Here is a 144,179-nt window from a genome sequence, read left to right as displayed (position 1 = left end):
TGAACTTCCATGAGTTGAGCTTAAAATCCCATTTTGGCATCCAGATGTTGAGTGGCTTCTTCTTCTGCCATGATGGAAGCTGAGACATTGGCCATCGGACACTGTATTTTAGTTAGATCCACTATTATTTTGAAGTAAGAGATTGCTGCCAACAGATGGGCATGCTCCAAGTTCTGCACAAAGCCCAATGCCAATTTGCTGCCAGGCTCCTCTACGCTCATGAACAGTAATCACAGGCTTTCTGACAGGCCTGTTAATGACTAAGCATTTTAGCATGCCTACCAATTAGTCATTTTCTGTAAGCCACCCTATCAAAGTACTTATCTGACTTCTCTGCAGCAGAACATTTGTGCAGTTTCACCTTCAATGACTATTACCTCGTCCCCTGTCCTGGCTGCAAGTCATTTATGTGTCACCACTTTCATTCTGTATCAGTTACTCTCTAAAGTATGCACAGTATTAGTATCTGAGCTGGTGCCTGCGAGTATGACTTTCATTATCACTGTCTTCTGACTCTTCCACCTGATACTCTTCCACCACTGGCCTGGTGTAATTCTTAGGTATCTGAAGAGAGAAAGACACAATGATAGTGTTGAGGGGTATGAGGGGACCATCTGTAAATTAGAAGAGACTGCGAGATAAGGGGGAAGTGTGGTATAAGGAGCAGGATTAGGAATGAACATACCTCCACCACCTTTGCCACTTTCAGCTTCATCACTGACCACACCCTCAGTCATGGTCACTCCAGTGATGGAAAGCACTGTCTCCTCCGATGGGGGAAAAGACACACTTCTGTATCTGATCCCTGCTTTTTGATGCAGCTATCTCCTATTAGGTTCCCCCTTCTATGGCAAGTGCACCCCAGAACACAGTTCAATATTTTGGGTAGTGCGTCTCTCATTGTTTCCAGGGATGCACACTGAGACAAACATCAACTACTGCTGGAGGATCATCAACTCTGAAAGATGTTCTTTGGTTTACCTGAAGCTTGTTGGACTTCTAGTGCACAGAACTGTCCTTGACCAAATGTTGCAATTTGGCACATTCCATGGTCCTGGACTATGCGCTGAGGGCAGCTTCTGCCAAGGTGCAATGGGGAAAGGCTACTGTCTAAGACCTTTCAGTCAATGTACATTGAGAGGTTGGTAACTGTGCAAAATGCTTGAATTGTGTGCTTAATTCTAACTGTATTGAGGTGGGGAGTCAGTGGTACAGTGTATTGTCACTAGACTAGTAATCCAGAGACCCAGGACAAGTTCTGGGGACCAGGGTTTGAATATTGCCATAGCAGATGGTGAAATTTGAATTCAATAAAAATCTGGAATTAAAAGTCTGACGACTATTAAACCATTGTTAATTGTTGTAAAAACATATCTGGTTCACTAACGTCCTTTAGGGAAGGAAATCTTCCATCCTTACCTGTTCTGGTCTATATGTGACTCCAGATCCACAGTACTGCTCAAATGATTTCTGGAATGGAGGGCAGTTAGAGATGGGCAATACATGCCTGTCTGGTGATGCCCATGCATGAAAGCACTTCAGAGTGCAAAACCACCAATGTATAAAGGTTGAACAGAATTGTACTCTCTGTAATGAAAATATTGAAATGTTTGTGATATTCTGAAATTAAGCACTTCAGTACATCTTCATCTCTGGAGAAAATGGAAATATCACAATTTGAAATGTTTTGTAATGTTTCTTTCAGATATTTTATTCATAAAGTATATTTTTGCAACCAAAAAAGACTTGAAGATAAAAGAAAAGCTTCTGTATTGTTCCTCCACCATAAGCTAGCACTGAACTTAACATGGAGATGTGTGGGTTGATGCATGAGTTGAAATCTAGGTGTCAAAACCTAGTGTTCCTGGGCTAAAAACAAAACTGGCACATAACAGAGGCCTTATGTAGGGTGGGAGGTGTGGTGAGAAAAGGTGGAAATTTAGCTTTTGGTAGTAGTGTAAAATGGATGAAACCAGATTGACCATCCATCCCCCGATATTCTTTCAGAAAAGATTGTGGCCCAAATGATGTAAAAATGTGAAACGGCAATCTTTGGTTATGAATATTATTTTGTGCCATTGGAAATCTTCAGTAGACAATTAAAAGCTTGCTTGATTTATCTCATTTTAAAATTGATGATGTCAAGATGATCTTTAGGGAACCTTGTCTGACGCTGCAATGGATCAGTAATGGATGGAAGTGTGAATGTCAGTAGTATCCACTGCTTTGGAGAACCAAGGTCCATGAATTGGAGGGGTTCAGGTGAAGTAATGGACTGGTGGGCACATAAAATAATAACATTCGTACAAAGTACTTTAAAAGCAGAGCTTTTCATATTTCTATGTTGATCTATAGTATGCAAATTTTAACCATTCTATGTTTTACATTGCAATGCTGCATTATTACTGTTGTTTAATTGGCAGTTGGGGTCACGTTAACCTTCAACTGTTAAAATAGTGTCACAGTGGAAAAAAGCCCAGGAACTACTGTCTTAAGCTGTCTTTTGCATGTACAACAATAATAAATGCCAAGATAATGAACATTTACACATGGAAAATCAAAGTCCACTAGTTATTTTGGTAGGAGTGGAATAAGAAAATGTAATGTGTTGCTAGGCAAGGCTGAATAATATGTAATAAAAGCATCCTGAAAGTCCCCATGCACATCAACACACGCAAATGTTTCATTTGCAAACATTGATGGAAATTATTTAGATTAGCAACGTCAAACAACCACTGCAGAATAGAATAAACACCAAATCAGCATCTTGTTTAGATCCGTGTAGATAAAGACAGTTTAATGGGACTATTGGATTGAAAATGTATACAAGAGAACTTGGGAAAAAAAGGAAAATTTACATTGATAAAGCATTTCTCATGATCATTGTGCGTCTCAAAGCACTTTCCAGCCAATGGAATACTATTTGAAGTGTAGTCATTGCTGTAACATAGGAAATATGACAACTAATTTACATTCAACAAACTCCCAGAAGCAGCAATGTGATAATGACTGGATGTTTTTTGGGATGCTGTATGAAGGATAAATATTGGTCAGTACACTGGGATAACTCCCCTGCTCTTCTCTTAAACACTGCCCTGGGATCTTTCACAACCACCCTAGTAGGTTGATGGGGCTTTGGTTTAATGTATGATCTGAAACATGGCACTTCTGATGGTGTAGTGCTCCCTCAGTACTGCACTGTTACTAACTGAGCCATGGCTAACACTCGAACACTTGGGCTAGATTATCATTTACACTGTGGTTGGTTTTATGGTTGAGTGGATTGTCCATCCCTTATAAAAGCTGAGCAATTTTCACTCAATTTTAATCAATCAAGTCACATATATATTACAAAGTGCAATCTGCTCTGCCTAATTGCCACAGAGACAGAGAAGATGAAAGTTACTTCATTTGCAATTAAGAGCTTTTGATGAAAAAAAGAATGCCATCCAAGCTTTTCATAGAGTCATGGAGGTTTACAGCATGGAAACAGGTCCTTCGGCCCAACTTGTCCAAGCCACCCCTTCTTTTTTAAAACCCCTAAGCTAATCCCAATTGCCCACATTTGGTCCATATCCCTCTATATCCATCGTCCCCATGTCGCTATCTAAATGCTTTTTAAAAGACAAAATTGTAACCGCCTCTACTACTATTTCTGGCAGCTTGTTCCAGCCACTTGACTCCCATTCGGGTCGGACAGGTTTGGCAACAAGGGTAGAAATATTGATGTGAAACACAACTAAGGCCTTCTCACAATATTTCCGCTCTCGCCGCCAAAGATGAACTTTATTGGAAATATCAAATTGAGAAGGTCAAAAATGCAAATAAATATGGAAGAGTGCTGAGGCAGGAGCAGAGTTGAGCAATGTTACAAATGAGAAAGTGTACACTTTTGATGATGGAAAGTGTGCACTCTTGATGAGGATGGCATGGTGGTTAGCACTGCTGCCTCACAACACCACAGACCTGTGCCACGATTCTCCCATTGCAACCCACAACTTTTCTGTCAGGTTGCAGTGAGAGATGCATGCCTCCGGACTTGAACAAGATTTATGCGAGCGCCGGGAATGCATGCACATCTCCCAGAGCAGATGAACAGTTGCCAATCATACCATGCTAGATGCTGGTGGGAACGCAGGTAACTAATTTAAATCTTTTTTGTATTTTAGAAGTATGCTTATTAGCTCATATCGGGACCTGAAATATCCCACCCCGCCAGGAGTACTTTATTCCGGTGGGGTTCAGACTAATTCCCCACGTTCAGGGAACTCACGGGAGACCGTGCCGGAATGAAGAGGGGCAATTGGGGTCCCCCAGGAAGGATTGGGTGGTGGGGGGTGGTGCCTCCTGGGCATGAGCACCCTGGCAGTGCCAGCCTCTGCCCTCTGGCACTGCCCAAGGGGCAAACTGCCCACGCCCGGGGGCACCTTGCACTGCCCATCAGGTATCGAGCATTGCCAAGGGGGGTGGGGCCTACTGTGGGCGGGCCCAAGGGGCAAACGATGGGAGTGGGAGGTTCTGCTGCCACTCTGTAGACAGGATCGGTCTGGGATGGAAGGAGGGCACTTATTGGGCCGGGCTGGGGGTGTGGGTGGTCTGCCCGGGTGGTTGCCTCCAGGGGGGATCTGACTCCAGAGGGAAGGGTTCAGCAGGGGTGGGGGTGTTCATCTGCTCTGGGAGATGTGCATGCATTCCCGGCGCTTGCATAAGTCCTGTTCTGCCAGGGTGAGGGGGCTGGGGGATTACCAGGTCTGGCCCGGGAATTGTGGGGGCCACAATTGGGCCGTGGGGGGAGGGTTCTCGGCTGGTCAGCAATTTGCTGATGACACCAAGATTGGGGGAACGGCAAATTGTGCGGAGGGTGTGGAGAGTCTGCAGAAGGATCTAGATAGGCTGGGCGAATGGGCCAGGAAATGGCAAATGGAATTTAATGTTGGCAAGTGTGAGGTGGTCCACTTTGGTAGGAAGAATGGTAGGAAGGACTATTACTTACGTGGCGAAAAACTGCAGCAGGCGACGGTGCAGAGGGACCTCGGGGTCCTTGTGCATGAGTCGCAAAAACCCAGCTTGCAGGTGCAGCAGGTGGTCAGGAAGGCGAATGGGATGCTGGCCTTCATAGCGAGGGGGATTGAATATAAAAGTAGGGAGGTCTTGCTGCAGCTGTATAGGGCATTGGTGAGGCCGCAGCTGGAGTACTGTGTGCAGTTTTGGGCGCCGCACCTGCGCAAGGATATTTTGGCCCTGGAGGGAGTGCAGAGGAGGTTTACTAGGCTGATACCGGAGTTGAGGGGATTGAGCTATGAGGAGAGGCTGAATAAACTAGGCTTGTACTCGTTAGAGTTTAGAAGAATGAGGGGAGATCTCATTGAGACGTATAAGATGATGAATGGGATGGATAGGATAGAGGTGGAGAGACTCTTCCCGCTCAAAAAAGACAGTAGGACTAGGGGGCACAGCCTCAAGATAAAGGGGAGGCGGTTTAGAATGGAGTTGAGGAGGAACTTCTTCACTCAAAGGGTGGTGAATCTCTGGAATTCTCTGCCCGTTGAAGTGGTGGAGGCTGCCTCGCTAAATATTTTTAAGAAGCGGGTTGATGGGTTTTTGATAAGAGAAGGGATTAAGGGTTATGGGGAGAGGGCGGGAAAGTGGAACTGAGCCACGACAGATCAGCCATGATCTTATTGAATGGCGGGGCAGGCTCGAAGGGCTAGATGGCCTACTCCTGCTCCTATTTCTTATGTTCTTATGTTCTTATGTTCAAACAGGTGGGGGGTCTGACAGATTGGGGCCACCGCGCATGTGCAGAATTTCTGAACTGACTCCAGCATGAATAGGCCCCGCACCCTGGATTTTTAATGAGAGTCATGACTGGGACCTCTGCAGTGCACAGAGTGCGGCGATTCAGGTGAGAAGCTGAACTGAGAAAACAGTCGGGATTTAGAACAGTTCTCCCACCAATTCAGCACTTTTGGGAGAATTGCAGCCCCGGGTTCAATTCCTGGCTTGGATCACTGTCTCTGTGGAGTTTGCACATTCTCCCCATATCTGCATGGGTTTCTTTTGGTTACTCCAGTTTCCTCCCACAGTCCAAAGATGTGAGGATCAGTTCGATTGGCCATGCTAAACTGCCCCTTAGTGTCAGGGGATTAGAAGGATAAATATGTGGGTTATGGGAATGGGACCTGGGTGGATTGTAGTTGGGGCAGACTCAATGGGCTGAATGGCCTCCTTCTGCACTGTAAGGATTTGATGGATTCTATGACACAACGTGGAGTTGAGGCTCAGCCTGATGTACAGACTGCTTCAGCCTGAGTGAATGGGAAGGGAGGCAATGTAATCGAGAACAATTTTTTTTTCAGTGGTTTTTGGTGACTGTCAGCGTACTTTTACTATAATGTTTGTTGCAAAAGATTCATGAGAAATAGTTTAGAATTTAACGTGTGCACTCTGGTGAGAGATACATAATTCAATGATGCGTCTCAAATTCAACATTTATCTTGACATAAGGCTCAGAAGTTGCAAACATGTTAGAGCTGAAATTTTGGCCCTTCTGTTGCATTTCCTGCCACATCCCTGAAGTAAGTGAGCTGAAAAGACCAGAAAGAAGTCCAAGATGCATGGAGTCCTGAACTAAAACTGGAGTTTTTCTAATAGCTGATACCTCTGGCTTGTATTTTTGTGAACCTCATGCACCAGTGCATCACAAGCAGCAAACCCAATGTCCTATAATCCTGCTGGAGGCAGTTCTGTCCAGCTCAGCCTTCCTATTTCTGACCCTGTGGACACATTATCTCTTATTACTCCCCTTCACATCTCCCTCCCAGAATGCCCCTTCAAGTATGGACAGGATGCTTTCCATCCATGAAGATTTTATAGACAATTGCATCGACAGCCTGGCCTTAATGGAATCATGGCTGACAGCATTGACATCTTGGCCCGAGCCTGTACTCCTCTGGCACATTCTTCTCCTTTGGGCATCTCACCTTTTCCATTCCTCTTACCTTCCTTTCAAAAGTTTCATTCCATACTGCCTACCCAAGTATGATGCTATAAAATAGATGCTTTCCTCTTGAGATATCTTCACTGCTTTCCTCCTTCAGCCTCCTCACTGAATGACGTCTCATTTTTGGTGATTGCAAGCTTCATCTCAACTAATCATGTTCACTCTCCTCTGAGTTCACTGTCCTCTTATCCTCATTAAATTTCTCCCTCCATGTAAATGCTCCAACCCATTTTTAAGGTTATCCCTTTGGTCATATCGCCTCATGCTAGTTCCTTCATATAAATTATACAGATACGGCCATATTTGATCATTTCCTATTATCACTCACCACAGATCCCTTTTCTTGGACCTAACTCTACCTTCTTCCATATCTATCCCAGAAAAATCTATCCCTCCAATTCACATACAACTGCAATTTCAAAGCCTCAGCTGCCTAGGCTTTGGCCCTCTATTCTCCACAACATTTCAGCAGCGACTAATTTACTCAACCACATTTTCACTTTCACCTTTCGTGTCTTTGTCCCCAATAAAACCATTACTCTTTTACCCTGGCTGTTTCCCATGGTAGGACCCACATTTCCACACCAAGTCCAAGAGATGCAGACCTGATGGGATATGGCTGACAACTGATAATCATCCAGTTCTGGCTGGACCACTTCAAATACTAACTGTCAGGTCCTGCTCTTGCATGCTATAATTGCTCACCAGCCCAGAATCATCCTGGAATGTAAAATTTCTCACCAACTTGTTTTCTTTCCTTTAAACAGTCTTCTTAAACTTCTCTCACCTAACCCCTCCATCTTCCCACAAGAGCGAGGAGCTCATTGACTTTTTTGTCTCGAAGATCAAGACCATTTGAGCAGCTGTCTCTGCTATGTTACTTCCTTCCACCAGCCCACCAGCTCAAATCTCCTTTCAATTATCCCCGACACTAGTCCTGTTCTTGCATTTTTCTTCAGTTTCTTTCCTATCTCCCCTTGTGCCCTATCTGAGTTCATCTTTTCCATGAGACCTACCATCTGTTCCTTTGAACCTATACTGACTAAACTGCTGATCACGTAGCTTCTTCTCCTAACCCCCTGTTAGCCAATGTCATGAACATTTTTTCTCTTCAGAGTTGTTCCTCTCTCATTTTAAATCCCTTCTTCTTGGAAAACCCAAGTTTTGACCCCACTATCCTTGCAAGGTATTGTCCCATGTCCACCCAGCATTCCTCTCCAAAGGCCCTGAATACATTGACTCCTCCAGTATCTGTTCACACCTTTCTCGGATCTCTGATTTTGAATTCTGTTCGAATGTTTGAATTTCTGCCCTTGTCACTGTACAGAAATAGTTCTTAACAAAGCCACAAAATAACATCCTATGTTACCATGACAAAGATCAACGTAGTTACTTTAAAGGCAACCTGTTGTGGCTTCAAGCAATAATTGATTTATTAACAATTACACATATATATACACAATTAAAGGTCTGACAGGACTTGCTCTCAATTGGCTCAGCTTCCCACTTGGCATCTCCATGAGTCCAGCCCGATGTGGCCCTCAAAGGATTGCTCCCTTAAAGGGACCACATTACTGCACTCCTTCCCCACTCCCCACCTGGGTCCACCTCTGAATTAAACAAAACGAATATCATTAAACATAGACATGAATAGAACAACACATCAGTGACACCTCAAGGAAAAACTCATCACCAATTCAATCAGTCTGGAGAATTCCAGAACTTGGCACTGGGTCCTTCAGTGAGTAAAGAATCAGGGCAGACAGAGGCAAAAGGCAAACTCAATCTGGGATTGACATGCTGCTTACTGGCTATTGATTCCTCATCTTCAGAAACCTCATGTTGCCTTGACTCCACATTTACAACAGGAGTCCCTGAATCAGCAACTGGTGAACACCTGATGGTCCCCTGAATCAGGCTCAATTCTCTTCCTCAAATGATCCACATGCTTCTTATATACAACAATCTTGTACATCTACAACATTATGGACCATTCCCTTTCTTTCCAGTTTTGCCAGCCACCCATGTCGGTCCAGCTGCAAAGTCCCTAAATCTTCACCTTGGAAAACTCGGTCCTTTTTTCACCAGTCATGGTTTTCTTTCTTGGAGGCCTGTTTAGCCTCTACCCTACCCGCCAAATCTGAAATACCAAAACTAAACATGTTTGCAGGCAGCATCCCGTTAGTAATTCAACTGGTGTAACCCCTGTGGCTTCATTTGGCATGATATTGTATGTCAAGAAACTTGCCAAAGGTAAAGAGAGTAACTTGTGAACTTGCTTTTTCATAGATGATTTGAACATTTGTACAGCTCATTCTGCTAACCTATTGGAAGCTGGATGGTAAGGGGTGGACCAAATGTGGTGAATACTGTTTGACTCTAACAGATTTTCAAAACTCCTCCACTTTAAATGCTGTGCCATTGTCTGACACTAAGACCTTTGGGATGCCATGGATGGTAAAACTCTGCTGCAACTTGTCAATGGTGACTGTGGCCATTGTAGACTTCATTAATTGGACATTCATTTTAAATGAGCATCAAACAGGATGAGGAATATATAGCCCATGAATGGTCCTGCAAAGTCTATGTGCAGTCTTGACCATGGTCGATCTGGCCACTCCCATGGATGCATCTTTGCTGGCTTTATAACTCAGGCACTGGCTGGCCACTACACCAGAGACAGTCTCCCCTGGCTCCCAGACTACAGAATGAAATTTATACCTCCACACAATGCTTGAAGTTAGGGGATAAAATGGCCTTTGACTATTTTGAATATCTGGTCAGAAGACTTGAGTCTGGAGCATCAAATGATGTTAGATTTCTCACTACACTGTATGTTTGTGGGCCACAAACTTGCCCTCGGTTTTCCTGAGTCAAATCACAGAATCGCAGAATCCAACAGTGCAGAAGAGGCCCTTTGGCCCATCAGGTCTGGGCCAATGCATGAAAGGCCTGACCTGCCCATCTAATCCCACTTGCCAGCACTTGGCCCATAGCCTTGGATGTAATGGTGTGCCAAGCACTCATCCAGGTACTTTTCAAAGGATGTGAGGCATCCCGCCACCCTCCCAGGCAGCGTATTTCAGACCGTCACCACCCTCTGGGTAAAAACGTTTTTCCTCAAATCCCCGTAAACCTTCCACCCCTCACTCTTAACTTGTGTACCCTCATAACTGACCCTTCAACTAAGAGGGACAGCTGCTCCCTCTCCACCCAGTTCAGGCCCCTCATAATCTTGAACACCTCAATCAGATCACCACTCAGTCTTCTCTACTTCAGAGAAAACAACCTAAGCCTATCCAACCTCTTTTCATAACTTAAATGTTCCATCCTAGGCAATATCCTAGTGAATTTTCTCTGCATCCCCTCCAGTGCGTTCATGCCCTTCCTATAATGTAACAACCAGCTGTGGCCTCACCAAAGTTCCACACAACTCCATCGTGGCTTCTCTGCTTTTGTAATCTAAACCCCAACTGATAATGGCAAGTGTGCCATCTGCCTTTTTCACCAGCCTATTAACCTTCAGAAATCTATGAACAAACACGTCAAGGTCCCTTTGTTCTTCAGAACATCCCAGTGTCAGATCTTTCATGGTATACTTTCTTGTCAAGTTACTGCTTCCAAAGTGTATCATCTCACACTTTTCAGGGTTAAATTCCATCTGCCACTTAACTGCCCATTTGACTATCTTGTCTATGTCTTCCTGTAACACTCAACCTCACTGCTAACCACTCGGCCAATCTTTGTGTCATTGGCAAACTTACTGATCCTATCTCCCACATCAATGTCATTGATATAAATGATAAACAAAAGGGCCCAGCGCTGATTCCTGTGGTACACGACTGTTCACTGGCCTGCAGTCACTAAAGCAGCCATCTGTCACCACCTTCTGTCTCCTACCGCTAAGCCAATTATGAATCCACCTTATGAGATCACCCTGTATCCCACGTGCATTCTTAATAAGTCTCTCATGTTGGACTTTGTCAAAGGCTTTGCTGAAATCCATGTAAATGATATCAGCTGCACTACCCCCATCCAAACACTTTGTTACATGCTCAAAAAATATAATCAAATTTGTTAGGTATGACCTCCCTTAGCCAAGACCATGCTTTCCCTGATCAAACCTTGTCTCTCTAAATGGAGATAGATTGTCTCCTTCAGAATCTTCTCCAGTAGTTTCCCAACCTCAGATGTGAAACTCGTTGGTCTGTAGTTTCCAGGCTTGTCTCTACAGCCTTTCTTAAATAGTGGGACCACATTAGCAGTTCTCCAGGGAGGAATTAAAAATTTGGGTCAGACCACTGCAATTTCCTCCCTTGCCTCCCACAACAGCCTGGGACACAATCCATCTGGACCTGGATATTTGTCCACTTTTAAGTCTGCCAATAGCCTAATACCTTGTCACTCCTTATAATAATTTTCTCTAGAGCCTCACAGTCTCTCTCCCTGAGTTCTATAACTACCTCCTCATTCTCATGGGTGAAGATAGATATGAAATATTTGTTTAACACGCTACCAATATCCACTGCCTCCACCCATTGATTCCCCCCTTGGTCCCTAATGGGCCCTATTCTTTCCCTGATTATCCTCTTCCCATTGATAACCTATACAATATGTTAGGATTTTCTCTACTTTTATCAGCCAGAGCTTTCTCATATCCCATCTTTGCTCTCCTAATTGATTTCTCAAGCTCCATTTTGTGCTTTCTGTACTCCACTAATGTCTCTGCAGACTTATTCCTCTTACATTTGTTAAAAGCCTCTATTTTCCTTCCAGTTCTGACTTTACAATTAAATGCATTTTTATATGGAGTATGTACCTGTCTCTTTGTAGTTTCAACACTAACACTTTTCCCCATCTAATTGTGTACTGCAATCTCCCAACGACTAACAAAATCTTCCTCATACCAGTGTAGTAACAGTAGAATATATATATATTATATAAAGGGTCTGATGGAATTGCAATAAATGTCTACTCTCTTCTCCCCCACCAGCTCCAACTAAGGTTCGATGCCATCACAGGACAGGTGCCCTTGCTCCTGATTGGCTCAGTTTCCCATGTGGCCTTTTCATAGCATCTGGCTCATTCACATGGCCCTCAAAGGATCACCCCCTTAAAGGGGCCACATTACCACAGTAAACTTTTCCTCCTCATCCTTCTTGACTTGTCTGCAGCTTTTAACATGGTTGACCATACCAACTTCCTTCAACATCCCTCCACAGCTGTCCAGCTGATTCAAATGGCTTCACCCCTTGTTTATGATGGGAAGCCTTTAGTCTCAGAGATGTTTATTTGCTTCACTTCCCAGCTGTTAAGCTGCTGTTTTCAAGTTGTTTGTCTTTGACTAGATTTTTATATAAGCAACTATTTCAATTCTGATTTGCTGCTGCTCTGCTCAGAGTCAGGCAACAAAATGTGAGGGGAAAAATGTGATGGAGGGGTTAGCACAAGAATTAAGTGTGACACTTGAATGAAGGGACTTAACAATGTTGAGACCACATCAAGGAAAAACTACCATAAAAGCTAGACAGGAACTTCTCACTCAATTACAATTCTCTTCACCCTTCTATAAGTATTAAGTTGCACAAATAAAATCTAACTTTGTTGATTTTTCCCCCCTCATTATCGCTGATGCAAATACATTCTATCCCTAAACTAGTACATTATATATAAACACATTGAAGTTTACCTCATGCTTCATGTATGTGACTGTTTATCTGCGTGATCCATCCCTGCTTGACTTATTCCCATGTGATATAAACAGATTATCCTCTGTGATTATACAGTCATTTTCTCATAGCATCAAGCTTGCTAAACCAAAGAAAGGGCAAATATGAACCAAAAACAAGAAAGCGTCAAACGTGGGAAGGCCACGGCAAAACGATTACAGAAAATTCAGCAGCTCCCTGTCCCAGATTTCAAAGATTCATTTCAGAAAAAGGAGAAATAGTGGAAAGAATGGGTCCACATTGAAAATCCAGCAAACAGATGGAATACATGGGGAAAGGAAAGAGCATGACATGGGGAATAACTTAGTCAGTGGTAGTAAAGACTCAAGCAAATCCTAGACATGCTTCTTTGCAGGAAATAAATCAATGTGCTGGGAAAAGTTGTGGCCGAACATTTGCAGCACAAATCAGGTAGATTTTTTGACAAATTAATAGAAGGATAAATGTAAAGGAAATTATTAAATAGGTCTGCATTTTCCTTCCAATGTGCACACCAGCATTCAGACTGAACAGTTTTCATTTTATTTGTTTTTAAATCTTGAAGCTTCAGTCTTGGTTCTCACTCACCCAACATCACTAAAACAGGGCATCTGGCCATTATCACATGCCCACAGTCTATTAAAAAGAAGTGGAATGAACCTCTATGATGCCGTATCATGGATAGAAACCACAAAATTCCAACTCTGGCTCAGGCCATGTGTCAAAGTAATTCTACCAGCTATATTCTATATTTATCTTATATCCTGCTTCGTTATATGTTTCTGCTTAAAACCACAGATTTTGCATCTGGCGTTATCTGTAAAGTTAAAAGGGAATTATTTCAATAGAAGAAAGTTCAACAAATATATCTTTGTTTGAGCTGCACTCAAGAGTTCCGAGAACCAGTTTCTTTCAATTGTTGTTGAACATAAGCAACCCATGAATCCATGACAAAAACTATTTATGTAGGCCAACAGTGCCTTTCTTTGTTAAGTTTTAAAGCGATACTATCTTTATTAGAAGAAATGTCAAAATCTATATGATGTACTGATATAAATCATTTAGATGCACTACCATGTCACCTACATGTGATCCATCTGTGAAACTAACACATGGTTTTCCTGCCTGGCTGATCTCCTCAAACAAAAGTCTGTAAAGCCCTTTGCCTTACTTTAAGGATAACCCACATGTATCACACGAGCCTCCTGACCTAGAAAAGCGTATTGGAAGTTCAAGCTGTGCCTAGTTTGTGAGGCTCCAATTTTCTGTTTATTACCATTTGTCTTCATGAGCTAATTATAGTTCAACAACTATACCAGTTCTTGACAACAAAGTCTAATTTCCTTATAGTGTGTTTTTTAAAATAATTTCTAAGAGAAAAATCTTCGACTGTAAAAATGTAAGTAATGACTAAGATAAAAATGCACAGCAGAAAGAAGCTATATTTGCCAACTCAATCATCGGCCACTAGCTTCACTGCAATTAATGTTTCCAACTTTTTAACGTAGGTGACTTATTGAGAATCTGCACCATTAAGGTAAAGTTGGCGGTGTTTTTACAGACAATTAGAAGTCAGGTTGTGTAAAAAATGCTACAGTTTCTAACAACCAGAACAAGGTACCATAGAAGGCGGTAAAAGTTAGCATCAGAATGGTTTCAGAAATAATAGTTAATGTTTATTAATCTACTGGTACAGCTGAAGAGGAAACAAAGCCAATGACTGACAATAACCTAGAAAAATGTAGTTTATTTTCAAAATTTTCAAAAGACGTTAAAAAAAATTCCATATGCTATCAGTAAGAACAGTTGAAGATTATGGAATAAATAGCAAACTATTAATGTGAAATAAAGTCCCCGTAGTCCCAGATGACCAGAGGCTGTTCTCCCCTTTGAGAAGAGAGCTGACTGGTGGTGATTTAACCTGAAGAACACCACACCTCAGGCAAGGGGCAAGATTGAGAAGCAGGCCTTAATGAATAACCTCAGCTGATACAGGAATTGAACCCATGCTGTTCCATTGCTCTGCATCATTAACCAGCTGTCCAGGCAACTGAGCAACTGAGTTAACTAGGGAAAGAGTAGGGCTCATTAGAGACCAAGCGGGCAATCTGTGTATGAAGCAGCAATACTCTGGAACGGTGTAAAATGAATACTTCTCATCTGTTTTCACTCAGGAGGAGGACGTAGGTACAGAGTTCAGGAAAATGACCTGTGAGGGCCTTGAGCAGTTTGACCCAGGAAGTGAGAAGGTACTGAAGGCATTGACTGGCTTAAACATGGACAATTCCCCAGGCCTGGATGAATTGCATCCTAGGCTACTCTGGGAAGCAAGGCAGGATATTGCAGGGTTTCTGATGCAAAATTTTAATTCCATTCTGTCCACGGGGAAAGTGTCAGAGGACTGCAGAATGGCTAATGTTTCACTTTTCAGGAAGGGTGGTAGAGACGAACCAGGAAATTACAGACAAGTGTGTCTCACGTCAGTGGTAGGAAAGCTGCAGGGAATAGCAACAGGCACAGTAGTAACCCTAATCAGCACCCTAGAAGACAAAGATAGGGATGGTCATCACTGAACCTAGAAAACAGGTGGCAAGACAGGTGGAGCATTATTTTAAGCTCCACAAGATGGAGGATGTTCTCATTAAATAAGTTCTCCGCACTTTTCTAGACTTCCCTTTCATGGGGGAACTGGTCACTGAGTTCACCATAATAAAGCTTATTGATGGTCTATGACCATCTTGCCAGAGATAAAGTTCCAGAAAATGATAACATTCCAACTAAAAGCTGCCAAAATGCAAAATCAGCATTGATGCAGCATCTTCATGGACTTTAGCATCTCTGGTAGAAGGAAAGATTCGTACCTCTAGGCATGTGTGGTGCAAAAATAGTCATGTGTAGTAGAAAAACAAAGGGGATCTCAGAGATTGCAACAATTACTGAGGCATCTTCTTGTTAAGTATTGTAGGGAAGTCCTTTTCTCGCATTGCTCTGATCAGATTGCAGACCTTAGCATCATGTATCTACCTGAAGCTGAATGCACCTTCATGGCTGGCAGATTGACAGTTAACATGATTTTCTCACTTCAATTACAGAAGAAGTGATGTGAGCAGTGCAGCACATCCTACATTGCCTTCATCGATCTCACCAATGTCTTTATCCTTGTTAGCAGAGATGGAATCTCAAACAACTGCAGAAAATAGTCTGCCTGCCTGGGCTCCTACGCAACATTTCATCTTCCTGTAAGAACATGCATGGTTTTGTCAGTTAAAATCGAGCATCACTGGACTCTTTCAAGATCAGTAGTGAGGTGAAGCAGAATTATGCTCTGGTGCCAATTCTCTTTGGCACAGTTTTCTCCATGCTGCTGTTGTCGGCAATGATATAAAAAATACATCGATGCTGTTGATGAAACCACAGAGTGAAAAAAAACTTGGTAAAAGCTTAGATCTGGGATTCAATGGAAGGAGGAGGCAAACTGGATAGTGGTGACAATGACAGAATTGGCCCTGACTGTCTCAGTGACTTGCTGAAAGGACAGAAGCGGGAGTTATGGAAATATCAATTTCTTCAAGCAGCAGCAAGCCTTCAGTCAAAGGAGTAAAAGCATCAATAAGGTCTCTGTAGGTCCAGCATCAGATCATATTCTCCTGAAACAGGGAGTAAAAGAGTCCATTGCAGACTTCGAGACTATTCTAAAAGCTTTTGACATGGTATTTTAGCCCAAAATGAAACTGAATAATAGACTAAGCACATTTTAAATATGGGTCCCAGTGACCTGGGAAATCAGTTGAATTACTTTTCACTGACATATATCACTTAGCTAGTTCTTGTGGATATGATGTGTTGAAGCATAAGCTAATCTATGATTGCATAGCTGTTGGTGTCCAAGATGTCTGCCATTCTGAAGACCAAAGATGACCTTTCTATCAATTCTGAAAGTTGTGGCTGAAAGGGCCTTTGGCAGTGGCAGTGCACTAAAGCAAGGGTTGATGCAGCAACAAAGTGCCTCACATTGATCCAAACAATCTTTTGACAATAAGAATGATCATCTGGTATCCCATCAGGAACATGTACCTGAAGTGATTAACTACTTGGATGATGACAATATGCACAATAAGAGCAATGAACATATGTTTCACACCATCAAATCTTCAGTAGACCTAGGTACCATCACATTATCTGAAGTATTTGCCAGGATTCATACGATTAAAGAATGTTGGTAACTATTCTGTATTGGTTAAGGTTGACACAGGGGCAAGTGCCAACATACTACTTCTGTAGATTCTAAAAGATATGATTCCACAGACATGGAAAGACATGGCAAAACTTACTACACATCAACTTTCAGCATTCAAAAGTTTGCTTATTCCAAGTGGGGCCTTCATAATCCATGAGTGCAAGCACATCAATCCTTCTGGATTTCACAGATGTTCTATACCTTGCAGACTAAAGGTTCAGTGATTGTAGGTTGACTAGTATGCTGTGACCTCACCCTAATTACAATCCATGGAATCAGTCAAACCTCATATGGCAGATTAACCTCAACCTACTATTATCACCTCAGTTATAGGTCATTGAGGTTTACAGCATGGAAACAGGCCCTTTGGACCAACTTGTCCATGCCACCCTTTTTTTTTAAACCTCTAAGCTAGACCCAATTGCCTGCATTTCGCCACATCCCTCTATACCCATCTTACTCATGTAACTGTCTAAATGCTTTTTAAAAACAAAATTGTACCCTCCTCTACTGCTACCTCTAGCAGCTTGTTACAGACAGTCACCACCTTCTGTGTGAAAAAATTGCCTCTATGGACACATTTGTATCTCTCCCCTCTCACCTTAAACCTATGCCCTCTAGTTTTAGACTCCCCTACCTTTGGGAAAAGATATTGACTATCTAGCTGATCTGTGCTCCTCATTATTTTATAGACCTCTATAAGATCACCCCTCAGCCTCCTACAATCCAAAGGAAAAAATCCCTGTCCATCCAGCCTCTCCTTATAACTCAAACCATCAAGTCCTGGTAGCATCCTAGTAAATATTTTCTGCACTCTCTCTAGTTTAATAATATCCTTTGTATAATAGGGTGACCAGAACTGTACACAGTATTCGAAGTGTGGCCTTACCAATGTCTTGTACAACTCCTGTATTCAATGTTCTGACCAATGAAACCAAGCATGCTAAATGCATCTTCACCACTCTTTTCACCTGTGACACCACTTTCAAGGAGCTATGAACATGTACCCCTAGTTCTTTTTGCTTTGTAACTCTCCCCAATGCCCCTACCATTAACAGAGTAAGTCCTGCCCTGGTTCAATCCAACAAAATGCATCATCTCGCATTTATCTAAATTAAACTCCATTTGCCTTTTGTCAATCCACTGGCCGAATTGATCAAGATCTTGTTGCAATCTGTGATAACTTTCTTCACTATCCACTATGCCACCAATTTTGATGTCATTTGCAAACTTACTAACGATGCCTCCTACATTCTCATCCAAATCATTAATATAAATGACAAATAACCGTGGACCCAGCACTGATCCCTGAGGTATATTGCTAGTCACAGGCCAATTTTATATCCATTTAGCTAGCTCACCCTGGATCCTGTGAGATTTAACCTTATGCAACAACCTACCATGCAGTAACTTGTCAAAGGCCTTGCTAAAGTCTATGTAGACAACGTCAACTCATCTACCTTCTTGGTTATCCCTTCAAAAATCTCAATTAAATTTGTGAGACATGATTTTCCACTCACAAAGCCATGCTGACTGTCCCTAATCAGTCCTTGCATCTCTAAATGCCTGTAGATCCTATCTCGCAAAATACCTTCCAACAACTTACCACCACAGATGTGAGGCTCACTGGCCTGTAGTTTCCAGGCTTTTCCCTGCAGCCTTTTTTAAACAAAGGCACGTTTGCCACCCTCCAATCTTCAGGCACCTCATCTGTGACTATCAATGATTCAAATATCTCTGTTAGGGGACCCTCAATTTCCTTCCTAGCCTCCCACAATGTCCTGGGATACGCCTCATCAGGTCCTGCAGATTTATCTACCTTGATGCGCTTTAGGGTTTCCAGCACCTCCTTCTCTGTAATATGTACACTCCTCAAGATATCACTATTTATTATTTCCCCAAGTTCCCTATTTATGCTTTTCTCAACAGTAAATGCTGATGAGAAATATGTTCATGACCTAAAATTGAAATATCCAGAATGTTTAGATAAAATTAACAGTTTCAAGTGGGCTGCAACATTATGCTTGCAGAAGAATGTGATTCCGTCAACTGGCCTAGCACATTTTGCACAATATAAATATCAGCAACAATAAAAAGAAAAGGAGAAAGATTCTACACTACAGAAACTGTGGGATACCATCATTGAAAGATGACCTGATTCAATTCAGCTTGTCCATTTGTAAGACCATTTAGGCCTTCCTGGATGAGTTAGGCATTAAATTGACATAATTTGATTTATTATTGTCACATTTATTGTATACAGTGAAAAGCACTATTTCTTGCACGCTATACAGACAAAGGGTACCATACATAGAGAAGGAAAGGAGAGGGTGCAGTATGTATTGTTACAGTCATAGCTAGGGTGTAGAGAAAAATCAACATAGTACAAGGTAAGTTCTTTCAAAAGTTTGATGACAGCGGGGAAGAAGCTGTTCTTGAGTCGATGGTATGTGGTCTCAGACTTCTGCCTCTTTTACGCGACGGAAGACAATGAAAGAGAGTATGTCCGCGTTACATGGGGCCCTTGATTATGCTGGTTGCTTTTCTGAGGCAGCAGGAAGTGTAGACAGAGTCAATGGATGGGAGGTTGGTTTGCATGATTGACTGGGCAGTGTTCACGACTCTTTGTAGCATCTCCCAGGAAATCATTTTTAAAGGCAGCCTCATCATCATACCAAACTCTTTGTGACCTGATACCTCCAATAACTTCATCACTCACACATGGATATAGATTGGACAAGAAGAGTTGCAAGAGAGACAGTCCATTGGCTGGCATGAACAATAACATTCAAGTCAGACAAAGACTCAAGGCAGAAACCAATGACTCCGAATAGATAGATATAATCCTTGAATTGAACGAAAGCTGTCACCGATGCTTTCAATGAAAGATTAAAAAGGCATTTGCCAACTTACTAACGATGCCTCCTATATTCTCACCCAAATCATTAATATAAATGACAAATAACAGTGGACCCAGCACTGATCCCTGAGGCACACTGCTAGTCACAGACCTCCAGTTTGAAAAACAACTCTGTACAACCACCCTCTGGCTTCTGTCATTAAGCCAATTTTATATCCATTTAGCTACCTCATCCTGGGTCTGTGAGATTTAACCTTATGCAACAACCTGCCATGCAGTAACTTGTCAAAGGCCTTGCTAAAGTCCATGTAGACAACAACAACTGCACTGCCCTCATCTACTTTCTTGGTTATCCCTTCAAAAAACTCAATCAAATTTGTGAGACATGATTTTCCACTCACAAAGACATGCTGACTGTCCCTAATCAGGCTGGAACTTGCCTCTTTAGAAATAGAGGTTTAGAGATGACCTGACAGAGTTATGAATGGATTAGACTGGGTAGATATCGTGAGAGTGATTCCAAAACAATGTACCAGGATAAATGGTAATTGCTAAAAAATTAAATAGGAATCGAGGAGAAATGTTTTCATTCAGAGAATGCTTAGAACATGGAACTCAATTCTACAGGAAGTGGTGGAGGTAAAGCCCTTATATGCTTTCAAAAAGTAACTAGATTAGTCGAGCAAAGGGAATAGAAAGGTAAACTGAAAGGCTGAGATGAGATAAATTGAACCAGTGGTGCATATGGACCATAAATACTCACATAAAGCAATTGTGTGGAAGGACCTGTTTCTATGTTATATATTCTACATTTCCATGTGCTAACTTAGGAGGCTTATATTAGTTCTACTAGAGTTCAGACTTAGATTTGAAAAGGCTGTGAGCAGTAGGATTAACAGTCAAAACATTTGTGGGAGATTAAAAGAGAACAAAACTGATGGGTGGTAGTGTTTGCAAAAAATTCAGTCACATTGTTAGCAAACATATGTGTCCTTGGGATTGTGTCACGCATACAATTAAAAAATAGGAAGAACAATGATACAATTTCATGGGCTTCAGAGCAGCAAACAGTGGAAATGAGACTTAATGGCCCTGATTTTCTTGACACGGCTGCCCGAGGCTCTTAATATGATGCCTACCCATTTCAGTGCAGCTGTGGCAGTAAAGTCAGGGCCAATGGATGGAATTTTCTGATTTTTTTGACGTGCCTCTGGCCTCTGGAGATGCTGGAGCTCCAAAGGTGGAGTAAGAAACATCAGGAAGGTATGTCTGCATCATTCCTTGGATTGCAAGGCTGACCAGAGGAGGCCCAATGTTTTCTTGCTGAGGAGATTGTGCTGACCCTCTGAGGTGATCAGGTCGACATTATGAGAGTGGCAGTTGCAGTGGAAACCTTGGTGCAAGATGTCTGCCCTGCACTGATAGAGGGCACAAACTGCATGCTGTAGGGCATGAGCTCCATGGTGGAGAGTGTGAAATCCATGGTGCTGACACTTGTGTGCATCCACAAGTGTCAGCAGCGAAGGATGGTAGGGCTTCTGGATTTCACTCCAGCTGCCCTGCTATCCTGAGGACACCAGAAGCCCTTGAGAACCCATAGGGAGGAGAAAAGGCTGGTCCACGGCCTGAAGCCTTTCAATTAGAAGACTCTGGGAATGTTCAGTCCATCTGACTCCCCTCCTTATGTGACTATTCCAGCTCCAGTTTCACACAGCAGCACCCTTAAAGCATGCTGAGGGCCTTCATTTTCCAGTGCACCAGAGATTGCGTGCTAAGGTCATCACATACAACACGGCATTGCAAAGAGAGGGATTCCTCCACCTCTGCTGTGGATTCTGTGAGGACACCAAGACTTAACGGTAAGGTTAGAAAGAAGAAGGAAGTTCAGTTGTATGGAGTGGGTGCCACATTGTGATGAGAGGCAACCGCTGGTCTCCCATGATACAAGCCGTGTCAGCTTTCAGTGAGCAGCGCCAGCAAACAACTCAGCAAGGCCCATCTCCTTTGATTTGCTCTAGTGGTCAACCTAATCCTGGGCATCTATAAAATGTTAGACTGTCAGGGCGTCCCAAATTCTCTTCCCCCCTTTAGACCTCGCCACTGGATTAAGGCCTTTCATTGCCTCCTCTAGGGCTTCCTCATCAGAGGAGATGTGCGGCTCATCCATCTCCTCCACGGTTAGCTCCCTGCCTGTTGAAGCGCCAGATTGTGGAGGGAGTAGCATACAAGGATGCGCGTGATCCTTTGGGGATTATATTGCAGGGCCCCACCTGACTGATCCAGGAACCAGAATTACACCATTAACATCCCAATAGCATGCTCGACCAAAGCACGAGATGCAGCATGAGCCTCATTATATCAAGTTTCTGCTGTACTCTGGCTTACATACATCCACCATCAGCCACATCCTCGAGGTACCCCACGTTCCCAAGGAGCCACCCCTGTAGCAGCTCTGCTCCCTCAAATACATCAAATATCTGTAAGCAATCAATATATGAAGCTGTCATGGACACTCCCTGAGGAAACTAACACACACCTGTAGGATGCATTTTCTGTGATACATAGTAGAGCACATTCAGGGAGTGGATGTTCTTGTGGTCAATAAACGGGATTCCTTGATGTGAATGGGATTGGAGAACCATCAGTATGCAGTCAATTACTCTCTGTGCTTTTGGGAAGTCAGCAATCTAGAAGAATCCCAAGGCTCTTGCTAGACCTGACTAGCCTGGTCCCAATCAAAATTTATGAAGCTGTGAGCCTTCACGAACAGTCCATCTGTGACCTCCCAGATCCACTAATGTGCAGAGGTCGGCGAGATGCCATAAAGGTCATCAGTGGAGCCCTAAAAGGAGGCACTCACGTAAAATTTCAGGTTAGCTGTCACTTTCAGGGTGACAAACAGTGGGTGCCCACCTAGTCTATGTGGTGGCAATTCCTGGAGCAGACGGCACAGGTAAGTTACCATGCCCTTTATATGTAGAGTCTCCTCAAATACTGGTTCGAACTTATCTCCAAGAAAGTTAGGCACTGTTTGTAAACCCTGGCCCAGGCAAATGCTCTCGGTCACCTCCTTTCTTGCTGCAGAGTAGGCCTGTCACCCTTTGTTCCATAGGGTCCTGATGCTGTCATTGGAAATCCAGATATCAATACTTTCATTGTCTTTGTTGCCTCATGTCAAGAAGGATCATAACCAGTTCTACTGGCTGCATCTCTCTCTTGCTGTACTCACAGCTTGGGAAGAAAGAGAAACAGCGAAAACTTTGCAATCCTTGTCCTGACCCATTGCCCAGCCAAACCCAGGAGAATCCTTCACATGATTTGCAACCTCAGGGTGGATGAGCTTCAGAGGTGGTATCCCTCCCCTCTCAGATTCCTTCCACTCTTAGGGGGCAAAAACATTCCCTTTATGAGATAAGATACTTTCTTGCCACCCATCCCTGCCCACCCACACTCTCACTGGTTCTCTCCCTCCGCTCCCCCCCCCCTTCATTAAGCCCAGTGCCAATCTGTCTTCCTCACCCTTCACTGACCCAGTGGTACCTGGTTTCTATAGCCCGTTGCAATACACCTCCCTCTTCCTTCCCCCCACCTACCCTGTGGACCTGTGTCACCCATCACCAACACCAACAGAAAGCTGACTCCCCCTCCCAACACCCCCATGCTGCGCCGTACCCTCTCTCCCCTTGGAGTGTTTGGTTGTCAGTGCCAAGCTGCCGTTATCTCTGAAGTCCCTTTCTGAAGTGAGGTTGCCAGGTTCCTGTTTTTAACACATAAAACAGAAAATGCTGGAAAATCTCAGCAGACCTGACAGCATCTGTGGGGAGAGAATAGAGGCTCATTTTGAGTCTACATGACCCTACATCAGAACCCTAATGAACTACAGACTCCAAGCGAGGCTCTATTCTCTCCCCATAAATGCTGTCAGACCTACTGAGATTTTCCAACAGTTTCTGTTTTTGTTTCAGATTCCAGCATCCGCAGTATTTTGCTTTTATCCTGTTTCTAACAAAAACTGTTATAAAATCTACCGGCGTGATGTCACAATGCTGGGGGCAGATTGTCGAGTATCAGGGAGGTTACAGCAGGACTGCCCACTAATGATATATGATAATGATTTCAAATGTGTTTGTTGAATGGGAACCTCATGCTGTCAATGGCAGGGGGTGGGGGACATTCAGTATGGGAAATCTCACATTCCGAAATCTCTTTTCTTTGACTGCGCCAATAGTTTGCGCCCCCCTGTCTCCATTTCCACTCATAGCAAATGGAAGGGTAAAATCCCAACCATTGAGATGTGCAGACAGTTCCATCAGAAAACAATGTAATAGGTCAGAGTAAAGGACACTTTTTAGAATTCATGAACGTCTCTGGCTCAAAAAGAAAAGAAATATTGCATGAATTAATTCTAATAACTAAAGTGGGAGTTCTGAAACAATGGAGGGATAATGATTATCATTACAGATAGGAGCAATGGGCAAACAGAACTTCTTTCCTCCCATCAACTATCCATGAGCAGACGGTGTTTTGAATTATTTTTATAGCATGTTATGGTGTGTTTTCCCAAACTCTCAAGTTAGTGTGATCCAACTTATTAATAACCTGCAGCAAACACATGTTATGCTCAACTCAAAATGTTAGTGCGTTCACATTCAAAACATTGCAGACTTGGGTGGGAGCAGGGGGGAACAAGGGTGGCTGGGGGCTAGTATTTGCAATGTCCCATTTCACAATACATGCACACTGTAAGGGGGAACTAGAAAAAAGAGTTTTACAATTAGGGATACTAACCATACAAAATCACAGGAATGTATAATAGAATCATAGAATACCTACAGTGCAGAAGGAAGCTATTTGGCCCATTGAGTCTGCACCAATTGTCCGACAGAACATTTTACACAAGGCCTATCCCCGTAATCCCATGCATCTACTCCACCAATCCCTTAACCTACACATCTTTGGACACCAAGGGACAAATTAGCGTGGCTAATCCACGTAGCCTGCACATCTTTGGAGTAGTTCACATGATTATCAAAGTCGAGACAAAAGCTAAAGACAGAAGTTGCAGAGTTTACCTTATAGTTGGAGCTGATAGCACAAGGTGAAGCAGATACACAGAGACTGGGTTGGTTTTGCAGGCAATAATAGGAAATCATCCAGCAGAGACAGGCTTCAGGGTTTACAGCTCCAGGGATCTGGGTTCAATTCTGACCTTGGGTGAGATTTTCAGATTCTCACCATGTCTGTGTGGGTTTCTCCGGGTGCTTTGGTTTCCTCCTACAATCCAAAAATGTGCAGGTTAGGTGGATTGGCCATGGTAAATTGCCCCTTAGTGTCCCAAATAGCTTAGATGGGTTAGCCATGGTAAATGTGTAGGATTACTGGGTTAAGGCAGAGGAGAGGGCCTGGGAAAAATACTCTGTTAGAATCAATGCAGACTTGATGGGCGAAATGGTAGCTTCTACACTGTAGGGATTCTTTAATTCTAAGAAAGAGCAAGCTGTTGCCGAGCCTGGAGTTTTGCTTCTTGGTGGTTCACCTTTGAATGTTGAACAGCAGACTGAGAATTTCTCCATTCTCAAAGGACGGATAGACTAATCAAGATGTAAATGAGATCCATTGTTCCCTCAATGGATCTCATTTGAAATGAACCTGGACAGTCACAGTGGTAAAATAAACTTTTTAATGGCTTTACAGACATAATGGTTGGAATTTTCCAGCCATTCGCATCCCGCCACTACTGAAAGTAAGGTCAGAGAATTTGGCACTCAGCAAAATCCCCATTCATTGCAGTAGGACCAGAGAATCCCGCAAGCGTGAATGGCCTGAAAATTCCGGCCAGTGAGTTTTGATCTGTGCATCCCCTGGTCTCATGATTGTAATATGTTTACAATTGGATATGAAAGTCTACGATGATGAGTGAAGGATTCTTTTGTTCTTAAGATTTTTGTTGGTCATGTGACTTGTCACAGCCCTTTTTTTGGTTCAGCAGTCAGTCCATTGTAAAAATAGCATAAAGAATAAAGAGTGGATACACACAGTTTTGGATTTCTTACTGTTATGTTGGCACAGTACTACACAGTTATCTCCAACATCAGAAGATATGAAGGTAATAAGGAAATGATTGCTTGAATGGAAAAAAAAATTGCTCAGATAATCTGGCTCAAAATAACTGTGATGTGGAGATGTCGGCGTTGGACTGGGGTAAACACAGTAAGAGGTCTCACAACACCAGGTTAAAGTCCAACAGGTTTATTTGGTAGCACAAGCCACTAGCTTTTGGAGCACTGCCCCTTCATCGGGTAAGTGGGAGTTCTGTTCACAAATAGGGAATATAAAGGCACAAACTCAATTTACAAAATAATAGTTTGAATGTGAGTCCTCATAGGTAATAAAGTCTTAAAGGTACAGAAAATGTGAGTGGAGAGAGGGTTAAGCACAGGTTAAGATGTGTATTGTCACCAGCCAGGACAGTTAGTGAGATTTTGCAAGCCCAGGCAAGTTGTGGGGCTTTTCTAGCTGGAGGTCTGTCACTAGTGGTGTGCCGCAGGGCTCAGTACTGGGACCTCTTCTCTTTGTAGTGTACATAAATGATTTGGAAGAGGGAGTAACTGGTGTGATCAGCAAATTTGCTGATGACACCAAGATGGCTGGGTTAGCGGGCAGTGAGGAGCAGTGTCTGGCAATACAACAGGATATTGATAGGCTGGTATATTGGGCAGATACATGGCAAATGGAGTTTAATCCGGATAAATGTGAGGTGATGCATTTTGGCTGGAATAATGTAGGGGGGAGTTATATGATAAAGGGTAAGCCCATAACGAGTATAGAATTGCAACGAGACCCGGGGGTGCAAGTGCACAAGTCTTTGAAGGTGGCAGTACAAGTGGAGAGTGTGGTGAAGAAAGCCTATGGTATGTTAGCATTTATAGGAAGGGGTATAGAATATAAGAGCTGGAGTCTAATGTTGCAGTTGTGCAGAACGTTGGTTAGGCCGCATTTAGAGTACTGTGTCCAGTTCTGGTCGCCTTACTACCGGAAGGACGTGGAGACTCTGGAGAGAGTGCAGAGGAGGTTTACCAGGATGTTGCCTGTTTTGGAAGGACTGGGGTATGAGGAAAGATTGAATAAATTGGGGCTCTTTTCCCTTGAAAGACGGCGACCGAGGGGGGATCTAATAGAGGTATATAAGATTATGAAGGGTATAGATAAACAGAGGTAAGCTATTTCCTATGATAGAGACACACAGGACAAGGGGACATGGGCTTAAGGTGAGGGGGGAGAGGTATAACACAGATATTAGAGGGAGGTTTTTCACACAGAGGGTAGTGGGGGTATGGAATGCTCTGCCAAGTAAGGTGGTGGAGGCAAGCACGCTAGAGTTGTTTAAGAGTAACTTAGACAGGCACATGAGTGGGTTGGAGATGGGTGGATATAGGAGATTATTTTAAAAGGTCATTAGCATTGGGGCGTCCCTGGTAAGGTAAATGGATATAGTACAATAATAATGTTTTTTTTCTCCTTTCATTCACAGGTTTTACATCGGTCCGCCTTGTTGTCCAACAAGGGGCATACACGCGATGCGTCGTACTTGGGCTGCTCTTGGTTGTTCGAGATTGGCCTAGTGCTTCATGTCGTTAGTGTGTGCTTAAACTGGACCAGATACTGGGCAAGACGACAGCTCAGTGACTATCACTGATTGCTGTGCAGACACATGGATTTGGGCCAGTATCTGTGGGAGTTTGCGCATTCTCCCCATGCTTGCGTGGGTTTTCTCTGGGCGCTCCGGTTTCCTCCCACACCCCAAAGGTGTGCTATTAGGCTGATTGGCAGTAATAAATTGTCCCTAAATTAGTTTCCCTCAATGTGGATGGCCATAAAACATTAGATAAGGGTCATGGGTGGAGGGGGGGGACTGGTGGTGTTAAGATGGCGGCGCGGGCTCCTTGGGCCGCAGGGCCTGTTCCCGGGCTGTTTTTGTTCTTTGTTCTTTGGGTTACAGATAGTGTGACATGAACCCAAGATCCCAGTTGAGGCTATCCTCATGTGTGCAGAACTTGGCCATCAGTTTCTGCTCAGCAACTCCGCGTTGTTGTGTGTCATGAAGGCTGCCTTGGAGAACGCTTACCCAAAGATCAGAGGCCAAATGCCCGTGACCGCTGAAGTGTTCCCCAACAGGAAGAGAACACTCTTACCTAGTGATTGTTGAGTGATGTTCATTCATCCGTTGTTGTAGCGTCTGCAGGTCTTCCCAATGTACCATGCCTTGGGACGTCCTTTCCTGCTTACCTGTAAAGACTCGCATTCCAACCATTATTTTGAAAATTGAGTTTATGTCTTTATAGGCCCTATTTGTGAATAGAACTCCCACTCACCTGATGAAGAGGCAGCGCTCCAAAAGCTAGTGGCTTGTTCTATCAAATAAACCTGTTGGGCTTTAACCTGGTGTTGTGAGACTTCTTACCAAAATAACTGACCAGTAAATTTGGCAAGCATGTCCAAAGATTTATCTCACGGAGCTCTTCAGAGTATCAGATAGATAAAGTTCAAAACAAACCAAAGAATCGTGCCCCCAATGAATTAAGTTAAAACTAAACTGCAACTTAAAAGATAAAGTTACAGCTAATAATACCAAAGAAAATCATAAATAGTTGCATGAAAAAAGATTGAAAGGAAACAAGAAAATGTTCAGCAGCTAATTTTTAAGTGTACAAAGAGTAAAAAGGAAAGTATAGTCCTACTTGAGCCCGTGGATAATGAAAGTCTGTGGAGATATTAAATATTTTGCCCTGATTCTTACAAATCATAGTAGAAGAAAGAATGGGGTATGAATTATTAGAGACAAGTGGAGGAAAAGAAAGTGAGTCACAAGGCACTGATGGGATGAACCTAAGTTCTGGCCACAAGGGTTCAAACCACCTTAAAACTCAAAGCGCACTAAAAGCACTGGTAAGTAGCTAATGTAGCAGTTTCTTTATCATGCTTGAGATGTCAATATAGGACAATATTTAACATCTCCACCAGCTTTTAAAATCGTTTTTAAGCAACTGTTTGAGATTTTCTTTGGTAGTGTGAGCTCTAACTTTATCTTTTAAGTTGCAGATTAATTTTAATCACTGCTTATGCAGGGAACTTAATTCACTAGGGCACTATCCTTTGGTTTATTTCATACCTTATCTATTTGATACCTTGAAAATCTCACTGCGATAATCTTTGGACGCGTTTGCCGGATTTACTGCTCAGTTATTTTGAGCCAGGCTATCTCAGCAAACTTTCCCCTTTTTCCACTCAAGCGTAATTTTCTTATTGTCTTCATATCTTCTGACGCTGGAGATAACTGTGTAGTATTGTGCCAATGTAACATGAAAAGAAATCCAGAACTGTGTGTATTCACGCTTAATTCTTTATGCTATTTTTACAATGGACTATCTGCTGAACCAAAAAACAGCTGTTACCAGTCACATGACCAACTGGAGCACTGTAAACTTTTGAACTATAAACTATAATTTTTACATTTTGAATGATTCTACACCGATTTCAGTACAAGTTTTGGTATGACCTCTTCCAGGTTGTCTTTGAAAATCGGAAATATTCCATTTGTTTAACATCAGTGCTATTGATATGAGACACATTAGGAGAACAGGGCATTAATCAATATCTCGTTTGGTTTGAATTTCAGATGTCCCCTTTGATATCGAGGGATCAAGCAATTCCAATCAAACAGTAGATTATTGTTGAATTATCCATTTATATTTCAAGATTTTAAAACAGCAAATGCCAAACTCCGAGATGGTTTAGAAGATCCAATTTCCATCCTACATGGACACACATCCCGTGCTGTTGTTCTCAATTTCAGACCTGCTCCGTTAGTGAAAGAAACGGAGCTGTATTCAGAAACCAATGAATAATAAAAAACAATAAAAAAGACAGAAAATAAAACCTGAGTCGAATGTTCTTTTAACATTCCTTCTTCCCCACCCATCCCGCAGTAAAATTTAGGTTAAGGTCATATGTAGGAACAGTAACAAAAAACTTTCAGCTAATGTCCTGGCAATTCAAAATCCAAGATTAAATAATATTTGCGTCAGAACGGACACAATTCTTCAATTTGGATACCTGAAACCTCAAATCCTTCACTTTTGTTTTGAGAGGTGGGGGTATAATCTGAATGTGTTATTCGTCCTCTGGGAGCTTCCCATTGCTCATTAACATTCTGCAGATTAATATTTAACCCGGGTGGGACATCCTGAGGCTAAGATAGTGTGCGCTGGGCGCAGTTGCTTCCAGGGAGACAACTTCTCCAGCCACATAACTTTTTTTTGGGGGGGGGGGAAGAGGGTGAAAGATGCACCAAATGCAAAACATGGATGAAGAGGGGAGGGCAAGGGAGAGAAGATGCCTGAGTGGCAAACATGTAGCTATCATCGTGGCCGGGGTGCTGGTGGCTGTGGGGCTGGCGGTGGGGTTGGGAGTGGGTCTCAGCAACAGAGGCGGCGGTGCGGCTGAAGACAGCGACACGGGGGGTGGCGGCGGCGGGACCACGACCACCACCACCACCAGCAGCAGCAGCAGCCCGCCGCCGTCCACTCCGGCTCCGAGACATTGCCCTACCAGCACTAACTCGCAGGGGCCGTGGGTTAATTTTCGCCTGCCCGACTACATCAACCCCATCCATTACGATCTGGAGCTGAACCCCGACATGGATGGCGGGGTGTACACGGGCAAGGTTGTGATTCACATCCGCACCAGCCAAGCCACCAAGTACCTGTGGCTGCACATCAGGGCGAGCAATGTGACCGCGCCGCCCTCCCTGCAGCGAGCGGGCGACTTTTCCACGCGCCAGACGCTGCCGCTGCGCAGCTGCTTCGAGTACCCGCCTCAGGAATACCTGGTGCTGGAAGCGGAGCAGGAACTGCCCGCCACCGGCACCGGACAATACTATCTCCTCACCTTGGAGTTTGAGGGCAGCCTCCTCGACACCCTGGTCGGCTTTTACAAAACCACTTATGTGGAGCGCGGAGTCATCAAGTAAGTTTATTTTTGTTTTTGAATCCATCCCCCCGCCCCCCACACACACAATTTAAAGTGAGGCATCTCTGTGTCTCGCAAGCTTATTTCTAGGATGATATGTGGCTAGTTAGTTTTATATGGAAAGACCTCCCTGCGCAGTTTATGGTGAATTTGGCGCCACGGGATGATGTGGTGGATTAAAGGGCATTAATTTTGTAGCAAGTTTTACTTGCGCCCCTGAGGCGAGACGGACAATCTGCCCACGACATACTAACGTTATTGTCATTAACAACATTAAATTCTGAATACCTTTCATCCAAGGATCGTGCCAAGGTTGATTTGCAGTGGGGCACTCAGACCCATTCTCAAGTTTATTTAGCTTTCACCTTATAACTTTCGCCTTATTTACCTCATCGGCTGCATTATTTTCCTGTCAAAATAACCGAGATGATGTGGATATGTCAAATAAATCGGTTGGACTTAAACCTGGTGTTGTCAGACTTTTTACTGAAAATAACCGAGGCCAATAGTGCTTGCCGTTATTTCAGTGACTGATACAACACTTTCCAAGGCAGATTGAATGCCAGTACCCAAAAGTTGTTGTGTGAGTCACATTCCTCTGTCTTTAGCTTCTCAGAAACTGCAGCATTTCGTTGCCGGCCTCGCCGTTGAACGCTTTGCAGTTGCTGTACCCATCTTTGAACTGAACTCCCCTCAGATATTTGGCGCGGGTACATGTTTCGCTTTGCCCCTTCCATCATGGTGGCCAGCTCTGGGTCAGCGAGGGCTGCCGGAGAGCATGTCAGGGCAGCCATAAGGTGTACCTGAAAACGATGTGCCAACTGGTGAAGTTACAACCAGGAGTATACAGCAGAAGCAGTTAGACAGCGCTAAGTGATCCAACAACCCGATGGATCAAAGTCGAAGTTTAGCCATTCTGCCACACTCAGTCATGAATTAAGTAACTAACTAATGCACAGAGGAAGCTCCATGAATTTCACCACCTCAGTGATGGTGCAGTGCAGGACGTGAGTGTAAAAGATGAGATTGAAGTGTTTGGCAACTCTTTAACCAGAAGTGTCAAGAGGATGATCCATTACCTGGGATCCCCACCATCAAAGATACAAGTCACAGCCAGTTTGATTCACACCAGTGATATCAAGAAACAGCTGAGTGCCCTGGATACAGCCATGGGGCCTGACAGTAACTCAGTTATTGACTGCTGCAGAATTAGCCATGCATCATCATTCCTGGGTTTTGCCATTATTTAATTGCCAGTTTGGATTGAATGTGCTTTGTGGTTGGCTCATCAGAAGGACCAGCTATATTGAACAAGAGAGGGTATCTAAAGAAAATACTTAAAATGTAATGATGATACAATGGTGTAAAGATGTAATTGACTAGCGTCAATTGAAGACATGTCAGCATGGATTTGTAAAAGTGGATAAATTTTAATAGAATTTTTTGAGGAAAAGGAAACAAATAATGATTAAGGATCTGTGACTATTGTGCATATGGATCATCAAAACACAGTTGATAAGATACTAGTTAGAAAGATAAAGGACATGTAGCAGAAAGAGAAAGCCCAATAGATCTGACCGTCATGTCGTGAAGCTTTTTTGAAGCTTCCGGGGTAATCTATTGACCAAAATCAAATTCCTCTTCGCTCACAGGGTGATGGTTTTCTCCTTAAGGATGAAAATGCAATACATCAAGGCTGGAAATAATACTTTGAACAACTCCTCAACTGTGAATTACAGTGGGAGCTGATATTCTCCAGGTCATTCCCCAGCACCCTGTGATAGAATCTATGGGTGAACCAGAAATCTGACAGAATGAGAAGCAACAAAGTTCATGGCCTCAATGGTGTTCAGCCAAGGTCTTTAAAGTTTGCAGACTTTTGCTGTCATTAACCAACAGATTTTGGAAAAGTGCCAAGCACTTCACCCTCCCCTTTCCCAATTTCAGGAATGCAACAATTGTAAGTTTCTTTAAGAAGGAAGTTAAACCATGCTGTGAAAGCTATCAGACTATCAGAATATTTTCCTGTTCACAAGCAGGGAAAATCCTCATATTTTCTCCCCGATCTCCAGGAAATCCTCCTACAGGCATGGTTTAGAATTTCATGAGGAACCTCTGTACATGGTTCTTGTTGCCAGTCAAATCTAAGAGAAATGTTGAACAAAACCAGGAACTCCTCTTTGCATTCATCGATCTGACCAGAGCATTTGACTCAGTAAATTATGAGATATTGTGAATTATGCTCCAAAGATTTGGATGTCCAAGAAAATGCTTGTCCTTTCATTGTTTCAGAATCACAGACTAATATCTGTATTCTATCAATGTTTATATGAATAGAGCCAGCTGAACCAGGCACGTCCTGCTTAAATGGTTGTCCTGATGATGGAGACTTCCAAATTGCAATTAACCTAAAGACAAATTTTGGAAGATATCAAGTGGTGGGACTAGGACAATTTATTTTGTTCCATTGTGGGATTGTTCTTGGGAAGAAAGGTTGTTGATATGTTGTGGAAACAAATGAGGTGGGTTTTACAGCCTCGCTTGAGCAAGACAGGAAATTTCTGCCCGTGGTCAACAAACATTTCCGTTGTCTGCCCCTTGCACATTCCAATTCTGTGGCGGGCAGGGCAGTAGAATTCTGGCGACGGTCTTCGTAATTTTTGTGGATGGTCACCTCATATTTTGACATTGCCGGAGGACAAAAGGCAGAGGTCTATTTGCAGTTTGTGGGGACCTACTCCCACTTTCATTTCTGCCTCCCATCCCCTCACCCACTCTCGCTCCACACAACACAAAGACAGAAATGCACAATGCACAAAAATGCACAAATTGATCACTGCTTTTTAACTTGTAAAACATGCCCGTGTGAATAACTTTCCTATCACAAACTCTCCCTTCCTCCATAATGCAACCCAGACCTCACATACTCTCCCTCCCTGCAGGTCCACAATCCTGGCTAACTCCCTCACACCCTCTTCTCCCCCACACCCTCACACTCTTTCCCCTGACTCCTCGCATTCTCCCCTTCTCACAATCTCACTCGCCTAGATCTTCAAGGCAGTCTGCTGCCTCACTGCTCATCTCCTCGCTGTTGTGGCCAGGGTTGAGTCGCACATTTGTTTGCCTTACCTGCTTGTGGCGTGATTCAGCATTCACGCCTTGCTGCTGCTGGCTTGGTCTGCTAGTGCTGGAGCCTGATACAAACCTGCTCAGCTCTTCGTGGTGATTGCAAACATCAGCAGCTTCTCTTCATTGTTAACCATTCATACAGTTCATTACCAATTTTTCAGCTCTTTCAGATTCACCTATCAGAGTCTGAATTTGCCCTGCATTTGCTTCTGATAGGAGCCTATCAATAAATGCAGAGTCATCAGTCTCTGACTGTATGCCCAGTGCACCGGCTTGGAGCAGCATCCCACCATTGGCTCAGGGCCCTGAGCCTAGGCATAGCATATTTTATTGTAAGTCTGCCTCTGGCACCAGACACTTGTTTTTGTCAATACCCTCCAGTCTATTCCATGTTGAGTACTATGTGGTCAGTCTGTTTTTCTTCTTCCTTTGCTGTCGTGATTCCAATTCCAGGTATTTGATCAAGGATGTGACACTGGTGTATTTCCCATGCTGAATAGTGCAGAATTGTACAGCACACCTTTAGATCACTTTAATCTTATTTATAACTTTTGCCATGTGAGGATCCCACTCACAATTTATATTCTCCAGGATTGGACAACCAAGTGTTTGGTGAGCAGTAACTCTGATGTTTTTGTTACAATAATGAAGATTCCGCCTCTGATTATCAGACCATGTTTGTTTTGGATGTTATCTGCTGAACGTAGAATCCCCATTCAAATTATTTTTAAGATGAATGCCTAGGAATTGTTGCATAAGCACCTGTTGAAGAATTTGATTACAAAACATAAAGCTATCTGTTGGTGGATCCTTTGCGTTGACAATGCACGTGACACATCAAATGTTGGTCTGAATGCCATCGGTCCTGCCATGTTTGCAATTCCAGACAATGCTCTTGTAGTCAATTGATTGACTTTGTTTCTTTCCCTGTGATGCATAAACCATGCAGTCATCTTCAAATAGTCATACCCTTTTTTAAAACTTGTTGGGAAGGCCATTTATGTGCGTCCAGAATAATAAGTGTCTCAACACAGTTCACTGGGACAGTCCAGAGAGTAATCAAATACCACTCTTTGGGCCTTATTTTACCATTATGTTGCACCCATTTTTGTGCGTGAAAATGTGGTAACATCAGTGTGAGGCCATTAAAGCAATCTGCACCATATCCGTGCAGGTGGCCAGTTTACCAAAACCCAGGAATAGCGGCAATCCACTTTGTGCCCAAAATGGGCAGAATGGCGATTTAAATGATTTGCTGCATTTCAATTGAATTAATGAACTGCCCGCCCAACTCTATCAGCATTTCCCACTTTACCGTCGCGTCCGCCGATCCGGAATTGCGCCAAAATGAACCTGCTGAATAAAAGTCTGAATCGGGCGCTCCAGCTGCTGAAGAGCAAGTTCAGAGCTTCCAATGGCTTTCTGACTCAGATCAGTGGTGGAGGGGAGGAGGGAGGTGGGCCAGATCATTCTGTGGGAGAGGGGGAGGGGAATGAGGCCAGATCGTTGTCTGGTGGTGGGGGGGGCAGAGAGGGCTGATTCTTGTCTGGTGGTGGGGTGGGGGGCAGGGCTTATCATTGTCTGGTGGTGGGGTGGGGGGCAGGGTTTATCATTGTCTGGTGGTGAGGTGGGGGGAGGGCTTATCGTTGTCTGGTGGTGGGGTGGGGGGAGTACTAATTGTTGTCTGGTGGTGGGGGGGCGGGGAGGGCTGATCGTTGTCTGGTGGTGGGGGGGCGGGGAGGGCTGATCGTTGTCTGGTAGTGGGGCGGGGGAGGGCTAATCATTGTCTGGTGGTGGGGTGGGGGGAGGGCTAATCATTGTCTGGTGGTGGGGTGGGGGGAGGGCTAATCATTGTCTGGTGGTGGGGTGGGGGGAGGGCTAATCATTGTCTGGTGGTGGGGTGGGGGGAGGGCTAATCATTGTCTGGTGGTGGGGTGGGGGGAGGGCTAATCATTGTCTGGTGGTGGGGTTGGGGGGAGGGCTAATTGTTGTCTGCTGCTGGAGGGGAAGGGCTGACCATTGTTTGGTGGTTGTAGGGGAGGGCAGATCATTGTCTGGTGGTGGTGGAGGGCTGATTGTTGTCTGGTGAGGAGGGAGGAGGAGGCAGATCATATGTTTGTCTGTGGTGGTGGGGGAATGAGGCCAGAACGTTCTCCGTAGGGGAGGGTGGTGAGTGAGGCCAGACCATTCTCGGGGGGTGGGGAGGTGGGAGAGTGAAGCCAGATCGTTCTCTGGGGGGTGGCGGGGGAGTGGGGGGGGTGGGTTGGAGGGAGGCGGGTAAGATGGAGAGAGTTGGGGAGGTGAGGTCCGATCGCTCACTGGTGGGGAGGAGGTGGGGGGCAGATGGATCTCTGGTGGCAGGGAGGGCAGGGGGGTCTGCTGCCACTCTGGGCGATCGGTAGAGGGGGGGAAGGGGGCAGGGGTTTGCGATCGGTCTGGGTAGCAGGAGGGTGCATGGATTAGGGACAGTGATGTCTGTGGGGACCATCACTCCTGCTTTTTGCTGCCAGACCGCTTTCTCTGCCTTCTTCAGCCTGGGAGTGATCTAACATGGGTGCGGTTTTTCAAATTTTTTTCCAATTGCGCTTGTGCAGTACAGAGCTCCGATTGTTTTGGATCCCCCTAGCCCTACCCACAGCACAAATAGGACCCGCAATTTTTTATTCAGGCTAAGTGCATGTGGGGGCACCTGAAAGCAGATTTCCAAGTCAAATTAGAATTACGTCCAGATACAGCACTTCGAATGAAAATGGTAAAATCAGGCCCTTTGTCTTAAGTTGGCAAGGAAGAGATGAACCCAGTTTGATAAGGTTCCCCTGATTCCATAGTGGTGAAGTTTGGACAAGAGCATTTGATGAGGAAATTTGTCAAAGAGTTTTGAGAGTACTAATGTCACCCTGTGAGTAATTTAAGCTCTTTCAAGACTTGAAGCTGTGTCCAGAGTCCCAAGATGTGTCGGTTAGATGGCATTAGCCATAATAAATGTATGGTGTTACAGAGATTGGGGAGGGGCAGAGGGCTGGGTAAGATACCCTGTCAGAGAGTCAATGCAGACTCAATGGGCTGAATGGCCTCTTCCGCATTGTAGGTATTCTATGATGGTATGATCAACAATCTGGAAAAGTTACATTTCAGTAGGTCTTTTTGATTGAAACTGTGTTCACAATCTACCAGGATATTGTGAACTTCAGAGTATTTTATGACATGAAAATAAATAAATATGTTCAATCAATTTGCGCATCACACTGATGACAGTATGTGGTATTCTGGCCAACCTTTATCCGTTTTTTGAATATTCCAAATGTAGTCTGATAAGTATCCGGTGTTGATTGCCTTCATGCCAAAACTAAATTGACCACCATAGATATCGACATAGAACTACAGACGATTGCAGTATCGTTCCCAGTTTGCACTAGATTTGCAAGCCACCCTTACTCTCTTCAATTCTGCATATGAGAGATTTGGCCTGCCCTTGAATGTTGCCAAATGTTGCTAACTTTCAAATGTAAACCCACACTTGATCAGCCAAATATTCGCCCTCCCATATATGCTCTTTCTAGCCAGGTCCTCTTTTCTCAATTTTGAAATGGCCAATGTTCCAAACAAAAAAAGTGCTTACAGTCACTCTAAACTTCTTGAAGCGTGGCAGCCTTGACATTAATGACTGGATGAGCTTGTTGCTAATCATTCAAAATAGCAAAGCTTGTTCAGCAATCTGACTCATGTTTGAGTTACAGCATCTTAAAAAGGTAGAGAGGCAGCAGAGAAAGAAAGAGAAGGAAGCAAATCCTGCATGCCTGATCTCATTACTTCACCTGATGTCTTGCCTCATAAGCTCTGTGGGTTGAGACCACCCCTGACCCAAACCCAGCAGCCCCTCTAACTCATTTTTGGCTGGTAAAACCAACCTAATACAGTTAACCTTTGGCCTGAATATGTTGGATGGTGGGGTTTTGCTTCCCACTATCTGAAGAGTTGCTCACTGATTGCAAGCGACTTGCAGCCATTTCATGCATGAGTGAACGTTAACTGGCTGCAGGTGCGACTATACCACATCTCCCACTCAGGAAAAGTCTTGTCTTAGAGAACTGCTGGCCAATCTGATTGGCCTGTAGTTCACCAGACCCTGCAGTGACATTGCTGCTCTGGAGAAGACCCAGAAGGATGTATGAGGTAAAGTCTGGGCACTGGGGAACCACCCGTTGTCCTTGCTGCTGCCCCCACTGAAAGATCTTTTAATGCCTCTGAGGTACTTTGGTAGATTTTAAGAAACAAGTTGGTCATTCCATGGAAGACTATATCATGGACTTTAACTGATTGTATGTCACGTCTTTAAATAATTTTTGGATCCCTGGATCAGGACTAGCATTTGAATCACTGGATTGTGTTAAGATGTTTCCTATGACAAGCTACTCGTGTTTGGCTCTCTAAAATGACATTGGATCCTGTTGGATCTGATGTTTGCTTTCGTGAAAGATATCCTGGAGAAAGTAATTTGCTTCAGATTTTCATAGAACAAATGGGAAATTCTGTGATGACCCAAGACCAGGGGGTTTGTGGGGGAGTGAATGCTGACTTCAGTCAGGGTTGGGGGGAGCCTCTGACCCCTCTGCCCTCTATGGTGAGATAGGTGGAGGATCATTCATGTTCTGATGGGGGCCCCATTTAAACATGACGTCCTGATTTGAGTGCCGCCTGGAATTGCTGGCATATTAAGGCCTCGTCACCCCTGCCTCAAAATTGCCCAACTGTTTCTTTTTTGACAGAGTGTGTTAAGATCTGAGAGAAAAATCAACCTGTTTCTCTAGAGAGAAATCCCCCCCTCCCCCCCACCACCCCAACCTCCCCCAGTATTAATAAGATTGTTCTTATTTAGAGATCACTGTGGGAGTGCTTCATGAGATTCCCTAGCAGCTGAGATTAGACAGGTAGCAATGGAGCAGTGAATGGGTGGCAGCTGCTGTTTGTTATACAGATTTTCTGTGGGACTTTGCGCTGGAACTTGCTGTGGATGAATGAGTCAAAACTCTCAGTGCCCTCTTCAGAGTACCAGCAAACAGAACAAGCAACTGAGAATCTCCTTCAAGCAGATTGAAGAATCTGAGCCAAGAAATGTAAATTGGAAAATTGAATTTTATTGCTAAACTATGCACAAAGCAAAATGAAGAGAAGGAAAGATAAGAAGACAGAGAAAGCAAAAAAGAAGCAGTATATTTTTGTTTTAAACCTCCAACAAAAATTAAAATCTGATGGATTGAGACCCTTTATTTGTAAAAGTTCACTTGCAGTGACAAAGTTTTTATTTGGTATTAATTAAGATTGTACAATTAAAGAGGTATTTACACTGAACAATAACATTTTCTGATCAGTTTAGTTCTTAGGCAAGTTAGCTACAGCAACTTTGCATGTTCAGTGGATTTCAGTGGTGATATCAAGGTGCGTTTTCACAAAGCTTTTGGAGAAGGCAGGCAACCTGATCCAGCATTGGTGGCATGGCGGCACAGTGGTTAGCACTGCTGCTTCACAGCACCAGGGACCCAGGTTTGATTCCAGCCTCGGGTCACTGTCTGTGTGGAGTCTGCACTTTCTTCCCATGTCTGCTTGGGTTTCTTCTGGTGCTCTGGTTTCCTCACACAGTCTGAAGATGTGTGGGTTAGGTTGATTGGCCATGTGAAATTGCCCTTTAGTGTCAGGGGGACTAGCAGAGTAAATATGTGGGATTACAAGGACATGGCCCAGATGGCATTGTTATCGGTGTAGGTTCAATGGGCCGAATGGCCTCCTCCTGCATTATAGGGATTCTATGATCTAATGAATGTCCTGATTTCAGAGCCTAACTGTACATGTGCAACTGCTGTCTTGTTTATACATAATCACTGTTTAACTCAGCATTATTTCTGCACCAAAATATGCCCTTTCGTCTTCAGATAAGGTGCAGTTGGAAAGGCAGATGTCGGGATCGTCTTGCTGCATTTGAACTGGTTAGACGATCTCCTGTCTAAAAATAAATGAAGGAAACAGTCTCCAGTAACAGAAACTCCCTTATCCTCTTGACCCCAGCTCCATTTTTCTGTTCATATAAAACATTTGCTACATTTAATGGAATCACCATATGTAGGGTAGTAATAGACTAACATGTTTTATGGTAAGTTTTATGCGTGATATGCCTCTCTGGGGAATGAGCACATTACTGGCTGTTAAAGTCAATGGGGCCCCACTGTCTGTTTTGCACAAAAAAAATCAACAACAGATGGCACTGCAAGCTAACACAAGCTAACAAAGAATGTCTCCTTCCTCGTAGCTGTAGAATTTTTATATGATATGCATCTGAAAGCAATCAAATGTAATGATGAGTTCTTAGTGCAACACACTTGTGTGTAAACCACATTATCATCTTACACCAAGGTGTTCAGCAAAGATGGAAAAGAGGAAGTGGAGACAATATTGATTTAGGATAATATTGGAGAGAGAAGATCGTCCCAGAGGAGTCAAGGGCAGAATCTATTTGTCTAGAATTAAGGAGCAAAAAAAATGCAATGATGTTGTTCAGTGTAACTAGTAGTGGGCTAATAATAATGAAAAAGGCAGAGAGGGCAAGAATTTCGTGAGGTGTTCAGGACAAAAAGTTTATTTATTAGTCACAAGTAGGCTTACATTAACACGGCAATTAAGTTAATTTTCTACAGAGGTAGAATGAGAAAGATGGCACTGCAGGACTGGATTCTTGGGAATGAGGTGGGCCAAGTTAATCAAGTGTCAATGTCTGGGAACAATCAGGGCACAGTTTTTGTTATATCATAAGGTTAAGGTTGATTATGAAAAGGAACAAGGATCGCGGGTTGATGGGTTTTTGATAAACGAGGGGATTAAGGGTTATGGGGAGAGGGCGGGAATGTGGAACTGAGCCACAACAGATCAGCCATGATCTTACTGAATGGCGGGGCAGGCTCGAAGGGCTAGATGGCCTACTCCTGCTCCTATTTCTTATGTTCTTATGTACAATCCAGAGTAAGAATAGTTCCTCTTTTCTGGGGGAAAGTCAACTTCAGTGGGATGAGAATGGATTTGACCCAGATCAACTGGAATCAAAGATTGGCAGGCAAAGCAGTATCGGAAAAATGAGCACAGACAAGGTATATTCCCACAAAGTAGAAAGGCAGGAGAAACAAATCCAGAGCTGGCTGGATGACAAAAGAGATAGATATTCAAATGAAGATAAAAATGTGTGCTTATGACAGATGTCAGGAGTTGACAATACAAATGAGAACCAGGCTGTATTTGGAAGGGTCAGAGGGGAATTGGAAAAACATTCAAGAGAAGCAAAAAGAGAATAGGAAAATGATCAGCAGCTAACATGAAAGTAAATTAAAAGTCTTCAATAAGTATATAAATGGGGATTATAAGGTGGCAGAAGGAGAAGTGGAGTTGATTAGGGACCAAAAAGAGGATTTAAAGCATGGAGACAGACTTGGCATCTGTCTTCACCAAGGAACAGGATGATGGAAGAGGAGATATAGAGGAGGAAGTTTTGGATAGGCTGTCTGTATTCAGAATTGATAAGAAACCAGAACCAGAAAGGATGCATTCAAGGATATTGGGGCAAGTGAGATTGGAAACTATGAAGGCCCAGCCGTCATTTTCCAGCCTTCCTCAGAGTCAGGGATTGTGCTAGAGGCCTAGGGAAATGCAGATGTCAAAGGTCAATCAGTTTAACATTGGTGGTGAGGGAACTTCTAGAAATGATAACTCAGGACAAATTAATTGTCACTTGGACAAATATGGGCTAAGAAGAAAGTCAGCACAGATTTGTTAAGTAAAATCATGTTTAACAAATTGCTGTTTTTTAATGAGGTAATGGAAGGTTGATGAGATGATGATGCCCATGGATTTACAGAAGGCATTTGATAAAATCCCATATAGCAGACCTGTGGACAAAGTTATAGGACATGGGATAAAAGGGACAGTTGCAACACAGATACCAAATTTGCTGAGTAATGATAAATGGTTGTTTTCGACTAGAAGAAGTTTTGCAGTGGACTTCCCCAGGGGTCAGTGTGGGGACCGTTGCGCTCTTCCCAATATGTATTGAGAATCTAGACCTTGGGTATTGGGCACAATTTCAAGGGTTGGTTTGCTTAATAGGCTGGTTGGCTGGTTCATGAAGTGGAGCAATCTCAGCAGCGTGAGTTTAATTTCCGTACTGGTTGAGGTTATTCATGAAGGCCCCACCTTCTCAATCTTGCCCTTTGTCTAAGATATGGTGACCCTCAGGTTAAATCACCCCTAGTCAGCTTTCTTTCAAAAAGGGGAAGAGCAGCCTATAGTCCTCCGGGTCTTTGGTGACTTCCATAATTTAAAAACTTGCAGATGATATAAAACCTTAGAAGCATTGTGAACTGTGAGGAGGATAGTGTGGAACTTCAAAAGGAGATAGACAGGTTGATGGAATGGGCAGACAAGTTTCAGATGAAATTTAATTCAAAGAAGTGTTAAGTGATTCATTTTGGTAGGAAGAATGTGGTGAGACAACATAAAACAAAGGGTACAGTTCTAAAGGGGGTGCAAGAACAGAGGTACCTGTATGTAGTATGTGCCTAAACATTGAAAGTGGCAGGGCTGAATGAGAGAACCTTTACTAAAGCATACAGCTTCTTCAGCTTTTTAAATGGGGCAACAAAGTTATTTTAAGCCTGTGTAAGACATTGGTTTGGCCTCAATTAGAATTATTGTGTCCAGTTTTGGGTGCCACACTCTAGGAAAGATGTGAAGGCTTTAGAGAGAGTGCAGAAAAAATTAACAATCATAGTATCCATGATGAGGAACTTCAGTTATGAAGATAAATTAGAAAAGTTGCAACTGTTTTCCTTGAAGAAGATTAGGGGAGGATTTCATTCAGGTATTCAAAATCATAAGGGATCAGAACAGAGTACATTGAGAAAAACCATCCCTGTTGGTAAAAGTATTGAAATTGGACCAGTGATTGAGCTTGCACAGTTCATGGTGGCAGCTGGCCATTTAAATCACCAACTGTCTTTGAAGTGATATTTTGGAAGAAGTGTGGATAAAATCTGAAGTGTGCAGATTGGAACAGGTAAGAGGAGGTCTGAACTTAATGAATTATTATGGAGCGATAAGGTTTCCCTTTGGATAGGGTTTCACGACACGTTTGGGAGAGTTAACGCCCCCTTTGCAATTCTTAATAGTGAACATGATCATGCATCATTAATGCACAGACTCATTGGAACCATCGAGCTGTAAAAGAGGTGTCAGGCTGTCCGGGAACTGTCCAGCTGTCAAGAGAACGTTATGATGCAGAAATATTAGCGTTGGTCTAGGGACAGTCAGATGTCTCACAACACAAGATTAAAATCCAACAGGTTTATTTGGTAGCACGAGCCTTCACAGCGCTGCTCCTTCATCAGGTGAGACTCATAAATAAATAAATAAACCTGTTGGACTTTAACCTGGTGTTGTGAGACTTCTTAAAGAGAATGTTAAGGAGATGTCCAGCTTTCAAATTTGTCAAAACTACCCAGGAAGTGTCAAAGCTGTGAAGAAACTCTCCAAATATAATAAATTAGTTTATGAGGCAGGGGTAAGGGCAAAGGGTGATGGTTGGTCCATGGGTTGACATTAGTTGGCACTAAGTTGGCATAGTATTTGCTCATTTATCTCAGTGCAGATTATGGGACCTGATGCAGAAATTGCCACCATTCTTTGCATTAAGACTGTGACTGAACTTCAATAACTAATTCAAAGATCGTGAAAAGTTTTGGAATAGTCTGAGAACATGAACTGCAGATTAAGGATGCACACTCTTTTTCTTTGGCTCTTGCTTTCTTTCTGTGTTTCCATTAGCTGACACAGGCAGCTTCTTCTCAAAGCTCTTACTAGTGACTGTGAACTGCTGATCGAACCAAAAGCAAGATGAAGTCTGTTGAATTGAAAAATATCTTTTTGCATCAGGATTAATCATGTAATCAAGATGGGGGCAAGAGCCATGCAGCTCCTGCAGACAAATCTATAGTAAAAGATTTCATCATTCAGTGTGATATAGCAGCAGTTTAGAAGTGAGAAAACACTTATTAAATCATACTCTATTATTTACATTTTGGCTAACTGCACTAACTCCATCACTATGACATATTGTCATCAATTTTAATAGCTTTAGACAAAAATTGTTTGAATTTTTATTATCCCATTGTAATAGACAATGAAAGGCCCTTATTAATTTGTAAAATATCGCACTGCAATCTTTGTAGAATTTGATAGATATTGACCAGAATTTCACATTGTTTAAGCAGGCACAATGAGAAGACATTAGGCCCACATCCCGATGTCATCTTGCACTCCTGCGATATTTTGGTCGGCAGGTGTAGGCAGAAGTCAACAATGTGCCCATTGACACTTAATCAGCCAGTTAAGGCAATTAAAAGGGCAATTGACTGGAATTTTACATTGCACATGTGAATTTCAATTGGTATATGGGCAACACGGGCAAGTGGCCATCCCGTTTTTTCACTTTTCTCATCCAAGGGCAGGGGTGGTATAGTGGCATAATTGTTAGCACTCCTGTCTCACAGCGCCTTAGATGTCTGTGTGAAGTTTACACATTCTCCCTACCAGGTGCTCTGGTTTCTTCCCACAGCTCAATGATGTGCAGGTTAGGTGGATTGGAAATAACCGTTTAGTGTCCCAAAATGTATTGGTCAGATGGATTAGCTGTGGGTAATGTGTTGGGTTACAGGAATAGGGCAGGATAGAAGATACTCTGACAGAGAGTTGGTGCAGACTCTATGGGTTGAATGGCCTCTTTTGCACTGGAGGGATTCTATGATAAAAGGAGGCTGGAGCATTAGCTATATGAGTTGTTAGGAGCTCAGCTCTTACTGTTGCTTTAATCTTGAAATTTCAGATCTTTTCCTTTGTTTGTATTTGCTTTATTAGTCTTGTTCTGGGGACTCTCTTGTTTTGTCAGCTCTGTTGAGGAATTTCTGCCCTTTGTAGTGTTCAGTGCACGAGGTAGTACCATCTGCATTTCAGCAGATGGGGATTGTGCATTCCACTGGGGATATGTCCTCTGAGAAGGAAGAGAGTGGCAGAAGGGAGAGGAGAGAAAATGTCTGAAAGAAACATACAGGGAGAGATCTGTGGGACGGGAAGCACAGGCACAGGGTGAGGAGCTAACCGGGAGAACAAGGTGCCGTAGAAGCCACCACATTCTTGTTGCCAGATGTTCAGGCAGTGACCCAGCTATCTCAACATATCCGAGGTCTAGTGCCGCAGGAGGCTCTGCCTCTCTAAGGACACTGTGTCATCATTATGTCACATGATTATGCTGGTGATGCCAGTGGCTCTGAAGGCCACAGTTACCCTCAATTTTTATGCATCCAGATGATTCCAGGAGTCAGTGGGGATCTGCGAGGAGTGTCCAAATCAGCTGTACAGAGCTGGGTCAAACTCATACCTGACATTCTGTTCAGATAGGCCTGCATATTAATTTATTATGGGACAGACCAAGCCAGCCAGGCTGAGTGATCCAGAGGCTTTGCAGCAATTGCTGTGTTCCCCTGCATCCAGGGTGCCATAGACTGCACTCCTGTGGCCATCAAGGCTTCAGTGGGTCAGCCAGCTGCCTTTCTGAATAAGGTTATCAATCCATGAACATGCAGATAGTTTGTGAAAACAGGATCCAAATTCTTCAAGCCCGTGCAAGGTACCCAAGCAGCCCAGATTATGCATACATGCTGCGGCAGGTGCCAGGATTGTATGTGGCTGGTTACTGGGTAACAAAGGCTATCCATTGAAAAGTTGGCTCATGGCAGCACCCTGGGACAGAGGCACAAGAGATGTGTAATTGGTGTGCTGCCTTCTAAAGGGTGATAGGTGAGAGGACAATGGGGCTTCCTCTGCCTCCATCCATACCACATGTGAGTGTGCCATATCCTCCCCTCTGAGCCGACGAACCAATGCCTTCTAATGTGCTTGTATCTATTCTGGTGACTGTTAGTGAGAAAAGGTGTGATGTGAGTAGTTCCTTCTTAGGTGTCAAGGGAAGGTCCTTGGGGTTCCAGCAGTCTCAGGAGGGTGGCACATCTGAGGGAGGAAGACAGTAGTACCAATCATTACATTGTCAATGTGCACACTAGACAGGTAGGTGAGACTTTGGAGAACTGCATCATGGTGATATTTTCATTTTTGGATCACTAGGGACTCTTGCTCAGAATTTCTCATTTTGGATGAGATGGTCCTACATTGCACAATCCACTAGTTTCACTCTGTCCACTGGACTCTTACCTTCCTTTAAGGCCCCTGCTATTCCATGACCTGAGGACTTTGCTCCACACTCACACTTTAATTCGAGAGTGTCCATCTCAAATTTGCTCAGTTTGAGCTGCTTGGCCATCCCACAACCCATTTGTGCACACTCCATGGCATTATGGCCTCTCATCTCCTGTAAGGGTAAATGTGCACCCATTACTCCACCTACAGCACAATACCAGCCTTGCACTTTCATCCCACCTCTCTGGAGAACCAGGATGAGGTGCACATCAGGTTTGCACATCTCACCCTTTTATGCACCCAAGCCTTACAGGCAAAACTACCAACCCCGATTTTTGAAATTCTGAATCTTACATGGCTACCCTTGAAGGCATAGCCATACAGCACCATGCCAACTCAGTACTCACTTTTGCTGAGCATAGGAGATCATTAAGTCTTTTGCAGCCCTGGATCGACGCCCATTAGCCTGGATTGCCAAGCTTTCTTTGTCTGGTGTGCTGGCCACCTGTTGCCATTCCTGTGGCAGGAGAATATCCCACCTAATACTCATTGCCTCCATGAGATTGTGTAGGGGCAGAGTACCCACTGGCATTGCCCTGGCGTGCCCAGTGGGTGCTGAGGACATGATTTTGATTTGATTTATTATTGTCACTTCTATTAGTATACAGTGAAAAGTATTGTTTCTTGCACACTATACAGACAAAGCATACCATTCATAGAGAGGGAGAGGAGAAGGTGCAGAATGTAATGTTAGAACCATAGCTAGGGTGTAGAGAAAGATCAACTTGATGCGAGGTAGGTTCATTCAAAAGTCTAATGACAGCAGGGAAGAAGCTGTTGTTGAGTCAGTTGGTACATGACCTCTTTTTCCTGATGGAAGAAGGTGGAAGAGAGTAGATCCGGGAGGGGGGGGGGTTGGTCCTTGATTATATTGGCTACCTTTCTATAGTAGCAGGAAGTGTAGACGGAGTCACTGGATGGGAAGCTGGTTTGTGTGATGGATTGGGCTTTGTTTATAACCCTTTGTAGTTTCTTGTGGTCTTGGGGAGAGCAGGCGTCATACTAAGCTGTGATACATCCAGAAAGAATGCGTTCAGTGGTGCATTTATATAAGTTGATGAGTGTAGTACTGGACATGTCAAATTTCCTTAGCCTCCTGAGAAAGTAGAGATCATTTTTATAATCCCTCTTGGACAGCTTCCTGAGTTTCCTCAACAATGCTGCCAGCCTCCAGGGAGCTGTGTCTGCAGTGAATTTAAACCCTGTCTGGGGATCCCATTGGACTCAACACCTGCCACACTCCTTCCCCTGCCAGTTCTTAATTGGCTAGCCAGCATGAAGTTATGTTGGGGTTCTGATTATGGCTGGAAGCGGAAACACAGCTGCTTCTGGGCCCACTGATCTTGTACGTACAACACACATAGAATTCAGGCCATTGAAATTGTGCTTGGCAAGCCTTATTTCAATAGAAACCTGAAAAAGTTGACTTTGTCTATCCATTGAGTCCCACAATCTTACGGTTTTGAAGGTTCTTTTAGCCAATCAAATACACAGAATTTGAAAGCTGGTAACAATTGATTAGATGTGGAAGGAACTCTGTTAAATGAGTTGTCCCACCATTATCCCTCGAGTATAATAGCACGTGGATGTATCAGCTTTTGTAAGGGTCAATTCTGGCCTGTACACACAGGATGTTTAATAAATCTGGTCAATTTCTGTGTAACAAATTGGAAATTGTTACTGAGCCAAATGGGTCATTTTTACTGTTTAGAATTGGCTGTTTTAACCTCAGTCTATGTCAATTTTTCACAAAAAAGTAAAATGCTTTTGTGTAATGTTCACTGATATTGCAATGAGTAATTATACACTTATGTATTTCCAAGTATTAGGGCTTAAAATAATTGAATAATGACATTGGATCTATTTGGTTAAAGCAAGTTTTCCTCGTTCTCTGGCAACAGTTTGAGATTTACCCAGTCTGTTTGCAACCTTGGTGCCACATTTGACCCTGAGTTGAGCTTTCCATCTATTATTTCTGCCATTTCTATGACTGCCTACTTCCGTCTCTGTAACGTCATCCCTGTTTCAGCTCATCTACTGAAACCATTCCTTTAAAGGTGCTACATAAATGTAAGTTGTTACTGTGACATTTGTAAAGCTGTACAGACTAAGGGATTCAGATGTGTATAAAACAAGGACTCTAATGGATACTTGGATTTGTTATATTGAAGCTTGTTTCCATTTGTATCCAGCTTTATTAGAGATGTGTATAAACTTGCGAATTACCATTAGCAATTTAATCAGATAACCTCCTACTACTGTTTCCCACTTAAATGGGAGTATTATGTAATTTATAAGAAATTGTTTAATGACTGTTAAAATCATGTCACACAAATGCACTGCACATTGGTATTACTAGTCGTGATTTCTAAATATCTGTTCAAGTTAGAATAACTAATTCTAAAAATATGACTTCTTTGGTGCCTGTTTTCCTATCCAGGCAGAAACCTAAAAAAGAGACTGAGCCTTCAGGTCAGGAGTTCATATTGCCTGTCACAGTGGAGCTTGGAAATTAAGTTAGCCTTACAGTGCTATTTGCACAATAATTCCAAATAGAATATACAATTAAATCATTCATCTTTATGTTGTAATCGTCCTTCCGTCTTTCCTTTCTTGGTAACAGTAGTCTCATGACTGCAGGGGACATGGGAGACTTGCAAGCAATAACCTTAGAAGATACAATAAAAATGCACATTAAACTAAAACAAATACGCACAATAAAAGGAAATAACAATTAATTTACTCTTTTGCTGCAAAAATCTTAGAAATCATAGAAATCCTACAGTACAGAAAGAGGCCATTCGGCCCATCAAATCTGCATCAACCACAATCCCATCCAGGCCCTATCCTATATCCCTACATATTTACCCATTAGTCCCTCTAATCTATACATCTCAGGAAACTAAGGGCAATTTTAGCATGGCCAATCAACCTAACCCGCACATTTTTGGACTGTGGGAGGAAACCAGAGCACCCAGTGGAAACCTGCGGAGACACAAGGAGAATGTGCAAACACCAGACAGACAGTGACCCAAGCCAGGAATCAAACCCAGGTCCCTGGATCTGTGAAGCAGCAGTGTTAACCACTGTGCTACTGTGCTGCCCATCTTTTCCAGCTCCAAAACACTTTTTGGATTACAGATTCGCATTTGAGCCTCCTTATGAGGTAATCTTGGCATTTATGTTAAAAGAGTTATTATTAAACTAATCTAGGCTCTGAAGGGTTACGTTCACACTAGTATATCATTTTTAGATTTAGATTCAAACAAATGAACTGTTCTTTGAACCAGTGTGCTGTTAACAATGAAAGATAGTTTTTCGTTCCAGTGATTGCTCATACTTTTCTGTGTAACAACAATTATTCAATTCAACAAGCAGGCTAGTGGATTCTGTTTTTGGGCAGTAGGTGGCGGGGGGTGGGCGGGGTGGAGTAGTGTGTGGGCATTGTGGCGGGGAGGGGGGCAAAGATGGGGGAAGAAGAATAGCCAATTTTAATAAAAGCTGACAGACAGATCAAGCTGAATGAATACATAAAGACAAAATATAGGACGACAGGGAAAGAAGATTCTTCCTGGAATTTTTAAAATCGTTCATGGGAAGGGCATTGCTGGCTGAGCCAGCATTTATTACCCATCGCTGAGGGCACTTTAAAAGTCAACCACATTTCTGTGGGCTTGGAGCTACATGTAGGCCAGACCAGGTAAGGGCAACAGATTTCCTACCCTAAAGGACATTGGTGAACCAGGTGAGTTTTTACTACAATTGACAATGGTTTCTTGGTCATCATTAGACTTTTAATTCCAGATTTCTATTGAATTCAAATTTCACCAACTGCTGTAGTGGGATTCAAATCTGGGTCCCCAGACCATTGCCATGGATTTCTGGATTAGTTGGCCAGGCAGCTCACCAAGAGAGATCCTGCCATTGCAGAATGGGAAAGTTCTGCTGATGCCTCAGCAGGAGCCTCAGGAGAAGTGGGGCCAGTGTTTGGAGGATTAGAACCTTGCAAGAAATTGTAAGGTTCTGACCCCGTCACTGAAGGCCTCAGTCAAGACTGAAGTCTCAGCAGGCAACAGGTAGGGGATGGAGAAAGAGGTTTGCTACAAAGCTCACTATCTTTTTGGCGTAACCTCTAGACCATTGCTGTCTCTTCCTGAGACACACTTCACCCTTCCCCAATGCTGGTCCTGGGACATAGTAATAACAAAGATCAGCATGTGAAAAGCTAATCAGCAACCTCTGCTATCATTCATATATGAGGGTGGAGGTGGAGTTACCAGTGATAGTCCTGATGGGCTAAGGAACTAAAATGCTACTCCATCAGCAAGGCAGCATTAAAATCTGCTGCATAAATTTTCAGTCTTTATCTGCTAACGATCTGCATCCAGATCAGATGGGTACACAGAGTAAGGATCCAGCCCAAGATGTGCTGATGGCAGTAAGTGAATCTGGCCATAATTCTACTTCTTAATGTTCACATGATACTGAACAAAGCAGCTTAACAATTTTCATCAAGCTACATTTCATCATACATAGCCTTAGTCCACCTTTAGAGATCCTAAAGAAAAGGGCATGCACAAGATGCACATGTCCAGTTCTGGTTGCAAGGGGTGCGATTATTCTGCCTCCATCTTGCAGAATTACAGAAGTCGATATCCAGTACTATGAGTCAACCCCATTAAAAAAAAATTCTACTGCTTAAGTGAGTGATTAACTGAAGAGAGTGATTTGGAGGATTTAAGCAAATTAAATTTAAAGGATTGAATCTATGCTTTGCTTCTGTGGATTTCTACAACAGAAGCTGAGAATAAAAACAAAAACTCCTGGAAATGATAAGTTGAGCAGAAATTGACTAGTGGAACCAATTTTGCATGCACTTTTCTCTGACTTAATGAGTACATAATATCAATAAAACAAAAAAAAATGGCAGCAGTGTAGCTTCCTGACAAATAAAGCAATTGCTTGCAGTAGGAATATCCTGTTCCCAGCTTCGTTATTGCTTCCAGATAATTGGATAATAAGATTACTACGTAATTTTCAGACTCCAGCAAACTTGGTGCAGCAGTTGGCATCCACAATATTGGTCAACTGGACTAAAACATATAAATAAAAACAGCAAATGCTGGATAGACTCACCAGGTCAGGCAGCATCCGGAGAGAATCAGTTTCAGATTTAAATGATCCTTCTACAAAATTGTATTTTTAAAGATTGTCTACAATAATAAGTGCTGTTTCAGGCATAATTTAGATTTTGAGTTTAATTAACTTTTAAACAAATATTCTTTCAGAGTGATCACATTATAGAACCATAGTGTGGAATTTTACAAGTACATCCGCCTGAGGTTTGTACAGTCTTGCCCAAGGCCAACAGAGAAAGTCGTTCTCTGAGACTGGCCCACCCCCAGAATCAGGGTGGGCATGCTGGTAAAATTCCGGCCTTAGATTGAATATGAATTGAAGGAGGCCATTCGATCCACTGAGCCTCCAGTGACAACCATCCCACCAACGCCCTATCCCTATAACCCCACATATTTATTCCATTAATCCTCCTGCCATTAAGGGGAAATTTGGCATGGCCACTTTACCTAACCTGCACACCCTTGGATTTTGGGAGGAAACTAGAGAACCTGGAGAAAACCAACATCGACATTTGGAAAATGTGCAAACTCCACCCAGTCACCTGAGGCTGGAATTGGATCTAGGTTCCTGGCGCTGTGAGGCAGCGGAGCTAACACTGTGGAAAATATAAGCACAGATCAATCAAATGTGCTCCTTGTGTGAAAGTGAAATATATGGAAAGCTCTCTCGTTAAATTCCAATGCATAAAAGTTTCATGAGTCAAAGGAAGGAATTAGTATCACCTGGCTTCTACGACATTCTACAGAAGTGTTTACACTGAAGTTATAATCTGTTGGCCAAAGTTTGGTTCTCAATCCCTTTGCTGATATTTACAATTAGGTCCATTCATATGCTAATTAAGTTGTATTTGCATAATTACTAAAAAGAATTGTTTTCTGTTGGATGAGATTCACGTTTTGAGTAAATTGTTGGATCCACGTGCAGTGTATGTAGAGGGAAATTAGTCTTAATAGAGGCAATCATTTAAAAGATAGTGGAAATTTTACAAGAGGGTTTTGCTATATACCCTGTACTGCTTGTCATTTACCCCATTACCTGTACATTGTTATACAATACCTGATCATAAACTGTTGAAAAAAATATTTATCAGAGCAATTTTGTTGATTTGATTTTTCTGGTGACTTCCATTGTTTATTTTTAATTACCCACTTTAAAAAATGTTGTTTTACTAACAGGAGCATTGCAGCTACCGACCATGAACCAACAGACGCACGGAAATCTTTCCCTTGTTTTGATGAACCAAATAAGAAGGCAACATATAACATCTCTATAACACATAATGAGATATATCAAGTGCTTTCAAACATGCCAGCCGAGGTAATTGTATAACATTTCAAAAATGAATTTGGTGTTGACATAGGCCTCAAATTTCTGAAACACATGGCTCAACTTGTTTATGGGGAAATTGAGAGCATCTTTAAGCAGTGTTTCTTCCTATAGAGCTCCTCTGATGCTGATTGTGGATAATCTAGAATCTGGAGCTTGGCTATGATATTTAACTGTGTTATGGAGTTGTACTTAACTTTACCCATACCTTTAAGGCCACTTTTCATCTATTTTTGATTGGAAAGTAATCCAAATGATATAGTACTGAGTGATTTTTTTTTTGTAAATGGCAGTAAGTCATAAATTCCCCATATCCTGCTCTTGGGGATGAGAGAGGGATGCTTTTATATTTAGGATCTTGATTGACAAGTTAAAATAAGTATTCTATTGCCTTTTATACTTCTGACACTTTGAATTGTGACATCTGAAATATATAGATATATTGGTACAATGTCTGGCAAAAAGGTAATAGAAAAAAGCCAAAATACAGATATGTGGATGGTACATGGAGAATGGATTAAATGAGTTTTTTTGTCTTCCAGAATACAGTAACTCTGCCTAACGGCCAGAAAAAAACAACATTTCAAAAATCTGTCGCAATGAGTACCTATTTGGTCTGTTTTGCTGTTCATCAATTTACATATATAGAAAACAATTCATCACGTGGAATCCCTGTGAGTTATTAAATCTCTTGGGAATAAACTAATGTTTCTATGCTGAAGTGTTCCTTGTTTTGCAAAAGTAAAATACTTAATGAACCTTCCCGTGCCCCACAGATATATTTGTTTTGCTTAGCGGTGGCTGTGGGGTATCTAAATAAAGAACAAGTTATTGGTAACACAACTGGTATAAGTGAATTGCAATAGCAGCGATTGGGGGTATTTTTGACTTCGGGGGGTATTTTTGACTTCGTGTGGTAATGCACTAATCCAAAATTGATCCCATTGTGTGTTGTTTGCTCAGGATTGCCAATTGGTTAAGTGACAGATTAAGTGCATCTATGATATCCAAGCAGAATTAGCACCAAGATATAAATATGGTTGTTAGATCTTTTTAATTCTACTTTGTGGCTTTATTAACATAAGTGAAACTCAAGTTACAGATCTCAAAATGGTCATTTTGTGCTGAGCTAACTGGTCCTAGCAGTCAAGATGCTATGATTGATAAAGTAGCCAAGCATGTTTTTTTAATTCACTCATGTGACATGGGTGTTGCTGGCTGGCCAGCATTTATTGCCCGTCCCTGGTTGTCCTTGGAGGGCAGTGGAGTGTCAACCACATTGCTGTAGCTCTGGAGGCACATGTAGGCCAGACCAGGTAAGGATGGCAGATTTCTTTCCCTAAAGGACATTAGCCAGAAAAACCAATCAGGTTCATTATCGACAATGGTTTCATGGTAATCTGCAGATTCTTAATTCCAGATTTTTATTTAATTGAATTCAAATTCCATCATTTGTCATGTCGGGCTTCGAGCCCGGATCCCCAGAACATTAACTGAGTTTCTGGATTAATAGTCTAGTGATAATACCACTGGGCCATCAGTGCTCCTGGTCACTATCCAGAGATGGTGAAAATGTACATGAGTGTTGATGTTGCTCAATGACAGAATCAAGTTCATCTGTAATTTCCTCATGGTACTTCAGTCTTTCCACACTCACTTTATAAGGGCTTATCTGTGAAGGATGAAGCCCTGGTACAAGAAAGAGGCTTCGGGAGAGGATGGGAAAAATTGAAGATTTAAAAACAATTATGTCGTTCATAAGACAGCAGTTGGATTGCTATGAGAAAACAGAATGTATCTGTGAGGAAATATATAAGGTCACAATGGTTTTCTTATAGAATTTACTGCATTTAGGAAAACTATAATTGTTTAATTCTACTTTTCTTTGTGTTTATCTTTCAGCTGAGAATTTACGTCCAACCTGAGCAGAACCATACAGCAGCCTTTGCAGCAAAAACTATGAAAAAAATATTTGATGAATTTGAGCAATATTTCAACATAAATTATTCACTTCCTAAATTAGGTGCAGTTCCTATAATTTTCTTTTATGATAAATGGTTATAATATTGCAACATTGTAAGAAAGCAGAGTAGAAAAATGTAACACTGAAAACAAGCAACATGTTGTCAACGATTTTGGTCTTGCATTCAAGATAAATGCAACAATGCCAAATTTCAAAGGGAACAATAATTTATACTTCATGAGAAAAGGAGAGTTGATTGGCAATTTTGGCTTTGACTGTTTGAGATAGAATCAAAGAATCCCTACAGTGCAGAAGGAGGCCATTCGGCCCACTGTGTCTGCATCAACCACAATCCCATCCAGGCCCTGTTCCCATAACCCCACATATTTACCCTGCTAATTCCCTGGATGTTAAGGGGCAATTGAGCATAGCCAATCAACCGAACCCACACATCTTTGGAAACCAGAGAATCCAGAGAAAACCCACACAGACATGGAAAGAACATGCAAACTCCACACAGACAATGATCCGAGGCCAGATTTGAACCCGGATCCATGGTACTGTGAGGCAGCAGTGCTAACCACTGTGCCACCGTGCTGCCTACAACGCAGCAGGGAGCTATTGTTTCTTCTATGCTTTGGTTTATTCAGAAGAAGTGCAAGGTCTGAACATATTCCTTTAGCCTGCAGAAAGCCAGTCCCTGCATATGAATATATGTAGTTTCTAATACATGTAAGTGATTGCAAGCCCAACTGACAATTTTAAATTAGTCACAATTCTGCAGGCCATGATTGGAGGTGCAAAGGGGTGGAGGTAATATCTTGGAAAGGGTACCCCCAGTGGGTACTGGAAGTTCCTTAAAAGAAGTATTCTCCCTTCTTCCTCACCTCATAGCACAGACTCATGAAAGAGCTGGTTGACTTCCTTGGTACCGCCCTCTCCATCCCCATGCATTTTTGTAGTGGAAGCTGAAACATGCTCTTAACTAGCTAGTTAGTGGCCAGTTAAGGGCCTCAATGGCCTAAAGGTGGGTTGGCTAGCTGACACATTACCGGCTTACCATATTATAGGGTACATCTTGGCGGTGGGCAGGAAGATAGTGGGCTAGCCACCCATTCTATTTTACATGTCTTTTCCCCCATCGACAAATATGTCAGCAGATTGGGGGTGGAATGTAAGATTCCCCCTGTTCATTTTGGTGAAGGAGCCACTTAAGCTCATTTCAGTACCCCTAACAAGGTTCTGGTGGGACCTGCTATGGCCCAGTTTCCTGAACAACTCACGGAGAGTCACTTTCGTGCTGGAGTGGGGAGGCAGGTATGAATGGGGGGGAAAGAGTGTGCTGTTGGGGAGAGAGGGGTTTGGTGCATTAGGGCCTGAGAGGACAGGGCATGGTGAATGCAAGAGGAGCGTGACAGTGGGGTGGGGGTGGGGTTGGATGCTGGTGCACTATAACATTAATTATCATAATCATTAAATGTCAGTTAGAGTGACTGGTGATCTGAAAATGACAAAAGAATATTGGGGTTGTGAACTGTATGCGTCTTGTCAATTGTTTTTTATTTTATAAATCTGGTATGAAAAAGTAAATACAATGTTCTCGTTTCTAAATTATATGTTTTATTGACGCTATTCCCCACATTGCAGATATGATTGCCATTCCAGACTTTGGTACCGGTGCAATGGAAAACTGGGGATTGGTCACCTTCAGGGAGACTAACTTGCTGTTTGATGAAAAAGAATCCTCCTCGTATAATGAGCAACGAGTTGCGTCAGTTGTTGCTCATGAACTTGTTCACCAGGTACTGTAAGGATGAAACATTCAATGTGCACCAATATCAAATCTTTACACTGTTGTTGATTTATAATGAGCTGCAGATACTGCAAGCTATGCTGGATCATAAATGTCTCCGTTACTTTCCTAAAGATATTTATTTTTTACATCTTGTTTATTCAGTGATGAGTGAAATTGCTGTGTTCCCACTAACCAAACTAAAATAATTAGCAATAGTGACACTGACAAGATTTTAAAATCGATCAATGAACTATGGAAAAGGCAGAGGGATTCAACAAAATTAATACTCACTGGATAAATTTTTAAGGAAGTAGTGATCCAGAATCTTTGGGCCCAATTTTACCATTTTCTTTCTAAGTGCTGAATCTGGGCGCAGTTCAGATCCGACTTGGAAACCTGCTTTCAGGCGCTCCCCATTAGCACTTAGCCTGAAAAAAAATCACGAGTTGAATTGCGCTGTGGGCTTAGCACGCCCAAAACAATTGGAGCCCTGAATTGCACGTGTGCAGTTAGAAAGAAATTTGAAAAAGCGTGCCCATGTCAGATCGCTCCCAGGCCGGAGAAAGTGGCCCAGGAGTGAAAAACGTGAGCGATGGCTCCACAGACATCACTGTCCCTCTTATCCAACACCCTGCCTCCTCTCCGGCTACCCAAACTGGTTGCGGCCTCCTGCAACCTCCCCCACCGCCCCCCCCGCCCCCCACCCAACCTATCACCCGCAGAGTGGCAGTGGATCCCCCTGCCACCCCTTCCAACTCACCCCCACCCCCCCCCCGCCACCAGTGAGCGATCAGGCCTCCTCCTCCCCTAAACCAGAGATACATCCTATCCGCCTACCACCCCCTCCCCCTGCAAACCAGAGAATGATCTGGCCTCCTTCCCCCAGCCCCCCAGAGGTACATCTGACCTGCCTCCCCCTCTCCCCACCCCCTCACCAGAGAATGATCTGGCCCGTTTCAGATTGCGGCCATTCCCGGGCCTTGGTTAAGTGGCCATCTGTATAGGCGTGGATCAAGTTAATGGCCTCATGCCCGACTTTACCACATTTTCACACCTGAAAACGGGCGCGACACAATGGTAAAATCGGGCCCTTTGTGTTAAAACATGGGCCAAAAACTGAATATTTGAGAATAGGATCAGGAAATCATAAACAAATAGTTAGAGTTTTGAACCACAAGGAAATCAAGGGTTATGCAGACAGGCAGGAAGGTGAAATTCAGCCCACAATCAGATCAGCTACCATTTTCTTAAATGGTAGAACAGGCTCGAGGGACCACATCACCACCTTGTTTGATTTCTTATGTTCTAGAGAGCCACTGTTTACCATGTAGAATTGTTGATTTATTGAAATATACCAATTTGATGAATATCAATTCTTGTGACATATTAAAGAGACACACTGAAAGATTCCTAATTCAATTAGAATTAAAGAATGCTGCACTATGGTAAAGGAGAGAAAGGAAAGGTCCTGAATTTGGCCTAAATTATGAGATGCTGTTCGTTGGCTGAGAGTGCTCGTTTGCATCTTATTTCATCTGGGGAGCATCTCATTAAAAGATGTATTAAATTGCAGATTTGGTTTATTTTCATTATGTTTGTTTCACCATGGTTTAAAATGGTGCACAATGCATATAGCTAACATAGAAACATTGTAATCAAGTCTCATACATGTAGTGCCTCAATGCAAATTCCCACTCCCACATCTGTCTTTTGTTCTTAAAGTTGCTACATCTTACTACAATCTCTCACCTCCACAGTTTATTGTCTAGCACACTCTCCCTCTCTTCAGTTCTGACAAAGAGCCAAAAGAAGTCGAAATACTAACTTTGTTTTTTCTTCGTACAGATGCTGCCAGACCTGCTGAGTTTTTCCAGCATTCTCTGTTCTTGCCCCAATGACATAAGATGGGGAGTAGTTATGGGGGGAGGCCATTTTAAAAAAAAAAATTCTGTCTTCAGGTTTCAGGGTTTTGAATATGTAGCTTGGTTAAGAAACATGCTGCAAATGTTTTGGCTGGAATTCTCATCTTGTTCATTTCACCATCACTGCCAGCAAGAACTGAGAATTTGGCACTCAGCCAAAATGCTATTCACTGCAGTGGGTTTGGAGAATGCAATTACAGGCAAGATCGGAGAATTCCAGCCTTTGTTTTCATTCAACGTAATGTAAAATTGTTTTTGATTTGATTTATTATTGTCACATGTATTAGTATACAGTGCAAAATATTGTTTGTTATGCACCCTAAAGACAAATCATACCGTTCATAAGAGTAGGGAAAGAGACTGTGCAGAGTGAAGTGTGAATGAACCCATTGCACAATGTACCTGCCCATGGGCTGGATTTTACACTGAGGGCACCTCAATGTAAAATCTGCATATGAGTCTGCGTCTGCTTGACCTGCTCTCCCAGCTTCTGTTTTTTTGGGTGATGGCCATTTAGTTAGTATGAAATGGGACTTCTGTCCACCTCCAGGATGCCAGTCGGAGGCCAGAGTTCTGTGCACTAGTCATGCCAAGATGTAGCAGTGGCCACTGCTACTATTGCAGGTAAAACAAAGAGATGGTGTTCAGTGACTGACCTGGACATTTAGGTATGCACAGAATTGCGCTGGGGTCAGGTAGTTAGGAAGCTGAAAAACATTTAATAAATAATCCTGATTGTGTTAAAAATTACATTAGCAACCAATTAGTGGGATTTGTGTGGTTTGCTTCCCCATGCCAGAAAACACATATATTCACTGACAAGGACTTTTCTTTTGCAAAGGAATGAAAGCATCCACACATTGTTCCTTTTTCCATTGAATAAGAGTTTGGGGAAAGCCATTTCCTGGTGCATTCCGTTGGAAATGCCTTGGCTGATTAGAGTCAACTTGCCCAGGTTGAATTTAAATGAAAATTTGCAGTTAACTGTCCTCTGGTGCATTTGCTAACAAATCAGCACCTCCTTCTTGTGAATTATGAATTGTTGTTGCATTTGCAATTTGGTATTAAGAGTCTCACTTCAAGATTCATTTCGTTATCTTTTTCGTTGAAGTCAAATGCACTGAAATCAAACCTACCAAACTAACTAGCGTGACAATATAGGGATGTACTTTTACTTACAGTGGTTTGGAAATCTTGTGACCATGGATTGGTGGGATGACTTGTGGCTGAATGAAGGATTTGCCAGTTTCTTTGAGTACATTGGAGTAAATGCCACTGAGCCTGAGTGGTTAATGGTAAGTGAATCTGTCACATAGGTTCTGAAATTGCACCGTTGATACCAGCATTTAAATGCTTGATTGTTTTTCTTCTGTGTAAGTGGAAGTATCAATGCTGTATTAATGTGTTGAAGATAAGTGGATTCACAATGAATTAAGAAATTAGCAGCTCACTGTTCCCCTGAAAAGGAAAAGGATGATCAGGTGTGATTAGGATTGGGAAATAGAGACAATGGAACAGACAAAAAACATTTAAAGTTGACAAGGCTATTTGCATCAAAGGGTGAAACAACTGGTCAGTAGTCCAAAAAATATGGGGTGAGATTCTCTGGTCTCCAATGGAATTCCCATTGATGTCACCCATTGCTGGGAAAAACTTGCGGGTGGGGATGCGTTGCTGGTGGGACCGAAGAATCCCGCCGGATGAACGACCAGAGAACTCCAGCCATGGTTATTAAAAGCATTTAATTTAGTCATGATAGATCTGTAATGAAACAACCATAACTCACTATCAATGCCATTAATGTAAATTTTAACATTTTACTGAATAAATGGAGTTAATACTTAACTACCACACTATCACAAATCTATACAAATCATAATTAAAACGAATGAAAATTGGAATTATTTATTAACTTTCCAGTGGAAGCAACTATTACCGTCCCTTATTTTTAAAATATTTCTCATCAAGTTTTATAAGTTAATACACTGGCGGGTGTTGTGCATCACCTAATCTGCCTGCATTTTCATACAATTTTATTGTACAATTGTGCATGATTGGTTTGGACATTAATAACTCTGATCTTACCTTTCACAGTTGGATCAAATTCTTACAGATGATGTTTTGTCTGTGATGGCCAGTGATGCTTTGTTATCATCCCATCCAATCATTGTTAATGTATCAACACCAGCAGAAATTACTTCTGTATTTGATGGCATATCATACAGTAAGGTAAGAAGTGTGTTTAGTTACTATAACTGAGTTGCACAGTTGACCTTCTTTGTAGCATTATAAGTACATTGGTGTATTTTACATGGGCTTTCAATTACTGAAAAGCTGAATTTTCCCACTCCTGTAGATGGGACTTGCGGGGCGGGGGGAGGGCAGATGCATTGCTGAAAAAGTAGTGCAATTTCTTCCATCAGCATCTCCCCTGTATGGCCATTGTCTGCCGACTCTAACTCCAATTCGGCCTGCTCAATGGTCGCTCTTCTGTTGAGATGGCTACAGTTGACACGCATGCAAGGAAATCTATAAAATCTTTAGAAATTCAGCTGCAATTTCCAAATGCTTCCTCTATAGTGGAATCATTTGCTTCCCTGTGGATGCCTGAGTGACACTCGGTAGCATGCCATGATACTGTCACACATCCATGAGGATTATCCATCATCCATCTTTGGTCTACTGTCATTGCCATCTGTTCATAGGCTCTATCTCATAGAATCATAGCATTCCTACAGTGCAGGAGGCCATTCAGCTCATCGAATCCACACTGACAACAATCTCATCTTGGCCCTATCTCCACAACCCCACATATTTGCCCTGCTAATCCCTCTAACCTACGCATCCCGGGACACTAAGGGACAATTTAGCATGGCCAGTGCATCTAACCTGCACATCTTTCAACTGTGGGATGAAACCGGAGCACCCGGAAGAAACGCACGCAGACACTGAGAGAATGTGCAAACTCCACACGGACAGTGACCCCAGCCAGGAATCAAACCCAGATCCCTGGAGCTGTGAGGTAGCAGTGCTAACCACTGTGCTGCTGTGCTGCCCCTCCATACCCTACACCTGGACCTGGCCTCCTGAGAGAGGAAGAATCACACACAACTACATTTAAATGAGGCATCAAACGCGTGTTGAGGCTCATTAAGCATACCGTGCCATACATAAGTAAAGGTAATCCCAAGGGATCTCTAACAAGGTGCATTAACAAGTTTGGTTATGAGTGCTTCGACACAGTGCTGCTCCTGGAACTGATGGAGAGCAGCCTAATGGCCTTATTGTTCCGGTCCATTTCATGCCTGTGGAAAATGACTTCTGGATTGCAGAGCTCTTGAGCGATCTGACACAGTTTGGACCACTTGCATCTCTGCAAGGACAGTCTCTGCCATTGGTGCTGAAAGCAGAATTTGTGGCATGTCACAGAGGCCAATGGGCACTATCAAAGTTGCGTGTGATTTGCCAGAGCCCCATTGTCTTCATCTAACCATCACTCAACCTTTCCATGTTCCAGTTGCATTGCTTTCCTTATAAGGAGCTCTTCACAATTTGCAGTGGGCCCATATATCTCTGGACCATTCTGCCAACACAGTAAAAAGTCTGACAACACCAGGTTTTAGTCCAACCTATTTATTTGATAATATACTCACAAGCTTTCGAGGGGACTGCCTCTTCGTCAGGTGAATGGAGAACTCTCCATTCACCTGACGAAGAGGCAGTCCCCTCGAAAGCTTGTGAGTATATTATCAAATAAATAGGTTGGACTAAAACCTGGTGTTGTCAGACTTTTTACTGTGTTTACGCCAGTCCAACGCCGGCATACCCACACCATTCTGCCAATCCAGCAGTCAACACTGCTCAAAGTTGACCTGATATCTTTGGTATCTGAAACCCATCTACACATACACATGACCTGTTGCATGCATAAGAACATAAGAAATAGGAGCAGGAGTAGGCCATCTGGCCCTTCGAGCCCGCCCCGCCATTCAATAAGATCATGGCTGATCTGTCGTGGCTCAGTTCCACTTTCCCGCCCTCTCCCCATAACCCTTAATCCCCTCTCTTATCAAAAACCCATCAACCCGCTTCTTAAAAATATTTAGCGAGGCAGCCTCCACCACTTCAACGGGCAGAGAATTCCAGATATTCACCACCCTTTGAGTGAAGAAGTTCCTCCTCAACTCCGTTCTAAACCGCCCCCCCTTTATCTTGAGGCTGTGCCCCCTAGTCCTACTGTCTTTTTTGAGCGGGAAGAGTCTCTCCACCTCTATCCTATCCATCCCATTCATCATCTTATACGCCTCAATGAGATCTCCCCTCATTCTTCTAAACTCTAACGAGTACAAGCCTAGTTTATTCAGCCTCTCCTCATAGCTCAACCCCCTCAACTCCGGTATCAGCCTAGTAAACCTCCTCTGCACTCCCTCCAAGGCCAAAATATCCTTGCGTAAGTGCGGCGCCCAAAACTGCACACAGTACTCCAGCTGCGGCCTCACCAATGCCCTATACAGCTGCAGCAAGACCTCCCTACTTTTATATTCAATCCCCCTCGCTATGAAGGCCAGCATCCCATTCGCCTTCCTGACCACCTGCTGCACCTGCAGGCTGGGTTTTTGCGACTCATGCACAAGGACCCCGAGGTCCCTCTGCACCGTCGCCTGCTGCAGTTTTTCGCCACGTAATAGTCCTTCCTACCATTCTTCCTACCAAAGTGGACCACCTCACACTTGCCAACATTAAATTCCATTTGCCATTTCCTGGCCCATTCGCCCAGCCTATCTAGATCCTTCTGCAGACTCTCCACACCCTCCGCACAATTTGCCTTTCCCCCAATCTTGGTGTCATCAGCAAATTTCGACACCCTACACTCGGTTCCCTCCTCCAGATCATCTATATAAATGGTAAATAGCTGAGGCCCCAGCACCGACCCCTGGGGCACCCCACTAGTCACCAACCGTCAATCCGAATAGCACCCATTGACCCCCACTCTCTGCCTCCTATTTGTCAACCAATCCTCTATCCACGCTAACACCCTACCCCCAACTCCATGTCCTCTGACCTTCTGCAGTTCTCATCAAGGTCACCACTCTGTCAGTGGATGGGGCCATGAACTCATAAACCAGAGACAAGATGCCACTCATGGCATGGATTCATTCTTCCATCATAGGATGTTAGGTGTGAACAGCCTCTGGGAACTCTGACAGATGTTCACACATTTCCCGCTGTTGCTCTGTTTCCCACTTTTCTGATGACCCCAATTATCTGCATCTACAGAAAGCTCAACATTGTTGGATCTGCTCTCAATCCTACAATGAGAACTGGCTGCAGTTGTAGCTGCCTCTGTCCACTGCTCTTACATATGTGCAATGCTTATTAGCTAGTAACAAACATTCAAATCACATTTTGTGCCTCACCAATGCAAGGGTATCTGCATTGGTGAAGTATGCACTGAACATATGTGAAGTGCATCATATTGTGCCTCCTCCTTCTCTGAGATCACTGTTGAACCCGATGACTTCTGCTACACAGCCACTGTGCCAACAGAAGTGTCAAGTCTGGTGTTAATGGCATCTTTCTGCAACAATTCTTCTGGAAGTAAGGACTCCTGAACTTCATTTGGTTATCATGTACCACAGAGCTGCCATTGAAAAGACAATTGAGAAAGATTCGATTCACTGTTCTCGCCATACATACCTGCTGGTACAACATGGTTTGGCATTCTGTCGATTTCCATCAGCTACTCCTCTATCTGCATAATCATGAATTGACTACCATTATGTATGTGGGCCTGACATTTTACCATCATACATGCTACTCACTTTGCCAGCCCTAACCAGGTCATTGAAACACTTCTGCCACTGCACACACATTAATGCCATAATCCCACAGCTGCTCACCTCCTCAGCCTTCACTATGAGACCAGCTGGCTTCTTCCTCTTGTAGCACCTGCAAGAACATTTCCAGGCAAGCATTGTTGAAGTGTGTAGCCACCTTTCCTCAAATGCAACCATCCTCAATGCACTTCTTTTCTGCAGCCTTCTCTATGTGCAGCCAGTATGAAGGCTGCAGACTCTCCTTTAGAGATGTTGCTTTCATGCCCCCATAAGGCAATAACTGTGCCCACCATCCATTATTGACAAGATTGGTCACCTTCCCCCACACCCCCACCTCAATTGACTGGATTTTGGAAGATGTCGAGAGAAGCCTTGCCATCCAGATGATCTGGGAATGACCCTAGCATCGGGATCTCAAGGCCGTTGACAAATGTAGCCCAATCATTTAGAAGCTAGGGGTGGAAATAGTGCTGTGAGATACTAATATTAAGGAATGCACATTAACACATTTGTATGAAATTCACTATTTTAAAAAGTAAATGTTTTCACTTCAATCTTGCAGAAGAATAAATGTATTTCTCAATTATATTGTACAACATAGATTCAATGTGACCGTGGGCCCTAAAATCTGATACTATAAATTGGGTTCACCATATTTGATAAATGTGCTGTAGAGAGCAATTAAAACTTATTATCATTCCATATTATTGAATTGCATCGCAGACATCTGTTAACAGTGAGATACGTGGGTAATGGTGGTGAAATGAAAGATATGCTGAATTGGACTATAAACAAAGTAATGTAAACGATCCCTGCTTTGCAAACTAAAATGTTTGAATGCAAACAGGGGCGTGTATGGAACATAGAACATAGAACACTACAGCACAAACAGGCCCTTCGGCCCACGAGTTGCACCAATCACATCAACACCTACCAATCTATAGACCTATCTGTAACCCCCAATCCCATTAAATTCCATATACTCATCCAGAAGTCTTTTAAAAGACCCCAGCGAGTTCGCCTCCACCACCACTGACGGCAGCCGATTCCATTCACTCACCACCCTCTGAGTGAAAAACTTACCCCTAACATCACTTCTGTACTTGCCTCCCCGCACCTTCAATCTGTGTCCTCTCGTAGCGACCATTTCAACCCGGGGAAATAGCCTCTGAGAATCCACCCTATCTATTCCACTCAACATTTTATAAACTTCTATCAGGTCGCCTCTCAACCTTCGTCTCTCCAGAGAAAAGAGTCCCAGCTCCCTCAACCTAACTTCATAAGGCATGCCTCCCAGTCCAGGCAACATCCTTGTAAATCTCCCCTGTACTCTTTCATTATTGATAATCTGTTACAGTCTTTGTCCAAGAACATTGCTGACCTTTGTTTAGATCCTGTTCATTTACTGAAATATTATGTGTATACCACAGTAAATTAATTGTTCTAATATTTCAACTCATGTGCCTTTATGACTCTTGTCCAGTTTCACAAACGAATTGTATCTGTAAACAGCAAAGCAACCATCAGTTAGTATGAGGTTGATTATATGACTATCATATGCTTGGATACTGTGTGGACAATTCACATCATATAACAATAAAGGACCCTATAAGCCAGTGCTTTGACATCAAAGCAACAATTTACTGTCTTCATGCTGCCAGCAGGCAATTTTGCCCATCAGCAAGGTGTATTAGAAATGTGGTGTGCTGTTTTCTAGCCATTAATGTATTGACCTGTTGCAATATTGTAAAAACTGGTATAATGAGTTGGCAGCCCATTCTAAATCACTCCCAATGATTATTTCCATTTCTTTCCCTTCCCTATCACCATCGCTTTTTTACATCCTTCCTTTCCAATATTTATACAATTGCATTTTAAGTGAGAATTTTTTTTTTGCCTCAGTAATTACTGATGGCAATGCACCCATGTTCTAATAACATTCTGTGTGAAAATACTCCTAATTTGCCACTTGAGCTGGCAATGATAACTGAGTCTGTGCCACACTATTACTATTTTACCAAAAGTGGAAAGAATATTTCACTTGCATTATTTTTTTCAATTTTTGCCAGGTTTCTGTAATGGCATTGGCATTGGGATTCCAGAGATAAATTTTCCTCTTCACTCTGCTTATAGAATCTGGATGTGGAGATGGCAGCGTTGGACTGGGGTAAACACAGTAAGAAGTCTCACAACACCAGGTTAAAGTCCAACAGGTTTATTTGGTACAAACGCCACAAGCCCTCGGGGCTCTGCCCCTTCGTCAAGTAACTCACCTGACGAAGGAGCAGTGCCCCGGAAGCTAGTGGCGTTTGCTACTAAATAAACCTGTTGGACTTTAACCTGGTGTTGTGGGACTTCTTACTATAGAATCTGGTCCAGACTTTTTACAGCGCAGTGAAAATCACGCTGACCAGGCCTTAATTCCACTGCATCTCCCAATCTGCTAGAGCAATTTTATTGGAGCAGAATCTCTGGCCATCCAAGTATACCTGTGCAGTATGTCATCTACATAGTTGAGAACTCTCAGCTGCTGTAATGATGCATCAACAAGGGCCTGAAAGATCAAAGGAATTGCATGCCCAAGAGTAGAAGAAAAGTTCAGAAAGGACACTACAACTTAATGAATATTGCTTTTCTCCTGCATCCATTGCAGCTAGTAGGTCTCTGCTGAAGGCAACCTCATATGAGCTGCCTGAGTTTTAACAAGCCTGTCCTCAGAGCAGCCCAAGAATTGCCCCAAACATGTCCTCTTGGAATATGGAGTGAAGTGGGGGGATTAGATAATGGTCTGTAGGTCTGTCACGTAGTCCCATGGGGTGATACGGTAGCACAGTGGTTAGCACTGCTGCTTCAGTGTCAGGGACCTGGGTTTGTTTCCTGGCTTGGGTCACTGTCTGTGTGGAGTTTGCACATTCTCCCCATGTCTGCATGAGTTGCCTTCAGGTGCTCCGGTTTCCTCCCATATTCTGAAAGACATGCTGGTTAGGTGCATTGGCCCAAACACACACTGGACTGTGGCACCTAGGGGAATTTCACAGTAACTTCATTGAAGTGTTAATGTAAGCCTTACTTGTGACTAATAAATAAACTTTAACTGAATTGAACAGATGCAATGAATAAGGTATAATCCTGGTAGAATTAAGCTTCATCACAAATTTCATCCCTATTACCAACTCTTTTCTCTAGTTATTGCACTTGAAGTTGAACTTCTTCTACATTTTACTTTTTTCCTGTTAACACAGTAATGCAGTACCAGTTTCAGACAGAATCCTTTCAACCTGTCAATCCTATTTGCTAACCAGAACCTGTCTTATTCTTTATTGAAATCTATTTATGTTTCTCATTCCACCACTGCACCGATAGTCTGCTCTACAGATTTAAAATACTTTCAGTTTCTAAAAAAAAGCTCTGCTTCATTGCCTTTTTCTTCTTTGTTTCATGTAAGGGCACACTATGTTTCATAAACATAGACCAAATGTTGAAGGATTACTATGTTTTTGTTTATGATGTGCATTTATGCTTGCAGGGTGCATCAATTCTACGTATGCTGCGTGACTGGATGACTCCTGAAGCATTTCAAAAAGGCTGCCAGGTACATTTTTAGATTTTTAGATTCATAAGGAGATATGGCAGTGCACCATGGCTTTATAATTGCCCTAAGATCATTTTCTGTGCTGATATTTACCTAATGGTGAGCTCCCATTATCAGTCATACTGTCATTGGGGACACCAACTGGAGGCTAACTGGTTCCCAACAGAAATGAGGAGAGTGGCATTGGTAGAGGGGTTAATCAATTGCCTACATGTTGCCTGTGAATGGTGAAAATTGCTGTGAGCCCAAGAAGGAGAAAGAAGGAAATTAATATTTGCTTTGTTAGAAAGAAAAACTTTGTTCCAATAATTGAGGAAAATATTTTAATTGCTGAATTCTACCATCAGAAATATCTCGCGAATCATCAATTTAAAAATGCAAAGACTGATGACTTCTGGCAAGCCCTCACTGAGGTAAAGTCTAGTTGAAATGATCCCTTTTGTTGCTTTTTGCTCGAGAATTTGCTGCTTGGGCTGATTCAAATTTTCCACTGTTTTAGGAAATATTGATTTAATTTCTACCGTAGGTCAGTGGTAAGCCTGTAAAGGAAGTGATGGATACTTGGACACGGCAGATGGGCTTTCCTGTATTGAATGTTGAATCAACCTCAACGCTTACACAGAAACGCTTCTTGTTAGACCCAAAAGCAAATTTAACTCAACCTCCTTCGCCTCTAAAGTAAGACATCTTGTCCAGTACATAACTAATTTGCTTTATTGTATTTTAAATGCACTTTAGTTTATAACTTCTTGCAATTGGTTTCAGATACAATTTATACAACTAATTTAACTCAAAGATTAAGCATGTTTAAGATCAACTGGGTCTGTATCAATTTTCATGTCAATGATGTTTCTGGAGGAGAGTAGTAAGGTCAAGAAACTGATGGTGATTAATTTACCTGATTCTTGGTCCATTCTAAGACACATGCACACACCTGACTTTAAGACAGATTTTATGGGCTCTGTCAAAAAATGAGTGCTTCAACTTATATATAAATCTACTTAGTTATGTATTTATATAACCCACAAGTAAATTGCCTTAATTCTTCTTGGAATGAGTTATGCAATAACTATGCCTGTTTAAAACAAGTAATGAGACCCTATTTCTATATACTGAGCCATATGTGTACAGCGCAGTGGCCAGTTGCACCCTCAACAATATTATCCTTGGCGCTCATTCACTTACCATCAGATCCTGCGACTTTCACTGGTAAACTCTTATGGTTAAAGTAAGGTACAACCTTACTTTATAAGCAATGTATATAAGTACTTAATATTTGTTGCCCTAATGATGTCCTTTGGTGACAGTGTTGGGGGATGTTCTAGAGCATAAGAGCTGTTTTTAAGCTGTTCTTATTTGTTTCTGGAATGTAACTGAATCTAGCAAGCCTGCATTTAATCCCCATCCCTAACTGCCCTGAGAAAAGGGTGATGGACTTTTCCCACCGCAATCCTTGAGAAGTTCTCAACCAGACCCCTGCAGCTGAGGGAGCACATGAGTTTACCGAATGTACCTACATCAAACTAATTATGTAGATCACCAGGATTCAGTACACCTCAGCTGATGCTTGCTATGAATTGAACAGTTGAGTGACACTTGAGAATTGTGATAATCTTGCTCTTAAGCACCTGTGGTTCCTTTTTTAGACATGTACAGAAAGATAAGATGGTGATACTGCAATGAATAGTAATAAATCTGAGGATTGGGAGTGTTTTAGAAACCAGCAAAAGGCACCAAAATGTAAATAAAAAGGTAAAGAATAGAATATGAGTGAAAGCTAGCCAGGAGTATTAACGAAAGATTGTAAGAGATTTTGCAAGTGTGCAAGAAGGAAGCAAGTAACTAAAGTAAATATTGCTCTTTTGGATGCAGAGACTGGAGAAATTATCATGAGAAGTGAGGAAATGGAAGAGACAATTAACAAATATTTCATGTCTTCTTCACAGTAGAAGTTCACTAGTTACATAGCAGAAATAGAAACTAACCTAGGAGCTAAGTAGAATGGGCAAATTAAAGAAATTAGTATCAACAGAGTACCAATTGGACTAAATTTATCTCTGGAATCCCAATGCCAATGCCATTACAGAAACCTGGCAAAAATTGAAAAAAATAATGCAAGTGAAATATTCTTTCCACTTTTGGTAAAATAGTAATAGTGTGGCACAGACTCAGAGTTATCATTGCCAGCTCAAGTGGCAAATTAGGAGTATTTTCACACAGAATGTTATTAGAACATGGGTGCATTGCCATCAGTAATTACTGAGGCAAAAAAAAACTTCTCACTTAAAATGCAATTGTATAAATATTGGAAAGGAAGGATGTAAAAAAGTGATGGTGATAGGGAAGGGAAAGAAATGGAAATAATCATTGGGAGTGATTTAGAATGGGCTGCCAACTCATTATACCAGCTTTACAATATTGCAATTGGACTAAAACACAGCAGATCTCCATGACCTGATGGCTTACATCCTAGGGTTCCAAAACAGAAAGTTGTACAGATAGTGGATGCACTGGCTATGATTTTCCAAAATTACCAAGATTTTGCAATGGTTTCAGAAGATTGGAGGTTAGCAAATGTTTCATTGCTATTCAAGAAAGGAAGGGGAGAAAAAATAGGGAATGACAGACCAGTTAGTCCATTGTTGGGATAATACTGGATTCTATTATTGAGGAAGTCTTAACAATGCGCTTAGAAAAACATAGCATGATTAGAACAAGTCAACATGGTTTCACAAAACAGAAGATGTAGTACTGGGTGTAGTATACTTTGACTTCAAAAAGGCGTTCACTAAGGTGCAACACAAACGGTTAACACCAAAGATAAAACCTCAGAGTGGGGGTGGGTTCCTTGACTATGCTGGCTGCTTTTCCGAGGCAGTGGGAAGTGTAGACAGTGTCAATGGATGGGAGGCTGGTTTGAGTGATGGACTGCGCTTTGTTCACGACCTTTTGTAATTTATTGGTGTCTTGGACAGGGCAGGAGCCATACCAAGCTATTTGCACAACTGAGTGGCTTGCTAGGCCACTTCAGAGGGCTGTTAAAAACCAACCACATTGCTATGGGTCAGGAGTTACATGTAGACTTGACAAGGTGAGGATGGCAGATTATCACCCTGAGGGATGTGAGTGAACCAGATGGGGTTTAATGACCATCTGGTAGTTTCATGATTGCCATTACTGAGACAAGCTTTTTGTTTCAGATTTATTAATTGAACATAAATTCTCCTGGGTGCTGTTTGACATTTGAATGGATGTCACTGGAGCATTAATCTGGGCTTTGGATATATTGCCACGATGCTACTATCCCAATCTAAGATAAGGAGAAAGTTCCTCTGATTCTGGTCTGTCACTGCCCATTATGTATGATTTAGTTCTGCAAAATGGAATGGCAGTGCTGAAACGCTGGAATGTGAACAGCACATGGGCAAGTGACAGTGAGAAAAAACTGAATTCCTCTGAAACCTGTTAGATTACTTGCAGGATTTGAAAAGGAATTTCCAGGAGTGTTATCCTTTGAATGTTCTGCTTTCTCCCCCAGCCCCACTTTTTCCAGGAAATTTTATGGATGGCTGGGGAATAGACAGGGGTGGGGGAGGAGGAAGTGGTATGCTGGGTGCGGACAACATGCTGTGCATTAGTTGTTTGATGGATCAGCTGGTCTCTTCCTCTCTGTCACTAACGTGTGTATATGGCTATAGCACTATAGTGCTCAGAAAATATTGGCTTTGATTTTTCACCATGCATGAGGTAACAAGGTGATGAGGAAAAAAGGGTATGAAAGTGCATTACAGCTTAGAACGACCAAAGCAGGAAAGATACACAAGCACAATGCGTGGTACCATGGTAAAATAATACAGTAAACCTTGCAGAATTACTGAATCTTATACTTTTCAATTTCAGCTACCAATGGAATATCCCCATAAAATGGCGCACAGCGAATGAGAAAAATGAAGCCTTTTTCAACTCAAGTTCAACCAGTACGTATGAGTTAAAAGAAAGGCGGGACTCAAACTGTAGACTTTTAGTAAAACCAAAAATTACAAATGCTGGAAAGCCAAAACAAAAGTAGAAAGTACATTGTGGATCATGGAAATTCTAATTTTGAGGACAGCAACATCCAAGTGGATAACAGAAGCCCACTCATGCAGTGAGCCCAAGTTACCAACAGAAGCTCTCAGCAACTGTGGCCTCCCCCCGATTTGGGATGGAAACTCCAAAATGGACTGCCAGTTTGGAGTGTCATCATCAAAATTATTCTTATTTCTCTGAGCTTTTAAATAGAAAATTATCTGATACAAAGTGGTTTGCAGGGTAAGAAAGGAACAGTTACCCATCATGTTAATTAGCTGTTGGAGTTAATTTATGTTGGAGCAAATGATTTTTAACGATTCGGCTTAGTTGTTTGTAGTACATGCAGTAGAAGATGGAATCACTAAAAACCTGGCTGCCCACCTAGAAAATTGCAAAGTACCAGCACATACCTGTCCCCACAATGGAGCTGGCCAGGTCGGGAGGGCAGAATGCAGGCTTCTGACCCGAACCGACCTTCACTTTTAAAAGGCACTCCCGAAAATCAGAAATTCTACTAAACTGACCCCAGAACTGGTTCCTGACATTCCTGACAAAAGGGTTCCTGAGTTATCTGGTCTTAGTGAAAGTCCAGCCCAATATTTCAGGTTTGTTACCTTTCATCTGACATTTGGGGAGGGATTTTATGGCATCGCTGAACCTGAGACTGTAAAAATCTCACTCGAGAACAACAGGTATTTCCATTGCCCTTAACCACTCCGAATCCATGGTGGGGCAGAGTGGTAAAATTCCTACTCTATTTCTGTCTCTTCACAGATGCTGCTGATCAGTTGAATACTTCCAGCAACTATTTGTAGTTTTAATTTCAAATTTCAAGCATCCACAATGCTTTACTTTTGTGTGGAAGATATGCCTGTGGTCTCCTGGCCCAATCTCGTTGACCTTAGTTTGAAAGTGTGTGCAGCATTGATGAAATGATGGGTCCCTTCTCCAAATATGCAGATTGTGTCCCAGGGACATTAAAGAGACTAACTGCTATTTTTATGTTTGCCGAAATGACTAAGTTGCTGCAGTGTTCCTGATAACCTGCTATTTAAATGGGGGAACAGCTGAAGAGTAGTTCCAGGTATAGGTTATTCCTCCACCCATATCAGAAACGTATAGGCTTCCCTGTGTGGATTTTCTCCAACACGTTCCCCCCAGTAACACCACTATCCTTCCATTCCCACCTTCTCAAACTGCTGACCAGAACTTGTGTCCCTGCACTTACTTCAGATTGGCTTCTGAGCCAATCGACTTTAATGATCAAATTGACATTGTCTATTATTTTGTTTGGAAAGTCAACCAGCAACACATGAATCAAGCCTGGCTGTTAAGGGCCTCCCTCTTCATCACAGATAGTTTTGTTGCTCCTTAGGCTTTCCTGTGTGGTAGTTAACATCCCCCTACATATCTCCAATCAGACCTGGAATCAACGTTTTTTTATGTCTGGTGATCAGAAAAATGCAGGCTTCTCCCGATTTGTCCTTCATTGGAGACTGGATGCAAAGGTGCCGTACAGAGATGAATTGATGCTCCCCTGGAAAACTATCATGAGAATAGCTCAGTGTCAAAGTTGTGCCAACGTTGGGCTTTGCCAAGTGGTGCCTCCCTACAAGAGAGGAACGAAAATTAGAGGGAAGGTTACCCCTAAGTTTTTTTCTTCATGATACCTGTTTCAGAAGACTGGGGAGTAAATCTGCAAATCTTAGCCATAGACAATAAAAAGGAAGGCCATAACAAGGGAAGGAAATTCTGACAGGAGGCATTAATGTGTATTGATGAATTAAGACAGTAACCCATAAGGATAAAGACTGGAAAGATTAGAACTTGCTGATAGAAGAAGGGTAAACAAATTGGAAGTAAGAATTTTATAACCATTAGAAGGAGACTTTTACTCATGGTATTGGCCTACCTTATCTGTTTTGTTAGAATACAGGTAAAAAATCATTTATTTACTGTTCTTCTTTGATAAATGTTTAGATATTAAATTATACAATAACCCACCCAGTGGATTACTGAAAATAAACACAGACCATGTTGGGTTCTATCGTGTGCAATATGAAGCAACAGCCTGGGATGAAATCATCAATAAGTTGACAACGAACCACACAGTAAGGATAGCTGTTTTTCCTTTAATTTAGTTTTCAAAATACAAACACTAAAAATTGTACAGTTTATTTAAAAGAGAATTCTGTGCCCACAAAAGTCTGTCTCACATCTGCATCTCCATTTAGTTCTTTTCAGTTGCTGACCGTACGGGATTAATTGATGATGCTTTTTCACTTGGAAGGTAAGTATTTTAATCATTTAATTCTTGAATTTTAAAGAGATTGTTTCCAGAGGAAGAAATTAGGGTGCACTGAGTTGTGAGACTGCCCTACCATTCTTAAGGCGTTGATCAAAACTCAAGTTGGATTGATGGTTACAAGAGTTGTAAAATTTCTACGCAGTTCCTAATGAGCAAAGGCTTACAACATAAGACTAAATTGGCCATAATTGGGTGTCTCATTTCTTGTATCGTGCTGAGAGATATTCAGGATGGGTACTGAATGGATACTATATCATTGTTGCCAAACTATTGAAGCATTTCGGAGGTCCAGGTTTCAGCCCTAAATATTTTCTCAGTAGCTGCAGGTTACTGGGAGAAAATTAGGCAGAAGCAGCATGTGGCCAGCCAGCAAGTAGGGCCTGTTTGGGGAGCAGATGCTCGGGCCATCGCAAGAATGAATCAAAAACGTTTTGTGGAACATGGAGAAATCCTCCTGGTCACACAAAAATCTGTCATTTAAAGTGTGCAACATTGATAGAAATTGCAAGCAAACATAGTGGCCTGAATTTTACTGTACCCACCGCCACAGGAAACGGAGCAGGCAAGGGACAGACATGGAAAGGTCCATTGAACTGAAGCGGGATTTTAAAGTTTCGGGATGAACAAGGCTCTAAAATCCCACCCAGTAACCTACCTTGCAATTTTGTTAATATAAGAACTTTGTAATATCATAGCAGAGAGTGGGGGTCAACGGGTGCTATTCGGATTGGCGGATGGTGACTAGTGGAATGCCCCAGGGGTTGGTGCTGGGGCCTCAGGTTTTTACCATTTATATAGATGATCTGGAGGAGGGAACCGAGTGTAGAGTGTCGAAATTTGCTGATGACACCAAGATTGGGGGAACGGCAAATTGTGCGGAGGGTGTGGAGAGTCTGCAGAAGGATCTAGATAGGCTGGGCGAATGGGCCAGGAAATGGCAAATGGAATTTAATGTTGGCAAGTGTGAGGTGGTCCACTTTGGTAGGAAAAATGGTAGGAAGGACTATTACTTACGAGGCGAAAAACTGCAGCAGGCGACGGTGCAGAGGGACCTCGGGGTCCTTGTGCATGAGTCGCAAAAACCCAGCTTGCAGGTGCAGCTGGTGGTCAGGAAGGCGAATGGGATGCTGGCCTTCATAGCGAGGGGGATTGAATATAAAAGTAGGGAGGTCTTGCTGCAGCTGTATAGGGCATTGGTGAGGCCGCAGCTGGAGTACTGTGTGCAGTTTTGGGCGCCGCACCTGCGCAAGGATATTTTGGCCTTGGAGGGAGTGCAGAGGAGGTTTACTAGGCTGATACCGGAGTTGAGGGGGTTGAGCTATGAGGAGAGGCTGAATAAACTAGGCTTGTACTCGTTAGAGTTTAGAAGAATGAGAGGAGATCTCATTGAGACGTATAAGATGATGAATGGGATGGATAGGATAGAGGTGGAAAGACTCTTCCCGCTCAAAAAAGACAATAGGACTAGGGGGCACAGCCTCAAGATAAAAGGGGGGCGGTTCAGAACGGAGTTGAGGAGGAACTTCTTCACTCAAAGGGTGGTGAATCTCTGGAATTCTCTGTCCGTTGAAGTGGTGGAGGCTGCCTCGCTAAATATTTTTAAGACGCGGGTTGATGGGTTTTTGATAGGAGAGGGGATTAAGGGTTATGGGGAGAGGGCGGGAAAGTGGAACTGAGCAGCGACAGATCAGCCATGATCTTATTGAATGGCGGGGCAGGCTCGAAGGGCTGGATGGCTTACTCCTGCTCCTATTTCTTATGTTCTTATGTTCTTATTATCATTGCGGCACAGTTCATTGAATCATAGAACCTTACAGTACAGAAAGAGGCCCTTCAGCCCATTGAGTCTGCACCGACCACAATCCCGCCCATGCCCTACCCCCATATCCCTACATATTTTACCCACTAATCCCTCTAACCTACACATCTCAGGACACTAACAGGCAATTTTAGCATGGCCAATCAACCTAACCTGCACATCTTTGGACTTTGGGAGGAAACCGGAGCACCCGGAGGAAACCTACGCAGACATGAGGAGAATATGCAATCTCCACACAGACAGTGACCCAAGCCGGGAATCGAATCCAGGTCCCTGGAGTTGTGTAGCAGCAGTGCTAACCACTGTGCTACCGTGTCACCCAAATGTTATGAGACCATGGCACTGAAACTGCCTCTGCTACAACTGAAGTGATATTGATACTGACAGTCGGGGTCTGAAATCAGAAAGCAAGTTCATGAAAGGGAAATCCAAACGAGGCATATAATAGGGATTATTCTTAGGACACTCCATTCTGTGACTGCGTTGAAGTTGACTATCACCCCAAAGTTTCTGCCCCATCTCTCATCCTGGTGAACTTGTCGCTCACCATTTTATTTTAAGGAGATTACTCCCATCCTAAAGTTTAAAGTTTATTTATTAGTGTCACAAGGCTTACATTAACACTGCAATGAATTTACTATGAAAATCCCCTAGTCGCCTCACTCCGGCACCTGTTCAGCTACACTGAGAGAGAATTTAGCATGGCCACCCCACCTAACCAGCATATCTTTCGACTGTGGCAGGAAACCAAGCACCTGGAGGAAATCCACAGGGAGAACATGCAGACTGCACAGACAGTGACCCAAGCTGGGAAACGAACCCAGGTCCCTCGCGCTGTGAGGCAGCAATGCTAACCATTGTGCCACCATGCACATTTCATTTATTTTCTATGTTAATTGACAGCTAAACATTGGCTCAACTTTGATTTGTACTTGATACTTTACTTACTTATTACGTTAATAGTCAGATATATGCCATCTCAACATTAACAGCTCCCAGCATTTTCTAATGCATGTAACATCTCTACAGTACTGACAGTGACACTCAAAGTCAAACTTGAGTAAAATGTGTCAGAGCCTGACTCTTAATAACTAATCCTTTAATGGTTTACCTGCTTGTTTCAGAGCAACTCTGTTAAACTACTCTGTAGCTTTGAATTTGACCAAGTATCTGCAGGACGAAACAGAATATTTGCCTTGGTCGAAAGTGATTTCATCCAGTGCTTACATTAGGGACATGCTTCAGGATGATGAGAGTCTTTACTCAAAATTCCAGGTGAGCTGAAATGAATATCATGACAGAATTAAGTAAAAATGCCTGAAATACTTGGCATGCATGTTTTCCTTGACAATGAAGATAAATTAACATTTTTATATTTTGCAGACATATTGGAAGAAGCAAATTCACCCCATTACGGCCAAGCTTGGATGGAAGGATGAAGGCCGCCATTTGAACAGGTTTGCAATTTTTTCATGTAAAACAATAATGACCTTACTGCATTTATTGAATTATATAAAATAACTTGAGAATAACTTTGGTATATGCCCAGGTTGTTGAGGGAAGATGCTTTGACACTTGCGTGTCGGATGGGAGATCAGCAAGCATTGGCGAACGCATCTGAATTATTTGAAAAATGGATAAATGGAACAAGGTGAATATACTGGTCTGATATTTATGGAGGGAGCGGGGGGCAGTGTGGAGCACAATGTGGGGATTGAGGTCAGGGCAGGAGCTGTGGTGGCAGAGGTGTAGCAGTTGCTATAGAAATCCTGGGCAGGATCTCATTCCTATATTTTTAAACTTTACTTCTGACCTTCGAGCTGGTTGGAAAAACCTGTAGTATAAGGCCATTAGGATCCTTGGTATTTCACAAAGATCATGGCAGAATGTTTGTTTGAGGGGCTGAGCAAAACAGACTTATTCCTTTTGACTAATGAAAAATGTTAGCATTTACTTGCTTGATTTGGCTGCTGCCATCTCAGTGTAGCTGCCGTGTTTTTAAGCTGAGGTATCTCACCAGTTAGAGTTAAGTTTAACTCAGCCTCCCAGCTGTACTGTCAGAACCTGATTTAGATATTATTATTAAAGTGTCTCACCTCTAGAGAACTGGACATGGATACTATGCAACCTTCTGACAGTGGGTTGGGATCACGTTACACAATTTTAAAATTTTAACCTCCAACCTCTCTCCCTCATCATGGGGGTCATAAAATATCCGCTCCCACCCCCCCATGTCTTTTTGTACATCAACAAAATGAGGAGTGTCTTTTGGTAATAAATATAATTCTTTTAACTTAACTAGTGTAGAACCAAATCTACGTCTCATCGTGTACCGTTATGGGATGCAAATGTCAGGCAAGGAATCTTCATGGGAATTTATGCTTAAAAAGTACCAGGAAACACCACTTGCTCAGGAGAAGGACAAGCTTCTGTATGGACTGGCTTCAGTGGAGGATGTTTGGCTTTTGGACAGGTAGTTAAAAAACTGCATTCAATCACATAAATTGCTCACTCTTCTATTTATAACAACCTACTTTATAAAATGTAATGCAATCCTTTTATCAGTTTATAAAACAGAAGGGATTATTCAACCAGTTCATGGAATTTGCCTAAATTCCATGTAATAGGAACCTGATGAGCTGTGTCTTGTGACTAATGAATTATGTTCAATCTGCAGAACTGTATCCTGTACTGGTTATCATATTGTAGGAAGCATATACAGTGCTGGCGGAGATGTTGAAGAAAAAGGCAACAAAAATATCCGGGAGCCAATTTACGTTTGCTATGATGAGTTTAAAGTTTATTTAATAGTGTCACAAATAGGCTTACATTAACACTGCAATGAAAATATTGTGAAAATTCCCTAGATTTCAAACTCCAGCACCTGTTCAGGTACACTGAGGGAAAATTTAGCATGGCCAATGCATCTAACCAGCATGTCTTTCAGACTGTGGCAGGAAACCTGGAGGAATTCCACACAGACATGGGGAGAACACGCAGACTCTGCATAGACAGGGAATGGAATCCAGGTCTCTGGTGCTGTGAGGCAGCAGTGCCACTGTGCTGGTCTCTTCCAGGCCCGTTAAAATGAAATTTGTCTGTTTTTAGAGCAGCCTGCAGTTTGAAGGACAATTGATTACAGTGGCATAGTGGCTGGCACTGCTGTCTAACAGCGTCAATGACCCGGGTTCAACTCTGGCCTTGGGTCAGTGCCTGTGTGGAGTTTGTACATTCTCCCCATGCCTGTGCAGTGTTTCTTCCAGGTGCTCGGTTTCCTCTCATAGTCCAAAGATGTGCAGATTAGGTTGATTGACCATGCTAAATTGACCTTAGTGTCAGAGGGATTAGCGGGGTAGAGGGTGACGGGAATAGAACCTGGGTGGAATTGTGGTCAGTGCAGACTTGATGGGCTGAATGGCCTCCTTCTACACTGTAGGATTCTATGATTAGACCAATTCATGTCATGGACTAATGGGCCAGTGTGCAGTACCTAAACTCATGCCTATTTGATGCTTGAAAATCGGGACAGGATCCTGCAATAGGCATGGCACTTTGATTGAAATATATAAAGGAGACAATTGCTTGTTCTGGGTGACAGCACCAATTGGCTGTTTTCCAAGCCTGCACAAAAAGCAGATGGAAAGTGATTGAGTCTTTTTTTTCCTAATTTTCTTTGGCCTGCTGCTTGGTTTGACAGTCTGCGGCCAGTCAAACAGTGCATTGTTTGGAGTCGGCTGAGACCCCGTCACACGTGAGTGTGGCCCATGTAAATACATGTAAATTGGGTACCTTTCTGATATTGAGGATTGCAATGCCTAAGAATCATGGAATTCATGCCCAGTGCCCACCTTACCAGTGATACCTTGATAAGTTTCAAAAACATATCTGTACTAGTTTGTCAAGAATCAATCTTCTCAATGATATAATTTAGAAGTATTATTTTCTTTGCATTCTGATTTCCTCTGATCAATTTGCAAATGTGATTTTTGCTTTGTCATACAGATTCTTACAGTATATTAAAAATGGAAGTCTCATTAAGAGTCAGGATGTGTTCACTGTTCTCCAGTACATTTCGTACAACAAGTATGGGAAAACAATGGCTTGGGATTGGACACGGCTCAACTGGGACTATTTAGTGAACCGGTAGGATCAACTCTTCCTACTTTTCAGTTCAGATGTGATTGTAGGTGAATATATTGTGTAGATGTGATGATACCAGATTTACAAGATCATACATAATATTTGTTCCTGTGTAGTTTTGTTTTTCATTTAAATGAATGTTTCTTGCAGTTATTAAGGTTGGTTCTAAAGGTATCATTAAATTGAATCTCAGTTTTTTTCTCATAATGCACAAAATACGCACAAAATTGGTAGTGAATGTTGGGAGCCAGCACTGATGAAAGACATGTTGAAGAATGTCAGTTATACTGGGAATTTTTTTTTAATTTCACAATTGAACCTCTATTTATTTCGCTAACTTAGAAAAGTGAGGGCGGGACTTTAACCCACCCCCCCAGCCGAATGCAGCGTATGTGCTGGCAGCAGAGGCAGCCTGACATTGGCCAGCAGTGGGATCCTGCATTCCCACTGATGTTCAGGGGGTTTTGTAAGCCCCACATCCACCACCACTGGGGAATGCACTGCAGGCCGGAGCGATTGCTATCAGCGGAAGTGGAAGATTCGGCCAGCGGGAAGTGCTGGAAATAGGCCTAAGACATATATTTATATAATGTAATTAATAATCGTACGGCATTTTAAGCACTTCACAGCCATGTCATGCATTTCTAAACCATAGTTATGTAGGAAATGCAGGAGCCACTTTGCACACAGCAAGTTGCAGCAAACAAATGAGGTTGTGGCCAGAATTGTGCAGCAGTAAGCTGGAATATTGTTTAGATTCGCAGCTTAGATAACTTATTGTTTGTTCAAATTTCAGATACACAATTAATGATAGAAACCTAGGACGACTGGTTTTAAGGATAACAAGATCGTTTAACACTGAGCTTAGTTTGTGGCAGGTAAGCTACAGAAAGTTTTTTTTTGCCTCAATGTTCCCAAATCATGATGATATATGATACAAAGGATACAAGCACATAAACAGAGAGAACTGCATGCAAAGTAGTATCCACGTATTTAGCCAACTACCCACTAGTTGCAAGCATAGCAAATGCTTGTTTAGAAAATGTCACTGGATGAATGTGAAATGAGAGGAAGGAAAGTAGGATCACAGTAGACTATTGAATACCAAGAGGAGATCGATTCTCTGGCCCTTTGCGCTCATGTGCAGACTGCGCTGGGGCTGCACAGGGTTGGACGGAGGGGCCATGGAGGGCATGATCCCAATTAGCATTTTAAATCATCACTGTAATATTCTCTGTCAGTTTTAAGCTGGATTTTCCCTGCTCCCGGGATTCTCTGACCCTCGGAGGCAGTGGGAACTAGGTGCCAATCACTACTACTTTCCAAAATCAGAGATCAGTCATGATGACCGTGTCAGGGCTCAGAGGCCATTGGATCCCCAAAGTGGTGGGGAAATGGCTGGGTAGTGCCCTGACACCCTAGCAATGCCAGGTTGGCAGTGCCAAAAGAGAGAGGAACCCAAAAAGAGAGGGTGTGGGGGATGCCTGAAGGTGGGGATGGGACCAGAAGAAGGGGGGCAACTAAAAAGAGGAGGGGAGGCCCTTGATTACCCCATACTCATTTGGGGGGTGGGGGGGATGGATGGTGCTGTTATTTCAGAACATACATAGATGTTGGAGCAGAAATAGGCAATTCACCTGTTTGAGCCTGCTCCACCATTCATTCAGATCATGGCTGATCTCCTCCTGGTCTCACATCCATCTCTGCACCTGTTCCCCATATCCCTTTGACCCATTTTTTATATCAGAAATATATCTCCTCCTTGAAGCCATTCAACGATTCAGGCTCCACTGCGCTATGGGGCAGTGAGTTCCACGAATTCACCACCCTCGGTGAGAAGTAGTTCCTCCTCATCTCAGTTTTAAATCTACCATTTCTCAACCTATACCTGTGACCACTTGTTCTAGATTGCCCCACAAGGGGAAGCATTTGATCTATGTTTACTTTATCGATCCTTTTAGTATTTTGTATATCTCAATCAGATCCCCTCTCACCCTTCTAAACTCCAGCGAGTACAAGCCCAGACTGTTTAATCTTTCCTCATTTCATCTCTCATCCTTCCTTTCATCTTTGGAACCTCCTCTGAACTGCCTCCATTGCCACCACATCTTCCTCAAATAAGGAGATTAAAAACTGGACACAATAATCCAGATGTTGTCTCACCAACACCCTATATAATTGCAACAACACTTCTCTACTTTTATACTCCAGTCTTTTTGAGATAAATACTAACATTCCATTTGCCATTTTTATTACATGCTGTACCTGCATACTGACTTCCTGCAATTCATGAACATAGACACTCAGATCCCTCTGCCCAGACACATTTTGAATCTGCTTTCCATTTAGATAATAATTTGCCTCTCTGTTTCTTTGGTCAAAATGGATAACCTCACACTTAAACTCCATCTGCCAAATTTTGGAGCATTCTCCTGGTCTATCTATATCTGTCAGTAACATCTTTATTTCCTCTTCACTGCCCGCTTTCCCACTTATTTCAGTATCATCTGAAAATATTGTTATATTTCATTCTATCCCTGCTTGCAGATCATTTATATAGATTGTAAACATTTGCTGTCTGAGGACTGACTCCAGCAAGTGTGATGAGACCTGTTGCCAGTGAGTGGAAAGGGGAGTCTTAGCCAGCAAGTGGGGTTGGGGAGGTGGTGTTTGCAGGGGGTATGTATGACTGCTGCAATCTCTCTGAGGAGCTGTCCTTGCCAGCATCCTTAGATCCCCATTCCAAATCGAATTCTAAGTGTGTTGGAGATCAATGAGAATCCTTCCCTGGCTCCAAAAAAAATTACTAAGTGTGGGAGAATTGTAAACTGAATCCCAGCAGGAATCTCACCATTTTCCAGCTGGGGCCAACACTTAGGGCAGGATTCCCCAGCCTCTTGATCATGTGTTTTTGGTGGCAAGTGTCGGCGGATAGCATTTTTTTTGCTGACGGTGGGATTCTCTGGCCCCACCGTTGTGAATGGGATTTTCCATTACTCCACACCACCCAAAAACCCATGGGTGGGGCCAGCAAATGGCTGGAGACCTCCCCCTTTGGGCTGGAATTCTCTGGCCATTCATGCCCCCCTGTTCCTGCCAGTGAGGACAGAGAATTTGGTGTTCAGCCAAATCACCATTCTCTGCAGCGGGACCAGAAAATACTATTGGCGTGAACAGCTGGAGAATTCTGCCCTTTGAAATCTTTTGAGAAAATTCTGCCCCAGATGTGCCATCAGGAGCTTTGGGTATTAGGCTGCAGAGGAGAATCATGGGCAGGTAGCAACTTCAGACTTTGCCTCAGCTGCCTTTATGATCTAATTGGCATAGCAAAGTCAGATCCAAAAGCAATTCAGGAAGGACATGCAAGAACTAGCTGTTTCCTAACTTGTTCCAACTGCCAATGATCCAGATGAATATGTAAAGCATGAAACAGTCAAAGCGTGCATGTTTTCACTGGAAACAGAGATAACTATGAAGGGCTGCTTTTCATGCTGGTGGGATCTCCTGGAATTTCTGTTTTTAATTCAAATTTCAAGCATCTGCAGTAGCTTTAGCTTTTGTTAGAAGGTCAGTGGTAATGTGGAAGGCAGAAAAGATTAAAAGAGGAAAGGGATGACAGTGTAAGACAAAAGGGGTAGTAATAGGACAACAAAGATGCATTTGGAGGAGATGAAAGTGCCAGCAAGAAGTCATTGTCATATCTGCTGTCTGACAAATAATGAACTGAAATAGTTGAAATTGGTGTTTATTCCTGAAGTTTGTTGAGTGCCCAACTGAAAGGTTCTTAAACTGCTTTTGAACTTCATTACAACATCTTCAGAGGTCAAGGGCAGAGAGCTTAGCGGAAGTGGAACAGAGAATTAAAGTGGTAAGTGACCAGAAACTCAGGTCAAAAATATTTGTTCACTGAATGGAGATCACCCAGTCTCCTTTGGTCTCCCCCATAAAAAGGAAACTGCACCATGAACAGTCAATACAATCCATCAAATTGAAAGAAGTACAAAGCACTCATTGTTTCATCTTGAAGAACTATTTAGGGTTCTGGACAATTGGAAGGTAGAAGGTTAAAGGTGTGGCATCTTAACTTGCATGGAATGGTGTGCTGGGAAGGAAAGTGATTATTGGGAGTTATGGGAGAGGATGTCATGGAGAGGACTGTCCCTTCAGAATGCTGAGAGAGAAGGGGAAGGGAAGATTTGTTTAGTGGCATTATGATGGATATGCTGGAGGATGATCTATTGAACGTGAGGTCTGGTATGTTTACTGTATGCAGGTGGAAAGCATTAATTGGGGTTGCACTTGTGCTGCTATATAAAGGAACAGACTGAAATTGTGTGATGATTGGGTTAGGAGGCAAATGTTTGTAATTGGAATCTCTGTAATAAATGCTTATAAAAGCATGTCAAAATTGGCTCCAGTTTTATCTGTCACTGACTGGTTTTCTGGAGTATGACATGATGGGGTGGAAACTGAGGGGATAATTAAGGGGAAATATGGCGATTATTGGAGGTAGGCGGGGTGTCATTACTTTGGGAAACAAATTCTCCATTTGAGTAACTTAATTCATGTTTTTTTTTCACTTAAGATGAAAGATTTCTTTGCAAAATATCCAAATGCTGGAGCAGGAGAGAGTCCTCGTAAACAAGCCATTGAAACTGTGCAGGCAAATATAGATTGGTTAAAAAGAAACAAGGCTGAAATACAACAATGGCTGCAGAGCAATGCCTAATATCAACAGGAGCGCAGTGCCCTCTGTGTAAACACAATACAAGTTTACGCCAACAGCTTTCATGGTGGCATTAAGGACCCTTGTTGATTGTATTTTTACTATTGTGCTTGAAAATTCAATATTATATGAAAATGGATGATGTTCCCTTTCCTAAAGACTGCCTTTTTTAACATATTTTAATTGTGGCCTGGTTTGCCAATATTGTTTATGAAGGAATTCAGGTGCCATCTTTTGTTTTTCTGCTGTGTCTTATGATGACAGTGTTTACAATCCTTGCAGTTCAACTGGAATAAGCCATACATTGTCACCTTTGTAGCACAAACAACAAAAGAGAAAACTACTGCTGTAAAGATGAATTTTAAATAAATGAGATGTGAACATTTTATATAATGGATCTTGATTATAGCTATTTTTATTTCATTGGTTAGTTATTTTCTTTGTTGAAATGTATAAAAATGTTAACACGTTAACTCATTTTCATGGCTACTGTGGGTATAATTTTAATTTTTTGATAATTGTGTAAAATGGCTAATATTGCTTGCAAAGTTCTGTTCTATCAAACTGCATGGAACAGAAAACTGGGGGGCTTCAGAATCAAAAGAGAGAGCAACACAAGGGTACACATTTCCAAGTTTGCAGGCACTGAACTAGAGTCTTAATCAGAGGAATTGGAAAGATGGAGAGATGTCCTATATCAGCACAGGGCCAGATACCCTCCAGGTACAGGCTCAGAAGGGAGTGGGAGCAGACAGCTTTGGGGATGTGTGTCAGGGGTCAAGTCATGAAGACTTGGATGCAGTACCAGAAGAAATTCAATTACTTTAGATGAGTGGTCAAGGTTAATTAATGCATCTTCAAATGCCATAACCAACCAACTGCACCTTTAATCTCAGACACTGTTTAGTTCCCTCATCACACTCCCCTCATTCACTGTCAACAATCTCAATCAATCAGGATTTATACCTAATATATATCTACGCTTCACCTTGCTCTCCCCAATGCTGCCAGACCACTCACTATACAGTTTTGAAATCGTAAACAGCTATTGAGTGCATATAAACCTACATAACCTCTTTGTGTCCAAACTGTCCGTGAAGAACTCAACTGAGTGCAACATTAGTAGCTGCACTCCATTCGTCAGCAGTCCCATACCTTCTCTCCCCTATCACTGCCCGTGGTGACATCCACTTGGCCATAAAGCAAAGAACCACCATGAAGTAAACATTCCAAACCAAATTTATCATAACATGACGCCATGTTATATTTAAAAATCAAATAAATTATCCTTAGTGCCTAGCTTCTGTGTGCTTTTTCCTGTGCTAGGGCACCTATGAAGTGCTACTCCACTGGCTGCAGAATAGCTGGCGGTTGTTGAATAGTTGTTGAAAGTCATTGGAGGAAGGTGCAGATGGCCGTGGAGAACAACATCAAGCGTCTGTGCTTAGAAGCATCGGTTGCTGACAGGCACAGCAAGGGAACAGCAGGGTGGGAGGATGATTCCTGTCTTCGTGTTGGAAGGCAGCAAGTTAATGCACAATGAAGTAAATGCCACTCTCCCTGAGCGGTGCCTCAGTAATCCTTGTAATCTTTTAGGAGAAAATCATTGGGCTCACTGGCAACCTGCAAGCTTCTTTGAACACTGTGATTAGCAGCTGTCTGGGTCTGCATGAAAGCAAGCTGATCTTGCACCTCAGCAGAGAGAGATAAGGAGGAAATGGCGAGGCATCTTGAGGAGAATTGCTTGATAGGGCAGACGCAGCATGGTTTCGTTAAGGGGAACTCGTGTCTGACAAATTTATTGGAGTTCCATGAGGATGTGTCTAGGGCGGTGGATAGAGGAGAGCCGGTGGATGTGGTCTTTCTTGATTTTCAGAAGGCGTTTGACAAGGTACCTCACAAGAGGTTATTGCAGAAGGTCAGGGGGCATGGAGTTGGAGGTAGGGTGTTAGCGTGGATAGAGGATTGGTTGTCAAATAGGAGGCAGAGAGTGGGGGTCAATGGGTGCTATTCGGATTGGCGGTTGGTGACTAGTGGAGTGCCCCAGGGGTCGGTGCTGGGGCCTCAGCTATTTACCATTTATATAGATGATCTGGAGGAGGGAACCGAGTGTATAGTGTCGAAATTTGCTGATGACACCAAGATTGGTGGAATGGCAAATTGCACGGAGGGTGTGGAGAGTCTGCAGAAGGATCTAGATAGGCTGGGCGAATGGGCCAGGAACTGGCAAATGGAATTTAATGTTGGCAAGTGCGAGGTGGTCCACTTTGGTAGGAATAATGGTAGGAAGGACTATTACTTACGTGGCGAAAAACTGCAGCAGACAACGGTGCAGAGGGACCTCGGGGTCCTTGTGCATGAGTCGCAAAAACCCAGTCTGCAGGTGCAGCAGGTGGTCAGGAAGGCGAATGGGATGCTGGCCTTCATAGCGAGGGGGATTGAATATAAAAGTAGGGAGGTCTTGCTGCAGCTGTATAGGGCATTGGTGAGGCCGCAGCTGGAGTACTGTGTGCAGTTTTGGTCGCCGCACTTACGCAAGGATATTTTGGCCTTGGGGGGAGTGCAGAGGAGGTTTACTAGACTGATGCCGGAGTTGAGGGGGTTGAGCTATGAGGAGAGGCTGAATAAACTGGGCTTGTACTCGTTAGAGTTTAGAAGAATGAGGGGAGATCTCATTGAGACATATAAGATGATGAATGGGATGGATAGGATAGAAGTGGAGAGACTTTTCCTGCTCAGAAAGGACAGTAGGACTAGGGGGCACAGCCTCAAGATAAAGGGGGGGCGGTTTAGAATGGAGTTGAGGAGGAACTTCTTCACTCAAGGGGTGGTGAATCTCTGGAATTGTCTGCCCGTTGAAGTGGTGGAGGCTGCCTCGCTAAATATTTTTAAGACGCGGGTTGATGGGTTTTTGATAAGCGAGGGGATTAAGGGTTATGGGGAGAGGGCGGGAATGTGGAACTGAGCCACGACAGATCAGCCATGATCTTATTGAATGGCGGGGGAGGCTCGAAGGGCTAGATGGCCTGCTCCTGCTCCTATTTCTTATGTTCTTATGTCATTAGTGATTGTTGCTTGTGTTGCAATGTAAGCTGTGATATCAGCAGGAAACACTTCATCGTCGAATCACTACAGTGCAGAAAGAGGTCACTTGTCCCATGTGTCTGCACTGACTCCCCGATAGCATCCTCCCCAAGCCCTAGCCACGTAACCCCCTAACCTGCACATCTTGGGACAGTGAAGGGCAATTAATAATGGCCAATCCACTTAACCTGCACATCCTTGGACTGCAGGAGAAAAACCGGAGCGCATGGAGGAAACCCACAAGGGTGTGAATAGAATTAGCCACTGGGCCACATCATATTCAATGCTTTCAGCCCCACTACTGGCCTCAACAATTGCTGTCCAACTGAAGGCCAACACCATCTTCTCCCTGGGGTTAGAACACGCAGGAACACCTATCTTATTCCAGTTAGCTGCTGCTGTCTCTGGTTTTGTGTCACCTTATCGTGCACGAGAGAGGAAACTATATTAGTCTGTGTGGTGTAATTGTTTGACTGATATGGTTAGCACTGCTGCCTCACAGCGCCAGGGACCCGGGTTCAATTCTGGCCTCAGGTCACTCTGTATAGAGTTTGTATATTCTCCCCATGTCTGCGTGTGTTTCCTCCACGTGCTCCGCTTTCCTCCCACAGTCCAAAGATGTGCAGGTTAAGTTGATTGGCTATGCTAAATTAACCCTAGTATCAAGGGGATTAGCCGGGTAAATAGGTGAGCAGTAGGGCATGGGTGGGATTGTGATCGGTGCAGACTTGATGGGCTGAATGGCCTTCTTCTGCACTGTAGGCATTCCATGATGGCATTTTGTGCAACTTTTGAGATGTGAGAGACTTGAAGCAGTGCTAAGTATGTGAGAACAATCTGAAGCTGGTGTGAAGCCTGATTAATAGAGATTAAGATGTAAGTGTTAGGGGTGGGGAGATAAGATTTGAGCAATGTCTGAGGCTAGAAGTGCAATTAGCAGGATCTGACATTTGAAGCTCCACTCATTAACTGTGACTGCTTACGTGAACCTCTTGCTGCAATGTATTCAGATGCTCAGAGCTTGATTCTTGACACTTACCTCTAGGTCATCTGCTGCAACCACTTTCTGTATAGGAGGGTCATGAAATGTAGCCCCAAGTTGCATTGCTGCCTGCATTGCAATTTAGTGCTCAGCATGTTTAAGAAAATACCATTATGGGAATTTTTCCAATTATTAATTCAAATTGTTTTGATGGAGCTTTGAGCAATTGGCCTGAAAGATTGAAGACATTTGAGTATAGCATTAAAATGGGTCCAAGTGACATTTACCCCAGTTTCAGCATCCTTTTCTGTTGTAAATTGGCATAGGAAGATAGGAATTAGAAGCAGAAGTAGGCCAATTCAGCCCTTCGAGCCTGCTCTGCCATTCAATTAGACCATAGCTGGTCTCAAGTCCATCTCCCATATCCCCATATCCCTTTATTCCCGTATCCCTTTATCCCCTTTTTAGTAGAAATATATCTATCTCCTTCCTGAAATCATTTAATGATTCAGACTCCACCATGTTATGGGATAGCGAATTCCACAAATTCACAACCCTCTGCGAGAAGTAATTAAGTCTCATCTCAATTTTAAATCTACCACCTCTTGACCCCAGATCTGTGACCTCTTGTTCTAGATATCCCCAAAAGAGGAAACATTTGGATTACATTTACTCCGTTCTATCAATCCCTTTTAAAATTTTATATATCTCCATCAGATCCCATCTCATCCTTCTAAACTCCAGTGGTTATAAGCCCAAACTGTTTAATCTCTCCTCATATGTCAACCCCTTCATCCCCAGAATCAATCTGGTGAAATTCCTCTGAACTGCCTCCAATGCCACCACATCCTTCCTCAAGTAAGGAGACCAAAACTGGACACAATACTTCAAATGTGATCTCACGACACCTTATACAATTACAACAACACTTCTCCACTTTTATACTTCTGCAATAAATACTAACATTTCATTTGCCATTTTTGTTACGTGCTGTACCTGCCTATTGGCTTTCTGTGATTCATGAACATAGGCACCCAGATCTTTCTGCCTGGATACATTTTGAATCTGCTTTCCACTTAGGTAATAATTTGCCTTTCTATTTTTTTTCTGCCAAAATGGATAACGTCAAACATATCCACATTAAACTCCATTCTGCCTAACATTGGCCCATTCTCCTAACCTACCTATGACCATCTGTAGAAGCTTTAAATCCTCTTCACTATCCATTTTCCTACCTATTTTAGTATCTTCTGTAAACTTTGCTATGTTACACTCCGTTCCTGCTTGCAGATCATTTCTATGGCACTGTAACTTGTGCCATTTTTTTTGGCGCAAAGTTTCAGGAAATTCCAGACCTCAGCATATCAATGACACATGTGTGTTCTGAGACATGCAGTTTTCAGCATTTGGCAACAAAATCATTGCATCAGTAATTACTAAAGGATTTGAAAGTTCCTTTGCCTTTTCCAAAAGAATTTGAAAGGAAATGGAAATTGGATTTTGAAAGTGTTATTTCAGACAAGCGACTTACAGGTTTTTGTTTCCTATTATGAGCTTCTCAAAGATTATGCCAGAAAGCAGCAACACTTAATGGGCCCAATTTTACCAGTGCATCATGCCCGTTTTCAAGCAGGAAAACCTGGTAAAGTCGGTTATGATTAGCACGATCCGCGCCCACGTAGATGTCCACTTTACCAAGGCCTGAAAATGGCCACGTTCTGAACCGTGCCCAAAACAGGTGCAACGTCAATTTAAATGCATTTGCACACATTTAAATTGACTTAACGCGCTGGACGCCCAATCTTACTTGCATTTTCCCCTTTATCATTGTGTTCGCCTGTCCAGATTCGGCGTGAAACAGGACATGCTCAGCAAAGATCTGTTTCTGGCGCTCCAGCTTCTGAAGAATCTCTGGAATTCTCTGCCCGTTGAAGTGGTGGAGGCTGCCTCGCTAAATATTTTTAAGAAGCGGGTTGATGGGTTCTTGATAAAAGAGGGGATTAAGGGTTATGGGGAGAGGGCGGGAAAGTGGAACTGAGCCACGACAGATCAGCCATGATCTTATTGAATGGCGGGGCAGGCTCGAAGGGCTAGATGGCCTACTCCTGCTCCTATTTCTTATGTTCTTATGTTCTTATGAAGAGGTAAGATCAGAGCTTCCAGCGGCTCTCCGACTCAGATCAGTGGTGTGGGCCGGGGGGAGGCAGGTCAGATTGTTCTCTGGTGGTGGGGGTGGGGGAGGGAGGAGGAGGAAGCGGGTCAGATGTATCTCTGATAGGGAGGGGAGGAGGGAGGCCAGATTGCTCTTTGGTGAGGGGGGAGGGGGTGTGGGGGCAGGGGCAAGGGGGGGGGGGGGACCTGCTGCCACCCTGCAGGCGATCGGTGCGGGGAGAAGGGGGGCAGGGGGGTCGCAATCGGTCTGCATAGTGGAGGGGTTGGGTGGATAAGAGGGACAGCTATGTTGTGGGGGGTGGGGAAATATCCGTGGGGGCCATCACTCCCTCTTTTTGCTCCTGGGCCGCTTTCTCCACTTTTTGCAGCCTGGGAGTGATGTGACAGAGGAGCATTTTTCAATTGTTTTTCACTGCGTGTGCACAGTTGAAGGCTCTGACCGGAGCTGCAGTGTTTCAGGCGTGATAAGCCCCACCCACAGCGTGTTTCAGGCTCTCAATTCTTTTTCAGGCTAAGTGCAGATGGGGGCACCTGAGAACAGGTTTCCAAGCCGGATCTGAATTGCGCCCAGATTCAGCACTTCAAAACAAAATCGGGCCCGATGTGTGTCTTCTGTTAAGAAAATCTCCTTTATTTGAAACAGTTTGTACATTAAAGTAAATTTGGGGTCTATGAGCAAGTCAATTTCATTTAAGTGAAGCAAAAGAACTGGGTTGTAATGGACAATCCAAACTGCAGCGCAGGGTAGGTTTAAACATTGAACAGTGGTAGAAAACTTATGTAGCAAATTATTCATCTGTTACATAAACTCAATTTCCCTTTCCATTGATGTACTTTGCTTAAATGACCTGTTTTCTTGCTATTAATTCTATGTAATTATATAGTTGTGAGTCTCAGAACTGAAGTTAAGCCAAAGCAAATAGATAAATCATGGCTGCGATTCTTCCATTATTACCCACAACTTTTCTGTTGGGTTACGGTGGGAGATACCAGGAAAGCATGCATATCTCCTAGAGTGGAGAACAGTCGCCAGCCAGACCACGCTGGGAATCAGCAGGAAGACAGATAAGTCATTTAAATCTTTTCTGCATGTTTATTAGTTAATAATCGGGGCTTTTAGAGTCCTGATTGAATCCCCCACCCCGCCAGGAGTACTTCATTCTGACGGGGTTCACTCTAGCTCCCCACATTAAGGGAACTAGTGGGAGAGCCCATCGAAGTAAAGGGGGACAATCGGGGGCCCCCCCCCAGGGGGCAGGTGGTGGGTGATGGTGCCCACTAGGCATGGGCACCCTGACAGTGCCAGCCTGTGCTCCCAGCACTGCCAAGGAGCAAAATGCCCATGCCTAGGAGTACCTTGGCACTGCCCACCAGACATGGGGCAGTGCCAAGGGGGAGGGACCAATTGTGGGTGGGGCATAGGGATGATCAGTGGGAGTGGGGGGGGGGGTCCCACTGCTACTCTGCATTGTGATGGGTCTGGGATGGAGGGAGGGCAGCGATTGGGGAGGGCTGGGAGAGGGGGTGTGATCTCCCGGGGAGGCCTGTCTCCGGGGAGGGGATGATCACCCGGGGAGGGGGGGGGGAGGGTGGGGGTGGGAATCAATTTGGGGGGGGTGGTCTGCCTAGGTGAGGGAAGTGGTGGGATTGCGCCTGCTGGGTGTGTGGGGCCTGAACATTGGGGCACTCTGGGGCAGGGGATGGGGTGGTGGGGAGAGGGGCTGTCTGGGGGGCTGAGTGGGAGGGCTGAGTGGGGAGGTGGGCTGAGTGGGGGGGCGCTGAGTGGGGAGGCGGGATATGGGGGTGCTGAGTGGGGAGGGGGCTGAGTTGGAGGGACTGAATGGGGGGGGGTGCTGAGTGGGGGTGCTGAGTGGGGAAGGGGGCTGAGTGAGGTTCCTGGGGGGAGGGGTCTGAATGAGGTTCTGAGGGGAGCTGAGTGAGTGTCTGATTGGTGTGGAGGGGGTGCTGGTCCTGAGTGTGTATTATCTACCAAAGGCACTGCAACAACTTGTCAATACTTTGTCAATAGCACTGTCCAAACCTGCAGCCTCTACCATCTAGGAGTTTGTGTGTGGACTGCCCCTTTAAGAGCACAGGTCAGGTGAGCCCCTGGGTTATTAACTCCATCCAGTGTGGGACCCTGTTGGGCAATCTTAGACTTAACTGTGAATGAGTGCACTCCTTCAATAAACAGCTCCTAGTATTGAAGTATTCAAGCCTACCTCGTAATTCTTTATACCCCTTAGTCCATAGAGGCATACATAATAACCACCACCTGCTCATGGTCCTGACTTGGAAATACATCACCATTCTTTCATCAATGCTGGCTCAAAATCTTGGAACTGCTTAAAGCGGGACTACATTTATCACATGTATTGCAGTGGTTCAAGGAGGCAGCTCAGCTATACCTTCTCAAGGGCAATCAGAGATGGGTAATGAATTCTGGCTTTGCTAGTCATGTCTGCATCCTATGAATGAATAAAAAAGCCTCAAAAAATACAAAAATCCAGGGAAAAATACAAGTAAATTTCGTAAAAATGGCTTACATCTGCTGTATACATTCAGCCAATGAGGCAAGAGGCTTTTACAAGTGAGACTGACTGGCTAACTCATGAGCAATATGGTTGGTACATGGCTAGTCTCATGAGGAATGAGATTTATCATTTCTTTCTGTTGGCCATGTCATATTTCATTGACACCACATGTTTAAATTGAATTTGTGAACAAATTTATTATTTTTATGTCTTCACAAATTGAAATCGCCCTCCAGTTCCAGAACTTTAATGTGGTCACTTTAAGTAGGAAACCAGAACAGAGGAGTATTATGCGAAGGAGGCAAAGTTGTGAGACTGAAAAAAGGATAGAAAGATAAAAGAGTGGTTATGGATGAGCTTGCCAAATGTATGAAGTGTGACACTACCCCTATTTTGGTGTTAAAATAGTAGGAAGACAGAGCCCAGAGTGGAATATTATATCAAAAAGATTAACAAATCCAGACCCAAAACAAACAAAAGCTTAAAGAGATCTATATAAATTTAAGGAGCAGTAGTGATGTGTATCAAAACATAAATTGTACATTAAAATATGAGTGAAAGACTGAACTGGAATGAACAGATAAAGGAAATGAACAGCAAGCTATGTCAATAAATGACCAGAAAATAAACTTGATAAGAATTAATATTAACAGTTGATGAGTAGAGTTGCGTTGAAATAAACAAGTCACAGCGGTTAACACTGCTGCCTTAGAGGGCCAGGGACCCGGGTTCAATTCCCTACTTGAGTCACCATCTGTGCAGTGTCTCCCTGTGTCTCGGTGTGTTTCCTCCAGGTGCTCTGGTTTCCTCCCACAGCCCAAAGATGTGTTGGTTGGGTGCATTAGTCATGCTAAATTCTCCCTTGTTGTACCGAAACAGGCGCCAGAATGTGGCGACTAGGGAATTTTCACAGTAACTTTACTGCAGTGTTAATGTAAGACTACTTGTGACACTAATAAATAAACTTAAAACTTAAACATCAATGGTTACATGTTGAGCATCTGAGGAGCAGGAAGAGGAAGAAGAGCAGGAGGAAGGGAAGAGGCAGCTAAGCCATTTGCCACCTTTCTGAGCACCCTATCCTCTGAGCATCACCTGAAATGCCCATTCTACAACAGTCACACATCTCATCACTGAGCACCACAACATCTTCTTCACCACAATTCTGAAATAAAAATCATAACCACTCCACACCAACTTTATCCAAGAAACCAATCAATATTCCATTTAAATATCAACCCATCACCCTTGATCATTCCCTTAATGCAGGTCTTGCTTTGTGTCCTTGTGGCACATTCTCTAATCTGTTGTGCCATTGCTGTTGTCTCCCTCCTGTTCTTCCATTCTTCGTCAAGCAGTTCCAGCTCCCCTCCTCTATAAGAGGTGCAGCCTGGCTTTAAGTAGTGCAGGCTGGGTTTAAATGGCACGAGCTAGAAAGCTTGAGCCCATGCTGAGACATGCAGCCATTCAGTAGAGTGGTTAGTGCTAGGCTGCACGCCACAGCCATCAGAAAGGGCAGGTGCTGCAGCATTTGCATGCAGCCTGTAACACTTTGAATGAGCCTGGGATAATCCCCACATCCAATTTTGGGAGTTGACCAATTTAAACTTCCAAGCTTTCAACAGCTGACCTAGGCCTGAATGGTCTTAACGTCAATCCTAACAGTCCTGTGCATACCCAGACTTAATAGTTTAACATGTGAGCCAGTCAGATTTTAATCTTTCTTAGCTGTTTAAAAATCTGCTAAAAACATTGAGGTGAAACATGACTTTTGAGGTATATTGTCACTTTTGCAAAGTTGTGTATCTGCAGTCACATGGTATCAATGTAAAACTAACCAAGAATTTGTAGCTTTTGGGGGAAAGTATAGGGTTGATTTTTTCACTAGGTGGACGGGCTGTCTGGTGAGCATCTGGGCATGGTAGAATGGAGGTTAACTGATTAAACAGACAATCCTTATTAGCATGCCACACTGCCTTGGCAAAATAGCCATGACTTCGGGCAGAGCCTCTCACCTTCCACAATTAAAACTTTAAGACCATAATTAATTGAAACAGAATTAGGCCACTCAGCCCATTGAGTCTGTACCGCCATTCAATCATGGCTGATATTTTTCTCATTTCCATTCTCCTGCCTTTTCCCCATAACCCCTGATCCCCTTATTAATCAAGAACTTATTTATCTCTGTCTTAAAGATACTTAAAGACCTGGCCTCCAGAGCTATCTGCAGCAAAGAGTTCCACAGATTCACTACTCTGGCTGAAGAAATTCCCCCTCAACTTTGTTTTAAAGGATTGTCCCTTCAGCCTGAGGTTGTATTGTCTGGTTCTAGTTCTTCCTTCTAGTGGAAACAGTCTCCCCACGTCCACTCTATCCAGGCCTTGCAGAATCCTGTTAGTTTCAACAAGATTCCCCCCTCATCCTTCTAAACTCCAATGGGTACAGAACCAGAGTCCTCAACCATTCCTCATACGACAAGTTCTTCATTCCAGGGATCATTCTTGTGAACGTCCTCTGGACCCTTTCCAAGACTAGCACATCTTTCCTTAGATATGGGGCCCAAGGCTGCTCACAATAGTCCAAATGGTCAGAGCCTTATACAGCCTCAGAAATACATCCCTGCTCTTGTATTCTAGCCCTCTCGACATGAATGCTAACATTGCATTTGCCTTCCTAATTCCCAACTGAACCTACATGTTAGCCTTAAGAGAATCTTGAACAATGACTCCCAGGTCCCTTGTACTTCTGATTTCCTAAGCAATTTACCATTTAGAATATAGTCTACGCCTACATTCCTCCTTCCAAAGTGCATAACCTCATACTTCTCTGCACTAAAAATTTCATTTGGCCACAATGGGGGTTGGAACAGAAAGGTTAAGTCCCCCACTCTGATGGAACTGCGCACCCTTCCTCTGCCTCCCTGTTCCCACAGCATTGGAATTCAAGATCAACCATCATGTGTGAGTGTCTGTGTTTGTGTGTGTGTGTACGTATGTGTATGTGTGAGTGATCTAAAAGCGAAAAGAAATACTTCCTTACTCCAAATACTTCCTGTAATTCTGACAGATTGATTTAAACACTGCAGCAAAATACTTCCAATGTACTTCCATATTAATGAAATGCAATTTGAAATTAAGCACTTGCTGTTGTGGACATTGCTGTGCACTGCAAGATACATTTGTGACAGGAAATGCCAGTCCTCAGTTACATCATCTCCTTTCAACAGAGAGGTGCAGAGGTAAACATGCTGTGTAAGGAACCGTGGGTGGGTCATTAAGCTCCCCCCTTGACAAAGTCAATATTTGGTCGTAATGTTAAGTGCCTTTTCAGCTTAGACACTTTTATTTTGCTTGCTTCACCCTTACACATGTGGAACTGATCAAACATCTGGAATTTGTTCATTGCCAGAGAAGGAAACTCAGTATCTGGTCAAATGCGCAAGGGTATAATGTTTCTCACGCAGAATAAAATTAGTTCAATAATACTATAGCTGTAATTTTACCTTCGTTTGTTGCATTTTTATGCTGAGAATTTATGTCAAGCCTGAACAGAAACACATGGCAATCCATGAAGGAAATGTCAGAGTTTAACTATGTTTAACTACATTAAACAGCATGTTAATGTTCTGTCCCTACATGAGCTGACATTAGCATGGCTTTGTCTTAATCATTTTCTCCCTCAGTATTTTTACTTCCCCTCCTGAAGTAGTCAATGATTTATAATGTTCAAGGGATCTACAGTATGAAGGCAATGCCACTGTAGGGTGCATTACTGCTGAGCCTGAGCCCATCCTCACTCATTGTCCACACATATGAATTGCCAGCAGGGGTCAGGGTTATTGATCTGGAGTGGATTTCTGACCCATTATGGTGCTGCTACTGCTAACCCAGCTCAGCTTGGCTGACCCATCACAAAACCAGGGAACAAACCTGCGACTCTTGGGTTTGGTATCATTCTTTTTGTCGTATTTACCCACTGAGTCACCTAGTAAACCTTATCTCTATTATTGATTATTGCCTCACACTCGAAGAAGTGGAGTGAGTTTTCCTGGGCAGCTACTCCCTTTCATCCAACACCATCAAAAAGTAAACTCATCTTTTCTCCTGTGGGATCACACAATGAACAAACCAATTCCCCTACATAACAGTGATCACTGCGCTTTAATGTAATATATTTTATGTAAAGTACTTTGAGATATTTCTCAGACGCTGAAAACTGGTGGCAGCCTTTCACCTCATAAGATGATTGTTTGAAGTCTGGATTCTGTACTTCCTAACACACAGACGACAATCTGTAAGGATAGGCAACAACGCCTCCTCCACAATCATCCTCAATATCGGTGCCCCACAAAGCTGTGTTCTCAGCCCCCCTACCAAACTTCTTGTACATCTCTGACTGTGCAGCCAAATTCCAACTCAATTTTCAAGCTTGCTCATGAGCATGGTGGGTCGGAACTCAAACAATGATGAGACAGAGTACAAGAATGAGACAGAGAATCTGGTGAACTGGTGCAGCAACAATAATCTCTCCATCAATGTCATCGACTTCAGGAAGCGTAAAGGAGAACATGCCCCTGTCTACATCAATGGGGATGAAGTAGAATTGATCAAGAGCTTCAAGTTTTTAGGTGTCCAGATCACCAATAACCTTTCCTGGTTCCTCCATGCCAAGGCTACAGTTAAGAAAGCCCACCAACACCTCTACTTTCTCAGAAAACTAAGGAAATTTGGCATATCAGCTATGACTCTCACCAGGTTTTACAGATGCACCATAGAAAGCATTCTTTCTGATTGTATGACACCCTGGATTGAGTCTTGCTCTGCCCAAGCCATAAGAAATTACAGAAGGTCATGAATGTAGCCCAATCTATCACACAAATCAGCCTCCCATTCATTGACTCTGTCTACACTTCCCACTGCCTCGGAAAAGCAGCCAACATAACTAAGGACCCCACGCACCTTGGACATTCTCTCTTTCACCTTCTTCTGTCAGGAAAAGATACAAAAGTCTGAAGACACATAGCAATTGACTCAAGAACAGCTTCTTCCCTGCTGCCATCAGACTTTTGAATGGACCTACCTTGCATTAAGTTGATCTTTCTCTCCACTCTAGCTATGACTGTATCATTACATTCTGCACCCTTTCCTTTCCTTCTCTATTAACGGTATGTTTTGTCTGTATAGCGCACAAGAAACAATACTTTTCACTAATACATGTCACAATAATAAATCAAATCAAAACAAATCAGAAATAAATCAACTTTGTGTTGAGCATTGCCTGATGTAGCTCAGAAACCCCATTCTGCCATGACGGTCTCTGCTACATTTGCCGCAGAGGAGGGCAGTGGGCTGAGAAGCTGTATGATTCTCTGGCTTCTGTTTTACTGTTGGCTTTCTTTTCAACCAGCTGTGCTTTCCATTTCTGTCCGCCTTTTCCACTGCTCTTCCAAACAGATGTTTTGGACATTAGCGACTGTCTTCCAGTTGTCAGTGTCAATGTGCACCATCTTCACATCTGGCTTGCAGGTTTCCTTGTGGTGGAGCGATAGATACCCATAAGGTCATATCCCATGCTGATTGAATTAGCACACTCCAGGACCTCTAATTGGTGATCTTATCCTGTCAAGAGATATTGAGAACATCTAAATTAGCGAAAGTAAAAACTGTTTAGCCTTTTCCCCTTTCTAGCATATGTTGTCCAGGTCTCACCACTGTAGAGGAGTGTGCTGACGATGCAGGGTAGGTTGACTCGCAGTTTGTTGTTCTCACTCAAGTTGCTGTTGTTCCACACTATCTTCCTCAGCTTAGACATAAGCACTACTGTTTCTGTGGAGCACGTGTTTATTTTGGTGACAGAGTGCTGGATTATGTGGCGAAGGCAGGAGAATGGTACTAAGAGAATTGGTGAAGACTTGATGGGCCAAATGGACTCCTGTGCCTTCACTATTCTGTGATCCTTCTGGTAATTGTGGAACCTAGAAATATGAAGCTTTTAATAAGCTCCAGTGTCACATTGTCGATGCTGATTGGTGCGGTGTGGCAATATCATGACCCTGACATTTGTCTTCCTGATATTGATGGTCAAAGCAAATACTTTATAGATGTGAGAGAGTCTGTCCATTTGTCACTTTGGGTGATTCTCAGCATGCATTGTTAGTGTGGCATTGTCAGTGCAGAGTCTCCTGTCCAGTGAGGGCTTGATGGACATTTGTCTTGGCTCTCAGATGAACAAGACGGAACAGCTTTCTGTCAGTTCTGGAGTGTAAGTAGTCATCCTCTGTAGATGACAGCAGCAGAGAAAACAATATGCCAATGAGTGTGAATGCTAAAGTACAACCCTGGCTGATGCCACTACAGATCTCAGTGTTCCGATGTTTGCCCCTTCATTTCTCACCTTACCCAACATTATCAACAAAAGAGAATACCATAATGCAGTGATCAGCAGGCAACCAGTTCTCTCCAGTAGCTTGAATAGATCAACTCTGCTCACAAAGGCAAAAGCCTTGGTGAGACCATCTTTATATTTCAGGGCCAACAAGGTGCACAGGGGCCCTCGTTCAATTCTGGCCTTGGATCACTGTCTGTGTAGAGTTTGCACATTCTCCCCTGTGTCTGCATGGGTTTCCTCCAGCTGCTATGGTTCCCTCTCCAGTCCAAAGATGTGTGGGTTAGGTTGATTGGCTATGATAAATAGCCCCTTAGTGTTAGGGGGATTGGTAGGGTAAATATGTGGAGTTACGGGGATAAGGTCTGGGTGGAATTGTTGTCATTGCAGACTCGATGGGCTGAATGCTGTCTTTCTGCACTGTAGGGTTTTTATGATACTTCTATAATTTATTTAAATTTCACCAGCTGCAGTGGCGGAATCCATGTCCCCAGGGCATTAGCTGATCCTATGGATTACTGATTCAATGATCCTAGAACATTACCACTATGCCACCATTTCCCTGGTTTCCTATGCTTCATGGGTTCAGGTGGTATAGCATCAGCACCTGGATCTTTGTCCATGGCAAGTGAATAGGTTTGCTAAGTTCTTCCAATATAGGCTCAATGTCTAGCTCTGCTATAACAGGCAGACTTCCTATTGTGTCTAGATTTGCCTTACCTTTAGAATACAACTTAAAGTAATACTCCACCCATCTCTCCAACTGTTTATTGCAGTTGGCGGTGACATTCCCTGCCTTCATTTTTCATGGAGTTATTTTATTTGTTGATTTACCTGTTGCCTTTTTGATCCCTTCACAGATGTCCCTGACACTCCCTGTGTCGAAGGACATTTACATCAAATGCTTTGAGACATTTCTCTGATGCGAAATAAATGCAAGTCTTTCATATTATCCCATTTGCTCTGTGTTGGTGCAAACAATCTGAGCAAAGCAGTGTAAAGGCCTGGCTGATTACTTTGCCTTTAAATGAGTCTTTGCTCACTGTTTGTTAGAGAGCTTATTTTCATTTATCACCTAAAGATTAAGTGTCAGTTACACTTCAGTTGCATCATTCATCAAAAAAAGGTTAATGGCGGATCATTCAAAAGTACAGATGAAACAATATATCTATTGAAAGCAAAAATGGGAAACAGCAGCATCTCCAGATTTAGAGGACCCCTGACACCCCCTAGGATTTAACAATGTGACAACCATTAATATTCTTCCAAATAGATCCAGAGTAAAATAATTATCAATATCTTAGCCTAAACCACAAGCATTAATGTCAACAGAACCTTTCGAAAGCCCAGTCCGGGATCATAATCCATAGCACATGTATGGTGAAACCAAATATTGAGGTTAACCATTGAAAATTAACACCTCATCTGACAGGAATGCATAAACAAAGTGGAAAATGAATAAATAAGTATCTCAGCCTGGAATTTTTTATAGAAATAAGTGAAAGCCAAAGAGGAGACAAGGGAGTGAGTTGGACGCAAAGGAAAGAACGAGATAGAAATGCAATTAATACTTTCAGGGTAAGGGACAAACGAGTTATTTTGTATACTGGACAGCAGTGGGAGCTTGGCCAAGAGTTTAAGCTTCTTTCAATGCAGGCTATGATATTATTTCAATAGGCCAAGTCCCATAAGTGGTCTCTTAAGTAGAAATGGCTATACCAGTGCTGACAATTTAAGTCATGAACAAATTGGCCAGAATAAACAAGAAGCAGTTGGCTTCAGTGAAGACTCTGCAAGGCTCAATGGCTTTGCTTTATTTGCTCCAGTGATATAAAAGATTGAACACTTGAGAACAGTTCAAGCCATTATATCAAACCATCATCAGTCACTGTAAACCCCCAGTCTCCAAGACCGATATATCCTGCGGGTCATTTTAAATGTAGGGTTTCCATTCGTTGTAATGGTTAGCACACATCAGCAATATGGCACCCAAACGATTTCGATGGTCGGGCATTATTTAACCGTGACGGGTGAGCTGCCCATGTATTTCCGATGCTGAAGCAGGTGATGAAAAATCCAGCAGTCTATCTGCGGAATCAAATGAGCAATGTGTAAATTAACAAGGGAAGCAAATTTGTGTCAATGCAGGGAGAACCGCTCTACAGCATCCCTGTGATCCTGTTAAAAGCCGCTAGTTTAATCACGCTCCCCAATGTTGTTGTGCACGTAGCCTGCACATTTGCCAACCAAAATTGCACATTGCTCCTAAGACATAGGATCCTGATCTGCAATGGGGCTCCCATCTGGTTCTGGCAGGACTTTAGTCTGTTTGTTTTAAGGCCAGCTCCAAAATGAGAGCTGGAGGAAAGAGAAATTGATCTCATTGCTGATCGCTTCCCTGAAAGATGAGTCTGCAGGGAAATTAAAATTTCCCCTCTCCATGAAGAAAAAGTTATTCCTCCTCCAGATATCTGAATTTCACTGACTGATTTTTATGCAGGATTCTAGGAGGACAGCTAAGCAGCTCGCTAAGAACGACTTTGCAGGATTTTTTTAAGACTTTGGATCATGATCCAATGCAATTTTAACTCTGACCTGAGCAGGAAAACCGCTGTTACTTTTCCATAGGTCAGAAGAAGATCTAGGCATGCAGAGGAATTGAAAGATAGGTTTTCTTTCCTGATTTTGATCAGATTTGATTTGATTTGTTATTGTCACATGTATTAGCATACAGTGAAAAGTATTGTTTCTTGCGCACTAAACAGACAAAGCATACCGTTCATAGAGAAGGAAAGGAGAGGGTGCAGAATGTAGAGTTACAGTCACAGCTAAGGTGTAGGGAAAGATCAACTTAATGCAAGGTGTGTCCATTCAAAAGACTGATGGCAGCACGGAAGAAGCTGTTCTTGAGTTGGTTAATACATGACCTCAGAATTTTGTATCTTTTTCCCATAAGAAAATTTGAAGTCTTCCTTATTCCAGTTATCCATCCCTTCCCCTTTCCCTTGCCTAAGTCCCTCCCAAAATTCCTTTACTCACAGTCAGCAGGGAGCTGGCTATGACTCTGATGATTTTGTGCAGGGTAGCAGGGGCCTGCCACCCACTTTGTGCCATTGCAATGAAATCTGAGAGTTAAAATAGTGGTGACTTCTGCAGGAGTAGTGAGTTTTCAACTCACCTCTGCCCATCAAAACGCATCTGTTGCTAATGCTGAACCAAAGACAAATGCATCTGAAATTCCATAGAGTTTTCCCAAATCTATCATGTTGCAATAAAATGACAAATGAACTTTGAACTTTGCTGCTTGTAGTGACAGCTTCTATGACTGACATGTAGCGGTGCATTTAAAGGATTAGAGTTCTGGCTTCATGAACAAGGACTTTTCATATCTTTCTAATTTGATAATCCTGCAAAATAATGAAATAGACCTCACTGAAATGAATTGAAGCATCATGTGAATAATACATGAAAAAGGGGGGGAAATAATGGAAATTCAAGTGTGCCAGTTTTTGGGTGTGTGGGTGGGGAGAACACAGGGATTAATTAGTTCTTGTAATTGAATGGTGAAAACTGAGGCACAAGGCCTCATTTTCATAGGATGGAGAACTGGGGGAAATACAAATAAAGAATGGGCTGCTGTAGGCCTCAAGTACATCAGAAGGTGGTTGGTGTCGGTGGTGAGGGAAAGAGTGTCATTGGGCCAGAAAAATTTCAGGCCACTATTTTGGGCTTTACCAATACGACAGGAAGTGTCTATCCAACTCGTATTGAACATACGCTTTGTGCCGGCCACCTTAGGAGGTTCAGATAAAAGCAAAATGCAGATGCTGGAATCTGAAACAAAAACAGAAAATGTTGGAAAGTCTCAGCAGGTATGACAATGTCTGTGGTGAGAGAATAGAGCCAACTTTCAAGTCTGGATGACCCTTTGTCAGAGTTGCAGACAAATAAAATAGGAGGTGTAATTGTCGCAAACAAAAATACAAAGAGAATGTAAGTAGTGTGATAAAAGTTGAGAATGGTGCTAATCAAGTCTATTAAGATATTGAAATGTGTAAATGGCAGATTAAAGGTGCTGAGTGTCAAAAGACGATATATGATAGATGGCCCTAGTGAGATGGGGGAGGAGGGTTGGCAAGATGAGATGGAAAGCAAGATTTAGAAGTCTAAATCTCAATCTATATTCTTTATCTTCAGCTCTGCTGAAGGATCATCTAAACTTCAAACGTTGGCTCAACTCTCTCTCCACAGATGCTGTTAGACCTGCTGAGATTTTCCAGCATTTTCAGCTTTAGTCAGAGATTTAGGAGTTTATTGAGTGGGTGAAAAATGGTAACTGTGCTATAGCAGATCTCGGGCATCATTTATTTTACTTCGTCTAAAAAAGAATTGCCCATCTAAGTTACAACTATGCAACATAACAACACATATGTAGACGTACATCTGACTTCCACACATTTCTTAAAAATTGAGACAGCAGGGTAAATATACTCAGAAAATAAATAGAACCAGATGTGTTACTTAAGTTGTATGATCTGCCTGTTCCAAATTTCAAAATGAAACTTAAACTCAATGGGCAGCATTTTCCAGCCACGCTCACCCCGAAACCAGAAAATGCCACCCAAGGTCAACGGACCTTTTCGTGGTCTGCCCCTCGCCCGCTAAGATTCCTGTGGTAGTGGAATGGGAAAATTTGCTACAATATTTTGTTCTTGTTTATCATGCAAGGCTTCTTGTTGCTGAGACCTCATTCTCCAAAGAGGTGTGTGGATCCTCATTCATCGAATTAGTTTATCCCGCACATTACCATTTAAGGAGAACATCAGTTAAACACATTGAATATCACATTGCTTCTTTTTGTAATTTAAAATCAAGTTACTGCAGTTATACAGTGTAAAATGCTGAACTTATATCTACAATAGTCAGAAACATGCATGTCTAAAGATATGTCATGTCTTGTGTGCCACCTGCTGGATTTCAATAGCAATCTTTGGAGCATTGCTCACTTACCTCATGCACAGTAATACATTAAACAAGTTGTAAGTTGGAATGAATCTGGTATTTCAGCCAAATGTGATGTTTTATTTATTTGCTTTTGGATACTGTATTCAGATTTTCTCCCTCTTCCTATTTATCAGTCCCTTTAATGAGTACACCCTATATGTGTGGAATGATTTATATTTATTTTGAAGACCATTAGAGAGCAACTTGAGTTGGCTTGCTCCCTAAATCGTTCTTCCCATATGCTTTTTCAGTAAAAGTCCCATGGTACTATAGCAAATTTTAAAACAAATCAACAAACATAAAACAGACAAATTCTACTCCTTATTTCAAAATTCACATGGATCTCAGAATAAGTTGGTTGCACCATTTCTCCAACTGCACCATCTCATCTCTCTATTTATGCCATTGGTGCTGATATCCCACATGGATGAAAACAATAAAACGGGGAAATGCTGGTCAGAAGTTGTCTTGTATATTTTAAAATGAAAAGCAGTAAAATGGGGAAATAGGAATACGGGTCCAAACTGTTTTCTTTTCATTCTGGGATGAAGCATAATGTCCCATGTTCACCGTCCCCCTCAAATTGATCTGCAGTTACTCAGTGATTTCCCTGGCATCAGAGAGACAGCATACCATCATGGAGACACATCTACAGCTGCAGAAATGCCTGTCTGTTCCTCTAATGATCTGATTGAGCAACAGGCTCAAGAGGCTAGTCCTACGTTCTGTCAAATGAGATAACTGACCAGTCGATCTCTTAAAGTGATGATTGAGCCAGGAAGCATTAGCAGGGTGTCTCCCTGCGACAGCTTTAATACTGACATTAGACTTTTTACATCCAGTTAGAGAAATGGGTAAGACTTCTGGTTAACATGTCACCTGGAGACAGCACCTCCAACAATGCAGTTATCTCTCTCCACTCTCTGCTGCAGGTTCATTCAGGAGTGGCTTGAATCCATTACTCTCAATCTCAGACAGTAGAGAACTGAGCCAAACTGACAGGTAGGAAGTTAACTTTATTACAAAATAATACATCCTATGTTACATGGTAATTGTTAGTTACACTGTGGTGCAAGAGCCATTAGGGTATAAAGAAAGATTTTCCCAGGAACTCACTGTAGGCATGGGCTCATAAAAATCAACTTTAAAAGGTTCTCCAAAATGCACCCTGATGACATAACTTAAACTTCTTTCAGATGTGATGCTTTAAGAGCTGAACATTCCAGATTTTAAGATCTGGTGCAGGTAGAGACCAGAGGTTTAAATTTGTTTCCGTGTTATGATATTATCTGGGTGATATTTAATGGAGTTAGGGATATCCCTCACTCGCCAGCTGAAGAGCCAGCTCCAAAGAAAATCTTCCAAGTCGGAAAGTGAGCCCCTTTGTTATCAACTTGTGCCAATTCAGAAGTAAGCAGCCTTTAAACATTTGGAAGAAGTTGGGAAATATGTTCCTTTTTAATAAATCCATTACTTTCCCCTAACTTTCTACCTCTCTTCTGAAGGTGCTGGCAACATATTTAGGTTCATTGTGAAAATAGAAAAGGATGGTGAGAGCCCTGGACTGGAGGAAGGCAAAGTTCAGGGGAACAAGAAGGTATCTTGTCAAAATTAACTGGGCAGTAAAGTTAATGAACAAAGTCATTAGATCAGCAATGGAAAAAATTTCAAATAAAAGAATATTTCAGATATTCTGTTAACTCTGTTTCTCAAACAGAGCAATGCAGTGCAGTCTCAGCACTGCCTAGCATACAAAAGGCGCTCTGAAGTCAATGGAACAGAGAATTGGTCAGGATGTAAGGTGGTAGGTGGGCAGCATGGACAAGTTGGGCTGAAGGGCCTGTTTCCCTGCTGTAAACCTCTATGACTTTATCTGCTAGCATCCCTTTTATGACTCAGCTGACATTAAGTTTCACACCATATGGCTCTGACTAGTACAACTCCCACAGTACTGAGTAATACAAGAAGAAAATAAATATTATGCACGTAAAGAAATTTATAATTGAATACCAACATTTAAATTGACCTTTTGAGGTGCTATGTGGAAAGACTTCTGGAAGGTGTCGTGATTTTTTTTTGACAAGAGGCAGATACAAGTATTAAAAGAAGAAACAAGATGGTATTTATTGCTGTTGGTATACAATTTGATCTAATAGTGTTGAAGTTTTGAACACATGCAGAGAGAAGCTATGGTGGTTAAAAAAAAACTTAACTAAAAATGTGACCGATGAGAGCCTGCCTGAAGGCTGCAGTCTGGTTGAACAACTCGTTGAACAACCATTGCATTTCAACCCATTAGACTTCCAGGAAATTGGGAACTTGGGGATCGAGTGGCATTAAAATGGAAGATCGATCATGATGGTATTGAACATGTGGCAATTTGCCATCCATGGCATTGCCAGAGAGAAACAGCCAGAATGTCTCAGATTGCAGACCTCAGGATGTCACTGTTTGCACATGTAAGCTTCCATTGTCCAACAGTTCTTGCTGGGTCCTCCAAAAAAGCCATGCCTTCTTTTTTTTAGGAGCTTTAAACCCTGGGGGATGTCGTGACCTCCAAGGGGACAATCAGAAATACAGGTCAGAATTCTCCGACCGGTCTCATGCCTTACCACCGCTGCCAGCAAGGACAGAGAATTTGGCGCTCTCAGCCAAATCTCCATTCACTGTAGCAAGATCAGGAAATTCCACCAGCGTGAATGGCCTGAGAATCCTGCACACGACAACCACTTGTGGTACAAATGAATGCGGCCTTTTTTCCCCTATATATGTCTCTCTATTTATCAGGCATGTCTTGTGATTTGAAATATAGTTATTATTATTCTGATTTGGATTTAATTCGGTGAAGTGAAAGTAAAGGCGAAAGCTAAAAGCAGTTGCTATTCTGTCCCGCATCGGAGAGTGAGTCTAACAAAAGTTCCCAATTGTAGGGAACAGAACCACCAAGTGCACAAAGATTATGGATTCATCAAAGTATTTTTTGATATGAAAATCCAGAGCTTTGAAAGCACTAGTATAAAATATATAGGTTTTCTTTCTGCATTTCTTTGTCAATCATGCAACACTCAATTGTGAATTGAGTGTGTGAGTCAGGATACACACCTCAATACCAGCCTGTGGGATAAATCCCTGGAATGTTGTTATAGCGTAATGTAACTTCAAAATCATGAAGTGGTTGCAATATGATCAGAATTTGTTTTCCTGGCCCATATTAAGCTATTCAAATGTATAAGATCTAAGAGCTTATTCCTGTCAACTCTGATAATTAAAATGTTACTCTATATTTGGGGCAGGGACACTAGGGAGAAGTGGACAGAGAGTGGAAGAGAAAATTAAGGGTTAAGGATGACAATAAACCAGAAAGAATCAATCTCATGGAGATCCAGAATTTGGCTTTTTGCACATTTCTTAATGACACTTGGTGACTGAAACCCCCAGCTCTCAAAATCTGGATCAAGTATTCAAAAGTGTCATTCTGCTGGCATTGAGCCTCAAAAAATTTGGATCTTTGCATTTCAGAAAGATATATAAATCATCACAGCAACTTTTTTTAATGATTAGCAAATGAAACAGCTTTTAATTGGAATGGGAGAGGAGGAATGCTTAACATCAGAGAAAAAACAAGCTACCTGGTTTGCAAACAGGTTACAGTATGAGTGTGCTGCGCAATGCATTTCAATGGGAGGATATTTTTCTGGATAGTACTACAGTTTCTAATATTATCCTAATTGTAATAACATAACTCCATTTTAGAACCTTTTGTCTGCAAACATGTCAGAATTTTTGGCCAATTTTCCACAGAAAAGATTTGTTTTTATTGTTGGACCTCTTCATAAAGGTAAGTTCTAGTAGGTTTTCTAAAAACCAGGGTGAAAGGTAATTAATATACAAATTAGAAATGATTCTATTGAGACTAAATAATAAATAAATAAATAATAAATAGGGGTGGCACGGTGGTTAGCACTGCTGCCTCACAGCGCCAACGACCTGGGTTCGATTCCCGGTTTGGGTCACTGTCTGTGTGGAGTTCGCACATTCTCCCCATGTCTCCATGAGTTTCCTCTGGGTGCTCTGGTTTCCTACCACAGTCCAAGCAAAATGTGCAGGTTAGGTGGATTGGCTGTGCTAAATTGCCCCTTAGTGTCAGGAGACTAGCTAGGGTAAATGCATGAGGTTATAGGGATAGGGTGCGATTGTGCTTGGCGCAGATTCAGTGGGCTGAATGGCTTCATTCTGCACTGTTGGATTCTACCTATGATCATCATAATTCATCTGGATAAATGCAACAGAACGCAGATGCTGGAATCTGAGACAAAAACAAAAAAATGCTGGAAAATCTCAGCAGGTCTGACAGCATCTGTGCAGAGAGAATAGAGCTATCGTTTTGAGTTTAGATGATCCTTTATCATGCTGTTAGACATGCTGAGATTTTCCAGCATTTTTCTGTTTTTATTGTTGAAATAATCCATCTGCTTGTCTAGGTAATTCAGAAATACGTGTGCTGTGTTTAGAAATTGTTTATCTCTAAACAGCTGGAGATAAAATAGTACAGGTTAGGCCACAAATCGTGTGACAGGTATAAAAACAGAGTTGTCAAGAAAGTCAAAAATGCTGGCAGAATTGTTCACCGGCTGAATACGGGGGGATCCTGTGGAGATTCTCTTGTTTGTCTGCCTTACCTACATGGAAATGCCATGGAAACTCTGAAAAAACAATGCAGGCAACATGGCTTGTTGATTATTTTCCAGCATTACATGGAATTAAGCGGCACTGCATGAATTAACTGATTCTGATCAAAACTTCTGTTCTGAATGGTTAGCTTAGAGTGAAGTAATGCAGATTGGGGATTTGTATCAGGCATCTTGCCAGTCAAAAAACAGAATATTGCAGATGCCGGCAATCTCATGAAAACAAAAACTGATGGAGCTTCTCAATAAATCCGGCAGCATCAACGTAGAGAGAAACAAAGTTAATGACACAGATTTTGGTCATGAAGAGTCTGTCATGGTGAAAAAATAAAGTTAGAAGTTAAAGTTTATTTATTAGTGTCACAAGTAGGCTTACATTAACACTGCAATGAATTTACTGTGAAAATTCCCTAGTGGCCATACTTTGGCACGTGTTCGGGTACACTGAGGGAGAATTTAGCGTGGCTAATGCACCTAGCCAGCACGTCTTTCAGATTGTGGGAGGAAACCGGAGGACCCAAGAGAAAATCCACGCAGACACAGAGAGAACATGCAGACTCCACACAGGCAGTGACCCAAGCCAGGAATCAAACCTGGGTCCCCTGGTGCTGTGAGGCAGCAGCGCTAACCACTGTGCCATTGTGATATTTGGAATTCCCGCCCCCTCCCGCACTTGGCCAGTTATCCAGGGGTGTTTCAGACACGCACAGGTTAGGGATTTGGTGGGTCACTTCAATTAGCAGCTACCTCCACTGGAGTTGGATTTTGGTTGGCCAGGAGTGTGAAATCCAGAGGCATTCATCGGCTGGATTGGATCGTCCTGCACATCTACCTGGGCAATTTTTCACTTTCACACAGGTAGATTGTAACTCTGCTGCAACACTTATCCCAACATCTCATTAGTCAGTGTTGCATTTCTTCATTTTGATACTATCCACTTGCTGTGTGAAAATTTCTTTTGAATAGATTTGCTGACTTTTTGATGAATTGCAAATTCACGTTTTATTGTTGTTAGTTTCTACTATGAACAATTGTTTCCTGTAGTCAGTGTGGCACAAAAACAATTTATTGTATTTTGAGACATTTTGATGTGATAGTGGCAGAGTGGTTAGCACTGTGCATCACTGCGCCAGAGACCCGGGTTCAATGCGGGCCTCGGGCGACTGTCTGTGTGGAGTCTGCATGTTCTCCCTGTGTCTGTGTGGGTTTCTTCTGGATGCTTCAGTTTCCTCCCACAGTCCAAAGATGTGGAGGTTAGATGGATTGGCCGTGCTAAATTGCTTCGTAGTGTCTAAAGCTGTGAAGGTTAGGTGGATTAATGATTCAGTGATATCAGGATACAGTTCCACATTATTTTCTTAGCTCTTTGTCTTCCCCATTTGGCATAATCCTTACAATAAATATATCTGGATGTGCTTATACTTCCAAAATACAGTACTCCTGCAAAATGGGAGAAAAATAGAAAGCCAATGGTTCCACACGCTGCCATTTGAACCAATGTTTGGATGAACAGTTTTGATTCTATGGACAGAAACACGTTCATACTTTATATCTTACTACCAGTTTCATGCAGAAATTGTGGTTTTTCGGCAAACTGCTGCTGGCCTGGCTGTGGGAGAGACACTACAACGAGCGAGACTTTCTGGATCCATTGTGACAGAGATTTGGTGGCCCAGTCAGCAGTCCTTTGACTTTCAACAGGACTGGACAATCCTGGTGGCAGGCAGGGCTGGAAAATCCTGCCTAAATGTCCACCCTATGTTTTTTCCTTCTTTTCTCTGCAGAAATCGGTATAAACCACGGCCCCCACCACTCCCCCGAAGTTGACTTCCCTCATCCAGGTAGCAATTCTTCCCATGTAATACAGTACATTGGAGATAACTTTGAGTTTAGGTGAAACTGTACAATGAACAATATTGAGTCAGCTGCTTTTTATATATGGGAGGGATATTTAAAAGGCAGATAAATCATTATATGGGTGGCTGAATTTATAGCTCCCATTTTATACTATCACCCAAAGTCAGACATGCCCGCTAAGAATTTGAGGGGGCGATCTGACCATTGCGAATTACAGCAAAGCTTAATCTCATCCCTGTCCAATGCCCCTACACAGAACAGTTCAGCAGACATCACTGGATGGTTCTCTGAAATCCTATAGCCACTGTTTTTCTTCCTTGTAATCCAGAGGCATTAAGGCTAATTGTCCACACCAGCTGAGACCTGGGGCCAGATTTTCAGCGCGGGATCCGAAGCCTGACACCTGGATCAATTCTGGGTCTCAACCCAGCACTGAACTGTGTCACTCTCATGATGTGGTTTTCAAATGTGAACGGTCTAATTGGCCTGGAGACAAGCTTGACACCTAATTAGAGGTGCCGAGGAGGTAGGAGCTGCCTGCCTGGCTCCAAAAGCAAACACAGACAAGTGGTAGCATCTTGGAGGCTGCCTCTGCTTTGCTAAAGAGAGCAAGTAGATCCTCAGGAGGCCATGGTGGTGGAATGAGACACACAACAGTTTTGCACTAACAAGCTAAAAGCCAGTGCTCACGCCAGAGATGGTCACATAGATTTCTTTCAATGACAACTGCAGAGAGCTTTATTTCTGCCCTGTGGAAAACCAGACATTGGTGCATTGATGTGTATGAGACTGTTCAGATCTGCTGGAAAAAATGGGAAAATATCTTTCATTACTGCAATGGAGAGGGATAGGGTAACACAGCAGGGCAAGATTTATAATTGGGGCAGGGGTAATTATGATGTGATTAGGCAAGAATTAGGGAGCATAAGATGGGAACGGAAACTATCAGGGAAAGGCACAAATGAAAAGTGGAGCTTATTCAAGGAACAAATATTGCTTGTCCTTGATAGGTATGTCCCTGGCAGGGAGAAAATAGCCAAGTGAGGGAACCGTGGTTCACAAAAGAGATTGAATGTCTTGTCAAGAGGAAAAAGGAAGCGTATGTAAGGATGAAAAAACATCTTGAGGGTTACAAGGCAGCAAGGAATGAACTAAGGGCTTAGAAAAGCTAGGAGGGGGCAAGAGAAGTCCTTGGCAGGTCAGATCAAGGTAAACCCAAGGCTTTTTACTCTTATGTGAGAAATAAAAGAATGACCAGGTTGAGGTTAGGGCCGGTCAAGGATAATAGTGGGAACCTGTGTGTGGAGTCAGAAGAGATAGGAGAGGCGATGAATGAATACTTTTCTTCAGTGTTCACTAAGGAGAGGGGCCATGTTTTTGAGGATGAGAGAATGATACAGGCTGATAGGATGGAGGAGGTAGATGTTCTGAGGGAAGATGTATTAGCAATTTTGAAAACAACTGAGGGTTGATAAGTCCTCTGGGCCAGATGGGATACATCCTAGGATACTTTGGATTGCGGAGCCTTTAGCTTTGACCTTTGATCAGTGGCCCTCCCTGTCCATGGGGATTGTGCCAGAGGACTGGAGAGTGGCAAATGTTGTTCCTCTCTTCAAGAAAGGAAATAGGAATGGTCCTGGTAATTATAGGCCAGTTGGTCTTACTTCGGTGGTCAGTAAATTAATGGAAAAGGTCCTGAGGGATAGGATTTATGACCATTTGGTAAGATGCTGCTTAATCCGGGATAGTCAGCACAGTTTTGTGAGGGTAAGTCTTGCCTCGCAAATATGATTGAATTCTCTGAGGAGGTAACTACGTGTGTAGACGAAGGTAGAGCAGTTGATGATGTATACATGGATTTTACTAAAGCGTTTGATAAGGTTCCCCATGGTAGAATCATGGAGAAAGTAAGGAGGTGTGGGATAGAAGGAAATTTGGCCAATTGGATAGGTAACTGGCTATCTCATAGAAGACAGAGGGTGGTGGTGGAGGGAAAATTTTCAGGTTGGAGGCCAGTTACCAGCGGTGTACCATAGGGATCAGTGCTGGATCCTCTGCGTTTTGTGATTTATATCACTGACTTGGAAGAGGAGGCTGAAAGGTGGGTTAGCAAATTTGCTGATGACACTAAGATTGGTGGAGTAGTGGATGAGGTAGAGGGCTGTTGTAGGCTGCAAAGAGACATTGTTAGGACGCAGAGCTGGGCCGAAAAATGGCAATGCGGATTACAGGGTCAATGGCAGGAATGTGGAGGAACAGAGAGATCTTGGGGTTCATATCCACAGATCTCTGAAGGTTGCCTCTCAAATGGATAGAGCCGTGTTGAAGGCTTATAATGTGTTAACGTTTATTAACAGCGAGTTTGAGTTTAAGAGTCGTGGGGTTATGCTGCAACTATACAGGACTTGGTGAGACCACATTTGGAATATTGTGTGCAGTTCTGGTCACCTCACTATAAGAAGGATGTGGAAGCACTGGAGAGCGTGCAGAGGAGATTTACTAGGATGCTGCCTGGTTTGGAGGGTAGGTCCTATGAGGAAAGATTGAGGGAGCTGGGGCTTTTCTCTTTAGAGTGGAGGAGGATGAGAGGCGACTTAATAGAAGTTTATAAGGTGATGAGGGTGATAGATAGAGTGGATGTTCAGAGACTATTTCCTCAGCTGGATGTAGCTGTTACTAGGGTGCATAACTATAAGGTTCATGGTGGGAGATACAGGAGGGATATCCGAGCTAGATTCTTTACTCAGAGAATGATTGGGGTATGGAATGCGCTGCCTGCTGTGATAGTGGAGTCAGACACCTTAGGAACTTTCAAGCAGTTATTGGACAAGCACATGGAGCACACCAGAATGATAGGGAGTGGGATAGCTTGATCTTGGGTTCGGACATAGCTCAGCACAACATTGAGGGCCGAAGGACCTGTACTGTGCTATGTTCTATCATTCCATTTGAGACAAGCCCCCCAACAAGCTCCTTAAGAATTTTAAGCAGCTGTTAATAAGCAGTAAGCACTTTCCCTGCTCCCTCTTCCCTTGCTAACCTTTTGAAAATTGAAGACTATTCATGATAGTGGGATCCTGAGATAACCTCTGAGACCAGGATTTTCAAAATCTGTCTGTACTGAGTCCAGACACTGAAGGTCTTCAAAAGTCCTGACCTGGGTGGCTAAAGCATGTGGTCTTAAAGGGGAGAATGGCATAAGTGTTGTCCATGATAAGTTTACTATATAGTTAACATTCGCTCATTTTATCTTAAACTTTACTTCCAAAATAATCTAACTTAGAGTGTTTGGTAACTCAGAAAAAAACTCATGGGTAAGCATAAACATCGTCACAGAAATGTAATGAAAATACTCTTGAGTTATTGCACTTAAACATAAAAGAATTGTTCAGGTAAGCATTAATCATACCCATCATACTTAAGAAACTATTTGAAACTACTTGAAGGCTACATGTGAAATAGCACGATGTGCTACTCAGAATGAATCAGCTAAGACATTCAAACAGTTGACAGAGAGGATGAAGCAACTAATTGCAGAAACTGAGCTTGGTTTCTTTCCACCATATGGAAAGAAACAAATCTCAAAAAATCTAAAACATATTTGAAGATAATTTTCTTTTAAGATTCAAAGAATAGTGAATACTTTTGCTAACCACTGAATAAAACTTTGAGTTGACAGTGAAAGCATACACGCAATGGCACCACGCAGCATTCAAAAACACATGGGCTACAGGGCAATGAAACACATTACCTTCATCCCATTGCATTATAGCATCAAATAACATACATTTCCACAATCAAGATTTTTAGTACAAAGTTTATTTCCTTAATCTGAAACAGGACTGAATTACCTTTGCAAGCACACCATGTACTGCAGAATAAATGGATCAAATGATCTGTTAATCATAGAAGATCAGAAAATCCCTACAGTGTAGAATGAGACCATTTGGCCCATGCAGCCTGCACTGACAATAATCCCACCCAATAATCCCCATGCATTTACCCTGCTAGTCCCCCTGACACTAATGGCCAATGTACCATGGCCAATCTAATTTTTGGACTGTGCGAGGAAACCAGAGCACTCGGAGGAAACCCACACAGACAAGGGGAGAACATACATACTCCATTGACCCGAGGCTGGAATTGAACTTGGGTCCCTGGCACTATGAGGCAGTAGTGCTAACCATACTGCCACTGTGCCACCCTGGATAATGTCACATTGTAGAAAATGCAGCAATCATGACATACAACTCATAACTTGACAATGCTACTCTGAAATCTGGACACTGCTACATTAGTCTTTGAATATGTTTCTCAGTTCATTGCAATCCAGTCAAGATGTGCTGTTCAGTAATGCTTTTAACCTTTTTTTTCCATATTAATTATTGACTAAAATGTTTATTTTTTTCTGGCAATATTGGTGGGCTCTTTAGGGTGCAGTTTCTGTATCAGATCCCTTACAATGTGTTATAACCAATTGCTGGGCCAATACTCTCTGCAAGATTGATTGCCTCTTAAACAAAAAGCTTCAGAATTATGCAAATCTGGTTGTTACATAGCATGGTCATGTCAACTGAAATCCAGTACTGAAGTATAAACTGATATGTGTAATCCAGATCAGCTTCTTTGTGGTGTATTTAGAACCTTTCTATTTAATCTGGATGCATTTGCCATGTAAAAGCTGGCATTAAAATCTGGAGGTGGAAAATCACAGGCAGAGTACCCAGTGTGCCCATGGTTTTCTGATATACAATGCCAACTGGCGAGGTTTCCCTGCCGCCAGCACATTTGGAAAATGATGTCTGATATGGGCTTAAAAGGAATTTCTTCAGAGTCTAATATCCACCACATAAGTAGAAAGATGTTTTGGTCTGATGGAACTTGAGTAGGATATCATCATGGTCCAAAAAGCTTCCTATTGGTTTGCAGAACAGAGGCCAATTTTTCCCAAATGATAGTGTTATAAAGTGAGAGGAAGACATTAGGATTTGGGTAAAACTCTCCTTGTTGAATGACTAAAGATATTTCTTCAATGTAGCAAGAAGTCATATAGGCCAGAAAACTCCAGGCTCAATTCTTGATTAATACTGAATTGACTCACTTCAGTCGCAGTGGTCTTTAGATGCTGTGAGTGGCTTTAACCCTCACAAATTAATTTAGGGGAAAACTGGCAGGGTTCCTCCAGCTGATCACTAATTGCTGAGTGGAAAAGTGCTGGGTGTAAATCCCACATGGCCGAGAATTGCACAAACAAACGTCCAGTTGGGTGTCAGACTCATTGGAACTAACAGGGAAACTTAATCCCAGTGCAGAACTTTACAAGCCGGGGGAGAACTTACACAGAAAACTTGAATATATAGACAAACAAACAGCGGTTCCCTGGGGGCGGCTAATCTCCATGGCTGTATGAAGTGTGTTCCCTCGGAATGAATAGCTGCAATGGGAGAATGAATTTGGTTAAATCTAGCTTTGTACCTGTGTTGGAATCATTATACTAGGCAAGAAAAAAGAATATCGAAGAAAAGTGGAGTTATCCCTGGCATCCTGGTTCACACGTATCCCTCAATCAATATCGCAAAGTAAAATATTTTGTTTTGGTCTGGATCTTCCGGCCTCTGAATTGTTGAAGACCGGACAAGATGAACTTTGGGATCCCTCCAAATTCCCAATGCAATGATTCCATGGCAGTGTCCATGAAGTTCGAACTGCTGATGGGCAATTCACCTGCTTCCCAGAACCCTCTGAAAATGTCTCAGTTTCTGAGTTAGAACCAGAGACTTTGGAGAGTTATGCAGTGCTTACCTGAACAGTTGCCCAGGAAATATTAGACCGCAAACTCTTGGTCTAACTTCTGGGTAACTATAGAACTGATCTCCCCCCACCCGCTCCAGCCCCCTGAATATCCCACTAACTCCTCAACTGCATCACAACCCGACCTGACTAGCTGCTACCTCCTGACTCCACTTGACTTCCCAATTCCACTCCCAATCAACCTGACCAACCCAACAGTGCCACCCAACCGAACCAGGCTGGCCCACAACTATCTCCGCATGTACCTGCCTACCTCACGAATGGCACCTAGCTGCCACCCTACCCATCTGCCAACCTGCCTACCTGGCACCCTAGTCATTTATCGCTTAACCCTCCCCATTTATACACCTACACATTTGCCCATTCACTCACCCATTCACTTACCCATTCATTCATATGCTCATTCACTAACACCGGAGTATGACAGCTGGTGCTGTAAAATGGGAGCATGGCTGGCCTTCTGCTGAAAATCCAGTGCAATGAGAAAGCAGTTCCATTGAAGGTACGAAGTGGGGGTTGGAAGACCAGGCCAGAAATGTAGATCTCTGGTCTGGCAAAGAAAAGTCAGAATGGAGCAGCAGTCCGATGTTGATTTCTATTCCTTGGAGAATTTGAACCCTTGTCCTTATCATGGTGCTGTTTGTGGGAGTTTGCTGTGTGCAAAATACCTACATTATGACGGTGATAACGCTTCAAAAGAAAGTACTTCATTGACGGTGAAATGTCTTGGACATTCGATGGTCTTGAAAGACGCAGGGTGGAATTCTCCCAAAGAAAAATTCAAAGTGTTGAATTCACAGGGAAACTGGAGTAATTCATGCTGGTTTTTCAGTGGGAATTCAGACTAGAATCTCCCACACTCTGTGCACTGCAGAGGTCAGCAACGCAAATATCATTGGGTTTCAGTGACGAGGCCTGTTCCTGCCCGGGAAGCTGAAACCAGCATGCTTTTGCACATGTGCAGTGGCCTCAAAATGTCAGCCTCCCGTTTGCTGGCCAGCTCAATCCAGGACTTCTACAACTGGGCTCTCCCTAGCCATCCCCTATGGTCCAATCACAACCCTCCCATCCATTCTGGGGCCAGCCTTGACACTCTCCTGTCCTGGTCCACACCAACCTCCAGCCCCAGCCACCCACAATGCCAATTGCCCCTAACCCCACGCAGTTCAGATTCCCCTGCAAGCAGAACCCCACCCCAGCAGGCACCCCTGCCCCCAGCCCGACCTAATTGCTGGCCTCCCTCCTGCTCCAAATGATCCCAATGGCTGAATGGCAGCGGGATTTCCACCTCCACCATTCACCCTGTAGGCTTTGTCCCCCATATGCCCCACCCTCTTGACACTGCCCCATGCCTGGGCGGGCAGTGCCAAGGTGCCCCCAGGCATTGGTTCTTTGCCCTTTGGGCAGTGCTAGGGGGCACAGGCTGGCATTGCTGGGGTACACATGCCCAGGGACACCACCGCCCACTGACCAACCCCCTGGGGGGGCACCGATATCCTCCCTTCACTCTAGTGGGGTTGGGCCACTAGTTCCCTGAAAGCGGGGAGCTAATCTGAACCCCACCGGAGTTAAACACTCTGGTGGGGTGGGAAATGGTAGAGAGCCCGGAGGATTCAGTCCCAGGCTTCCTCATTTTAAATATAATTCAAATGCTAACCCCATCGATTTTGGCTTAGAGCAGGCCATGCCAGAAATCAAGCGTCGGGTTGCCAACCCCATGAACCCCCCCCGCACGATTCTCCTGGCCCACTGTGCTAAAAAGTCAGCAGGATGGGAGACTTGCCCCCACAATATAAACGCTAGACTTTTATTTCTTACCATTATGCATTTACTTTGCAAGCATGTCTACAAAGCAATCTCACAGAGAGCTCATTGAGCCTGATAGACAAAAGAAGGAGCCGAGAAGTGCATAGCAGACCATTTTTTACAATGATTATCAATATGAAGACAGACCGATGTAAGATAGATTACGAAATGAAGTATTAGGTGATGGAAAACATCTCTGCTGCACCAAGTCGAACTACAGATCGCTACTCAATGGGTTCTTTGTTGCTTTATTTCTTCCTGCTGGCATCCATATGCCTTCCAATCCTTTTGTGTCAGCTCCTGGGATAAATGTGAGAGAATGCAAGGTATGATTTTACTGTTCTTTTAACAACCAGATGTGATACCATCAGAAATCCTGAAATCTATTTAGTTCTCCTCACATACGTTATGAAACAATGAGGTCTAGCATCCCATTGCTGCTGGCTAACATCATTTCTGGGTTACTTTTAGTGGTGATGTGGAGATGCTAGCGTTGGACTGGGGTAGGCACAATAAGAAGTCTCAAAACACCAGGTTAAAGTCCAACAGGTTTATTTGGTAGCATAAGCCACTAGCTTGCGGAGAACTGTCCTTTCATCAGGTGAATGGGAGTCATGTTCACAAAGAGGGCATATAAAGACACAAACCCAATTTAAAAAATAATGGTTGGAATGCGAATCTTTACATGTAATCAAGTCTTGAAGATGCAGACACTGTGAGTGGAGAAAGGGTTTAGCGTAGGTTAAAGAGATGTGTATTGTCTCTGGCCAGGATAGTTAGTGAGATTTTGCAAGCCCAGGCAAGTCATGGGGGTTACAGATAGTGTGACATGAATCCAAGATCCCGGTTGAGGCCATCCTCACATGTGCAGAACTTGGTTATCAGTTTCTGCTCAGAGATTCTGCATTGTCGTGTGTCATGAAGGCTGCCTTGGAGAACATGCCTTCAACATGTCATCGATGAAGGTGAACATCTCGCCAAGGCCATCCCCACACCCCCACTTCTTGCCTTCAAACAACCGCACAACCTCAAACAGACCATTGTCCAAACAGTGACCACGACACCATACAACCCTGCCACAGCAACCTTTGCAAGGCATGTCGGATCATCGACACGGATGCCATCATTTCATGAGAGAACACCAATCACCAGGTATACGGTACTTACTCTTGCAACTCGGCCAACGTTGTCTACCTTATACACTGCAGGGAAGGATGTTCCAAGGCGTCGTACACTGGGGAAACCACGCAGACGCTACGATAACTGATGAATAAAAACCGCTCGATAATCACCAGGCGAGACTGTTCTCTTCCTGTTGGGGAACACTTCAGCGGTCACGGGCATTCAGCCTCTGATCTTCGGGTAAGCGTTCAGTCAGCCTAAACCATAAATGTCTTTGGTTTTGGCATTATGGTGAGTATAACATTTTTCGATCCAGGTACGATTCTATTGACCAACTAGGTAGTTTTTAATAAAACAAACTTTATTTAAGAACACAGAATATACCAAAAAACTTAGCATAACTTTTAGCAATTAAAATACTTAAACGTGACACAGTATAATTCTTAACAGCTAGCTATCTCTGTAGTTAAAATTTAAACGATGTCCCATAGACATAAATCCTATTTCAGAACAAATTATCACCAAAAACAGATATGGTCATGTGGATCCTAGATTTCCAGCCTTTTAACCCCTCTGGACAAATATAAAAAGACACGTTTCTTCTGACTTCCATATAACAGTTTCCAGAAGAGGATATACCCTTAAACTGCAAAACTTCCAAGATCAAGACCATGGGCAGGATTTTCCGGCTGCACTCGTCCTGAAATTGGAAACACCAGCTGAGGTAATGAACTTTTCCATGGTCTGCCCATCGCCTACTATAATTCCCGCGTTGAATGGAACATGAAAATTCACCCCCTAGTTCCAGCAGGTCCCAGTCTCCAATCCTCAGAGAGAGAGGGTGAGAGCTACTTCTCTATACAGCTCCTAAGCAGTAACTGAACTAGGGTTCTCTTTGTGATCCTAGTCCCGACCAGTCACATAACTTTTCCTCTCAAAACCTAATCATACTGCACTCTGAAAAACCCCAGTGTACACTGAAATAACAACACTGCATTAGTCCAGGTTAAAACAAACATTTTAGCAGCTAGTATCAATTATGCTGCTGCTGTAACAACAGGGGCTGCCAGAGCCAGACAAAATGGCCCTGATACATAGAACTGCCTGCACAAAATACATGACACAAATACAGTTTTTTAAAGGCCACAGTGTTGTCACAGGTCAAAAGACTTTTTTTTCTCTCAGAGGGTTGTGTGACTTTGAAGCTCCCTGCTTCAGAAGGTGGTGACAGTATTTTTAAGGCCAAGGTAAATGTAGTCTTGTAAGGCAAGGGAATCAAAGGTTATTGCAGGTAGATGAGAATGTGGAACTCAACACAAACAGATCAGTCATCTCTTACTGAACAGCAGAGCAGGCTCAAAAAGCTGAATGGCCTACTTCTGCTCTTATTTTATGCAATTGTGTGCCTTACTCTCAGTTTTAAATTTGCTTTTCAAAATGTAATGAACATGTATGTTAGTATTCCTCGCAATAAGCACCACAACACTGGCAATGTTTCAGATTCTGCACCTGACTTAGTCAGGCTGGTATTATCTGCCCTGTTATCTGTGCCAAACAATTCTGTTTTGCAAACTTTGAATAAAGCATTCAGTGAACATGGGCCTGAGGACACAGCTTAATCATGTGGACCATACATATGGGCAGCACAGACATAGTCTGTCTGCATGCTTTAACTCTACCCTCACCGTTGATGATGAATATGATTGAAACCAAATATTGTCTTTCAAGTAAATAAAACTGATATTCTGTCATCTGAGCAGCCTGAATATGGAGTTAATTTTTGGAACAGTAAAAGATTTGATCTTTGGGTGAGATTTAGAACTCACTGTCAGTTATAGTCATGCACAGATGTATGGGGAGAATGAAAGAAATCAGTCACTATAGCAGCACTGTTAACAAAAGGACAATTTAACTGAAAAGGGAAAGACTTAGGAATAGTCGAGGGGAGTGGGAGAAAAGATCAAAACAAAAAAACTATTATTTTTCCACAACATTGGCTCTTATTTTCACATTTACTCTGTTTTTTACATTCCAGGGTTACTTTATAGCCTGAAAATAGTTGTGACCAATACAACTGAGCAAAGTTTTAATCTATATGGATTTATTCTTTTATCTTTTTTCAGCAGAAGAATTTCCTCACTTCGAATAAAATATGTACTCGGCTTTCCTGTCAAAGTAACAGTGCAGTTTATTGGATTCCGTTATTTATGAGTAAATTTAACTTCAGATGAGGGATTGGTATGTGTTTAAAGGTGACTATCCAAAAGTTGTTGTCAATGTTGTGTCATTGCACTGTTAGCTACAGTAAAATAATGCCTGGCTTACCATTAAAATGCATTGAATGGTGTAACTTTATTGTATTTGTACAAACTGCAAACTGAACTTATCGCCAAAATTTCAGATCTGATGCGATGCTGGGTAGATAGGTCCCAGTGATTGGCTAATCAAATCAAACAGTATTTTCATTCAGCTGTTTGGATTAGTCAGACAGCAGGTCATGCTTAACCAAGCCATGTTTGCAAAACCCAAAATGTCTATTGTTGAATGTGACTTTAGGAATGGACACTTGTTCAACAATCTTGAATGTGCTAATAGCTACATTAACAACCAGCTAAATATAATCATAACATTGTTAATTTAATGTTGTGTATTTACAGTGGTTTGTAGTGATTTCTTATCAGCAGTATTGAAGCTGAACTGAGCACTTTGAGATAATGCATGCATAATGTTACCAGAAATGACAACATCGAACATTTGCCTGCAGAACCAGACAGAATAGGTTTACAATCTGTACTCTCCTTCATAAAGCTCCTTTGCTTGTTGGACCTCCATGGCCTGCTGGTATCAATCCTTCAAATATAATACAAAAACCTGGGACGAAGACATTAAACAACTCTTGCTAACCATTGGGGAGGAAAAGAAAATCATCGGAAAATCAAGAAAAAGGACTTTAATAAAAAATCTCTCCATTTGCTCCAGACATGGGTTCAGTGGACTTGAGTGACAATTGCCAGAGCTGGGGGTGTTTAAAAACAGGCTGAAGCTTGGGTTGTGCATTGTTTTAAAAAGGAAAAGCAAGGAAGCTGCTGAAAACATGTTGCATGCTGTGCACACAAAGGTCTTTCCATAGAAAGAAAATGGTGGGAGTTTTTGGCGCCATGGGACCCTTCAATGAACATGCAGAGCAATGGAATGGTTTGACTATTTTGTAGAAGCTAACAAAATTGCAGAAGATATAAGGGTTGCCATGTTCCTGAGCATAAAGGGAGGAAAAACACTGAATCTGCTCAGGAGGTTAGTGCAGCCGGCAAAGCTGGGTACTAAGATATTTGTGGAATAATCTGTGGAATTCCCCTACCCCAAAGAACAGTGGATGCTGGGACAGTGAGTAAATTTAAGAAAGAGTTCGACAGATTTTTAATTGGTAATGAGTTGAAGGGTTATGGGGAGAAAGCAGAAAAATGGGAGTGAGGAGCACATCAGCCATGATTGAATGGCGGAGCAGACTCGATGGGCCAAATGGTCCAATTCTGCTCCTATATCTTATGAACTTATGAATTTATGATGAAATTGTAGAAATTCTACAACCTCACTATTCACCAAAGTCTTTAGTAATTGCAGAATGTTTCAGATTTCACAAATCAAGAAGAAGGGAGGTCAGTTGCACCATTCGTGGCCATATTGCAAAGACTCGCAGAATACTATAAGATTGGTGATGTATTAAATGATACAATCCAGGACAGACTGGTCTGTAGACTGAGAAGTGAAACAATACAGAAATGGCTTGATAAGTGTAAGTAAACTGACTTCCAAAACGGCTATAGAAATTGCTATTTGAATGGAGCGGCAGCGAAAGAGTTTGAAAAAGAGGATTCACAAAATGTCAGCTGAAGTGACAATTAAGTGTTTCAAAACTTGAATTCAAGCACAGACTTGTACTTGCCACAGATGTGTGAAGATGGGCATTCAGCTGTGAAATGCTGGTGCAAGGATATTGTATGCGTAATTTGTGGAAAAAGATGCCATATCACGTGTGCATGCTGGAATAAAAAGCAAACATCAAGCAAAAACTGTGGCATGGTAGCACAGTAGTTAGCACTGCTGCCTCACAGCACCAGGGACCTGGGTTCGCTTCTTGATTTCGGTCACTGTCTGTGTGGAGTTTGCACATTCTCCCCGTGTCTGTGTGGGTTTCTTTCAGGTTCTTTGGTTTCCTCCCATAGTCAAAGATATGTAGGTTAGGTGGATTGGCCGTGGTAAATGAGCAAGGTTACATGATTAGGGTAAAGGGGAGGGTTTGGGTAGGATGCCTTTTTGAGAGTTGGTGCAGACTCAATGGGTTAATAGGCCTCTCTCTGCAATATAGGGATTCTATGATTCTAAAAAGCAAGAGCAGAATAAAGCAGCACATCACAGACAAAGGAAAAACGTGTTCATGCAGTGCAGAAAGAACAATAAAGCAAATCAAATTGCAGTCCGAAGACAAATTGTCACTGAATGTGTAGCCACTGCTAGATGGACAGCCAGTAAAGATGGAGATAAACACTGGGACAGCTGTCTTGTTGGTGCCCAAGATTGTCTACAAAGAAGAATGCAGTTACATTCTTCTGAAACCTTTAAGAATAGTGTTTAAGACATATGCTGTTGACGTGGTCCCATTGAAGAACCGCATTGACATAGCTGTACAACTGAAGGCGCAAACAGCAAATTTTCCCTTACACTTAACAAAAGGGAATCATCCAGCATTAATGGGTCGAACATGGTTAAAATAGATTCAACTAAATTGGGCTGAAGTCAACCTGGTGACTAATGTCAGGCCTTACCAAAATGCTGAAGAAACATGCTGCTGTTTTTGAAGATGAACTGGGAAGTATGAAAAAATTCTCAGTGAACTTGAAGATCAACGAAGGTAGTCAAGTGAAATGCTTAAAGGCAAGTTCAGTACCCTATGCTATCTAACCAAGGTAGAGGCTGAGTTGGAACAACTGCTGAAGACAGGAATCTTGGAACCTGTCAACACCAGTTAATGGTACAGCAATCATACCAGTTATTAAAAAGAACAGATTTGTATGGATTTGTGGAGGCTGTAAAGTCACTCTGAACCCAGTATCGTGTGCCAAACAATACCCTCTACCCCAGATTGATAACCTGTTCACAGAGTTAGCAATAGACCAACATTTTAGCAAGATTGACCTAAGCTTGGCATACCTACAGATAAATATAGATCAGAAGTTGCAAGATCTTCTGACGATTGTGACACATAAAGGTCATTCTGATACTGAAGATTACCATTTGGCATCTCATCAGCTCTAGCATTGTTCCAAAGAGCAACAGACCAAACCTTGACCAGGTTAATTGAAGTTCAGTGTTAACTGGATGACAGTCTGGTAACTGGAAAGGATGAAGAAAAATATCTTTGGAATCTGGATGCCACCCTTCAAAGATTGGAGAACTATGGGCTGAAAATCCACAAGGACAAATATGAGTTCTCCCATTTTTCTGCCGCGTATTTGGGACACGTGATTGATGCCACAGGCTTTCACAAATTTCCTTTGAATGTCAAAACAGGGGCCTGCATCTCAATGTTAACCAGCTGCGATCATTCCTAGGACCATTAAATGACTGTGTAAGATTTGTTCCAAATTTGGCAACCATTTTAAAATCATTGCAAAATCTGCTGTGTCAAAATAAAAAGTGGAAGTGATCAATGTGATAATGTGTTCATGCAAGTGAAGGAGCATTGCGCAAATCTGAAATCCTAATACATTTCAATCCAAACCTACCCCTACAGTTAGCATGTGATGTATCACCCAATGGTGTTGGAGCAGCGATATCCCACTTCACGCCTCATTCTCTTCATGGGTGAAGAGAAACCCATTGCTTTTGCATCCAGAACATTGAATAAAGCTGAAAGTAACTATGCACAAATCCTTAGAGTAATCAATCCACCAACATTAAAAGATGAATGTTGGACCAATTCATCAGAAGTAGAGCCTGCAGTAAGTCCAAATCCAGTTTTGCCAACAGATGACCAGAATCTTCCTGAAAACCTGACACCAATAGAATTGATAGGGGAAAACAACATCTCAACAGCAAATCAAGCACAGAGTCAACCTCTCATCACCACATCAACACTGGTCAGAACAACTATTGATGGCAAAAATACAAAGCCAAAAACACCAGAGGTTACAAGTAGTGCCAAGAAGGAGATGCTTGAGGTTTGGCAGCAACCATTCAGAGAACAACAACCCCCAAACCATCTGACTTATGTGATTTGATTTATTATTGTCACAAGTAATAGCATAGTGAAAAGGAATGTTTCTTGCTTGCTATACAGACAATGCATACCATTCATAGGGAAGGAAACAAGAGAATGCAGAATGTGGTATTAGGGTGTAGAGAAAGATCAACTTAATGCAAGGTAGATCCATTCAAAAGTCTGACAGCAGCAGGACAGAAGCTATTTTTGAGTCAGTTAGTACATGATCTCAAACTTCTGTATCTTTTTCTCCACAGAAAAAGATGGAAGAGAGTATGTCTGGGGTGCGTGGGATCCTTTATTATGTTGGCTGCTTTTCCAAGGCAGCGGGAAATGTATACAGAGTCAATGGATGGGAGGCTGGTTTGCGTGATGGACTGGGCTTCATTTGTGACCCTTTGTAGTTTTTTGTAGTCTTGGGCAGATCAGGAGCCATACCAAACTGTGATACAACCAGAAAGAATGCTTTCTATGGCGCATCTGTAGATGTTGGTCAGAGTTGTAGCAGACATGCCAAATTTCCTTAGTCTTCTGAGAAAATTCAAGTCTTGGTGGGCTTTCTTAACTATTTATTGTTGTTTTATTGATTGTTGTTCAATGATTCTTCATGTTATACTTTTTAAATGTGTTGGGGATGTTTGATTTAAAGGGGAGATACTGTTGTATACTTATAGTGGTTTGTAGTGATTTCTTATTATTGAAGCTGAACTGAGCACTGCAAGATAATGCATGCATAACATTACCAGGAATGACAGCACCGAATGTTCGTCTGCGCAATCAGGTAGAGTAGGTTTGCAGTCTGTACTGAACACATAAAGCTCCTTTGCTTGTTGGACCTCCATGATGCATGCAGGACATTGCCAGAAGTGATATCATTGATCGTTCATGTGGGTAACTGGGCAGAGTAAGTGTGCAGTCTGGGCTGAGCACATCTCCTTAGCAAAACTCTTTGTTGAATCACCGTGGCCTCCTAAGATCAATACTGTGAACAATATAGATAGATAGACCATATATCCTAATGATTGGCTGACCAGATCAAACAGCATTTTCCTTCGGTTGTTCACATTAGGCAGACAGCAGGCTGTACTCAACTAACTCATGTTTGTAAAAACACCTATTGTTAGATGTGATTTTAGGATTGGGCAACACATGTTGAACAATTCTGAGTGTGCTAAGAGCTACATTAACAACCAGCTTAATACAATCAAATTCTTACGCAGGGACCTCGTCTCGCTAATCAAAAGGAATGTGTTCAAACCTTATGCCTTTTCTAAATTACCCAGGAACTTGGGGAGCCTATAGTTCCGTGTTGCTGTGTCCATGCAATCCATTGGCCAATGAAAATTGACTTGCCAACCAATCAACACCCTTTTCTCCTGTAGTATAAATTGTTGTGGTCGTTTGAAACCTGAAATTCTTGCAATTATCCTGATGAGTACAAGCCAAAAAGCTTTGATCATCAATAGAAATTTAAGTCTTTGTAAGTGTTAACACTGTCAAGTAAACTCTCTGCAACTGAAAATTAATCATTGTAAATATTAAGCCCAATTCCTTCAGGCTTTAATTGTTATTGGAGATTTTTAAAATGCTATATTGATTTTTAAAATGCTAATGGGGAGGCAATGGCCAAGTAGTATATTGCTAGACTTTTAATCTAGAAACTCAGCTAATATTTCAGGAATCCGGGATCAAATCTCGCCACGAATAATGGTGGAATTTGAATTCAATAAAAAATATCTGGAATTAAGAATCTCCTGATGACCATGAAACCATTGTTGATTGTCAGAAAATCCCATCTGGTTCACTAATGTCCTTTAGGGAAGGAAATGAATGTTAAAATGGCAGCATGGGCTTGTAGGGCCGAAGGGCCTGTTTCCTGTACTGTGTTGTTCTTTGTTCTTTGAAATCTGCTGTCCTTACCTGGTCTGGCCTATGTGTGACTCCAGAGACACAGCAATGTGGCTGATTCTCAACTGCCCTCGGGCAACTCGGGATGGACAATAAATGCTGGCCAGCCAGTGATGCCCAGGTCCCATGAATGAATAAAAAATATCAGTTTCATCAACTTTTCTTCTTTTTTCTCTCTCCTTTATATTATGCCATTTCTCTCTCTTTATCTAGTTTGACACTGCATCCACCCATTCCAAGTTACACTTCCTTCTTGGTCATTGCATTGCTAATTTCTCAATCCTTTGATCAAATTGGTGAAGTAAAAACCTTGTTTGCCCTCCTCACTCCGATCCCAAGTTGCCCCATCTTTACAGCTGTACCATTATCAGCTTGCACTTTTAGCAAATTAGTGGGCAAAAATGTTTTGAACTGAAGGGTGCATGAGCAGGTTTAATGGCAGATAACATTAGATGCCCTGTTACAACAATATCTGACCCACTTCCTGACAAATTTGCTGCAGAACTTGTAGGGTTGGAGCTGGTGTATAAGATCATGCACACACAACTTCACTGAATATGAATGGTGCACTCAATTAATCATACTAAAGCAAAGAAATTTTATCCTAGCGTAATCCAGAATCATTATAGTCCTGTAAAACATTTCAAGATTGTCAGCAGACTAGAATTTAGTTTGCCAGTGTCCTGTTCTTTTGCTAAGCATTGCTCATCTGTTTTGCATTGCTTCATAGCAAGCTATTGCTACAGCATCAAACCTTAAAAGATTAATGAAGCCAGTTACTGGCTGACACTTAACTATGGCACAGCACTTCATAATCACCAAAATCTGCTTTGCGTATTTCTATCATAATGCAGACACACTCTTCAAGGACCCTTCACCTTGTGTTTGGGAGCCTTATCATCCAATTCAGATTATAGCAGTAATAGAAATGAAGCACGGATTGCTAGCTGGGGACACATAGTTAGAAGCAATTGAGTTCGGTTGTTGAGTGGCTTTGTCCTCTACTGCCATTCAGTGCTGAAACAGCCAAATTGCAACCCAATGACTCAATGATAAGAATATTCAAGAAAACCATTCCACAGTAGTCAAGAAATGCCTAAGTTATTCAGACCAGCTGTATTCAAAGTATTCTTAAAACTTACTTGTGTTCTTTGCATCTGTTGCTTTCTAAGTTCCATCAGTGTGATGGTTTCTTTATTTTGTTTGTTCTTTCTTTATGGAATTGTTTCACACCCAACATGTAACATGACATAAAAAAGGACATTTGCATTGAGAAATGTAACATGACCCAAAATGTAATGTAAAACCTGACATAAAGTAAGGCTTGACGTGATGGGAAGTATGGCACAGTCCAAAACATGTTGCAATGGGAAACAAGAGGTGACTAACTTGAAATGCAACACAACATAAAATGTGACATGAAATAAAATGTGATATATGTGACACGGTAAGAACATAACTTGTCTTAAAATGCAATGGAAAATACAACATACAATTCATCAATACATAATAACATGACGTGTGTTAAAATTCTAAAAGGGGCTAAAAAATATGATAAATCTAAAACACAACATGGTGAGGAATGTAGCATGAATTAAAATGCAATGTAACATGATCTGAAGCAAGGTGAAATATAAACTGTGTTACAAAATATAACGCAAATTATTCTAAATTATGACAGAAGGCAACATAAAACATGACTTAAGCTGCAAAGCAACCAGATACAAAATTTTATGTAACCTAAAATATGATGCAGCCTAAAACATGACAGGACATAGAACACGATGTGACCTAAAATTATGTGCTAAAATGTGACACAGCCTAAAATCTGACAGGAAATTTTTTGCTGCACAAAATGCAACATGACCTAGGAGGTTTTACAGCATAAAATACATTGGGACATAAAACACAACATGACCAAATGCAAAACATAATGTGGCATGAAAAGTAACATAACCTCAAAATACAACATCAAATGCAACATGGCAGGAAATGTATCAAGACATAAAATGAAACCTGAAATATGGTGCAAGTTTAAATGCATTGTGAGCTAAATTGCAATATCCAAAATTGTAAGGTGAACTAAAACACATCACAACTTAAAGCTTGTCATGATCTAACATGGCCTAAAATGCATCATGATCTAAATCATGTTGTGATGTAAACCTATTATCTGTGATGGTTCTGTGCCTTTAAGAAATATATTTTATTCATGTTCCATTGTAGGAATTTGTAAGCACTGTGTTGTCTGCAGCCAGTGTCCTCTAATTGTTACTTAAGCAGCATCATTGATGTCATGTTGATCTTATCTGGCCTATTGCAGTGTTCTGGGATTAAATAGTTCTTTGGGAATTACTGAGTAGAGCTTCATTGAGGATGATTCACAGGTCAAGTGACATTCCTGGGGACAGCTTTTTTTATATAAAGCATTCTGAGTTTTTAGTTGCAGTTCAGTTGCTGTTAGAAGCTAGTGGAAGAAGGCAATCTCTCTCTCTCTCTCTCTCTCTCTCTCTCTCCAGAGGTTTGCTGTATGTTTCAGGACTGGAAAGCCTCAGAGATTTGATCCAACATTCAAAGGACCTATTCACAGCAAGAGTTAAAAAACTGAATCCAGCTGCAAATCCATGTAAGTATGCTTATTTCTGAGTATGTCTGTAGGATGGTGTATAACTTGAAACAACCGAGGTAGCTAACTGTTAGGAGTATATTGTGTTATGTTTATATCTTGTAATTGGTAAAAGTTGTACTAATTTCTTTTTGTTATATTTTAACTGTTTTCTTCAATAAACTTTGTTTGATAAAAGCTTCCTAATGGGTCACTTGAATCATACGTGGAGTGATTCTGGGTTATGCTCACCCATGCCAAAATCAAATGTAAAACTTAGGTCTAGGCTAACTTCACAATAAAACTTTGGAATTTCTGGCCTGGGTCTTAACATGTCAAAAACCAGCAAGTTGACTTGAGATAAAATGTGATGCAACATAAGATGAGAAACACAATGCAGCTAAAACATGTGAAGTGACCTGAAAAGGGGAGATAATAGAGGTGTAACATGAACAGTGACATAAAACACAATGCAAGCTAAAATGCAACATGGTCCAAATGGTGATGAGAGAAGAAATATGACACAACCTAAAATGCGACATAAGCTAAAAGATGCTGTCATGGAAAATACGAACAACCTACATGGCCGAAAATGCAATGAAATGGGATACACACTAAAATTTAAAGCAAGAAACAAGATAAAATACAACGTGACATGAAAAAAATCATAATGGAAAAGCCGCTCTGGCCTAAAATGTGCTGCAACATAAAACACGACACGTCATAAAAAACTATATGACCCAAACCGTGATTCAATGTCAAACACAAGAGAAGCGCAACACAATAGGAAATGTGGCACAACCTAAAATCACAACACAAACTCAACGCATTACAATGTAAAGCACAAAGTTTAATAAACCTGTTGCAGTATGGAACAGTACAATGTAAAATATAGTGGGGTAATGCAGATTGATAGTAATACGACTGAAATGCATCCTAAAACCAAAAGCAGAGGAAAATGTGACACAATCTGTAACGTGTTGGTGACCTAAAGTGCAACATAACATAAAAGAAAACATGACTTGAAATGTGAGGCAAGCTAAAACATAACAGTACGACGACAGGAAGTGCAATATGATCTAAAACGTGTTGTGACCTGAATTCCAAAAGGCAATATGAAATAAAATGAGAGAATACCTAAAATACAGGAGCCATAATGTGTAATAATATGAAATCCATCACAATCTCAAATGTAATATGACCTAAATCATTCCAAGCCATGGAAGATGAAGCCTCTTTGAATGTGACATGATCTAAAATCCAACATGACCAAAAATAAAATTTTAATGTTTATTTATTAGCGTCACAAGTAGGCTTACATTAACACTGCAATGAAATTACTGTGAAAATCCTGTAGCCGCCACACTCCGGCGCCTGTTTGGTACAGTGAGAGAGAATTACCCTGACCAATGCATCTAACCAGCATGTCTTTCAGACTGTGGAGGAAACCCACACAGACACAGGAAGAAGGTGCAAACTCCACACAGACAGTGACCCAAGCTGGGAATTGAACCCGGGTCCCTGGCACTGTGAGGCAGACTGTGCCACCATGCCACCCTGCTGACATGATCTAACACATGGCATAAAAGAATCGCCAGATTTACATCAGAAAGGAGAAATTCACTGTTGGGGTAAAATCTTGACCTGCAGTGGTAGTGACAGTTATTTTACTTGCAGCAGGTAATTAAGAGACCATTCCAAGCCTGATGTCCAAAGATGACAGGCAGGCCTTCCATGCTCCCAGCCCAAGCAGAGAGCCAGTTGCGATGAAACTTCAGCAATGAATTGGCTGCTGCTGAGGCTGCCAGGAGGGCATGGTGGCACAATGGTTAGCACTGCTGCTTCACAGTGCCAGGGACGTGGGTTCAATTCCCGTCTTAGATGGTTTCTGCATGTCCTCTCCGTGTCTGCGTGGGTTTCCTCCGGGTACTCCGTTTCGGCAGCACAGTGGCACAGTGGTTAGCACTGCTGCCTCACAGCACCAGGGACCCGGGTTCAATTCCTGGCTTGGGTCAGTGTCTGTGTGGAGGTTGCACATTCTTCCCATGTCTGCATGGGTTTCCTCCAAGTGCTCCAGTTTCCACCCACAGTCCAAAGATGTGCAGGTTAGTTGGCTTGTTCATGGTAAATTACCCCTTAATGTTAGGAGGACTAGCTACAGTAAATACATGGGGTTATGGGGATAGAGTCTGCGTAGGATTGTGGTTGGTGCAGACTCGATGGGCTGAATGGCCTCTTTCTGCACTGTAGGGATTCTATGATTCTAAGTGAATGTGCCTCCATCTTGAGGCGTGTGCAAGGTTTTTGTTGTGTCAGAGCTAGTTGGATGAGCCCTCGCAGAGGGATGAACTCCCGGTGTTTGCATAGGGTCAGGTATTAGCCATTGCTTACAGGAACCCACTCTTTCAGATAAGAGGAGTAAAGATTAGTTATTCAGATCAGAGGAAGATAGAAAGCAGTGGACCACAAGGAGTGGTGCTGATAGCACTTATCCATTATTTACACTGGTAGTTGAGTTTAGAAACAAAATAACAAAATTTGCACAGATAATGCCAAGCTGGAGTATAACTAGCACTGAGGAAGAATGTAATGTGTCACAAGAAGATATTGTAAATTTGCAAACTAGACAGTCAAGCAACAAATGAACTTAAGCATGCATAAAAGTAAGAAAAATTAGAAACATCACATACAATTTAGAAAGAGAATAGCAAAGAGATCCAATGATACAGGTGAAAAAAATCATTAGATAAGAAATTAAAATGCTAATTTCCTCATTCAGGGAATGTGGTCATTACTGGCCAGGCCAGCAATTTATTGTCCATCCCTAATTTCCCTTCAGAAGGTGGTGATGAACTTCCTTCCTGCACCTCTGCAGACCCTGAGGTGTAGGTACACTCCGAGTGTTATTAGGGAGGGAGTTCCAGGATTTTGACCCAGTGATAATGAAAGACAGTGATTTATTTCCAAGTCAGGATGATGAGTGACATGGAGGGAATCTTACAGCCGGCGTTGTTCCCATATGTGTGCTGCCCTTGTCCTTCTAGATGGTAATGGTTGTGGGTTAGAAAGGTGACCTCTAAGGAGCTTTGGTGAGTTCCTGCAGTGCATCCTATAGATGGTACACACTGCTGCTACTGTGAGTGAATTTTTGTGGATTGAATGCCAATCAAGTGGGTTGCTTTGTCCTAGATGGTTGCTGGAGCTGCACTCATCCAGGCAAGTGGAGAGTACTTCTGACTTGTGCCTTGTAGATGGTGGGCAAGCTTTGGGGAGTCACTTGGTGAGTTACTTGTTCAGGATTCATAAGAACATAAGAAATAGGAGCAGGAGTAGGCCATCTAGCCCTTCGAGCCTGCCTCGCCATTCAATAAGATCATGGCTGATCTGTCGTGGCTCAGTTCCACATTCCTGCCCTCTCCCCAAAACCCTTAATCCCCTCTCTTATCAAAAACCCATCAACCTGCGTCTTAAAAATATTTAGCGAGGCAGCCTCCACCACTTCAACAGGCAGAGAATTCCAGAGATTCACCACCCTTTGAGTGAAGAAGTTCCTCCTCAACTCCGTTCTAAACCGCCCCCCCTTTATCTTGAGGCTGTGCCCCCTAGCCCTACTGTCTTTTTTGAGCGGGAAGAGTCTCTCCACCTCTATCCTATCCATCCCATTCATCATCTTATACATCTCAATGAGATCTCCCCTCATTCTTCTAAACTCTAACGAGTGCAAGCCTAGTTTATTCAGCCTCTCCTCATAGCTCAACCCCCTCAACTCCGGTATCAGCCTAGTAAACCTCCTCTGCACTCCCTCCAAGGCCAAAATATCTTTGCGCAGGTGCGGCGCCCAAAACTGCACACAGTACTCCAGCTGCGGCCTCACCAATGCCCTATACAGCTGCAGCAAGACCTCCCTACTTTTATATTCAATCCCCCTCGCTATGAAGGCCAGCATCCCATTCGCCTTCCTGACCACCTGCTGCATCTGCAAGCTGGGTTTTTGCGACTCATGCACAAGGACCCCGAGGTCCCTCTGCACCGTCGCCTGCTGCAGTTTTTCGCCACGTAAGTAATAGTCCTTCCTACCATTCTTCCTACCAAAGTGGACCACCTCACACTTGCCAACATTAAATTTCATTTGCCATTTCCTGGCCCATTCGCCCAGCCTATCTAGATCCTTCTGCAGACTCTCCACACCCTCCGCACAATTTGCCGTTCCCCCAATCTTGGTGTCATCAGCAAATTTCGACACCCTACACTCGGTTCCCTCCTCCAGATCATCTATATAAATGGTAAAAAGCTGAGGCCCCAGCACCGACCCCTGGGGCACTCCACTAGTCACCATCCGCCAATCCGAATAGCACCCATTGACCCCCACTCTCTGCCTCCTATTTGACAACCAATCCTCTATCCACGCTAACACCCTACCCCCAACTCCATGTCCCTCGAACTTCTGCAATAAACTCTTGTGAGGTACTTTGTCAAACGCCTTCTGAAAATCTAGAAAGACCACATCCACCGGCTCTCCTCTATCCACCGCCCTAGACACATCCTCATAGAACTCCAGTAAATTTGTCAGACACGACTTCCCTTTAATGAAACCCTGCTGCGTCTGCTCTATCAAGCAATTCCCTTCAAGATGCCTCGCAATTTCCTCCTTAATGACAGATTCTAACATTTTACCTACCACAGACGTTAAACTAACCGGCCTATAATTCCCCGCCTTTTGCCCGGCACCCTTCTTAATCAACGGCGTAACATTAGCCGTTTTCCAATCTTCCGGCACTTCCCCGGAATCCAGCGACGTCTGGAAAATAACCCCCAAAATTCCTAGATTCCTAGCCTATGACTGCTCATGTAACCACAATATTTATATGGTTAATTGAGTCTCTGTTCAATATTAACCCCCGGGATATTAGTAGTGGGGGACACAGCAATGGTAGTGTTATAGAATGTCAAGGGCAATGGTTAGATTCTCTTTGGCTCGAAGTGGTCATTGTCTGGCATTTGTGTGGCGCAATTGTCACATCCCCCTTGTCAGCCCAAGCCTGGATATTGTTCAGGTCTTGGTGCATTTGGACATGGATTGTTTCAGTGTCTGAGGAGTCGCAAATAGTGCTGAACATTGTGTGGTCATCAGTCAACATCCCCACTTCTGACTTCACAATGCAAGGAAAGTCATCGATGAAGCAACTGAAGATGGTTGGGCCTAAGATTTAGTTCTTGGCATATAAAATTCAAAAGTAGTGAAATTATGTTAAGCTTGGATTCTGCTCATACACATGGGTTGCTGTGCATAACTTTCTCCCCACATTATTAAAAAGAGCTCGAAGCACTGGAGAACATATGAAGAAGAATTCACATGGACGGGACAAGAACTGAGACATTAAAGCTATCAGCAAAAGTTGAACAGGTTTTTCTTTGAAACAAAGACCTATCAATGATCTGATAAAGGTCTTGAAATGTTTGAATGGTTTGGAAAGACTGGATATGAAGGAAATAGGACACATATAATGGATTCCTGTCCAGCATCTCACTGAGTTAGTGGGGTACGCATCCCTGCTGATGTTGGCTGCCCTTCAGCCATTTGAAGATCTATGGAGTTTCCCTCCCGCCACCACACACCCCCCTGCCCCCCTCACTCACGATTAAATCCCATCTCAGAGAACTGTTCACTAATCTGACTGGCCATTAGTTCTGTAATCCCAACTGTGCCATTGGGAGCAGTGGCCACTACTGGAACTACAAGCAGTCCGCAGGTTGAAGGTATGTACCAGAATGTGACACTGCAGGATGGGAGGTGAGGCTGGAGGAAGGACGACGTTTCTTGTAGACGTTGGGCAGGATAATGAGGAGCAGAAGCAGACATTGTGGCGAGATGGGGAGGGGGGTGCTGTTCAATTTAAGGGGATCAGATGGGCAACTTAGAATTTGCATCCTACCCCTGCCCCCCTGCAAAACAGAAGACAGGTCCAGGGTGAACTGGAGACCACCCGTATAACTTTCCACCCCCACTGCACCTGCAAACCCACGAGTGAGGTTTGGTTAAATTCTGCCCAATGTTTCTGCTCATAAGAGAATCCAAAACACAAAGGGGCCAAAAATACAAATAGTTAATAATAAATCCAGTGACTTGGTAATCAAGAGAAATTCCTTCACTTAGAGTGGTCAGAATGTGCAACTCACCATTACAGGAATTGATTGAGGCAAATCGCTTAGGTGCTTTCAAAAGGAAACTTGATAAATACACGAGCAGAAAAGAAATAGAAAAATATGGTGAAAGGCTGAGATGGCAGCAACCCGTGTGAAATATAGACACCAGTGTAGACGATGCGGACAAATGGCCTGTTTCTGTGTTGCGTTGCCTATGCAATGTCAGAATTACAGAGCAATTCCAAATCCTTATGATATAATCTCATTCAGAGTACACACAAGGGTGTAGATTTTAGTGCTGTGCTCGTGAACACTACCATTCTGGGAATACATGAAGGACAAATAAATTTTAACACCAGACTTTGTACTGAACATTATTTGTGAAAAAGCATAGTGATGCTTTCATCTCATAGAGCTGAGAAATTTCATCGTGCCTTGAAATATTTTATCTTCAAATATGTTTGCTAAGGTTTGAGCAGAAATATAAAAGGTGAGCAGAAAAATGCAAAATATTATTTTCCTGTTGACAGTGGGCTCCAGTGAAAATGCAAAGTGTGTGGTACAAACATATTTGAATCTTAGGTGTATATTCTTAGTGTTCAGAAATCAACCTTAATCTGATAATTTAACCACAATGTTAGAATGTAACTGGTGATAACATTGGATCTGTTGTGATGTGACAAATGAGAAGAAGCTGTAAGGGTCAGTTGACCCACTAAACCATGTAACCAATGATGGAATGATATGACGATCAACTGACCAGCTGACTCAGTATAAATAAGAACCTGTTGGGAATTGGAAGTATTTGGAATGGCCCAGGGTGAGACCTCAAGTTTGGAGTAATGAAGTTTCTTTATTAAACCTTTTCTTTGATTTATAAGTTGGAGTAAATTTTGTTATATTTTTATTGTTTACACTGGTGAAGTTCATTCTAGATCAACACACAAGAGTAAGACAATATGTTATTGTAATATTCATTTTGGATATTCATTTCTAGCTCCAGGGCATTGAACGCACTTTGATGGCCAGAGCAGTGACTTATCTGAGGCTTCAGTTTTTTTATATTTCTTCATGGGAAATGGGCATTGCTGGCTGGTTCAGCATTTATTACCCATCCAAGAGGGCATTTAATAGTCAACCACATTTCTGGGTCTGGAGTCACTCGTTGGCCAGATCAGGGAAAGACCACAGATTTCCTTCCCTAAAGAACGGTAGTAAACCAGATGGGTTTTTACAACAATTGACAACCGTGTCACAGTCACTTTTAATTCTGGATTTTTACTGAGTTCAAATTTCACCATCTGCCGTGATGGGTTTCAAACCCAGTTCCTCACAACATTACACTGGGTCTCTGGATTGCCCATCCAGCAACAATATCGTTATGCTACTACCTCTCCTCAAATGAGCTAATGCAGCTGTTAGGGCCTGCATGAGAGTTGAAGTTCTCTCCAATATTTTCTTCCTATCAGAAAATATCTGTCCTCCCTTCAGCATCCACCACAGCAGCAAGTCTGTGAAACACAGCAGAGTGGAGGAATGGATCCTTTGTGTTATAATTCAGCTGTACCCCATGTCTATGTTCCAATGGTTCCATCGTACTGCCCTACTGTCATATATTTATGTCAATGTGACAGGATTACTTTTGGTTTATATGGCTAATTGTAATATGGCCATTCACCATCCCCCAGGCTTCCAGTCTAATAGCTCCAACAGTTGTCTCAAAGCTGTTCTGCAGATTGACATCCACATAGCAAGACAAACAAGTAGTAACAGCAGTCAAACACACTTTGGTCCCAAGCCAACAGCAACTTTTTCCTCAGATGAGGAAGAGCCCAGGAACAACACCCAACACATGTACCTGCCTCGACCGTGCAATAATTGTACTTACAGATCCATCTCTGTCCCCAAAAGCAATTTTACTTGCACAAACCCAGAGGCTCATTGAGATGAATTGGAAGAAATGTTCGAACAAGCACATACTTATGCAGTAATTATACTTCAGTGTTAAGCTCTTATCTATCCTGTTTAATGTTACCATTCAGGGGAACCCAATTGAAATAACAGCACAAAGAGAAAAAGCAAAAAGAATTTGGCAGAAATTAATAGTGGCAAAGATAACAAAATAATAATTAACAGAGTTATCCATTGCCAGCTCCTGATAAATAGGAAAAGAAAAAACTCTTTAGGCAACTAAGAGAGACCATAGAAATCTACTACTACATAATAATGGGGTATTTCAATTTCCCAAAGGGCAGTTGGATCAGGGACATCTGGAAAGGAGCAAAAGCAGAACACATTCCATAAAAGCAATAGGTTAATACGTGGCTGTTTCTAACATAGCGTATAAACCAGGATAAAATACGTTTTTCATTATTACTTGTCTCCATTAATGTGTAGATTCACATGCACACATGCGCACACACGCGCACACACACGCACACACACGTCACAAATTAGATTCACGCCATGATAAAGAAAACTCCAAACTAACAACTTATGGAACATATCAAATACTGGCATGTGACTTGTTGCAAGTAGGCTTCAATATGTATGCTGAAGGCAACAAATACACTTAAAAATCATATACAGTACATAAGCGCATGCAAATGAGATCATATAAGGGTGTGCATGACTCACATTATTTAAATAACACAATAAAAGATCATGGTGCAAAAATATAAAAGCCCAAGCCTTCACTCTACAGAAAGGAGTAATTCAGATAAGTGTTACTACAGTTACCAATAAAGATCCAAGGGCCAAGTTTTTGACTGCATTCCAGGGAGTCTCAGCCACTAAGATTCTTTTCAGAGAATCAGTAAGACTCTCTCTATGATTCCCAGCCTTTTAGAATTCATATAACCCTACAGTGCAGGAAGAGGCCATTCGGCCCATCGAGTCTGCTTCGACCACAATCACACCCAACCCTATCCCCATAGCCCCATTTGTTTACCCTGCTAGTCCCCCCAACATTAAGGGACTATTTAGTATGGCCAATCCACCTATACCACACATCTTTGGACTGTGAGATGAAACCGGAGCACCTGGAGGAAACCCACACAGACATGGGGAGAACATGCAAACTCCACACAAACAATGACCCAAGTGGAGAATTGAACCCAGGTCCCTGACGCTATGAGGCAGCAGTGCTAACTATTTCCACTTTGAGATGCAAAGGTTAATCAAGGGTAGTTAACATGACTTTGTCAGTGGGAGATCACGTCTAACAAATTTGATTGAAATTTATGAGGATTATGTGTGTAGATGAGAGCAGTGCAGTTGATGTAGAGTACCTAGCTTTTGACAAGATACCACTTGGGAAACTTCCAAGAAGATAAGAGTCCACAGGATCCTGGGCAATTTGGCAAATAGGATCCAAAATTGACTTAGTGGCAAGGGCAGAGGGTAATGGTCCAAAGTTGTTTTTGTGACTGAATGCCTCTGTCCAGTAGTGTACCCTAGGGATCTGTACTGGGTCCCTTGTTGTTTGTAGTATACATTGATGATCTAGACATGAAAGCATGAGGTATGATCAGTAACTTTGCAGATGGCATGAAAATTGCTGATGTAATAAATAGCAAGGAAGAAGGTCTGAGATTATAGGACAATATATATAGGCTGGTCAAATGAACACAACAGTGGCAAATGGAATTTAACCCTGAAAAGTGTCAGGTGATATATTTTGGGGTTCTAACAAGGAAAGGCACAATGAGGGTTAGGGTGTTAGGAAATACAGAGGACCAGAGGAACTTTAGGGTGGACTGCATGCCCATCGTTCCCTGAAGGCAGTGAGACAGGTAAATTAGGTGTATGGCATTCTTGCCTTAATAGCCAAGGCATCGTATGTAAGAACAGGAGGGTTATGATGGAGATGTATAAAACACTTGTTAGGCCACAGCTAGAGTACAGTGTGCAGTTTTGATTGCCATACTATAGGAAGGATGAGATTGCATGAGAAGGATTGCAGTGAAGATTTGTCAAAATGCTCTCTGGGCTGGAATGTTTTAGCTATAAAGAGAGGCTGCTTAGGCTGTAGGTTGTTTATTCTTGGAGCAGAGAAAGCTGATGGGCAACCTAACTGAGGTGTACAAAATTTTGAGGGACATAGATAGCGTAGATAGGAAGGAACTTCCCCATGATAGAGGAGCCAATAACCAGGGCATGGATTTAAGGTGTGGGGCAGGAGACTTAGGGGAGATTTGAGAAAAACCATTTTCACACAGAGGGTGGTGGGAAACTGGAACTCACTGTCTGAAAGCATAATAGAGGCAGGAACCCTCACAACATTTAGCAGCCTTCAGATGAACACTTGAAACGCCATAGCATACAAGGCTATGGACCAAGTGCTGGAAAATGGGATTAGAATAGATAAGTGCTTGGTGGCCAGTGTAGACATGATGGGCTGAAGGACCTCTTTTTGTGCTGTAAACACTATGACCCTAAGTTTGTTGCAGTTTTCTTTCTGTGCCCATTCCTGGTTACTGTTACTGCAAACGAGACTATCTGATCAACTACCTCTGTCATATCCTTCCTTTCCCCTAGACCACTGGACCAGACATTGCCCTGTGAGACAACTACTGCTCCTTCAACCCGATTCCATAATCACACAACTTCCTTTCCTGTGCTCCATGTTAGCTGATATTTTTAAAAATTTCCATCTCCAGCACTGTCCCTTTCCCTTTCAAACTTGCCATCATCACACTCTCTCCTCAAGAAACCCACGTTTGTTCCCTCTATTGCTGCCAGATACAGCTTCATCACAGACCTATCTTTCCTGAATGTATTGTTGCTTCTCAAATCCATTCTCATCTTTCCTCAAATCAGGTTCCTCCTTCTGCCACAGTACCAAAGAGAATCCTATCAAAGTCACAAATGACATCCTATGTGACTATGGTAAGTTCTCCCTGCCTGCTCTTCTCAATCCTTCTGCAGCCTTAGACATAGCTAACCATGTTCATCCGATCTCCTCCTGTACCACTCATCTGAGTGAAACTGCTCCTACCTGGTTCTATTCTTCTCTATCCAGTTGTTGCCAGAGAATCACCTGTGATGGCTTCTCTCTGCTCCCACATCATCTCATCTGGTATCTCCCAAAGATCCTCTCCCCCACCCCCAATTTAGAACATAATATAAGAGCATAAGAAATAGGAGCAGGAGTAGGCCATCCAGCCCTTCGAGCCTGCCCCACCATTCAATAAGATCATGGCTGATCTGTCGTGGCTCAGTTCCACTTTCCCGCCCTCTCCCCATAACCCTTAATCCCCTCTCTTATCAAAAACCCATCAACCTGCGTCTTAAAAATATTTAGCGAGGCAGCCTCCACCACTTCAACAGGCAGAGAATTCCAGAGATTCACCACCCTTTGAGTGAAGAAGTTCCTCCTCAACTCTGTTCTAAACCGCCCCCCCTTTATCTTGAGGCTGTGCCCCCTAGTCCTACTGTCTTTTTTGAGCGGGAAGAGTCTCTCCACCTCTATCCTATCCATCCCATTCATCATCTTATACATCTCAATGAGATCTCCCCTCATTCTTCTAAACTCTAACGAGTACAAGCCCAGTTTATTCAGCCTCTCCTCATAGCTCAACCCCCTCAACTCCGGTATCAGCCTAGTAAACCTCCTCTGCACTCCCTCCAAGGCCAAAATATCTTTGCGCAGGTGCAGCATCCAAAACTGCACACAGTACTCCAGCTGCGGCCTCACCAATGCCCTATACAGCTGCAGCAAGACCTTCTCAACTACATCCTACCCTCAGTGATATCATTTGAAAGCAGGTCATAGTCCATAGCTATGCTGATGTCACCCAACTCTACCTTATCACCACTACTCTCAACCCTTCCATTGCTCCCCTGTTGTCCAGCTGCTTGTCAATTTCTGGATAAGCAGAAATTTCCTCCCAAATAAACATTACAAAGCTAAAGCAACTGCTTTCTCAACCCCACCACAGGCTCCACTCCAGTTCACCTAGCCCATCCTTTTCCCTGGCAACTGCCAGATGTTGAACCAGACTATTTGCAACCGTTTATGTTGTATTTGATTCTGAAAAGAGCTTCTGATGAAATATCTGCTCCATTAGCAAGCCCAGCTACTTCCACCTTCATACAATTCCCTGAATCTTCCCCTGATTTAGCTCATCGGCTGCTGAGACCTTTATCTGTACCTTTGTTGTAATTAAATTGGAGCCCTTTGGTCTCTTGTGCATTGCTAATTTTAATCAATATTCCACTAATCAGTACTCTACTTAGGCCCTAAGCTATATAATTCCCTCCATTAACCTCACTGCCTTTTTTCCTCTCTCCTCATTTAAGCTTCTTCTTAAAAACTATCTCTTTAATTACACTTTTGGCCATTTCTCCCAATATGTGAATAAACATCCATTTATTTCTTGATAACATTCATGCAAATCACATTGGGGGAAATATTAAAGGTGCTAAGGAAAGGCAATTTTTTATTGTTGCCTTTTTCTATACCTGTTTCACACTTGAAGTGTCAGTAGTCATTCAAAAATTAGAAAGAATTTAGATCCAACTGGTGCTTAATCCTGTAACTTAATCCTATAAAGTAATGTTATTTTACTTTATTGAAATGTGTGAATTTAACAGATGAGTAGAAATATTGTTTGCATGTCTGCATATATCAAGTTTTTTCCCCCAGAGTTGTGGCATTTGTTTTAAATCTTTTTTTTGACATCTGCATTGTGGTTTGAGTTAAGAAAAGGATTCCTAATTTGTTCATGGCTGGTTTCATGCACTTGTGGTTAGAGCTGTTTTATTTGACCACATTATGCTACCAACTGTTTAATGAGCTAAAATGTTGGGAAGGAAAATAGTGTTAACTCAATTAGATGTGTGATTCTAGTTGGTGTTAAATGCTGTAACG

The 144,179-nt window shown here is 42.6% G+C and overlaps 1 protein-coding gene across 1 annotated transcript; it reads left to right on the top strand.

The window, feature by feature from the left end:
* Positions 1–30,096: 30,096 nt before the first annotated feature.
* On the top strand, positions 30,097–85,338 carry enpep (glutamyl aminopeptidase). The gene is made up of 20 exons (XM_080191796.1): positions 30,097–30,833; positions 52,622–52,763; positions 53,315–53,446; positions 54,675–54,795; positions 56,383–56,537; positions 59,634–59,747; positions 60,547–60,681; positions 67,816–67,881; positions 68,229–68,294; positions 68,408–68,559; positions 71,782–71,858; positions 73,933–74,063; positions 74,187–74,242; positions 77,204–77,354; positions 77,463–77,536; positions 77,629–77,730; positions 78,382–78,552; positions 80,082–80,222; positions 81,016–81,097; positions 84,805–85,338. The coding sequence occupies exons 1-20, from the start codon at positions 30,151–30,153 to the stop codon at positions 84,946–84,948; spliced, it is 2,895 nt and encodes a 964-aa protein (XP_080047922.1). The 5' UTR covers positions 30,097–30,150; the 3' UTR covers positions 84,949–85,338.
* Positions 85,339–144,179: the final 58,841 nt, after the last annotated feature.

The sequence above is a fragment of the Carcharhinus amblyrhynchos genome, chromosome 1 (genome assembly GCF_965287045.1).
Source record: "Carcharhinus amblyrhynchos chromosome 1, sCarAmb.v2.hapA, whole genome shotgun sequence".
Classification (NCBI taxonomy): Eukaryota; Metazoa; Chordata; class Chondrichthyes; order Carcharhiniformes; family Carcharhinidae; genus Carcharhinus; species Carcharhinus amblyrhynchos.
This window is presented reverse-complemented; position numbering and strand designations above follow the sequence as displayed.

Coding starts and splice junctions, on each gene's coding strand:
- enpep (XM_080191796.1), top strand. CDS start 30,151: ATGCACCAAATGCAAAACATGGATGAAGAGGGGAGGGCAAGGGAGAGA. Junction 68,560..71,781: donor CAACCTCCTTCGCCTCTAAA/GTAAGACATCTT, acceptor TTTCAATTTCAG/CTACCAATGGAATATCCCCA. Junction 77,537..77,628: donor GAAGGCCGCCATTTGAACAG/GTTTGCAATTTT, acceptor GTATATGCCCAG/GTTGTTGAGGGAAGATGCTT.